Source organism: Erythrolamprus reginae, chromosome 3 (assembly GCF_031021105.1).
Source record: "Erythrolamprus reginae isolate rEryReg1 chromosome 3, rEryReg1.hap1, whole genome shotgun sequence".
NCBI classification, from domain to species: domain Eukaryota; kingdom Metazoa; phylum Chordata; class Lepidosauria; order Squamata; family Dipsadidae; genus Erythrolamprus; species Erythrolamprus reginae.
This window is the reverse complement of record NC_091952.1, coordinates 225,624,894-225,769,072: the sequence shown is the minus strand read 5'-3', so window position 1 is coordinate 225,769,072 and position 144,179 is coordinate 225,624,894. Positions and strand designations below refer to the sequence as shown.

The 144,179-nt window shown below is 40.1% G+C and overlaps 1 protein-coding gene across 1 annotated transcript; it reads left to right on the top strand.

Annotated features, from left to right (window-relative positions):
• Positions 1-40,566: 40,566 nt before the first annotated feature.
• Positions 40,567-112,538, top strand: TRIQK (triple QxxK/R motif containing). Its single transcript, XM_070749223.1, has 4 exons — positions 40,567-40,761; positions 64,615-64,691; positions 97,489-97,574; positions 111,648-112,538. Exons 2-4 carry the CDS (start codon positions 64,634-64,636, stop codon positions 111,759-111,761), a joined length of 258 nt encoding a protein of 85 aa, XP_070605324.1. The 5' UTR covers positions 40,567-40,761; positions 64,615-64,633; the 3' UTR covers positions 111,762-112,538.
• The last annotated feature ends 31,641 nt before the right edge of the window (positions 112,539-144,179 follow it).

Sequence of the window (144,179 nt, the reverse complement as noted above, 5' to 3'; positions counted from 1 at the left end):
ATCTTGTTTGAGAAATATGAATGGCCTATTTAATTTACCTGTACACTGATGATGTTATCTATTTTGGGTAATTAAATATCTGCAAGATAAAAACCAATTTCAGAGAACATCGAGAAGCCCTCATAGATGTATGTGCCGCTTGGCATGACTTGCCCCCCAGCTACCCTACATGAAAACACTATTTTTCATTGAGAAATAGAGAAGAGATTGATTATTGTCAGGGCGTTGGGATATATACTGCTCAAAAAATAAATAAAGGGGACACTCAAATAACACATCCTAGATCTGAATGAATGAAATATTCTCATTGAATACTTTGTTCTGTACAAAGTTGAATGTGCACAACGGCAAGTAAATTGATTGTCAATGAGTGTTGCTTCCTAAGTGGACAGTTTGATTTCAGAGCAGTTTGATTTACTTGGGGTTATATTGTGTTGTTAAGTGTTCCCTTTATTTTTCTGAGCAGTGTATTTCTTCATTTTTCTGTCAGCTGGTTGGTTCGCCCCTTAACATAGAAACATAGAAGTCTGACGGCAGAAAAAGACCTCATGGTCCATGTAGTCTGCCCTTATACTATTTTCTGTATTTTATCTTAGGATGGATATATGTTTATCCCAGGCATGTTTAAATTCAGTTACTGTGGATTTATCTACCACGTCTGCTGGAAGTTTGTTCCAAGGATCTACTACTCTTTCAGTAAAATAATATTTTCTCATGTTGCTTTTGATCTTTCCCCCAACTAACTTCAGATTGTGTCCCCTTGTTCTTGTGTTCACTTTCCTATTAAAACACTTCCCTCCTGAACCTTATTTAACCCTTTAATATATTTAAATGTTTCCATCATGTCCCCCCCTTTCCTTCTGTCCTCCAGACTCCTTCTGTCCTCCTTAAGATTATCATATGACATATCTGACTTGCTGTATGCAATTATGACAGCATGCTTTTTACTACTTCAACTCTTGATTGGATGGAAGCATGTCTAAAATAAACTTTTTCAAGAAAGATTGCAGGCTTGGCAAACAATGATTGTAAACGAATGCAAAAAGTATGACAAACCAGAGTGGTTTTTTTCATCTTCCACTTGACAATTCTAACTCCTAAAGCATCGCTGTTCCCATTGAAAATAAAACTTGACAAAAATTCGGCACAGCACTAATTTTATGTTTTACAATAAAACAGCTGCCAAATTAGTTCTATTGGAAATGACCTGTGTCAAAGCTATAAATGTTGGCAGTGCCCTGCTGTGGCAGCCACAAATAACAGGACTGCTGCCCTCTCTACTCCTCCCCACCCACCATCACATTACATTTTTAACCATTTAATATCAATACTATTTCCTGAAGTTCTCGAAACTCTTCTTTTATACACCACCGAGTTTTCAAATGAAAGGCACAAATGATGGAGCTGGAAGTTTTTCAATAACAATAATAATTTAAAAAAATTATTCCTTTCCCTACCCCTTCTATATAAACAGATCTGTAAGCTTTGCATTTTTCACCATCTGGCCCGCAGTGTGAAATGACATTAGTAACATGTCAGGTTTATTCTCTTGTTGAAAAGTGGGAGAGAAAAAGAAAGAAAAATACATAATCCTAATCTACAATATGAAGAGTATTAAAATGAAACATCTGCCCTACAGAAAAAGCTGAAGATGAACTTTGCAGTCAGCTGCTGGGCTTTGTCAAATACATGATTATCCTGCTGATGGCTGTAAATTTCTAAGAGGTTGACACATTCTCTACACTATCTTATGCAAATGTTTTTAAACACATGGCTTTCTTCTTCTTCTTTTTTTCTTTTTACTTACTCAGCTTAATTGTTGCCAGCATTATTATTTTCCTTAAGTTAACTTTTCTTCATCCCAAAGGCAAAGAATGCTAGGCTAGCAAAGTGGTAGAGGAAAAAATTAGGACAGACAGAAGCAAGAACATTTGCTGCAACGTCCTGCCTGTCGGCGACTACTTCAGCTTCAACCACAACAACACAAGAGCACACAACAGATTTAAACTTAATGTTAACCGCTCCAAACTTGACTGTAAAAAATATGACTTCAGTAACCGAGTTGTCGAAGTGTGGAACTCATTACCGGACTCCATAGCGTCATCCCCAAACCCCCAACATTTTACCCTTAGATTATCTATGGTTGACCTATTTAGATTCCTAAGAGGTCAGTAAGGGGTGAGTACAAGGGCACTAGAGTGCCTTCCATCCCCTGTCCTATTGCTTTCCTATATCTCCTATACCTTTCTTCTATTCCTATATCTCTTCTGTTTTTTCATTGATATGTTCTATTACTATGTCTTCTTTTCTATTCTTTCTTAGATATATTTTACTATGAGTATCTCCTCTATAACCTTTATCATGTATTTTACTATGTGTATAAATATATATATACCCACTAAAACCCTCATTGTGTATTGGACAAAATAAATAAATAAATAAAATAAATAAATAAATAAGTACTGCCCGGATGGGGGGGGGAACGCAGTGGGGTAGCGAAAATGGAGCTCCACCCCAGAGCACCCAATTTGCACTGAAAGATGTTAAAAGAAAATGCAGGGTGTTGTGGTTAGCTGTGGCCCTGCTCCTGCCCCAAGGACTGTGGATGTGGGGGAGACATCCACATGCTGCAGGCCTGTTTTGCCCCCGGTGGAATCTGCTGATGAAGGCTCCTCTGACCAAGAAGACATGAGTGACAGGGAGGAGGAGAGTGTGGCAGACAGCTCAGAAGGAGATCAATTATCTAGCTCCTCCTTGGATTCAGAACAAGAGTTAATGATACAGCCACGCATGTGGAGAGCGATGCATAGGCAACAACAACTGAGAGATTATTATCAAAGAAAATGAGGCCACCTGTGATTGGGTGGGGCTGTGGTAATTAGTGAGGCTGCTATAAATAGCAGCCTGTGGGTTTGGCCATTGTGGAGGATTATCTGATCATTGTGTTTCATGACTGCTTTGCTGACTTTGATCTTTGTGTGCTGATTTTTCCCCCCTTTGAAACTAACCCAAAGTAAAGTGTGTTTCACTTTGTGAAAGAAAAAGGAGTGTGAATTGCCTCACAGCTGCAAGCTAAGTATCACAGAACTGATAAGGGACTTGTACAAATTACCAATTTGTTTGGAGACAAGTGCTCTTTGCTATACAAAAAGAGTGCTCTGTTTATTTGCATTTTCGGTATAAAGAACATTGTTTTGAATTTTCAAACGTGTGTGTGTCTGAAATTGTATCTGTGCATTTTTGGGGAGGATTCTACCAGAGAGCTCGACAGAACACAGGGTGTCCTGCATAAGCCACGCCCACAGTGTGGAAGTAAAAATGTTGGTAGCCCATCACTGCACAGAAGAATTTGGGTTTCTCAATTAAAAAAAGAAACCTTAATATATTGCACCCCCAAATATATATAGATACCTCCCCCCCAATGCATAGGCTTAAAATATTAAAGACTTACTTGTCTAAAAACAGAAAACTCTTGGTGTAGGATAATTCATCTTTATCACATGTATTTTGCTACACTAAAATGATTTCCCCCCTACACTATCTCTGTCCCCAGTTGCATTTCAATTCCTAGCCTTAATCCAATACAACGATTTCTTTCCCTGTTTTTTAATTGAATGGTACCAATTTACACTGTTGTTGAGTTGGGAGATGGAGGGAACTTGACCCTGCTTTCATTCCGTTGCTCCAGGGGGAAACAACTTAGCACCTTCAGTGATGGTATCTTGAGTTTCTGGCACTAATTTCTTGAATAATGCCAAGAATATAAACATTGGAAGTTGCTTTATGCTAAGGAATAGGTTCCCACTAAGTTCAATTTCAACCCAAGGAATCTGGTTCCTACTATTTGAACTGTGAATATATATGCGTGTGCATGTTTACACACATGTTCATACACACTCTACTGGGAAAAATGTTCAAAGGAGTTCAGTACAAATTGTTTGGGCTTGATGGTTTATCTAATGGATAAATTATGAGGAGCAACTTCAAGATTATACACACACACATATATATGTGTGTGTATATATGTATGTATGTATGTATGTATGTATGTATGTATGTATGTATGTATATATATTCTCCTTTTCTGTATGTGTGAGTGTGTGCGCACATGTGCCTGTTATTTACATAGGTATAAAGGAGAAAAAGGCTTGATACAAATTGTTTCAGTTGAAATGAGCCTTGCCAAAGAAAACAGACAGGCAGCTGTTTTCATTGCACATAATTTTTTTTTTTGTTAAATATGGCTGCACCTGTGTAAACACAAACTTTATTTCTAAGAAATGCCCCTGCAGCTGCAAAAGCTTTTAGACCTTGCCAGACACGTTATTTTTATTAAAGCATGCTGCATATGAAAAAGCTCTTGCTTAGGTGCCTTAACAATGTATACCACTAGAAACATTGCACATTTTTAATGCTTATATGCTCAGACATACACAGAGAAAAATGTGCTTCATTGAACACTGGAATAGCCTTAGCTTACTTCATTGTTTAATTTTTTAATTCATTTTTTTACCGATGCCTAAATCAGCCCTTATAAAAGTTTTCTATTACAGTACCATAGTAATTTTAGTAGTTATAGTTCAGCATGGAGATGATAAAATCTCACCAGAATCCATGAGAATTATTCTGTCTGAAGATTTCACCACATTCTTCAGGTTTCACATAAAAATATGTAGAACAATTATTGTTATAATTGTACAGTAATTAACTGAATGATCCAGTTGCAGTTCAACACCTACCTATCTACCATAAGAACATAAGAAGAGCCATGCTGAATCGGGTCAAAGCCCATCAAGTCCAGCATTCTATCTATCTATCTATCTATCTATCTATCTATCTATCTATCTATCTATCTATCTATCTATCTATCTATCTATCAATCTATCTATCTATCTATCTATCTATCTATCTATCTATCATCTATCTATCTATCTATCTATCTATCTATCTATCTATCTATCTATCTATCTATCTATCTATTTTGTCCAATACACAATAATACACAATGAAGGTAATAGAGGATACCTTCGAGGAAATAGAATTAGAGAAAGAATAGAAGAGAGAGTACAGGATAAAATAATCAATGAGAGAATAGAAGAAAGATATAGGAATAGAAGAGAAGATATATGGGATATAGGAGAGACAATAGGACAAGGCTCGGAAGGCACTCTAGTGCACTTATGCACACCCCTTACTGATTTCTTAGGAATCTGGAGAGGTCAACTGTGGACAGTCTAAGGGTAAAATGTTGGGGGTTAGGGAATGATACTACGGAGTCCAGTAATGAGTTCCACGCTTCAACTCTATTACTAAGATTCTAATTGCCCCCACCCTCCCCATCTTCCGCAAGATGTCAAAGGCACACTTATGTCACCAGGCATGGGGGGACTGATTCCTCCCACCTTTGCTGATTATAGCACTTGAGAATGGTATGATTGTGTAGTATTGTTTGTTTTTTAATATTAAGGGATTTAAAATTCAGTTTTACTAATATAGTATTAGATTTGTACCACTATTTGATCATTGTTGTGAGCCACCCCGAGTCCTTGGAGAGGGGCGGCATACAAATCTAAATTATTATTATTATTATTATTATTATTATTATTATTATTATTATTATTATTAATTATTATTATTATGTGGTAAGCACGGATGGGCTACTGCCCGGATGGGTGAGAACGCAGTAGGGTAGCGAAAATGGAGCTCCATCCCAGAGCACCCAATTTGCACTGAAAGATGGTGAAAGAAAATGTAGAGTATCCTGCATAAGCCACGCCCACAGTGTGGTAGTAACAATTTTGGTAGCCCTTCACTGGTGGTAAGGCATGATACCCTGATTATCCATGTCATGAAACTATCCCAGAAAGCAAATTAAAAGTATTGTAAGAGACTCTTAGTGCGAGTCTTCGGAGAGGGGCGGCATACAAATTTAATAAAGTATTATTATTATTATTATTATTATTATTATTATTATTATTATTAATCATGGTGTTTCAAATAACTCTCAGGTTTGGGCAAGTTCCCATTGACAGAGTTTTTAGGCGTTTAAATGATTTCAAGGTTACTTTTTAATCATAATGTAGAAATATATTACAGAAGTATAGATCTCAGCAATACTGATTAAATTATTTTAATAGACATTTTGCAAATGGCTTCATTCAATGATCACCTTGTTATAATGGTTGGGGAGCATTATATGGCTGTAAAGCTATTTTATAAGGAAAGTATAATAGCACCATAAAAGTATAGGCTTATAACTTCTGTAATGTCAATAAAGAGCAAGGACATTTTTGCAGTGTAGCTTCTATTAACAATCCAGCTAAAATAGTGTTAAATGGAAATGGCTTTTTTCCTTACCATTTTATTGCATTTCATAGGCAGGAAAAAGCCCTTCAACGTAGAGGTCAGTGCCACCAGCATACTGTAGTCTGTTTTTAAAGCATCCTTTCTTTCCTTGAATAAGAATAGGAAAATACTGCCACACTTATATCAGTGGGCTCTCTGCTTCTTCATCTCAGCTCATTATGGAAGCAGAGAGTGAACCATAGTAATACAAACTTCCAAAAGTATTGCAATAATAATAATAATAATAATAATAATAATAATAATAATAATAAATATAATAATAATAATAATAATCAGCTCATTATGGAAGCAGAGAGTGAACCATAGTAATACAAACTTCCAAAAATATTGCAATATTGCAATAATAATAATAATAATAATAATAATAATAATAATAATAATAATAAATATAATAATAATAATAATAATCAGCTCATTATGGAAGCAGAGAGTGAACCATAGTAATACAAACTATGTAATAGTAATACAAACTTCCAAAAGTATTGCAATAATAATAATAATAATAATAATAATAATAATAATAATAATAATAATTATTATTATTATTTATTAGATTTGTATGCCGCCCCTCTCCAATGACTCGGGGCTGCTCACAACAATAATAAAAAACAATATTATAGTGAAACAAATCTAATATTTAAAAAGAAGCATATAAAACCGTATCATATTTAAAAACCAAACAACACATACATACCAAACATAAAATATAAAGAGCCTGGGGGAAAGGTGTCTCAACTCCCCCATGCCTGGCGGTATAGGTGGGTCTTGAGTAGTTTACGAAAGACAAGGAGGGTGGGGGCAGTTCTAATCTCCGGGGGGAGTTGATTCCAGAGGGCCGGGGCTGCCACAGAGAAGGCTCTTCCCCTGGGGCCCGCCAAGCAACATTGTTTAGTCGACGGGACCCGGAGAAGGCCAACTCTGTGGGACCTTATCGGTCGCTGGGATTCGTGCGGTAGCAGGCAGTTCCAGTGGTACTCTGGTCCAATGCCATGTAGGGCTTTAAAGGTCATAACCAACACTTTGAATTGTGACCGGAAACTGATCGGCAGCCAATGCAGGCCATGCAGTGTTGTAAAAACGTGGCCGAATCTGGGAAGCCCCACTTCCCAATATTATTAAAGATAAAATCTAATTTCCAATTAAATATTTATTATGGTCATAGCCATCATATACATTCTCATATATCCCAACCATTCTTGGGAACATCCCAGAAGAGAAAGCCCATTCTTCTTATTGCCAAGAAATGTGAAGTTATAGCTATACAGTGTTCCCTCTATTTTTGCAGGGGTTGCGTTCCAACACCGCCCACGAAAGTCGAATTTCCGCGAAATAGCGGTGCGGAAGTAAAAACACCATTTTTGGCTATGGACAGCCAAAAACTACCCCCACGCACCCTTTTTCAAGGCAGCGCAAGGAGCCGGGCTTGAAGTTGGGGGCGGGGAGCGACGAAAGTGCGGAGGCCAGCAAAGATTGTTTTGAATGTCGGCTGTCCCCGCCCCTCCAGCGCCTCCGGCCCCCTCACCGCTACCGCCCGCCCGCTCAATCCACCCCTCTCACCGGCTTTCTTGGGACACGGGTCCTCCTGCAGCAGCGCTGGCGGCTACGGCTTCTCATCCTCCTCATTCGGCCGGTAGCCACTCTGAGTGCTTTGAGAATGCCTGCCTCGCCCCTCTCACAGTCCCTTAGCTGAGAGCGCTTTCGTCCCAGCTATCAGTGAGGGGGCTACAGGAGAGGTGGGGCAGGCGTTCTCACAGAGAGGGAGAGAGAGAGGGAGAAAGAGAGAGAGAGCAAGAGGGGGGAGAGTGGAAGGTAGAGAGAGAGAGAAAAATGATAGAAAAAGGGAGAAAAAAAGAGAAATGAGAAAATGATTGAAGCAGAGAATGACAGGAAAGAAAGAGAAAGAGAGAGAGAAGTGACTCTTGATGATGACGTATGATGTCATCGGGTGGGAAAAACCGTGGTATAGAAAAAAAACCGCGGAGTATTTTTTAATTAATATTTTTTGAAAAAATGTGGTATAGCCGTTTCGCGAAGTTTGAACCCGCGAAAATCGAGGGATCACTGTACCTGGTAACCTTCTGATGAAGTATTAACCAGAACTGAACTCAGACCTCATCAATTAGGAGCTGCTGTTTGCTAAGGCAGCTGATTTTATATATCAATGTATAAAATGAAAGACATTCATTTCAAACATTTTTTTTGTTTCCAGACTATGCAGACTGTCTCTGCAGATGCTGTACTTTCCCCTAGTAATTCTGCAAGGAACTTTTCTATCTGTGGGCAGCTGTGGAAGCAGATGCTAGCTGGGGGAAATTAAGGGATTTGCACAAAAGGAAAAACACATTTTGTTCTGAGTTCAAAGCAAAAGCAGGCCCATCTGGAATTTTCCAGTGGAACAATCTGAATTGGAGGTATTCTGACTGTGCAAAAGTCAGAAGGACTTCAGTATTCTGTCGAAGTGAAAAAATAGTATGTTCTGAGAATTCCAGTTAAAAACTAACCATATTCCAGTATGACCTGCTTGCTTCCTTTTGACAATTTGTGGTTTCATGATGTATTCTCTTCTTGACTTTAGTGTGCTAGTAGGATGCCCAGGTATTTTTAGTGATCACCTTCATCCAGATTCCTAATGTTTTTCCATAAGGCATCTTGATTAGGCAGTGGTTCTATTGAGGTCATCTATGTAAAGGCAGTGAGTAAGCTTAGCAGACGTTTTTGATGTTTGATAGCCATGGCCTGACTTGTTCATTACTATTGTACTATTTGCACAATGACAAATAGTAAGGATAATAGTGAGTCTCCATGAATTAGCCTTCTTCGGGTCCCGTCGACTAAACAATGTTGTCTGGCGGGACCTAGGGGAAAAGCCTTCTCTGTGGTGGCCCCGGCCGTCTGGAATCAACTCCCCCTGGAGATTCGAATTGTCCCCACCCTCCTTGCCTTCCGCAAGATGTAGAAGACCCATTTATGTCACCAGGCATGGGGGAACTAATTCCCTCCCCCCTCTTTCTGACTGTAGCCTTTGAGAGTGGTATGACTGTGTAGTATTGATTGTTTTTTAAAAATATTAATGGGTTTTAATTCTAGTTTTTATTAATATTGTATTTATATTATCGATATTGTTGAAAGCCGCCCCGAGTCCTCGGAGGGGGGGTGGCATACAAATCTAATAATAATAATAATAATAATAATAATAATAATAATAATAATAATAATAATAGTCTTTTGATATTAATATCTCCCAATTTATCACCACCAACAACTATGTTTTCCATTGTGCCATTGATCTTTCCACAAAGCTTCTCTATGTTTCTACTGACTCCCATTATTTCTAGGCACTTGATTATCCAATCATGTGGCAATGAGTCAGTCTTCTTGTAATGAATCCATGCAACATTCAAGTTGTCTTCCTTTCTTGCAGTTTTCCAAAATCCTCTTGTCAATTAACAACTGATCTTTTGTTCTTTTGCAGATTGGGCAGGTTATTTTTTCAGCCCAGGTGGAAAGACCTTGTTTTTTGCAGATGCCTTTGGACCGCATCCTCTACAACAGTGTTTTTCAACCAGTGTGCCGTGGCACACTAGTGTGCCGCGAGACATGGTCAGGTGTGCCGCAAAGCTGAGAGAGAAAGAAAACAAGAGAAAGAAAGAGAGAGAAAGAGAGAGAGAAAGAGTGAGAGGGAAAGCAAGCAAGAGAAAAAGAAAACAAGAGAGAAAGAAAGAGAAAGAAAGCAAGAGAGAGAGAGAAAGCAAGAGAGAGAGAAAGAGAACAAGAGAGAAAGAAAGCAAGAGAGAGCAAGAGAGAGCAAGAAAACAAGCAAGAGAGAGAGAGGAAGGGAAGGTGGGAGAGAGAAAGACATAGAAGGAGGGAGAGAGAGAGAGAGCAAAAAAGAGGAAAGGAAGAGAGAAAGAAAGAGGGATGGAGAGAGAGAAAAAAGAAGGAGAGAAAGAGGGAGGGAGAAATAGAGTGAAAGGGAGGAAGAGAGAGAGAGAATTTTTTTGTCCAAACTTTTCTTAGCCGCCCCCCCCCCCCCCCCCCACGCAATGTGCCCCATGGTTTTGTAAATGTAAAAAATGTGCCGCGGCTCAAAAAAGGTTGAAAATCACTGCTCTACAACACTGATTATTATTTTGAATTAAAAAAATAAACAAAACTCACACTGAAGGTACAAAAACAAAGCACTTATTTACTATGAGGGAGCAGTTAGGAGGACTTTGACATGAAAGGGGTAATTGAAAATAATATGAAATTAGCTGTGTTGGTCTATTTTAATTCAGTTGGCACCAACCTAGATTATTCCACCTTCTGTCTTGCTCAGGTAATAGTCTATGAAGCATTTGGCTGTGGTAGGCAATTTAACAGATGACACTGGTCTTTTTCCCTGGCAATGCTACAAGCATGCTGTTGCAAACTGAATCTGGATCACATTATGGAACCACAATCCTGATTGCTGAAACTGCTGCTGGTAGAAAGCACACTAAATGGCCTGGGCCCTTTTCTTCTGGAAAAAGTCTGTTTCTTCTTCTTTGGTTGGATCACTTCCAGGAATGTTCTACTATAGGGGAATTGTCACCACAATGTTTCCTTGACCTTTAGCTATAAAGGCTGGCAAGCACAAATTCATACTGTTTCCCCAAGAGGTTCAGCCAATGAACGACTCCAGTATTTTATTTTGTCAAGCATGTGCATGATTACAAAGTATAAACAAAGTATAAACATGATTGTGAATACAACGTGGTTATGAGTATAATAAATTTTATGAATACATGGATACATTAGGATATCTCCGGGACCGCCTTCGGCCGCACGAATCCCAGCGACCAGTTAGGTCCCACAGAGTGGGCCTTCTCCGGGTCCCGTCAACTAAACAATGTTGTTTGGCGGGGCCCAAGAGAAGAGCCTTCTCTGTGGCGGCCCCGGCCCTCTGGAACCAACTCCCCCCAGAGATCAGAATTGCCCCCACCCTCCTCACCTTTCGTAAGCTCCTTAAAACCCACCTCTTTCATCAGGCATGGGGGAATTGAGATATACCTTCCCCTTAGGCCTCTACAATTTATGCATGGTATGTTTGTGTGTATGTTTGGTTTTTAATAAGGGTTTTTAGTAATTTAAATATTAGATTTGTTATATGCTGGTTTTTATTATTGTTGTTAGCCGCCCCGAGTCTACGGAGAGGGGCGGCATACAAATCAAATCAACTCAACTCAACTCAACTCAAATCAAATCAAATATAGATAGATAGATAGATAGATAGATAGATAGATAGATAGATAGATAGATAGATAGATAGATAGGAACAATAGGCACGATGGTGTGCTTATGCATGCCCCTTGCAGACCTCTTAGGAATGGGGTGAGGTCAATGTTAGACAGTCTAAGGTTAAAGTTTTGGGGGTTTGGAGAAGAAACTGCAGAGTTAGGTAATGTATTCCAGGCATTGACCATTTATTTTTTATTTATTTATTTATTTATTTTATTTGTCATACAAATATAGTATTGTGTTGTAGTATGTTTAACATAATATAAGTATAAAGTAGAGGTAGAAAAGATAAAAACACATTAGGTAGGCACAAAGGTGCATTTATGCACGCCCCTTACAGACCTTTTAGAAAAGGGGAGACGTCTATTGTAGGTAATGTAAGGTTGAAGATTTGGGGATTGGGGGAACAAACAGCATAATCCGGTAGTGAATTCCAGGCGTTGACCACTCTATTGCTGAAATCGTATTTTCTGCAGTCTAGTTTGGAGCGATTTACATTTAGTTTTGTATCTATTGCATGCTCTTGTGTTGTTGTTGTTAAAGGTGAAGTAGTCGCCAACAGGGAGTACATTGTGATGTATGATTTTATGAACAACAGTTAAATCAGTTTGGAGGCAGCATAGCTGTAAATTTTCTAAACATTCTGTTGCTGAAGTTGAATTTTTTGCAATCAGGTTTGGAGCAGTTTACATTAAGTTTCATTGGATGAGATCATCCGATGGCATGGGGTGAGGTATCAGCAGTATGCTGATCATACCCAGCTTTACATCTCCACCCCGTGTCAGTTCAATGAAGTGGTGGATGTGATGTGCCAGTGCCTCGAGGCAGTGAGGGTCTGGATGGGAATGAAGAGGCTCAAGCTCAACCCTGGCTATGGGTACTGCCTCTGAAAGACCATATTATCTGTCCATCCTTGGATCAGGGGGGGGGACATTAAACCCCTCACAATGGGTTTGCAATCTGGGTGTCCTCCTAGATCCTCAGCTGAGACCAGAACAATATCTCTCAGCTGTGGCTAGTGGGACCTTTGCACAGGTTCGCCTAGTGCACCAGATGCAAACCTATTTGGATCAGGAGTCTCTTCTCATAGTCATTCATGCCCTTATCACCTCATGACTTAGGGCCAAACTATCTTCAGGACCACCTAACATTGCTTTTGTGATCCTCCTCAAATTTAGGGCAGAATTGAGCTTAATATATTATCTCTGTGCTTAACAAGTTCAGTGCGAAGTAAAAGACTGAATTACATTGGAGAAGAATGTCTTGAAGGAACAGATGTAAAGCTAAGTCTATGTTGAACAAGCACTGGACTACAATCTACTTCTCTTTTACATTGAAATAACTAGCAGAAGACTACTGGTAGGAAACATTATGTCAGCTCCGATGGCCAAGGCCATTTTTCATAATTAGATGGAATTTACTGTTTGTGTCTATCCTCTACTCCCCAAACCATATGGATTATAGCCAGCTTATGTGCCATCTGAGCATCTGAGCAACACCAGCATCCTGGCATGAAGCCACATCCACCATGGGAGACCTGGAGACATCCCCTCAGTTTGCTCTATGGATGAACACCTGTAAATGAGGAAAGAAAGGTAAGATGCTCTCACTATAATTCAGAAGCTCAAATGTCTGAGGAAAAGAGAGAATATGTGTTAAGGTAAAAGCCACTTATGGCTTGATATTTCCTCCCTGCAGTAGTGACCTGTATGATGAAGCTTATGTACAAGGAACTCTGACAGTTGTAGGCAATCATCCATCAAACTGAAAAGTATGCTATCTAAAATAACCAGACAATACCTTTATTATTTATTTATTTATTTATTTATTTATTTACTTACTTACTTACTTACTTACTTACTTACTTACTTACTTACTTACTTACTTACTTACTTACTTATTAGATTTGTATGCTGCCCCTCTCCGTAGACTCGGGGCGGCTCACAGCATACAATAAAACAATTCATAACCAATCTAATAAATTTAAAAAACATTAAAAAAACCCATTATTAAGAGCAAACATACACACAAACATACCATACATAAATTATATAGGCCCGGGGAGGGATGCCTCAATTCCCCCATGCCTGATGGCAGAGGTGAGTTTTAAGTTTACAGAAGACAAGGAGGGTGGGGGCAGTTCTAATCTCCGGGGGGAGTTTGTTCCAGAGAGTCGGGACCACCACAGAGAAGGCTCTTCCCCTGGGACCCGCCAGATGACATTGTTTAGTTGACGGGACCCGGAGAAGGCCGACTCTGTGGGACCTTATCGGCCGCTGGGATTCGTGCGGCAGAAGGCGGTCTCGGAGATATTCTGATCTGATGCCATGAAGGGCTTTATTGGTCATAACCAACACTTTGAATTGTGACCGGAAACTGATCGGCAACCAATGCAGACTGCGGAGTGTTGGTGTAACATGGGCATACCCAGGGAAGCCCACGATTGCTCTTGCAGCTGCATTCTGCGCGATCTGAAGTTTCCGAACACTTTTGAAAGGTAGTAAAACTAACATATGTTGGAATACATTCTAGTTCAGCGATGGCGAACCTTTGGTGCCGAACGAGTGTGGACGTATGCTATTGCACAGTGCAAGTGCCCATACCCATAATTCAATGCCTGGAGAGAGCGAAAACTGCTTTCCCATCCCTCTGGAGGCCCTGTGGAGGCTGGAAATATCCTGTTTCCCAACTTCTGGTGGGCCCAGTAGGCTCATGTTTTGCCCTCCACAGGCTCCAAAGGTTTCCCTGGAGCCGGGGGGAAGGTAAAAACACCCTCCCCCACCCCCCTGGAGGCTCTCTGAAAGCCGAAAGCACCCTCCCAGAGCCTCTGTGTGAGTCAAAAATCAGCTGGCCAGCACACACATGCATGTTGGAGCTGAGCTAGATTCCCACCCTCCTTGTCTTCTACATGCCTCCTGTGGCACCCTTGCCATAGGTTTGCCATCACTGTTCTAGTTTATTGCAAATAGCTGAGGCTTAGAACATAATGTATTAGCAAAGAGAAAGTAGCCATTGTCTTCTGGTGCTGAAGTTCAATGCAAGAATAGCAAGCATTTTCTAGAAATGGCTGTTGCCTTATTCTCTACACACACACACACACACACACACACACACACACACCACCACCACCACCACCACAACAAAAGCCGTTTTTAGTTTAGAGCTGACATAAGAAATACAGTTTCCCATGTAGAGAAGCTTTGGAATACGTAGCTCTGATCACATGGGAAACTTCATGTTTTATTAAATCTAGTTCTAAAACATAAAACATGAGTTGATTATATGTAACCAAATGCTGCTAGATGTCCATGGGCAATTATACTAAAATATTAAAAACTATTTCATTGCTTGGGAGGAGAGATAAAAATATAAAGCCGTATAATTTTGATTTATCTGCTTCAATTTCCATTTTTGGACATTAAAAATGTATGCAGTATAAGAAATACCCTCTTCACTGCAAAAAGGATATGAAACTTCTTTCCCCTCACCCAAGCTGGAATATCAGACCAATTTAATGTGGTAAGTTGCCAAATGTCACCAGAGGTTGCTGCTGCTTAACCCATTTAAACACACAAAGTAAATCCCTCCATTAGCTTTTATAGGACAAACCTACCAAAAATGGCATACATCATTTTAGAGACATTTTATTTCAGGGAGAATGTATGTGGATGTGCCTCAAAAAAATCAATATGGCAGCCACAACCATGTGATTGAAGCTCCATCCTCTTTTTACCTTTTTTTATCCCCGTCTTGTAGACCCCTTCTTGTAGACTTGGTTATGACCTATAAAGGCCTTCATGGCACCGGACCAGACTATCTAAGGGACCGCCTTCTGCTGCACGAATCCCAGCGACCAGTTAGGTCCCACAGAGTGGGTCTTCTAGGCCTTTATAATTTTATGCATGGTATGTCTGTATGTATGTTGGTTTTACAATAGGGGTTTTTAACTGTTTATATTGGATTGTCATATGCTGTTTACTATTGTTGTTAGCCACCTCAAGTCTACGGAGAGGGGCGGCATACAAATCCAATCCAATCAAATCAAATCAAACTCTCCTGACTCCAAGTTATGTTGGATCATTTCTGGAAATAGTAAGGAAAGCCCTTATTAATCATGGGACTTTCATTTTAGCCTAGCAAACATGGCTAACAAAAGCAAGGATAATGAATGTTGTGGTTAGCTCTGGCCCAGCTCCTGCCCCAAGGAATGTGGAGGGGGATGTGGGGGAGACATCCACATGCCGCAGGCCTGTTTTGCTCCCAGTAGAATCTGCCGACAAAGTCTCCTCTGACCAAGGAAGCGTGAGTGACAGGGAAGAGGGGAGTTTGGCAGACAGCCCAGGAGGAGATCAGTCATCTGTATCATCCCTGGATTCTAAACAAGAATTAATGACACATCCACGCATGCATAGAGTGATGCATAGGAAACAACAACTGAAGGATTATTACAAGAGAAAATGAGGCCACCTGTGGTTGGGTGGGGCTGCTGTAATTAGGGCTACAGATAAAAGTGCAGCCTGGTGTTTTAGCCTTATGGCAGTTTATCTGATTCATTGTTTCGTCAAGATTGTGGTTTTTGCTCTTCAGGATTGTGTGTGTGGACTCTCTGGACTTTAGAATTGGACTCAATTTCCCAGTTATTGGGTGAGCAATTGGACTGCATTTAACCTGTGCCTTGTGTGTACCAGAAGATCCCTTTGACATTTAAAAAGGGAGCTGTTTTTGTTTTTCTGTTTATAAAAACGTTTGGGTTTTCCTTTTATCGTGTAGTGTGTATCTTCCTGGACTAATTACTCTGTAATTACGGGCAGTTGAGACACGCCGGCAGAACAATGAAATTCTGAAAATAAACCCTTCATATTTGTACAAAAGCCCATCAGCCATTGGGCACATGCATATAGTAATGAAATAAACCAGTAACATTGGATAAGCAAACACCTTTACCTTGAAGCTGGGTCTGGTCTATTCAGCAAGTATGAACAAAGGATTATTAAAGCCGTACATGACATCGACCAGTCTACTTATGGGACCACTTCCTGCTACATGAGCCCCAGCGACCGGTCAGGTCCCAAAGAGTCGGCCTTCTCCAGGTCCCGTCAACTAGACAATGTCATTTGGTGGGGACTAGGGGAAGAACTTTCTTTGTGGGGGCTTCGGCAGTCTGGAATCAGCTCCCCCCAGAGATTTGCACAGCCCCCACCCTCCTTACCTTCTACAAGAGTTTGAAGACTCCTTTGTGTCATCAGGCTTGGGGCCATTAGATTCTGCCCAGTGGCTGAAGAATGAAATGTATGTTTGCTGGTTTGAATGGGAATTATTGATTTTTACGGAATTTGGGTTTTTAGATTAGCTAATTTTAAATTTAATGGGATTTAGGTATTTTGCATTGTTTTTATATGTTGTAAGCCACCCCAAATCCTCAGAGTGGGGTGTTATGTAAATCCAATTAATAATACATAAATAAGTAAATAATGTGGTAATGGAGACATGGACAATGGTGAAAGGGTGCCATTTGTATTTTGAGTCTAAAACTCTTGTTTCTATCCAGGATATATTTTTTTCTTCTGGGATGGAACAAGTTGGTATCCATATGTATAGTCTGATAGTGTTAAAAGGTATTGTTGCAGGATGTGAAGTGTTCTAAGTAAAGTGGCCTTTTGCAATTGACTGATGGTAATCAAATCTAAATAATAAATAAATTTTGTCAATTATGATGATGTTGAAGTAGAAGATGTCAAATTGAAAATAAGTCAGTAAGTGTTGTATTGCCTCTGTGCAAATCGATGGTGAGATCACATTTGGAGTACTGTGTACAGTTCTGATCATCTCACCTCAAGAAGGATATAATGGAACTGGAAAAGGTGCAAAAAAGGGCAACAGGTATGATCAAGGAAATGGAGCACCTCCCTTATGATACCAGGTTGCAATGCCTTGCTCTCTTCAGCCTTGAAAGACGGTGTTTAAGGAGTGACTTGATCAAAGTGTATAAAATCATGCATGGGATAAAAAAGGTGGATAAAGAAAAATTATTTTCTCTATCACACAATACTAGTACAAGTACAAAGCTCATAGCTAAGAAACTGAGGGAAATATTTCTTCACCCAGAGGGTCAATGGTTTATGGAATTCATTTCCAGAAGAGGTCATGACAGTTGTCAGTCTTGATAGCTTTGAGGCAGGATCAGACAGATTCATGGATACCAATTGAATCGGTGATTATTGAAATGGATGTCCATGTGCCGCCTCTATGTTGGTTGAGGCAGGCAGGATTCCCTGGAGTACCACTTGTTGGGGGTCAAGGGAAAGGGAGGGTCTTTCCTTCCCTTTCTGCTCAAGATCCCCATGGACAATTGGTGGGCCACTGTGTGACACAGAATGCTGGACTCGATCGGCTTTGGCCTGATTCAGCATGGCTCTTCTTATGTTCTTATGTTTTAGTGCTGCAGCTCAGTAGTGGGTTTCACTTATTTTTGTTTCTGGTTTGGAAATGTGTGTGTGCGTGCACTCACTTTACTCGCCTATGCCGTTCCTGCGCATGTAGAGATCATCTGTGATTGCATCTGGGCATGTGGGTGGAACCACCACTACTGGTTTCCCCCAAACCACCACTGCTCCAGATACTTTAGGGATTGCACCCAAGATGCCTATAGTACTATCTTTGCTTTCTTTGTTGTGCTGTTTCAATTTGTATTTTGTGATTTTCTTCAGTATTAAGATGTCCACCATCCAGATTTTTTTGACTTTCTTATCAACAATTGGGTATTGCAGATGCTTGTCTTTTTGAATTCTAAAGTCCCAGAATATGTTAACTTCTTCATTTCCTATTCATTTGTATATTTTGTATGTATATACGTACGTACGTATGTACAGTGATCTCTCGATTAGCGCGGGGGTTACGTTCCAAGACCTCCCGCGCTAATCGATTTCCGCGTTATAGTGGTGCGGAAGTAAAAAACACCATCTACGCATGCGCGCCATTTTTTTCATGGCCGCACATGCGCAGATGGTGGAGTTTGCGTGTGGGCGGCGGGGAAGACCAAGGGAAGGTTCCTTCAGCCGCCCAACAGCTGATCTGCTCCGCAGCGCGGAAGCAGTGAGGAGCCGAAGATGGGTAGCCCAGGCAAAGGGGAAACCCCATCTTCGGCTCCTCGCTGCTGCCGCGCTGCAGAGCGGATCAGGTGTTGGGCGGCTGAAGGAACCTTCCCTTGGTCTTCCCGCCGCCCAGGCAAAGGGGAAACCCCAAGATCGCTTGCCGCTTGCCGCTTGCCGTATTGCAGCTTGGAGCCTTGCTTCGCCTCCTTCGCTGCAATACGGCAAGCGGCAAGCGATCTTGGGGTTTCCCCTTTGCCTGGGCGGCGCTGGGGCCATGCGGAGCCGCTCATCTAGGGGGGCGTGGACCGGCAAGGTGCCCTCCGCTCTCTCTCTTTCTCTCCCTGTTACCGGTGTGGTATAAGAGAGAGAAAGAAAGAGAAAGGAGGGCGACTTGCCAGTCCACACCCCCCTGGATGAGTGGCCCCGCATGGCCCCAGCGCCGGACTCCGCCGTTGCCTCCGCCCTTGTTCGGCTCTGCAGCTGAGAGGCCACGTCCACCCCCTCCTCGGTGTCCCCGGCACCCAGCGTCCCCACGCCGCCTCCACCTCCCGGTAATGCGCCCGACCTCTGCCTCTCTCTTTCTCTCTCATATACCACGCCGGCAACAGGGAGAGAAAGAGAGAGAGAACTAGCGCGGACTTATTTTTTAATTAATATTTTTTGAAAAACCGCGTTGCAGCGTTTCGCGCTAATCGAGACCGTGCTAATCGAGGGATCACTGTATATATTCATTTGTCATGGTTATATAGTGTATATTGGAGGTAATGGCCCTCTAAGAGCTGTATGCAATGAAATTTCATTTTAATGCATGTCGAATAGTGTACATTCAAAGAAACAAAATTATCACTCTACTCTACTCTATTCTACTCTACTCTACTCTTATTCTATTCTATTCTGTTCTATTCTATTCTATCCTATTCTTCATTTTCTATTCATTGGTTATTTCTTTATTATGTAACAATCAAAACAGCAAACTAAGATCCTTATGAGAATATTGTTTTATTTTTGGAAATAAATAACTCTGGTGCAGGAGTCCTTTGAAAAAAAAAGAGAAACATCTTGTTTAATAAAGTCCAAATCATTCTTTAGGTTTGCTAATATAAGCAGCCATGGTTACAAAATTAATCAGTCCCTCCTATTACAGCAAATTGGTGAAGATTCTATTGACATGTCTTCATCTACATGTCTCATCAGAGGTGTCCGTGCCATTTAGCTACAATACCCCAGAGGGTTTATTCTTCACAGAATCTTATAATACTTCAATTAAGGGACACCAAGCTGCCAGCCAGACAGCCAAGCATTTATTTCTTGATGACTCCTTAAGTTGTGCCACAGGCCTATCATTAAGAGAATATTTTTCACAGCGTGTTGCAAAGATCCTCGCGCCATTAAAAGGAATTGAAATAGCATCCAATTTGTTGTTTCCACCTAACAAAGATATTTTTCATTGCTGGAACAGCCATTAAAAACAATCTGTTTTATTGCCTTCTGAAAGATCACAGGAAGTACACACAGTGATTTATTTCAGGGATGACAATAGTATTAAAGGCACCATGAATCTGTAGGATTTCGAATGAATATTCAGAAAAACATTAGGGAAGTTTTGTTTTTATTGGTGTTCATGTATCATGTCTCCTGCTTAACCTACGTTTATTGACACCCATGACTGACCCCCAAATCCAATTGATACTTATACGATGCAGACAAATTAAGATGGAGCGCAATCTCTGGGAAATCCCAGAAACCGCCATTGCTATTCATCAATTCCATGTAAATCTCCATACCGCAGGCATCTGATAAACTAGATCGTGATCCGTGAATTGTTATGTGATAATAAAGTTGTTAGATATTAAGATGTCACAAGACGTATCTTTGTTGCAGAAGACTAACTATATAATAGCAATAGCATTTAGACTTATGTAACGTTCATAGTGCTTTTACAGCCCTGTCTAAGCTCTTTACAGAATCAGTATATTGCCGCCAACTATCTGTGCCTTCATTGTACCCACCTTGGAAGGATGGAAGGCTGAGTCACGGCAGGCTTGAGCTGGTGGTGAGATTTGAACTGCTGAACTACAGCTAGCAGTTAGCTGAAGTACAGTGGTACCTCGTGATACGAACCCCACGTGATACGAACATTTCGAGATACGAACCCGGGGTTCGTAAATTTTTTGCCTCTTCTTACAAACTTTTTTCGACTTATGAACCCACCGCAGATTGCAAAATGGCGCTCCGCTGGGCGCCGCCGCCCGGCTGTCACCTTTTGAAACAGCCGTGGGGCTTCTCGGTGTTCTCCCGAACCCAAACCCAAATCCAAACTTTTAGGGCTCGGGTTCGGGAGGCCGCCAAGAAGTGCTGCCGCCTGCCTGTCACCTTCTGAAACAGCCGGGGGGCTTCTTGGCATTCTACCGAACGCGAAACCTGGAAGTTCGGCAAAAGTTCAGGTTCGGGTTCGGGTTCCGGAGGCCGCCGAGCAGCGCCCGGCTGTTTCAGAAGGTTACAGCAAGGCGGCGCTGCCCGGCGGAGCGCTGTTTTTACAATTGGTGGCGGCATTTTCAGCCGATCTGGAGGCTGAAACGGAGGTGGGGAATCCCAATAGGGAATTCCATGGGCGGAGCTTAGATGTCACGAAGACGTCCTTCCTGGAGGCCACATTTCGGCACACCCACACCCATGAGGCTCAGCCACATGGTGCAGGAGGAAGTGAACCAGCAGCGAGGTAAGTTAGAACCCACCCCTGATGCTCTTCAACAAGAATTTAATGTTTACTATATTGCTGTGTGGTCAAAAGTCTATATCCTATCTTCCCACTTATGTACACACAAAGAGGAACCCATTCATATTTTTGAATGACACGGTACCCATACCTGAATAATTCTAGGTTCCTTTTCTATGGCATTCTTCCAACAGCAATACTTTCTGGACAGTGGAATGTTTCCCAATATGATATGATAACATAGGTTATCATCTGAGATGAAAAAAATATCTGTATTCTAACTTAGTTTATTCCCCTTAATTTAAACTGTTGAATTACGCTCATACTAAACATGTCAGAATGTCAACATTTATGATGCTTTTCCTGGATATGTGCCAACTTAACATTAATTAAATGTTATTGTGATATTTATGCCACCAGTGACATTTTAAAGGATGCTAAGAGGATGCTGTCAGATGATACTTAGTTCAGCTACCAATAAAAAAAATCCTTCATTTTTAGTCACCTTCAGATGAAAAGCCAATTTCCCTTCTATGATAGAAACCAATTTACACTCTCTGAAGAAATGGCCCAAATTATACCTAAGGTATTTCCTAACATTAAAACAAAGTTAAACATAGATTGCACATAAAACTGATATTTTACATTATTAGGCTGACATAGAACTAATCTGCAATTCTGTGCTTCCTGCAGTGATTTTGATATATGAATTATTACATGCTTCTCAATGAATTTCTTTTAGAAATATCTTGTCTAAAAGATACTTTAACTATACAACCTCATGGGAATTCTACAAGGCCAACAAAACTTTAGTGATATTCTAATGGGAAAAAATAATCAGGCTGAATTGTTTAACTATTTGGAGGAGCAACCTGAGTATATATTGGTTCAGTGCTTAAACTAGGACAATGAGTTTTTCTCTGTCCTCTCCTAGCCCATGCTTATTTGTAAATACATTTTGATAATTAATGCTTGTTAGAAAAAGGTCTACACCTGATGAAGAGACATGCCCTTTTATATGGAATATTGTTAGAATATAAAATATGTGATTGGGGTGATATTTTTACATGGTTAAATAAACGTTGTATCACTCTTTTCTCATCTCATATATTCCATATTTATTGTACTTGCCAAAATCCAGTACATTTGGAGGGTAAGTTGAGGAAGGCTGGATTACATGAATGCCAAGGCAAATATAATGGGCTAAATGTAGTACTATGTATCTCTTGAGCTTTAGATAAGTAGATTTTAATCAACATGGTGAAATTATAAATAGCATTTCATGGCAAAAGAAACTGAAACAAAAGGGAATCCTTTTTAGGGGAAGGTCCTAAAAAAGGGAGTTATTAAAAATACATTTGCAAATAGTTCCAAAGATGGAAACATTTAACAAGAGAAGCAGCCTATATATTGGCACACATGCCACATAAAAAAGCTTAGTGAAAATATAAGAAGGAAAAAAAGAGCATGTATAGAAAATGGAAAGAGAACCAGTTAATAATTATAATTAACGGCAACAACAGAATTGTAAGGGACCTTGAATGTCTTCTAGTCCACCCCCCTGCTTAGGCAGGAAACCCTACCCCACAAACCCTACCCCAACATCTTAAAAACTCCCATTGTTGAACTTGAACAACTTCTGGAGGCAAGCTGTTCCACTGATTAATTGTTCTAACTGTCCGGAAATTTCTCCTTACTTCTAAGTTGCTTCTCTCCTTGATCAGTTTCTACCCATTGCTTCTTGTCCTGCCCTCAGATGCTTTGGGGAATAGCTTGATTCCTTCTTTTTGATGGCAGCCCCTGAGACATTGGAACACTGATATTGTATTTCCCTTAGTCCTTCTTTTAATTAAACTAGATACACCCTGTTCCTGCAACCGTTCTTCATATGTTTTGGCCACCAGGCCCCTAATAATCTTCGTTGCTCTTCTCTGCACTCTTTCTAGAGTCTCAACATCCCTTTTACATCATGGAGACCAAAACTGAATTAAGAAAGGGAACATATTGACAAAATTGAACGGGTCCAAAGACGGGCTACAAGAATGGTGGAAGATCTTAAGCATAAAAAGTATCCGGAAAGACTTAATGAACTCAATCTGTATAGTCTGGAGGACAGAAGGAAAAGGGGGGATATGATCGAAACATTTAAATATGTTAAAGGGTTAAATAAGGTTCAGGAGGGAAGTGTTTATAATAGGAAAGTGAACACAAGAACAAGGGGACACAATCTGAAGTTAGTTGGGGGAAAGATCAAAAGCAACGTGAGAAAATATTATTTTACTGAAAGAGTAGTAGATCCTTGGAACAAACTTCCAGCAGACTTGGTAGATAAATCCACAGTAACTGAATTTAAACATGCCTGGGATAAACATATATCCATCCAGGAAAATGGAAAATGAGCAGAAGCATACTAAGAACAAAAGAGCTTGCTCAGCTAAGTTTCCAATCATTAAATAGATAAAACAGAAGAGGATAATACTCTGATCAAATTGAAAATAGTTAATCCTGAGAAATATAAACACGCTCTTGAAATATCTGAAAGCGTGTATATAAAAGATGGCCAAAACTTGTTCCCCCTTGTTCCAGAATTTAGGACATAGAGATATAGACAACTGAAAAGAAGATTCTGAATATATATTAGAATAGAACACATTAAGAGCAATTTGACAATGAAACAATTACTCAGACAGTGGGTGGGTTTCTCTTCATTGGAAGTGTTCAAGTGGAGACTAAACAGCCATCTAATAGAGATGGTTTAATTTGATTTTTGCATTAAGCAGGAATTGGACTTAATGATCTAAATGACTGGTTCCAACTATAAAATTCTGTAATTCAGAGTTTAGGAGCTTCTCAGAGGCATCTGAATGGTTTCCAGTAAAATGCAGTTTTGGAGAAAAAGGTGTAGGAATATTTCATCAAAGCAATTATGACGTTCTCTTTCTAAATTAACCTTTCAGATCATTAATGTCTTCAAACTGCCTTTATAATTGCACTATTTTCTTTTATCTTGTCTAATTTTGGGGGGTAATCTATCCAGAACAGATGCACCTATTTTGGCAGAATTTTTATATCACACTATAGAGGCAGAGAAATAAATCCACCAGGAAGCATGCCTAATTTAAAAATTCTGGGAGGACATTAAAATAAACAGGAGGAAGCTTGCTTGCTCTATTAAAGATAATTTAACATTTAGGAGGAGGCAAGGAAAATGTTGGGTAGTTGTTATTCCAGCCAGAGGCCTTCTCATCATAGTTCCCTCTAAGCTGAGCAGTGAGCAATCGCTCACTTAAAAATCATCATCAACTCAGAGTTTTCCAAACCTGCCCAGAAGCCGAGAGGGAAAGAGTGAGAGGGAAGGAGAGAGAGAGGAAGAGAGGAAGAGAGAGAAACAGATAGAAAAAAGAGAGGAAGGAAAAGAGAAAGAAAAAGAATGGGAGTAAGGAAGAGAGAAAGAAAATCAAAATCTAGTTTGAAACTAGCTCAACTATTTAAGTGGCATTTTGATATTGATAGAGTTGCCCTGTTATGAGCTCACTGTTATAGACACACAGTACAGTATTTTATTTTGAAATTCTCTGAGGCAAAACAGGGTGGGTTTTTTATTTGTTTGTTTGTTTGTTTGTTTATTATTTATTATTTCTGTGCCGCCCAGTCCCGAAGTGACTGCCGCTCAGACACTATACTTTTCTGCCCACCCCCCAAAAAAAAATTAGAGGGAACACTGCTTCTCATAATGTTAATTTGTAATCTCCAAAGGAGATTGCTTTACAGATAACTATATATACAAATAAGATTATATGAATTTAGTAAAGTGTTAAAAAAAACAATATTTTTTGAAAAATTAGAAAAAGTTTATTTTCAGTTACGATCATTGACCTGCTCAAGGTTTTATAAATTGGACCAGCAAAATTTCATTCCAACAGTTCTCCTCTGATCAAACTGGGGACAAGTTTAACTAAAGCTATAGCCAGACTAATTCAGAGCTTGCCCATTACTAACAATAATATACCTTTATTTATTTATTTATTTATTTATTTATTTATTTATTTATTTATTTATTTATTTATTTATTTATGTTTATTTATTTAATTTTATGCTGCCCTTCTCCTTAGACTCAGGGCGGCTTACAACATGTTAGCAATAGCACCTTTTAACAGAGCCAGCCTATTGCCCCCACAATCCGGGTCCTCATTTTACTCACCTTGGAAGGATGGAAGGCTGAGTCAACCTTCAGCCTTCAGCCTGATGAGATTTGAACCACTGACCTTCAGATCTACAGTCAGCTTCAGTGGCCTGCAGTACAGCACTCTACCTGCTGCGCCACCCCGGCTCTTTGTAATAACTGAGTTGCACTTTCTTCTCAATTAATTTGATTAGTCTAGATTATTTTTCTTTTCTTTTTTTAAATATAATCTGCTTCATTTTATGTTTATACAAAACTACATTACTGAAGAAAGAAAGGGTGATACATATCTGTAAAAAAAACCTGATTGCAACTTTAAATCCTACTACTGTGTATTGAATCTGTCTGATACTCAAATCAGTTAAAAGAAGAAAATGATGCATGTTCTGATTCATTGATGCTCGAGAGGATTTATTCAAAAATAGAGTTTATCATAATTTCAGCCTTATACCATACACCTGAATATATGCGTGAATATATGCGTGTTTTAAATATATGACTTTGATATGTTTTATTAACTGTGATGTCTCTTTCAGTCTGAAAGCTAAGAATATTTTGTGCAAGAAGCACCTATATATTTTGTAGTCTTCTGGCCAGGCTCCCTCTGCAAGGGACTAAAATGCTTTGGCCACCCCTCTAATGGTACAGTAAATTGCATTTTCTCATTTGGAACAATGTAATAGATTTCTCTACAGAGTGATATATCATGCAACAATTAGGAGCCCTGGGGAATTAGATGACCATTTAAAATTTTATCAGCTTGTTTCAATAAACTGTTAATGTGACCCTAATGTTTGGGAAGCACTTTAATATAATCAGATTTTAGTTGTTCAATCTACTGGCATTAATGGCTAACTCATTAATCATAGTGTTCTCATTGAGACCTTAGACTCTGTGCTAAGTTCAGTGGGCCAGTTCTTGCAATAATAAAAACTACAGGCAATTTTGTGTGAAGGGAACAAAAAAAAAACCCACATTATTTCACAGGAAAATATTGTTTTGGTTGGTCTCCAGCAGCTGACTGGGTCAGTTAGTAATTCATTAAGGATTCTGAGGGAGAAATTCCCTTTACACATTTTATATAAGCAAATAACAAAATAAAATATATTCTCTAACATGTATTCCAGAATTAGGCAATTAAATAGAAATTATTAATACATCAGTCTTCTGTGCCAATATAGCTGAGGAGAGATGGTGGAAGATAACTTGTGTATTGATTCATGTACACATACACAGCACAAGGCTACAACAAATGAACACCATGCTCTGGAACTGGAAGCATTATTATGCAGATGCCCACAGAATGCTCACAGGTTTTGGGTTGGTTTTTTTTTTTGCACCATTCACATATCTCAAATAGCTTGCAAAACTTTATTCCAACTATATTAGACTGCTTTATAGAAATCATGCCTCCTGTGTCTGAACTATGGAGTTTGTGCAAAGAAATTCTTTGAAAAATAGTTTTTGTTAAAATATTTTACCTATACAATAAAAAACACATTCCAAGAAAAAAAAATCAAAAAATTTGAAAGAGAAAAGAAAAAAAGAGATTAAAAAAAAAAGGAAAAAAAAAGAAAACATTGAACGGGTCCAAAGACGGGCTACAAGAATGGTGGAAGGTCTTAAGCATAAAATGTATCAGGAAAGACTTAATGAACTCAATCTGTATAGTCTGGAGGACAGAAGGAAAAGGGGGGGGGGGGGGGGGAATGATCGAAACATTTAAATATGTCAAAGGGTTAAATAAGGTTCAGGAGGGAAGTGTTTTTAATAGGAAAGTGAACACAACAACAAAGGAACACAATCTGAAGTTAGTTGGGGGAAAGATCAAAAGCAACATGAGAAAATATTATTTTACTGAAAGAGTAGTAGATCCTTGGAACAAACTTCCAGCAGACGTGGTTGGTAAATCCACAGTAACTGAATTTAAACATGCCTGGGATAAACATATATCCATCCTAAGATAAAAATACAGGAAATAGTATAAGGGCAGACTAGATGGATCTTGAGGTCTTTTTCTGCCGTCAGTCTTCTATCTTTCTATGAAAAAATATAAAGTAATTCTAACCTTCCTCTTGGAAGTTACACATACTGTTATAATCAAAGTGCATAAGGGATTTCCAGTCATTGCTGAATGTCAATAGTGACCTTTCTGTAATCAAAGAAATGCCTTTGGCCATCTCACCAAGTTTTGTCAATTTTCACCAACCATTCCTCTGGGGGTGGGAGGTTGTAAAATGTTTTCATCTTTGTCCCACAGGTGAAATGCATCCGGTTCTCCAGAACCGTTAGTAAATTGCTTAGGCCAGGGTTAGGCAAAGTTGGCTCTTCTATGATCTGTGGACTTCAATACCCAGAATTCCTAACCCAATCATGACTCTGAGAGTTAAAGTCCACATGACATAGAAGAGCCAACTTTGGCAACTCATGGCTTAAGCAGTTCAGAGAACTGGTTAAAAACAAAGTGCAGGATATCTCTCTTTCTCCCTCCCTCCCTCCCTCCCACCCTCTCCAGTTAATAGCTCCACTTAACAGTTGCAGCTGGAATGCAGCCATTACAGGCTGAATCAAGTCAATAAAAAATACAAACTGACAGGATTAGGGCAGGGAAACCCATAAAGCCCTTCATGGCATCGGACCAGAATATCTCCGAGACCGCCTCCTGCCGCACAAATCCCAGCGACCGATTAGGTCCCACAGAGTGGGCCTTCTCCGGGTCCCGTCAACTAAACAATGCTGGTTGGCGGGTCCCAGGGGAAGAGCCTTCTCTGTGGCGGCGCCGGCTCTCTGGAACCAACTCCCCCCGGAGATTAGAACTGCCCCTACTCTTCCTGCCTTCCGAAAACTCCTTAAGACTCACCTTTGCCGTCAGGCATGGGGAAACTAAACATCTCCCCTGGGCATGTTAATTTATACATGGTATGCTTGTGTGTGTGTTTGCTATTACATGGGGTTTTTCTTAAATCGTTAAATATTTTAATTAATTGGATTGTTGTGACTGTTTTTACTTGTTGTGAGCCGCCCCGAGTCTTCGGAGAGGGGCGGCATACAAGTCCAACTAATAAATAAATAAATAAATAAATAAATAAATAAATAAATAAATAAATAAATAAATAAATAAATAAATAAATAAATAAATAAATAAATAAATAAATAAATAAATAAATAAATAAAAACAAACAAACAAACAAACAAACAAACAAACACCCATCTAGGGATGGAATTAATCTTTTCCCTTCAGGAAGAAGGACAAGATTACAAACATTTCCATTATAAAGAGCATTAAGTAACATTTCTGTGATCAATTGACTCTACCTGAAGTTTTCCAATATCTTTTATAGATGCTTCAATGTTGGCTACTTCTTGTTTGTTCCTTGGGGAAAAGATACAGGAGGGGACAATGATGCAGCTTGATCATACAGATCATGCATGTGTGGTCCAGCCAACTGTATTTCTTCTGCTCTGTAGCATGAATTTAGAACATAGAGGACACAGAATAATAGATTTGGAAGAGTTAATGGTTTGGGGCAGCACACCTAGGTTTTCAATTAGGCTGAGAGTTTCTTTTAGTTTCCCTCTCAACTGCTGCTTTAGCTTTGAGGTTGACTTTTTTTTTAAAAAAAGGGGGGGGAATGGATGTTTTAAGTTTTCTGCACTGTTTTATTGGTTTCTGGCACTGTGCTTTTGGGTGTACTTCCCTCACTCTTTTTGAAAGCTTCTAGTGATGGCAAGCTATTCCACTGGTTGATTGGTCTAACCCTTGGGAAATTTTTCCTTAGTCCTTGGTTGTTTTTCTCTTTGGCTAGTTTCCATCCATTGTTTCTTATTGTGCCTTTTGATGCTTTGGAAAATAGATTGACTCCCTAATTTTTGTAAGAGTCCCTCAAATTTCCTAACAAAACAATTAATCAGTGGAACAACTTGCCTCCAGAGGTTGTAAATGCTCCATCACTGGAAGTTTTTAAGAAGAGATTAGTGACCCCATGAGGCCAGACTGTGGAAACTTTTGCATCTCATTTGGAAACCAAGGGCCCAGAGAATGGAGGAAGAATGGAGAGGGACACATTGCAAGATGCTTGAAGTCCAGTGTGAACTTTCTGTGCTGATTTGGGGAGCCATGTCATCTGGTGCTGTTGGTGCAGTGTGCTTCATTAAGTCCAGGTTCAACATAGCCATCTACCAGAAGATTTTGGAGCACTTCATGCTTCCTTCTACAGACAAGCTTTATGGGGATGACTTCATTTTCCAGCAGGACCTGGCACCTGCCCACACTGCCAAAAGCACCAAAACCTAGTTCAATGACCGTGGGATTACTGTGCTTGATTGGCCAACAAATTCACCTGATCTGAATCCCATAGAGTATCTATTGGGGTATTACCAAGAGAAAGATGTGAGACATGAGACCGAACAATGCAGAAGAGCTGAAGGCCACTCTTGAAACATCCTGGTCTTCCATAATACCTCAGCAGTGTCACAAGCTGATAGCTTCCATGCCATGCCACATTGAGGCAGTTAAGTGCTACAAAAGGGGCCCAAACCAAGTACTGAGTACATATGCAATACATATGAGATCTGATATTGTTTTATGTACAATCCTTGTTTTAATGATTGCATGTAATGTTCTAATTTTCTGAGATTGTGGATTTGGGGTTTTCATGAGCTGTACACCATTGTTGCATTCAGATATTGAACAGGCAGGACACTGGCAGTGAGACTTCAGCTCTTTATTAATTATAGTGAGCAAACATCAGCCTCTGCATGCTTTTGGAAGGGGTTTAAATAGGGAGCCCTTTTGGGAAGGAGCCAATCAGAATTTTCCTGCTCCACTTCCTTGTCGGACTGGAGTGAAAACTTCCCAGCTTCCTAGGACATAACAGCCATGATCATCACAATTATGACAAATCACGGCCTGAATTATCTTGCCTTGCATTTAATGAGTCTCTCTCATATATTATGTTTCACCTTTTAAGTTGCATTACTGAAATAAATGAACTTTTGCGTGATATTCTATTTTTTGAGTTTCACCTGTATGCTTTAATGAAAAGGTAATTTAAATAATAAGGTAGTTGTCTTTATTCAAAAGTAGGATCTAGCTATATGCAAATCCATTTTAACTGTTGTTGAAATATTAATAACTTTGCAAATAATAATGTAATCTTTATAACTTAGATGTCTTGTGTTGAGGAATATTATATCAATAAATAGGTCTAATTTGGATTTTAGGCATCTTTAACAGCAATGGAAGAATTAATTTTAAAAACTGGTTTTGAAGTGCTTTAGATTTCTCTAATGTTACTGCTATCTAAATTATGTAATGCGATATATAAATTATTTACAGTACTGTCAGCATTGAGTAATGCATATTTAGTCTACAAAGACAATTAAATAAACAACCAGTGTCAGGAAAAGTATTTTTATAGTGACCATTCGCAGGGTAAGCAAGCTTTAGAATTATAGGTTCGATAAAGACTAACTTAAATCCTATTGATGCAATAGCTCAACTTTGGATGTAATCCAATGTATTAAGTTAAATCACTAGTAGTACATTACAAAAAACCTAGGTATACTTTAATCTCATTTTGTTCAAGTTGAAACTGGAATTTCTAAATGAATAGTCACTTGATAGGGAGATGGGCAACATATAAGTTTAATAAATAAATATTTATTAAATTAAAGCTGGTCTCACTAATAAAGCAGATATAACAGAATGTTACTCTTACTCTTTAGATAGGAAATCAACTTGACAAAAATAAAATGGACTTCAAATTTCAGAGTAAATTAGGTAGCTAACAAATCAGATGAATGGCCCAGCTAAATTTAAGGACTGACATGCCTCACATTTATTAATACAGAGCTCAAAATAAATATGAGATTTGATGCATCAACTTAGGAGAAAACTGCTAGGGAGGAAAAACAACTCAAACGATTCAAGCAATTGCAAGAAGACAACAAAACTAGTATCTCTGAGTACAGTTAAATTAAAAACTGTTCTTTTCCCTGAAGCACTGTCCATCTGAATCACGGCATCTAAAGATGGAGTTGTAGATGAGAAATATTATTTATGAGATAAATATCTGAGTAAACCTGAGAAAGGATTGTTAGATCAAGAGTATGACAGCACTTGCTGGATGGCAATTTGAAGATGCAATGTTGGTAGACTAAAATACCATTCTTTGAAATTGCCTGAAATTTGGGGAATGGTACTCACAACACATCTTGAGAATACCAAGGTGGAGAAAGATATTTTATATGATTTCTTTTGGCATGTTTCAAATTCTGTGGGCACATGATGTAACTGAAGAGGCAGAAAGGTTAATGAAAAGAAGAATGTGAAAGTAGAGAGGGATAGTACTCCAGGGAAAAGAAGAGATTTTAATTTAACCTGCACTCTTCTTCTACTTTTCTCTCCTCTGTATCAATAACATGAGTGGGTTTCCAAGTGTGGACCAATATGATATACGACTTGAGTGCAATACATGACAGCTTTAGTGCACATTATCTGCAGTCCATCATGGAATAATGTGTCACATTAGTTGCTGGAGCCTTCCTGGCTTGATTTAGGTGACTTCATCTGTAGTTAGTGGGCTACTTTGAACTACTTTGGCCAACTGACTACCGGATTATATTGCTAGTGAATCTAGTTTGTTGTATGAGAATAAGAAAGCATTTAATTAAGTAAGAAAAAGCTAAATTATGGCATTTATTTATTTATTTATTTATTTATTTATTTATTTATTTATTTATTTATTTATTTATTTATTTATTTATTTATTTATTTATTTATTATTTATTTATTTATTTATTTATTTATTTATTTATTTATTTATTTATTTATTTATTTATTTATTTATTTATTTATTTATTTATTTATTTATTTATTTATTTATTTATTTATTTATTTATTTATTGGATTTGTATGCCGCCCCTCTCCAGAGACTCGGGGCGGCTAACAGCGACAATAAAACAGTGTACAATAGTAATTTGGCATTGATGATTAAAAATCAATTAATATAAAAACCAAACATACATACATACATACCATGCATAGAATTGTAAAGGCCTAGGGGGAAAGAGGATCTCAATTCCCCCATGCCTGGCGGCAGAGGTGGGTTTTAAGTTGTTTACGAAAGGCAAGGAGGGTGGGGGCAGCTCTAATCTCTAGGGGGAGTTGGTTCCAGAGGGCCGGGGCCGCCACAGAGAAGGCTCTTCCCCTGGGTCCCGCCAGGCGACATTGCTTAGTTGACGGGACCCGGAGAAGATCCACTCTGTGGGACCTAACTGGTCGCTGGGATTCGTGCAGCAGAAGGCGGTCCCTGAGGTAATCTGGTCCGGTGCCATGAAGGGCTTTATAGGTCATAACCAACACTTTGAATTGTGACCGGAAACTGATCGGCAACCAATGCAGATTGCGGAGTGTTGGTGTGACATGGGCATATTTGGGGAAGCCCATGATTGCTCTCGCAGCTGCATTCTGCACGATCTGAAGTTTCTGAACATTTTTCAAAGGTAGCCCCATGTAGGCATGAAAGATATTCAAAACTACAGAATTACATATCTTGAAAATTCTGTTTTTAAAATGAAAATATTTAATATTAATAAAATAGATTTTAGAAGCAGGAAATGCAGCCGCAATATGTCAAAATTGAACACACACACACACAATATATATATATTTGTATGTATGCAGATATGGACTATAGACTATGATGATAGCAAGAAGTCCCTTTCACTCTACTCTGAACTTCCTCTTATTTTCTGTCATGTATTAACTGGGTGCTTATAATTCTAAGTGTCAATCTAAAATAGCTCTTCCCTTTCCACTCCATTTTAGGGGGAGGGGTTAATAGTTATTTTCTCATTAATAGTTGATGGTTGGTGGAAGTGGAAAAGAATATGGGGAAATATCTTGATTTGCTGTCTTCATTAATGTAACAGAGTCAAGATAACAACGGGGTTTTAATTTATGCTGACTTTTCTGGTTGCTGAAAGACCGAAGGATATAACTTTAACTTGGTTAAGGGAAAGCACTAAAGCACTTGGTTAAGAGAAAGCGCTAGAAACATAGGAGACAGGCTTATTATTATAAAACAACATAATATTGTTGAATTATATTGATTGCCCAGTTCAGGAAACAAATTAAAACATCCCTGATAAATGCTTTTCGAGTCTCTGCTTGAACATATACACGGAAGGGAACCCACACCATTTTGATAATTGATTGCATTGTTGAATTGTTCAATGTGCTATGAAATCTGTTACTTTGATATTTTTTTCTTAATTAATCTGTACCTACACTCTGAAATGATAAATAACAGACCTTGACTTTTTTTCTGTTATGATATCCTCAGATTGAATTCTGCAAGACCCACTGAGTGCAATGGAACGTTCTCCCAAGTACAAACAAACCGTATCAGCATCTTTCAAGAGTAGAAAACCTGTTAAATCTATTTTTAAAGAAACAAAACAAAACAAAGGGAAAAGAACTCCATACATGATGCTCAAATATAACAAATAAAATCTGCCTTATTTCATGAGGAAATGTTACAATGCTCAACATCTATGTTCTTACTAAGTAAATAACACATTCTTTGGCTACATTATGACCAGATTATATCTATTAGTTACTGCTGTGCACCATGTAAATCTCCAGATTCCCCTGGGAGATGAGAAAATCATTTCAGACTTCAATAACTAACAATCAGTTATTGCTCTGGGCAATAATAAAGCTGAATGCAATTACCTAAAGTGAAGTTAGTAGTGTAACAAATGAAATACAGATTTCTCCCTTTCTCTCTCTCTCAAAGTAAATGTAGCATCTCCTCATCACATACAACCGCGTAGTGTCATAGTGGCCTTTAAAAAGCATTATTTGAACACTCTGCTTGACTCCTTGAAATATATGTGATTAAAACTTACAGAAACAAAGATAGTCTTTATAACCATTACTTGTGTGGTTAGTAAATGAGTTGAAAGACAAAGAGCTATAAAAAAGGAAAAAAAAGAAAAACATTCTTCTAATAAAGCAGTTATCTTTAAAATCTATGTATTTTTGCATGCTCTTATTTATAAAAGTTAAAGTATTTTTTTTACACATATGCACATGCACACACATATGTGCATACATAAATACATGCTTGCGATACAATTTTAAAGTAATTGCTATGGATCCAAAAGACATTGCATTGGATTTCTGTAATTGCAGTCCCACTCTCATATTTATAGCAAGCTTCTCTGGTACCAGAGCTTACTTCTCTCTTTCTCTCTTTGTTTCATGATTTTAGACTGTATATCTAAAGGCAGAAAGTATCTTACTACTAATCTAAGTAAACCACTCTGGAATCTTTTTAGTTAAAAGTCAAAGTAAAATGTCCAAATAAATACATGTTAGCAAATCTGATTTTCATTTCCTAAGGAACCTAAAAAATATAAATAATGTCACTGGAGGTAAAAAGTTATACGGAGGACTAATTGTAGCTTCAGGAATTTGTCCTATTCAATTTTTGCTAGATCGTATTTTTATTTATATGTCACTGTTCTGAATTTGGCTATAAACACAATGCCATATTGGCATGGGGAGAGAAAAATAAATAAATTAAATACATCTTCCAGTGAAGCAATGAAGAATTAAATAGGACAAATTCTTACTCTATATCTGGTTCATTGGCAGTATAAACAATGCAAACAATAGTAATAATTAAAACATAGTTTCATGCTGAGATGAAACTTTCTAGAGCTTCAGTTATGGGAAGTTTATGATCCCCCCCCCTATTTTTGTATTTCTGATCATAATTATGTCCCTGAGGCAGCATGAACTGGGACTTGTCATTTCCCATTTCCCTTCCCAAAACAAGATTAATTATTTTATATAGAAATTCAAAAGTTGGTGCCATAACAATATTAACTGTAAACAAAATATTTTATTATCATCTTTAAAATCAAGAATGCATAATTTAGTGGCATCGTTGAATAAATAATGAAAAAAACAATCATATACTCTAGACAATTCAGGGTGAAGACAAAAGGCAATGTTTAATGAAATATTGACTCACATTTTCAACAAAATGATAGCAGACAACTGTATGGATGACAGCATTTAGTAAAATGCTATAAAATCAATAGGGTGAAAGCAAGGGACGGGGAAAAATAGACTCAATGGCTGAGTGTTCAGATAATGGAATATGAACCTATTTGTCCTTATTCCCCATATGAGAGAGGTTTAAATGACAGTGTACAACTTTCTGATGGCCAACTTTATTTTCAGAGGACTCCCCCCTGAGGAAGTACAGTGATCCCTCGATTATCGCGAGGGTTCTGTTCCAAGACCCCTCGCGATAATCGATTTTTCACGATGTAGGGTTGCGGAAGTAAAAACACCATCTGCGCATGCGTGCCCTTTTTCCATGGCCGCGCATGCGCAGATGGTGGAGTTTGCGTGGGCGGCGGGGAAACCCCGATCTTCGTCTGCTCGCTGCTGCTGCGGCCGCCCAGCAGCTGATCTGCTCGGCGGCAGCAGCGAGGAGCCGAATTGGGATTTCCCCTTTGCGTGGGCGGCGGGAAACCCCGATCTTCGTCTGCTCACTGCTGCTGCGGCCGCCTAGCAGCTGATCTGCTCGGCAGCGCAGCAGCAGCGAGCAGACGAAGATCGGGGTTTCCCCGCCGCCCACGCAAAGGGGAAACCCCGGCTCCTCGCTGATGCCCCCGCCCGCCCGCCCGCCCGCCGCTTGCCAGCAAGAGGGGGAGAGATAGAGAAAGAGAGAGAAGGAAAGAAAGAGATGAGAGAGGGAGGAAGAGAGTGTGAGAGAGGAAGAAGCAAGATAGAGAAAGAGAGAGAGAAAGAAAGATGAGAAAGGAAGGAAGAGAGTGACGTCATCGGGTGGGAAAAATCGCGATATAGCGTTTCGCGAAGATCGAGATCGCGAAAATCGAGGGATCACTGTACTTTCAAAATAACATTATTATATACTACTTCAAATTATTCATAGTCATTCAGTATTTATTAAACAAATTTATATGGCTATGCAACTCATACAGCAACTCTGTGCATCTTACATTGTTACTGTATCTTTGCATTGAATCAAGTTAAAAGAACATGGGTAGAAAAGCAGAGATGCGGGTTCATAAATTGTGTCTCAATGTGCAAAGCTCTGTTGCATATATACCCTTTGGTTGGTTACTGACTGATTGGTTTTTTGGGTTTTGGTTTCCAATTAGATTTTTTTAAAAAAATCTTGATTATATTCATCAATAATTTGCTTAGCATAGTTGTGAAGTCAGAGAGCTTTGGAATTGAAATAATAAATATCCTTTAAAATAAGAATTATACCAATCAGTATAACCGGTCCTCCCCTGAAGCAGAACAAGGTATCAGAGGTATTCTGTTAAAAAAGTACATCTGTTTATATTTATTTATTGCGTTTTCTGTTTTCCCAACTCACAGGGGGAAATAGGCTTGAAGAATGTTTGGGGCAGCTCTGAATGCAAGGCAGATTGTTGTGTTTGGGATAACAATGTCTCCAAGGGCAAAGGTTTTTAAATATTTATATACATGACAAGACATAAAAGGGGGACTTGGGGACACAATCCCAAAGGATGTGAAAACCTGCTCACTGTCCCTGAAGACTACAGCCATGGAGACTTAAGCTGGTGCTTGTTTGCATTGTAATAGAAAATGGACTTAGTTTAATACTGCTGTAACTGGTACCATTGCTTGCTACTACAGCAGCTGCTGGAATCTTTGCAGACAACTGCCTGTAACAAAGGCTTTTCTATTACTACACGATAGTGGTGGGCTCCTACCAGTATGCCCCGGAGCTCCATTCCAGCAGTGCCTTGCGGATTGTGCAATTTGCGTACGACAGCTCTGGTGCTTTCTTTACCAGTCCATTTACACTTTTTGTGTGTGAAATTTTTGCCTTAATTTTGCTTTCTGCACATGCATGGAAGCAAAATCTCTTGTGGGGATGATCTCATGTGTGTGATTTTGCAATTTTTTGCTTCTGCGTATGTGCAGAAGTTTTAAAAAACCCACCAAAATTGTGCATGTGTGAGATTTCAACGCTTTTTTGCTTCCTGCGCATGCACAAAAGCAAGACTGCATGAGAGAGCGTGTGTGCATAAATTGTCAGGATGCGCGTGCAGTGCACCAGTAGTCAGGTAAGAGCAACCTGCCACTGCTACACAAATAATGCATTTCGCAATTGCTCCTATCAAGAGTTCTCAATTTGGGATTGCCAAGTATTCATTCATTTGCTGGACTTTAATATCAATGACTAGTAAATAAAACTTGTTTAGTCTCTTGATGTTTAACCCTATTTTTCACCAACTACAAACATCTTTCAAATACTTTCTTTTGTGAAGTTAGGCCAAGAGCTTGAAATGGGCACACTTATTGATCTAAATGTCCCCGTGAATGACGCCCTCACAGCTATATTTATTTATTTATTCGATTTTTATGCCGCCCTTCTCCTTAGACTCAGGGCGGCTTACAACATGTAAGCAATAGCACTTTTTAACAGAGCCAGCCTATTGCCCCCACAATCTGGGTCCTCATTACACCTATACCACTCTCTTACACTAGATCACCACCCTATTACACTTCTGCTGACTGCACACCCAATTTTCTTGGCAACAAACAGGTATTGCTGCTTTGTCTGCTGCTTAGGGCTGAGAGAAAGTGACTGGCCTAAGGTTACTCAGCTGGCTTTGAGCCTAAGCATAACCTGAACATAGCGTCTGCTGGTTTCTAACCAGGTGCCTTATCCACTACACCAAATTGGCTCTCATGACTCCCAAGCCATAACTCAGTCCAACATTCTAATTCTCCAGATACAGGTAGTCCTCAAGTTACGACCACAATGGAGCCCAATATTTATGTAGCTAAGTGAAACACTGAGTTTTGCCCCCATGTTACGACTTTTCTTGCCATATTTGTTAAGTGAATCATTGCATTTGTTAAATTAGTAATGTGGTTGTTAAATGAATCCCCCATTATTTTTGCTTGTAAGAATGTCTCAAAAGCCGATCACATGACGCTGCCAACCATAATATATATGAGCCAGTTGCCAAGCATCTGAATTCTGATCATGTGACTCTGGGGATTGTGCAATGGTGTCAGCGGTGGGGTTGCTGCCGGTTTGGACCGGTTCTTAGAACTGGTAGCAGCAGCGGCAGGATGCTCCAGCCACCCTCCCATCGCGCGCACAAACAGGTAGCAAACTATTTCAGAACCCACTGATTGGTGCCAAGTGTGAAAAACGGTCATGTCACTTTTTTTTTTACTGCTGTTGTTTCTTTAAACGGTCACTAAACGTACTATGGTAAGTCGAGAGCTACTTTGTACTACAATTCCCATCTCACCAGCTGGGTGTACAACAGGAGGATCAAACACCTTACTGCATCAGTTTTGGTCACCACATTACAAAAAAGATGTTGAAACTCTAGAGAAATTGCAGAAGAGAGCAACCAGGATGATAAAGAGTCTGGAAAATAAAGCATACAAAGAGCGGTTGCAGGAACTGAGCATGGCTAGTCTGGTGAAGAGAAGGAGCAAGGGTAACATGATTGCAGTGTTCCAATATACTTACTCTCTGTAAACCGCTTAGAGAGGGCTGTAAAGCACTGTAAGTGATATATAAATCTAAACACTATTGCTAATACTTGAGGGGATGCCACAGAGAGAGGGAGTCAGGCTGTTCTCTAAGGCAGTGTTTCCCAACCTTGGCAACTTGAAGATATTTGGACTTCAACTCCCAGAATTCCTCAGCCAGCAAATGCTGGGAGTTGAAGTCCAGATATCTCCAAGTTGCCAAGGTTGGGAAACACTGCTCTAAGGCACCAAAAAGCCAAACAAGGAATAATGGATGGAAGCTGACCAAGGAGAGATTCAACCTGCAAGTGAGGAGAAACTTTCTGATGGTGAAAGCGACCAATCAGTGGAATAGCTTGCCAGCGGAGGTTGTGAGAAGCCCCAACACTTGAGACCTTCTAGGGGAGACTGGACTGCCATCTTTCTCGAATGGTGTAGGAACTCCTGTTCGAGGATAATCAGAACTGCAAACAACAATTGCTGCTAACCTGCTTTCCATTGAGGACCTGTATACTGCATGAGGCAAAAAGAGGGCTGTGAAAATATTTTAAAATACTTGCATCCTGGACCTAAACTGTTTCAATTCCCACCCTCAAAACGTCACTATAGAGCACTGCACACCAAAACAACTAAACACAAGAACATTTTTTTTCCAAACGCCATCACTCTGCTAAACAAATAATTCCTCAATAATGCCAAGCTATTTACAAAGACTGCACTATTACTACTAGTTATTTTATCATCATTCCTATCACCCATCTCGTCTCACTTATGACTGTATGATTGTAACCTATTGCTTGTATCCTTACGATTTTTATTAAGTTTACTAATTGCTTATTTGACCCCTGTGACAATCATTAAGTGTTGCACCTCATGATTCTTGACAAATGTGTATTTTCTTTTATGTACACTGAGAGCATATGCGCCAAAGACAAATTCCTTGTGTGTCCAATTACACTTGGCCAATAAAGAATTCTATTCTGTTCTAGTCTAAAATGAAGGTTGGCATGTCGCAGAAATGTGTAGGGTACATTACTCATGTTCTACTAATATTGGAAGTTTTGTGCAGGAAAAAATCCTCATATGGCAGAAAGGAAAGTTTTCAATAGTTGAAATATTGGTCAATAAATAATTCTATTCGGGGTGGGGGTGGAACTAGATCAGTGTTTCCCAACCTTGGCAACTGGAAGATATCTGGACTTCAACTCCCAGAATTCCCCAGCCAGCATTCGCTGGCTGGGGAATTCTAGGAGTTGAAGTCCAAATATCTTCCAGTTGCCAAGGTTGGGAAACACTGGACTAGATGACCAACAAGGTCTCTTCAACTCTAATAAATCTAAATCTGCAGGTCGGACAACAGGCAATCGCGGAAAAAGTGCTCAGCAGCCGGGGCAGCAGCTGTGGAGTCGGGGTGAGGGAGGGCGGCTACCTCCCTTCCCCAGTCAGCGGCGCTACCCGCGGACAGCCAAGAGAGGCGGATCGCTTCCGCCTAATGGGGGACGCGTCTGTCCGCCACCGAGGAGCAAAGCGGAGGCGGCGCTTGATATGCTTGACTCAGAAGGTACCGAGGAAATAACCGCTACGGTTGGGAGAGTGTCGGCTGTTGGGGAGGGCCAGGAAGGCCTGGGCAGAGAATTAAACCGTTCTCGCTTCAGCCTGACAGCTTAGCGAACGCCCGCGCGCGCCGCGCAAGCCCGAAACAACCGCCATCATAACCGTACCTCACTTTCGAGGAAGGCTGGGGGGGGCGGACCATTCCGTTAGTCAAACTCCGTACTTCCCCTCCGATTGCTTAGAGGAAAGAAGCTCTTGGGTCGTTATTGGTTAGGACTTGCTGTCCATCTAAATAGGGTCTCGGCTCATAGGTGTTTTCTTTGGCGGGGGGTGTTATCTAAAGAAGTGATAGAACCGCCATATTGATTTCGGGCAATATCACTTGAGCAATGGGCTGGAAAGAGGAAGAACGGGCGAGGGAGAGCGTAAGCTCTTCCGCACAGATTTAAATCTTTGCAAGATTTAGAGAGCTTCAAGTCTCTCTTACAAAGGGAAAATAAATAAGTTTTTTTTAAAGTGGGAAGAAGGACAGTTATTCCTTTCTATCATCTCTGATTGTTTAGGACGTTGCTTTTCATTGCCGATCTCGCTTAATTGGAAGGATCGCTTTCTTAATATCAGATTTCTTTTGGGAAATTTTTGCTGGGTTCGTCCGCCGTGGTTCGAAATCTAGCCAGGCATAAATTGGTGCCAACTTTGCGTCCGCTGATGGAGGGGGGGGGGGGAGGAGTAATCCTGATTATATCTAATGGCCAAAGTACAGTAGATAGCGCTACCTCGTAAGAAGGGATTGAAATTAGGAGAATACAACGCGGCGTTTTTCAAATGTAGCAAGCAACCTTTAAGATGTGTAGACTTCAGCTTCCAGAATTTCCCCAAACCACCAGCTTCCTTGCCAGGGAATTCTGGGAGTTAAAGAGTTGCCACGTTTGAAAAATACTGATAGAATTCGTGAGACATATTTACTACCATTTACTACCGGATTTGAGCCTAAGGCTGGCTCAAGCCTTGGATACTCCAAATGTGCAAACATTTCTCTTGAATACATTGGATAGGCATCACGGAAGGTATAGTTCCCAAAACATCTGGAAAACAAAATTAGGCTATAGATAGGATTTTTTCAATTGATTTGCTATGTGACCCAATCCCAATGGTATTGGGCGGCATAGAAATCGAATGTATTTGTTTGTTTGTTGAGTTAGGTTGAAAGGGAACCTGCAGGTCATCAAGTCCACCCCCTGCTCAAGCAGGAAACCCTACACCACCCCAACCAGAATATATCGAGAGTTGGGGCATTCACAACCTCTGATGGCAGGCCATTATTAAGTTAAATAAATAAATAAATCTCCCCCCTAAGAACTCTAAAAGTTCCTAAGTAAGTTAAATTCTTAAATAAAATAAATAAATTTTCCCCTTAAGAACTCTTTAAAAAAATATTTAGGGGTTTTAGAGTATAACTTTGTTTAGATATTTATTTGTCTTAGCATTGAGATTTTACTATATTTTAATATTAGATTTCTTTATATTCTGTACTTAGTGTGAGCCCTAGGAGAAGGGGGGGGCATAGAAATTTGATTGATTGAATGAATGAATGAATGAATGAATGAATGAATGAATGAATGAATGAATTTTTTGTCCCACATCTATCTTCTTACGCTTGAGTTTGGTAAGAGGCACAACAGGGAGAAGTTAATTTCTTTTTGTGTTGACCCTGGGTTTATAACTAGCTACTTAATAACAAAATATTATCTTAGGAGTGATGTCTGTGTAAATATGGATGAATTTTGCCAGGTTGATTGAGTTTGTGAAACTATATCCCCTTTTTCCCCAGTCAGAGATAACAATGGCTCAAACAGCGAAGATCATAGATATTAAATTGTTTTCTCATTACCTCCCTTTCCCCTCAAATTGCACCCTTTATTATCCATTACTATATAAACCCACAAGGACTGATGGGGTGGAAGGGTCTCCAAACTTGTTTGTTTTGCTGCTGTTTATTTACCCAAGCTAGGTAACATCATCAGCGCTAGGACTGGTGTTGATAGAATGTTTGCGGAGTTCTAGAATGGTAATGTTCAATTTAATTGGACCCTTGAAAGTATAAGTCCAAGATTTTTTTGCTGTGTATGGCAACAACAGATAGTCTTGTAAATCATTAGACAGGCTTTGGCCCCAGGTGGATGGGATCTCACGTTTTTATTTTTGAGCCATGATTTCCTGACAAATCAGAGGTATAAGAGATTGTATATCACCCTAAACCAGGGGTCAGGAACCTTTTTGGCTAAGAGAGCCGTAAACGCCACATATTTTGAAATATAATTCCGCGAGAGCCGTACAATATGTTTAAAGGGCCATTGACAGATCAATCGCTCCAATGTTCACTTAGTACAGCAAGGAATGCTCCTCCCTGCTGTATAAAGCCACAACTGGACTGAAACAATGGTAATTAGCAGTAAAAAAATTAAATAAATAACTTACATTGTGAGCTTGCGATGCATGACATCAGTCCAGCAGTCTGGCTTCTTCTTTTTCCTGCGCATGACTGGAAGCTGGCATTCTTCCCACCTGATGTTGAGAGAATGCCAGCTTTGAGGCATTCGCAGAAGAAAGAAGCTGGAATGTTGGACATGTCACACAACGCATTGTAAGTTATGTCAATTATCTATTTTATTATTTTACAAATCTCTATGCACACTGCACATACCTTATTTAAAGTAAAAAACAAAATGGGAACAAATACAATATTTAATATTTATTCTTCCTCTTTCTCTCTCTCTCCCTTTCTCTCTGTCCTTCTGTCTTTCTAATTCTCTCTCTCTCTTTCTCTGTCCTCTCTTTCTCTTTCTTTCTCTCTTTCTTTCTCTCTCTTCTCTCTTTCACTCACTCTTTGTATCTCTCCCTCTTTCTCCCTCTCTCTGTCTCCTGCTTTCTCTCTCTCTCTCCCTTTCTATCTCTCTTCTTCCTTTCTCTCTCCCTCTCTATCTTTCCCTTTCTCCCCCCCTCTCTCTTTCTCTCTCTCTTCTCTTTCTTTCTCTCTGTCCCTCTTTCTTTCTCTCTGTCCCTCTTTCTTTCTCTCTGTCCCTCTTTCTTTCTCTCTGTCCCTCTCTTTCTTTCTCTCTGTCCCTCTCTTTCTTTCTCTGTCCCTCTTTCTCTCTGTCCCTCTCTTTCTTTCTCTGTCCCTCTTTCTTTCTCTCTGTCCCTCTCTTGCTCCTGAGTGGGCCGGGCCGGAAGACCCCGCGTGGAGCCCTCGCGACGCCTCACCTGGGTTTTTATACCGGAGGAAGGGAGGGAGGGAGGCATTCCCTCATGCACCCCCCCTCGCCTTCCCCTCCCTGGCCCGGAGCTCCTCCCCTTTTAAATTGCTCCAGCTATCAAAAGGGCGATTACCATCGGCTCCCCTGTCACCAGGGCGGCATTTCCTCCACGCCCCTAAACGAAGCGGGGGGTGGGGGGCTGTCAAAAGCACAGACTCCCGGCCGCTTCCGAAGCGAAACTTTTTTTTCTCTTTTGTCTTGCTGGAAATTCCGGCGGCGATTCTCACCTGCTGCAAGTCCCCGGGACGCCTCGGCTGCAGGTTGCAAAGCTCCCCCCCCCTACACTCTGGGAGCGGTGACTCACCAGGAGAAGACCCACGCGGCTCCTCTGGGGGGCCTTGCGGAAGGCGGCGGCGGAAGCCCCCATGGCCGGCGCTGGGTGTGAGGGAGGATGCTTTCTGCGCGGGCGGAGGCCCACCCTCGCCGGAAGAGCTGCCCATCTAGCAGTCCCGCTGTCCCATTGGCCAGCAGGGGATGATGGGCAAGGGATGCCTCGGGGAAGGAGGGCAGGGCGGGAAGGGAAGGAGGGGGCTGGCGGGGGTTTAGGGAAGGGGAGCCGAGGCCAGCCTTGCAGCTCCTCGGCGGGAGGAGTCGAAAGCCACCGGGAGAAGACTGGGCTCAGCAGAAGCGCCGGGCCTGCCCCCCCCCATTATTCAGGCTCTCTTCGGGGTTGGGGAGTTTTTGGCGGGCGCCGGGGCCCGGGCCATAGACAGGTAGGAGCCCTGTCTGCGAGCCAGATACGGCCATCAAAAGAGCCATATCTGGCTCGCGAGCCATAGGTTCCCGACCCCTGCCCTAAACTATAAAACTCAATAGTTGGGCTTCTACAGTGTGCTAAATCAAGAACAAATTAATTCGTTGTATGAATTTAGTCTGGTTCTTTTTCTATTGCTTATGCACTCACCTGTCAGGGGGAAAAAAAATCACTTTTGGAAGGGGCCAGAGCACTTGGAAACAGACCAAGGGTCATGTAAAATTAGTCTAAGAGCTGTATATTATCTCCTTTTCTAGACCATTTTCCTGAAGATACTCTTCAGTGGTGCTATTGCAGCTCCACTAAGCATTTTCCTTAAAAAGTTCTGTATTTTTGTGGATATTGGGTGATCTACCCCCCCCTCCCACTGTCCGTACTGCTCCCACCCTACTGAGGCCACGAAGACCTGGCTTTGCTGGCAGGCCTGCGGGGCATGAATTGTAATCTTTTATGGCCAAACTGTATGAATGGTGTGTATGCATGGGTTTTATTATGGGGTTTAGTTTTAGATATTATATTCGATTTATTGTTATTCTTATTGTTTTTATCTTGTTGTATTGTATTATTTTATTTTGTAAGCCGCCCTGAGTCCTTTGGGATTGTGTAGCATAGAAGTTGAATGAATGAATGAATGAATGAATCCGTCCGTCCGTCCATCCGTCCATCTATCCATCAAGGGGTTTTTATTTTTGCAGCGGGGGTAATGGGCTAGGCACTTTTGTAGTTGAGGAACGAGCAAGCTCACATTATTACCTTTATACTATATCTTGTAATATGTTCACAAGTATGAAAAGTAGTGTCACTAAACTCACTTTGATCCTAAGAAAATTGTGGCTGTAAATAGCTTTTATACTACTGAATCCAAGCTTTTGTTGGCAGCTGTTTTGCTATCTAAATCAGGGCTGTCTTAATGTATGGGCCTGATGGGCACTTCACTTGGATCCAGGAGGTTAGGGGCCAATACTAATCTATGTATTTTAACCCTTCAATGCACCTAGCTTGTATCATATAAATACAGCAACATATTTATTACATTTTACTGCGTTTTTAAAATTAACACTAATATGAAAGTACATGTTTTATTTACATTTTCATTCCTGGGAGTAATTGTCGTACACTGCTTTGTCCAGGGCTCATAATGCTGTTACGACAGCCCTGATCTAAATGTATGCAAGCATATAAAAAGTCAGCCTGGTGGCAAATTGTAGAGGGAACTGCTATTGCTTAGTGCAATCTGGAAATCTGTCTTTTAAAGCCAATGAGAAGTAAGACTTTAAAATCAAAGTAAAAGGAGGAGGCTCAATGTTGTTACTCTGTATTTAAATATGCCAAGTTAAAATATCATAAATCGTGATATGAAACCCTAAACAGGAAAACAATTAATTTAAACATGAGCAGTGCCTTAGGGGTGCAGAGCTAATGGGATTTGGGCTTTTAAAAGAGAACAAGATCTCTGAGCATGTGTTTATTCAATACAAATATTCAACTGGCCAAACAAGTTTTGTCTGTGTACAGTGATCCCTCGAGTTTCGTGATCTCGATTATTGCGAAACGCTATATCGCGATTTTTCAACCCGGAAGTAAACAACACCATCTGCGCATGTGCGCCATTTTTTTTCCTATGGCCACGCATGCGTAGATGGTGGAGTTTGCTTCCCCCTGGCCAGATCAGCTGCTGGGTGGCTTCCCTGGGTCTTCCCCCTCTTGCCGGGGTTTCCCCTTTGCGTGGGCGGCGGGGAAACCCCAGCGTTGCTTCCCAGCTGAGTGGCGCGAGCAACGGCGTGGGCGGGCGAAAGGCGGGCGCGCGGACATTGGCACACGAGCGGTGTGGCGGCCGGACAAACGGCGGCCGCTCCTGGCGGCAGCACGAGCAACACGAACGGCATGGCGGCCGAACAAACGCACGAGCAACGCAAGCGGCGTGGCGGCCGGACGAATGGCGGCCGCGCCTGGCGGCAGCACGATCAACACAAACGACATGGCGGCCGAACAAACGCATGAGCAACGCAAGCGGCGTGGCGGCCGGACAAATGGCGGCCGCGCCTGGCGGCAGCACGAGCAACACAAACGGCATGGCGGCCGAACAAACGCACGAGCAACGCAAGCGGCGTGGCGGCCGGATGAATGGCGGCCGCGCCTGCCGGCAGCACGAGCAACACGAACGGCGTGGCGGCCGAACAAACTCACGAGCAACGCAAGCGGCGTGGCGGCCGGACAAACGGATTCTCCTCCGACCTGCCCTCACCTTAGCTTCCAGCTGATGCTTCGATCCTTGGAAGAGGCCAGAGCGCCTTTCTGCACCACACTCTGCGCTCGGGTTCCTTTCCAGAAGATGGAAGTTTCTCTCTTTCCATCCTTTCTAGCAATACAATACTCGATGGTTAAAATGGTTTTAACCATCGAGTATTGTATTGCTAGAAAGGATGGAAGGATGGAAGTTTCTCTCTTTCCATCCTTTCTAGCAATAAAATACTCGATGGTTAAAATGGTTTTAACCATCGAGTATTGTATTGCTAGAAAGGATGGAAAGAGAGAAACTTCCATCTTCCGGAAAGGAACCCGAGCGCAGAGTGTGGTGCAGAAAGGCGCTCTGGCCTCTTCCAAGGATCGAAGCATCAGCTGGAAGCTAAGGTGAGGGCAGGTCGGAGGAGAATCCGTTTGTCCGGCCGCCACGCCGCTTGCGTTGCTCGTGAGTTTGTTCGGCCGCCACGCCGTTCGTGTTGCTCGTGCTGCCGGCAGGCGCGGCCGCCATTCGTCCGGCCGCCACGCCGCTTGCGTTGCTCGTGCGTTTGTTCGGCCGCCATGCTGTTCGTGTTGTTCGTGCTGCCGCCAGGCGCGGCCGCCATTTGTCCGGCCGCCACGCCGCTTGCGTTGCTCGTGCGTTTGTTCGGCCGCCATGCTGTTCGTGTTGTTCGTGCTGCCGCCAGGCGCGGCCGCCATTTGTCCGGCCGCCACGCCGCTCGTGCGCCCCTTGTCCGCGCGCCCGCCCTTCGCCCACCCATGCCGTTGCTCGCGCCACTCAGCTGGGAAGCGGCGTTGCTCGCGCCAGCAGCGGCGGCACGAGCGGCGCGGCGGCCGGACAAGCGGCGGGCAGGCGGGTCCTCAGCTGTTGGGCGGGGGTCTTCCCAAGTGCAGAAGTAAAAAACACCATCTGCACATGCGCGAGGGCACGCATGCGCAGATGGTGTTTTTACTTCCGCACCACTATATCGCGAAAAATCGAGTATCGCGAGGGGTCTTGGAACGTAACCCTCGCGATACTCGAGGGATCACTGTACTTTTTAGAAATACTGTACAGTATAGGTCAGGGGTTTCAAAATGCATAAGTTAGAATATTTCATATTTCATTACTTTCGTGGAACTTTGAGAATAGCAGAAAACCTGAGTCAGTACCTTCACAAATTAAAAATTAAAAATAAAGAACAGAGCAAGCTTGGAATGAATATGTAGAGAGGAATTAATATTTCTAATGTTAAGTGTCCCTTGAACTTTTTAATTTTAAATATGTTAATGAGTTTTTGTGAAGCTTACTTGGAGTTAACATTTATTGAGGGATATTGTCATAAATCCACAAATTCAATTAAATACAAAAATCTTTAAGAATGACAATTGTGAAAATTCTCAACACTTGTTTCTTTAAAAAATATTCATTTTTTTATTTTATTAGTCCATTTAGTAAAAAATGAAGGAAAGAATAATTAAAATACACAAAAAGAATATATTTATGTGTAAAATTAATAAAAATAAACTAAAAAAGAAAGAAAAACATCCATGAACTAATAACCATTAGCATATTATAAATGCTGTGTTATTGCTTATTCTTTTCTGTTTGTAATAAGAATGCCCCAAGATTCTAATAACAGGTTTAGTTTACAAATATTTCATGCTATCTTTGGCTGGGTCTTGTTTCTTTTTCCAGAGCAGATGATCTTGGCAAACTGTAAGCTGAAACCAGAGCCACAACAATTTTTCAACACATTAGCAGCAAATTTAGTGCTTATGATGAAGAGATAGCAATCATATTAGGTTCAACAGTGGTGAGAAGGATGGCGTGAACTGTAGAAGTTCTGCAGAAATCTTTTATCAGCTTGTTTTAGCTCCATGTGGTAGAATGTGCCATTTCACTTCTCAAGCAAAACAGGCCAGCTGTACGCTAGCTTTGTGATGTACTCTAAGAAGAGCCAATCATTAACTTTTACACTTCTAGCTTCAGCAGTTTATGAATATTGAACTGTGCAGTGATAGTCTGTAGTTTATTGTGACTGTTGTCCTAAGGCAGTGATGGCGAACCTTTTAGGCATCGAGTGCCTAGAGCAGGGACGAACCACTATTTCCTGGTGCTACTGGAACAGGCTGGGGTGCGCATGTGCATGTCGAATCTTGCACAAGAATGAGATTTTTGCCTTTTTGTTTTTTGCTTCTGCGCGTGTGAAAAGGCCAAAAATGGAGGAAAACCAGGTTTTCACCGGTATCTCGCCGGTTGTATGTGAAATATAGAAACATAGAAGATTGATGGCAGAAAAACACCTCATGGTCCATCTAGTCTGCCCTTATACTATTTTCTGTATTTTATCTTAGAATGGTTATATGTTTATCCCAGGCATGTTTAAATTCAGTTACTGTGGATTCATCAACCACGTCTGCTGGAAGTTTGTTCCAAGGATCTACTACTCTTTCAGTAAAATAATATTTTCTCATGTTGCTTTTGATCTTTCCCCCAACTAACTTCAGATTGTGTCCCCTTGTTCTTGTGTTCACTTTCCTATTAAAAACACTTCCCTCCTGGACCTTATTTAACCCTTTAATATATTTAAATGTTTCGATCATGTCCCCCCTTTTCCTTCTGTCCTCCAGACTATACAGATTGAGTTCATTAAGTCTTTCCTGATACGTTTTATGCTTAAGACCTTCCACCATTCTTGTAGCCCGTCTTTGGACCCGTTCAATTTTGTCAATATCTTTTTGTAAGTGAGGTCTCCAGAACTGAACACAGTATTCCAAATGTGTGCACTGCATGTGCAAGGACGGTGGTGATAGAGCTCGCATGAAGCTCCATTTCTGCTACCGGAGCAGCATTCCCCCTCATTCCAGTTGGGGCCCACCCACCACTGACCCGGAGTGTTGGAAACTCAAAGACTAGCTGGCTGGTGTGCATAGTCCAGTTGGTGTTTCTTGTGTGCCAGAGCAAAATCCAAAGACCAGGTGGTAAACCCAAATGGAGATGGGCTTGTACATGTGAACTGGCAAGCTGGTTTTGGGGTTTCTGGGGCTCCGGCGCACACGAAGACGAATTGGCCAGTGTGCATGTGTGTGTCGTAAATCAGAAGACCAAGTGGTGCATGTACCCAGAGAGGGCTTTGCACGCCACCTTTGGCACACATGCCAAATGTTCGCCATCATTATCTTAAGGCTAGGATTCTGGGATTTTTTCAGGATTAAGTTTGCCTTTAGTCTTGGAATGCCTGCACTTCCAAAAATAGGGGAAAAAAGGAAACTAGATTTGATTTTATGCCGTTTGAATAAAATAAAATATAGAAGCTACTTTTCTTCAGGCATTTCTTTCATAATTTACCGCTTCAGTTTACATGGTAGCTTTTGGAAGTCTCAGCGGGTGTATCCAAGGCTTTTAAAAGGGCTGGATGCAACCTTAGAGAGTTGGATCGTGCATCATTGCAAGTTTTGAGTGCTTTAATTCTGCCTTTTTTATAAAATATATGAATGAACTGATCCTATTTATTGGATCTTCTATGCTTTAAAATATTGAAAGTGAGCTGGATCCCGTGTAAACAGGCTCAGAACTGAAAATGTATGTTGTTGTCTAAACAGTCTAGATATTTACATTTTAGAATTAGCAGACAGCTTAAGTAGTATTGCCAGTTACTATTTGAAAGGTCAGAGTTATATGCGGTCCCAAAGCAGACATAGAAATAGTGTACTGAAACCTAATGCACTTGATGGTTAGACATAGCCATCATCAATATCAAATGGATTTTTTCTGGTACCTTGTACAATAAATAATAGATAAGACAAAAGAAAATTAGACATCACATTACCAAAGTGGGAGTTATATATTACATATGGAAATAAATGAGCCGTAGTCCACTTTGGTTCAGAGATGCTACCAGGAGTTAGAAAATATTGTCTCCATTTCAGAAAAAAAAATCTAAATCTTAACAGAAGTCTTAATCTTGCAATATTATGTGTAGTGATTTGATGTCACTCATATTTGATCTACTTATTTGTCCCGGGGTAGCAAAATGTGTGTGTTGTGTACTTTCAGAAGATTCTGAAATGTATTGTTCAGTTCACATTGATACAATTCTGTTGCTCTGATCAAATCAGATGCAAAATGAGCTGCAGATGTTCTTTTAACTATTAAAATAGAAACATAGAAACATAGAAGTCTGACGGCAGAAAAAGACCTCATGGTCCATCTAGTCTGCCCTTATACTATTTTCTGTATTTTATCTTAGGGTGGATATATGTTTATCCCAGGCATGTTTAAATTCAGTTACTGTGGATTTATCTATCACGTGTGCTGGAAGTTTGTTCCAAGGATCTACTACTCTTTCAGTAAAATAATATTTTCTCATGTTGCTTTTGATCTTCCCCCCAACTAACTTCAGATTGTGTCCCCTTGTTCTTGTGTTCACTTTCCTATTAAAAGCACTTCCCTCCTGGACCTTATTTAACCCTTTAACATATTTAAATGTTTCGATCATGTCCCCCCTTTTCCTTCTGTCCTCCAGACTATACAGATTGAGTTCATTAAGTCTTTCCTGATACGTTTTATACTTAAATGTGGATTAATATACCAGTTACAGGCACAGAGATGTTAATATCATTTCCCTGCCTTTGAACCTTCTATGGAACACTTCCCCTTTTCAGCATGGTTAATAACTGATTAAATACTGATAAAAATAATTTTCCCCTTCAGGTTAGGACTTTGATTGTGGAACTTTGTTGTTACAGATATTCAGCCTGATAATGAATGTCAGGAAAGATCCACTGCACTGTAGGAAAAGTGTGACAATTTTGACCTAGATGGCTTTGGGTTTTAGGGCTCCCCCACCCCAATTATAGGCTATTCACTCAAACCTGTATAAGCAAAACTGAATGTTGTTGATTTTTCTGCTCCTATCACTTAGTGTCTCTCTTCTCTGTTTGGTTTCTGAGGACTGCCAATCATTTGATTTCCCCCACCCACCTCGCCAAAATGGGATAAAACAAAATTAACTTATTTTACATGTGTCAAAGTTACCATGGGACCATGTTAGAATAAGAGGAAAACAAGCACTATTAGAACATAAAATCAGCTAAGGATGGCTTAGGTCACTTTCTAATGGGCTAGGGACAAATGTGGAATTAGATTAGATTAGATTAGATTAGATTAGATTAGATTTATTGGATTTATATGCCGCCCCTCTCCGCAAACTCGGGGCGGCTCACAACAAGGTAAAAAAAATACATAATAACAAATCCAATACCCACCAATCCAATTACAATGTTAAGCTAAAAAAATTCATAAAAAACAACCCCAGAATATTAAAAAACAAGCACACAATCAATTTAACACCAAAACAACATGGGCAAGGGGGAGATGTTTCAGTTCCCCCATGCCTGATGGCAGAGGTGGGTTTTAAGGAGTTTGCGAAAGGCAAGGAGGGTGGGGGCAATCCTAATCTCAGGAGGGAGCTGGTTCCAGAGGGTCAGAGCCGCCACAGAGAAGGCTCTTCCCCTGGGAAGCATAATGGAGATCAGGTATGAAAACAGAAGGTTGCTCGTGGATTTGTGTCTTGGTGAGAACTTGTACATGCATGGAGAATTGTTTGATAGAGTTCTAAGGAAACCCAAGTTTCCCTTGAAAGTCCTTATCCTGCTCATGTGCCCAGGCCTCACTGAAGCCTGGGATGGTGAAAAAATGGACCATCAGAAGTTCTGAAAAATGACTTCCGCTATGCCCGTTGTGCTGTTTTTTGCTTCCTGAAGCCTCCAGAGTGTGAAAAAAGCACAATGGGAGCAGAAGTCCATTTTTCCAAACTTCTGGTTTGCCTGTTGGGCTGTTTTTTTCACTCTGGGGCTTCAGAGAGGTTCCCTGAAGCCTCCAGAGGGTGAAACAGCCTTTCCCAAGGCAAAAAGACATCTAGACAGCATGTCCTCTGGAGCTGACATAGGAAAATGCTTCACGTGCCCTTTGATATAGTTTCCCATGCCACCTGTGGCATGTGTGCCACAGGTTAGCCATCATTGGTTTAATATGTATATAGCCAGTTTGGCAGATTACAGTTTAGCAATAAGACTGTTGCGCTGTTGTGCCTAGAATAAAGGGCAACTGTTGTTTTCTGTAGAATTGCGATGTTTTGGAATAAGAAATAATCCTCTAAAATAAAGCACATCTGGCAATCCAGTCTGTTGTCTGCAATGAATCTATCAGCTCTGAGTTGGACAGTTGCCATGGAACAGTTGTGAACTGAAAAAGTGTTCTGTGAACTGACATATGGCCACACCTGAGCTTTACTGCACATATATACAGCTTTCACATCAGAATGAATTCTCCCAAACTATGCACAGTCTTCCATAGTATGGCACGCACTCTTCCTCCTGTGCTTAAAGTTTTTGAACTGTAGAAAGCTCAACAAAAGGAAAGACAGTTTCGCCTTCTATATAAATAAAATTACTAACTCTGCTTCAATTCAAGCTCAGTTTATGCTGATTTCAAGCACTGCTCATCTGGGTTTTTTGGCAACAAAAATGTTTTGCTATTGCTTTTCATGGATTTTTTTTTTAAAAAAAGGCTTCTGAATCTAGTTTATAATACTAAAGCATCCCTTCTGAGTATGGAGTAGATCAAGTCTTTCTTAATTTCTGAATTGAGATAAGATCACATAGCAAAATAAATTAAATTATTAAATTAAATCAATTATCTTTGAATTCCAAGCACTTGTTATATCATCAGTGGGTCGCTACCGGTTCGGGCAAATCGGTCCGAACCAGGAGGACTCCACCTCTGACATCTTCCCCATATGCTGATATTCACTCATTTTTTGTGATGCTTCTTATTCACCATTACCCTGGCTGCCTTGTACACAAGAATTGGGAAATACAGTAGTGGCATTATGCTCTACATAGAATATCATTCCCATATTTAATTAAAGTTGAAAATTCATGGAAGGATTTCTGAATATAGCAGCAGGAGAGCCTCCTTCCCTTACAGGCACAATTATATCCTCAGATGTTAGTGTAATTATTGATGTAAGCCTTCCTAAGCATATTTGCAGGCATAGCAAGTCTTTGGAAGAATACTTACTTTTTTATGTGGCAGATGTTGAAAACTAGAATACTACTTTGCAAAAGAGAAGAGGACAGCTGAATAACATTTATGAAACATATTTTTAGTGAGTGGAAAGTATTCGTGTTGTTGATGTGCAAGTTCTATGTAATAATTACACACATATGTAAGCACACACGTTTATTCAGTTATTTTCATTTCCATTAATACATGTTCTTATTTATGGCTAATAGTGTGATCCAGATTGGTCATTCTGTAAACAGATGGTACCCCTTCCTTTTATGGAAAACACTAGGATTCAGCAGAGGCTTTCCACTGGAATCAGGCTCAGTAATACAATTTTCCTCGTCACTCCGGTTGCTCTGGAGAATTCCTGGTCTAGATGAAGTTTTCCACAGAACATATTGAGACAAAGGAGGATGAAGAAAAAATCTGAAAATTGTTTCCATCAGATATCCTGCTCATACTTTCCTTATTTCAAACTTACTAGTTTATAGTTCTGATTTCTGTAACTGTTTCCTCCTTTGTGAATGATTAATTTGTCTGAATGACAAGTCACAGGAATTCCCTAGAACTTTTGGATTCGTTTTTGTCTAGAACAGGGATGGGGAACCTTTTTTGGCTTGCATGCCAAAACAGTATGTGTGTGTGCCCTAGCATACATGCACGTCCACACACCCATACACACAACCCTCATGCTACCCCTGTGCATGCGTACAACCTCTGGCTCTGCGCTGTCCCCATGAATGCACACAGGCCTCAATGAAGCCCCTACAATCCTAAAGCCTGGAGACAGCAAAAAACAGCCAACCAGGCCAACCAGAAGTTTGGAAATAAACTTCCAGTTGGCCCGTTTGGCCGGGTTTTTTTGTCATCCCCAGCTTCAGGAGGCTTCCCTGAGGCTTCCAGATTGCGAAAAAGAGCCCAGTGGACAAACCGAAAGTCCATTTTTCAAACTTCCGGTTTGCCCGCTAGGCTATTTTTTGCACTGCAGAGACTTCAGAAGTCTTTCCTGAAAGGCTCCAGAGTACCAAAAAAGAAAAAGACTCAACAGCCAAATCGGAAGTCTCTTTTTCTGTACCTCTGGTTTGTGTGTTGGGCCATTTTTCACACTTTGGAAGCTTCATGGAATCCAGAAGCCTTCCCTAAGGCCGAAAATCAGCTGCCAGCACGTGCTTTGGTTGCCCTTCGATATGGTTATCACAGGTGACATGTATTCCCTAGGTTCGCCATCATGGTTCTAGAAGTTCATAGCTTCCTAGTTATGAACTTTCCAGCTATGGTTAATTCTGACCATGTATTATGAGATGGAGTTTCATTGGGTCATCTGACTATTACTTGTGTTCAAGTACAGTGATACCTCGTCTTACAAACGCCTCGTCATACAAACTTTTTGTGATACAAACTCAGGTTTAAGATTTTTTTGCCTCTTCTTACAAACTATTTTCACCTTACAAACCCACCGCCGCTGCTGGGATGCCCCACCTCCAGACTTCCGTTGCCAGCAAAGTACCCGTTTTTGCGCTGCTGGGATTCTCCTGAGGCTCCCTTCCATGGGAAACCCCACCTCCGGACTTCTGTGTTTTTGTGATGCTGCAGGGGAATGCCAGCAGTGCAAAAACGGGCGCTTCGCAGGCAACGGAAGTCCAGAGGTGGGGTTTCCCAGCGAGGGGAGCCTCAGTGTAATTGCAGCATCGCAAAAACACAGAGGTCTGGAGGTGGGGTTTCAAGGACTTCGGTGTTTTTGTGATTCTGCAATTTCACTGATGCTCCCTTCGCTGAGAAATCCCACCTCTGGACTTCCATTGCCTGCGAAGTGCTCATTTTTGCGATGCTGGGATTCCCCTGCTGGGATTCCCCTGCAGCATCGCAAAAACACAGAAGTCCGGAGGTGGGGTTTCTCATGGAGTGGAGCCTCAGGGAAATCCCAGCTGCGTAAAAATGGGTGCTTCGGCTGGCAAAAGGGGTGAATTTTGGGCTTGCACGCATTAATCGCTTTTCCATTGATTCCTATGGGAAACATTGTTTCGTCTTACAAACTTTTCACCTTAAGAACCTCGTCCCGGAACCAATTAAGTTTGTAAGACAAGGTATCACTGTATCTGTCTGCATCACCTGCATCACCATTGCACAGAAACCAATTAAAGCTCTTTAAAACAGCTTAAATGAACCAAAATACCCAGTAGTCCAAAAAATAAAAATAAAAATACAGGAGCCATCTACAGCATGTGTAAGCACTGTTACAGTCACTTTGTAGGAAGACAATGGGGTGACAGTATTTTGCACCCACAAGAATTTCTTAAAGGTATGATTTCAATTAATGAAAACAGAAACTTGAAAGCTGTCTATGAATCACTAAATTTTCCCTTGTTGTATCAGCCTATAACCCTGTTTTCAAAGGTGAGGGCTCAAGATGGCTCAGGGAGGGGGTGTCTTATCATTAAGGCAGCATAATGCTTGCTCTGAGCATCTAATAAACATCAGAACACTACCTCTAAATATGGAGGGCTGATTTACCTAGATTCCTAATAAGCATGAATAGACTTGCTGCTATTGAATTTGTCTCTTTTGTAAGCCATCAAAGTTATTGACTACTGTAATATCTCAGGGAAATGAATTCCATGAACAAATGAGTTCTGTAAATTAATTATATGTTTCGTGCATTTCTGTAAGTTAATAAACATAGCTGATTGCCCAACCTCATCTTGAAAATCTCTAAGGAAAGACATTCCACAGCTCAACAATTATTCTATTGCTGAATTGTATAAAATCAGGATTTTTTTTCTTCATTTTTGTGAACTAAAATGTGAACTTTTGTAGGAGTGGGAATAATAAGATATCCATTTTCACAGTCTAACCATGTGTTCCCTTCTTCCTTCTCCCCTTCGCCTCCGTTATTTACCTTCCCACAGGCTCTAGATGGCTAACAATATACTGCAAACAAAAAAATATACCAGAAATCCTACAATTCATATAAATATTTTTTGAAAAAATCCTCACTAAGAAATATAAATGCTTCAGACCCTATGTTCAAATCACAGAACACACTTCTCCAGAGACCTCAGAGTCTTCGGAGAGGGGCGGCATACAAATCTAATAAATAATAATAATAATAATAATAATAATAATAATAATAATAATAATAATAATGGGGATGGTCCAATTCCTATAGAGAGGAAGAGCAGCTAAAGGAATTGCCTGTTTGTGTTGTTCTGTCCTGTGGCAGCCCCTTAATGACAATATCCATAAGAAATTCATTGCATTTTAACTGGTTGAATGGGGACAAATGAATACAGGAAAAGCCAGATAATTCTCAGATAATTGGGTCTGGACCATGAAAGGTCTTCTGGATAGCCATCAAATTGAATTGCATCTGGAAATCAACTAATTTCCAATGCAGCTACCAAACCAGCGAAATCATCAGCTTCCATTATTCATTCTTCCTGTGATGTCTATAGAAACTTAGAAATTCCTCCTTCCTTCCATTCATAATTGTTGTGGTTAGCTCTGGCCCAGCTCCTGCCCCAAGGACTGTGGATGGTGGGGGAGACATCCACATGCCGCAGGCCGGTTTTGCTCCCGGTGGAATCTGCTGATGAAGGCTCCTCTGACCAAGAAGACATGAGTGACAGGGAGGAGGAGAGTGGGGCAGACAGCTCAGAAGGAGATCAATTATCTAGCTCCCCCTTGGATTCGGATTGGATGGGTGGGCATTGGATTTGGTATTGTGTACTGTACTGTTTTTTATTATTGTTGTGAGCCGCCCCGAGTTTGCGGAGAGGGGCGGCATATAAATCCAATAAACCTAAACCTAAACCTAAACCTAAGAGTTAATGATACAGCCACGCATGCGGAGAGCGATGCATAGGCAGCAACAACTGAGAGATTATTATCAAAGAAAATGAGACCACCTGTGGTTGGGTGGGGCTGTGGTAATTAGTGAGGCTGTTCTAAATAGCAGCCTGTGGGTTTGGCCATTGTGGAGGATTATCTAATCATTGTGTTTCGTGCCTGCCTTGCTGAGTTTGACCTTTGTGTGCTGATTTTTCCCTGCTTTGAAACTAAACCAGAGCAAAGTGTGTTTCACTTTGTGAAAGAAGAAGGACTGTGAATTGCCTCACAGCTGCAAGCTAAGTATCACAGAACTGATAAGTGACTTGTACCAATTACCAGTTTGTTTGGAGATGAGTGCTCTTTGTTATACAAAAAGAGTGCTTAGTTTATTTGAATTTTCGGTATAAAGAACATTGTTTTGCATTTTCAAATGTGTGTGTGTCTGAAATTTGTATCTGTGAATTTTCGGGAGGATTCTACCAGAGAGCTCGACAGAACACATAATAAGCTGTGACTATGGATGGTGTTATAGTGGAATGTAGTCTGGATTCCCAAGAGAGAGGAACTGTATTTTAGAGGGCCAAGAGATAGCAAAGTTTAGAAAGTTTGGTTGGGAGAAAATGGGCTAAGAGAAGTCCTCCTTAGCAATTGTCAGAGTGTATCTTTAATAATGCCTATTCTGTCTATAGAGGAGGGACAATTAAGGAAACTGCTTTGAAATAACTGTGCATGTCTTTTTTGGTGGCTGACAGGACTAGAACCTAATTCTCTCTGTTGTCATTCTAACATCTTAACCTCCACACTATAATGGCTCTCAAAATATAGAAAATTGAACACTTACAGTAATTAAACACAGTATATAACATTTGTTGCTGGATCGCTACTTAAAATCTTAATTCATTTTATTAGCCACAGATTCTTAATTTTGTTTCTTTCTAATGAAGAACTACTTTTTAAAATTTCATTATCTTCATGATCAAAAACACTTATTAATATTTTATCATCTTCTGCAATTGAAGCAAAAAGCATTAAACAAGAACCACTAATTTCCTGAATTTTTCTATGCCAGTAGATATTGCTGTGTATACAGAATGTCCCTTTGGATGTTATTATTCTTATTAATCATTTAGCGCATATAGAACCATAAATGAACGAAAACAGTATGTGTGATTTATAGCTTGTACATTTGCATCTGTGTATTATATGTATATATGTAGCTCTGTGTGTATGTAATGAATAACTTCTGAGATACATTAGGAAATAAACTTCCTTAAAATGTAAAAACAATTGGTCCTTTATGGTGAGTGAGTTCAAATATATTGCCTAAGAGAATGTGTGTGTGTGTGTGTTAGAGGTAACCAACCTTCATCTTTCCATTTGTAATGCTTAAACAGCAAATGTTTATGCATCTTTGAGGATCCTAATATTAGATCATTCTGAGATGAAACTGATGATTTATAAGATGGAGTGGCTGTGGGTTTTGCCTTCCCAGCACCCCCCTGAACCCGGGTTCGGGATACGGGGGGTGCTGGGAAGCCCCCCAGGCTGGCTGCGACCTTTTAAAACAGCCGCGCCGCTTCCCAGCTGTCTAGTGAAGCCGAACGCTAAAGCCGAACTTCCGCGTTTAGCTTCGGGAGACAGCTGGGAAGCGGTGCGGCTGTTTTAAAAGGTCGCAGCCGTCCTGGGGGGCTTCCCAGCACCCCCCACGAACCCCAAACCCGGGTTCGGGGGGGTGCTGGCAAGCCCCCCAGGCCGGCTGCGACCTTTTAAAACAGCCGCGCCGCTTCCCAGCTGTCTCCTGAAGCCAAACGCCAAAGCCAAACTTCCGCATTCGGCTTCAGGAGACAGCTAGGAAGCGGCGCGACTGTTTTAAAAGGTCGCAGCCGGCCTGGGGGGCTTGCCAGCACCCCCCCGGACCCCGAACCCGGGTTCGGGGGGGTGCTGGGAAGCCCCCCAGGCCGGCTGTCACCTTTTAAAACAGCCGCGCGGCTTCCCAGCAGTCGCCGAAAGCCGTTTTTTTGCAGGGAGTTTTTTGGTTGCACGGATTAATTGACTTTACATTGTTTACCTCCTCCTTGCACCAATTAAGTTCGTATCATGAGGTATTACTGTACATGTACAAGAACATATGGAGAGGCTTCCACTTAAATCGGGATGTTGTGAATACGAGTCCTCTTTAGTATTCTGTACATATGTAGGCTTTCCTTCTGTAGATGTTAAGACAGCAAGATTGGCAGAAGGATTATCTGAAACTCTGCATTGGTCATTGTATCGTCCCTTTTGGAATAGCATCCACCTCAAAGACCTGTGTGGGTTTCCATCTTACCTGCATTAAAGCATTCTTTAAAAAGACTTTTCCCTTAGGTTTTCGGTTAAGATAGATGGAGGGGCCCTTTTGATGAACAGGACAGAATAAATGAACTGAAGGAGGATGGGAAAATATGGTTTTGTTCCCTTGGATCGTAATTTTATAGAGTTTTGTTTTTTCTTCATGGAATTGTTTTTTTTTAATAACTTTGTAACTTTAATCAAGGTGGTCTAAAATTGGATGATTTAGAAATTTAATAAATAGTAACCAAACAAATGAAATAAAAAGCACGAATAAATAAAGTGTTCCTCTGGAATTGTGGAAAGAGGAAGCGTATATAGGATTAGAACTATGTATTTAAAGACATACTGGAGCAATGGAATCTCAACAGCTCAGGACTTACTGTCCCAAAAGTGTTTTTCAAAAGGTGCTTTTCAAAAGGCAACTGGACTCCCTTTGTTTTTTCCCTGAAGACACTTTGCTTCTCATGCAAGAAGCTTCTTTGGTTCATTCCGCTGGGGAATTCAGATTGTCTACTTCTGCATTAAGGGAATGTATGACTGGCCAGAGTTCCATATTAAATACTTGGGAGTCCTTCTCACTATGGGACTTATCTTTAAAAACCTCAATTCAGAAGGAATATGCTTTCGAAAAGAAAAGTACTTTTTAAAATTACATCATAATTCCCTTCTTCCTGTGTTCAATTATTTTTAATCAGCAAATCTACAAGTCACCATTTTATTCACCCCTGCCCAATTTTCAACCAAAAGTTCATAAGAGATTTCCAGTCTTTAATAAAAAAATACTTATTTTCTTATCTCTGATCAAAAATGTCAATCTTGCCACTTGGTATCTTATGTAAGATTTTCTATAAATTTAGACTTCTAGTGGTATTACTCAGGTAAGCCTTACAATAAATGGTTAAAAAATTCTTAGGAAATTAAGAACAGTGCAAATTTAATAGAATTCCTTATTCCATAATGCTATGATAAAGTTTCTTTCAAATGTAGATTTACAGAAAGAGACAAATGAACTTCTACTGCATTTCCACACACACACATTTCAGAAAGCCTAAGACTGGGTAGTGTTTGCCCAAATCAAAAAGCAAATATATTTCCAAATACATCATTGATGGATACTTGGAATCTAGGAATGTTTCTAATAGTGTTGGTTCAGCAGAAAATGGGGCTGTGAACAAATATTACATTCAGTTTTGCTACTGCTGAATGTTTTAAAGTTGATGGTAAAGTTCTTAGTGTTTTATAGCTTTAGCTTCACATAGTACTTTGGATACTTTATTGTTATTTAATAACTTTGGTTCTTAAGAGACAGAATGGATGCATTTATAGGTTATAAATTATAAATATGAATTCAATGTGAACGCTTCCTTTTGGAAGCTTTTATCAATTTTACCATTTCCCCCCCAAAAGTTACTTTTTTCAATGTTTGAATCAGGCTTTGAATATAACCTACAGTTGACCTCTCCCCGTTTCTAAGAGGTCTGTAAGGGGCCTACGTAAGCACATCACTGTGCCTACCGTCCCTCTCCTACTGTCCCTCTCCTACTGTTATCATTACTTTTTTACTTATGTTTATACAAACTACTACTATCCTATACATGTTTGACAAAGAAAGAAACAAACAAATAAATAATTTGGACTTTTTCCTGTTCATAAAGTGGAAAAAAGGGTTGAACACATTTCTCTTTTTTAAAAAAATAGGAAAGGGGAAAAAAAGGAATCTGTGTTAATTGTATAAAGAGGAGATGGTTTCCTTTGTAAAATATTTCGTGAGCTGGTACGATGATTACAACAAAATTGTTTCTCAACAGGATGAATAAATAATCAACATTCTTTTCCTTATGAATCTGTATTTTAGTTAACAGGCTTATGGCAACTTGCAGGATTTTTTTTTTTTAATCAGGGAAAGGTGATGAGCTTTGGTCCCCTGGGAATTCAAATGTGAAAACAATCTTGGTTTTGTACATGCTAATATAGATCTGTTATTCCCTTTCCACATCTATTGCAAGACATTTTAAATTGTGGCTGATCTTTTATGCAAATAGCTGTCTTATTAGACATTGTGGCTGCATGTGCTAATGTCTCAGTGGGTTTCTTGGGAGTTTGCTATCTAACTATCAAAGCAGTTGAAATGAATGATGATTACTGAGCAGCTCTGAAGAACAAAGAAAAGTCACAGCAGTTTTAGAGGTATTGGCTGCTACAAAATCAGTGACAGTTTGAAGCACATACACATCTAAGTGCTTCATCTTACTAACCCAAACTACTACTTCTTTAATAATAGCATTGGCATTATGTTCCATTAATTATTTTACTGGAAGTTAAAACATTTTTTTCATTGCTGATGTTTTGTGGCAAATATTAAATTGCAGTAAGCTTTTGTAAAAAAAGTTAGCTGTTTCTTATGAATTAAATAAACTATAACTATAATACCTATTCATCTAATTGTCCCTTTTTATTTCTTTTTGTTCTTTATATCTGAAATTGAAGGTAATATAAAGAGGGATGGAATAAAAATAATGAATTTATGTTATTTAACTGTAGTTCCATTGTGTGCCTGCAAATGGATAGATAGATAGATAGATAGATAGATAGTGACAGACAGACAGACAGACAGACAGACAGATCGATCTTGTATATACAGTAGAACCCCGACTTACGAGACTAATTGGTTCCGGAAGGAGGCTCGTAAGTCGGAACGCTCGTATGACGAAACATTGTTTCCCATAGGAAACAATGTAAAGTCAATTAATCCGTGCAACAACAAAAAAACCCGCTGCCGCCGAACGCGGAAGTTAGCGTTCGGCTTCAGGAGACAGCTGCGAAGCGGCGCGCGTGTTTTAAAACGTCGCAGCCGGCCTGGGGGGCTTGGGGGCTTGCCCCCGAGCCCCCCAGGCCGGCTGCGATGTTTTAAAACACGCGCACCGCTTCGCAGCTGTCTCCTGAAGCCGAACGCTGCCCCGAGCCCCCCAGGCCGGCTGCGACGTTTTAAAACACCCGCGCCGCTTCGCAGCTGTCTCCTGAAGCCGAACGCGGAAGTTAGCGTTCGTCTTCAGGAAACAGCTCCTTGGCGCTCGTATCCCGAATGTGAGCTCGGGAGGCGAACAAAAATGTCGCTCCCCTCCCAGCTCTTATCTCGAGTAGCTCGTAAGTAGAGCTGCTCGTATGTCGAGGTTCCACTGTATATTGTTATCTGTAGTTCATCTCTCTCTCTCTCTGCCTGTCTCTCTCTCTCTGTGTAGATAGACAGATAGATGGATAGAGAAATGGAATCAACAGGGGCAATTATAAATGTTACATACAGGATTTGTGAATAGTTTATGAATGATGATCACAATTCAAAGAAAAGGGGATAAATCTATTAATATCTGTAGTGTATCTTTGAAGAGTTAAAAGATAATTAGAGCTTTCACTGAACTATAGTGTAGTTCTTTTGAAGAACTGATTTTTTAGAATGATGTTGAAATGCCCTGTTGATGCAGGCATTCATCTGATATTCTATGGTTTAGAGGTTGTGAATGGCACTAAATATTACATATCAAGTTGATTCCCTCTTGATTTGCTAGTATTCCCCCATCCACCCACTGTGTTGTTTAAAACTTTGCAAGATTTTTGCCTTCCACCACTAACAAGAGAAGGAGGATTAAAATAAGTCATGGACTTTTATCAATGTGCTTTTCTTCTTTAAGGAGGGTGAAAATTGCTGGCAGGTGACTGGTAAAACCTTAAAGTAGTTTGCACTTGTTACTTTGGTCATTGAGAAAAAGAGGGCAGAGCTGGAACTTTCAGGAATGTTAGGAAGGAACGATTGGAAACACAAACACAATCAGGATAAATTTCATTTTGTCAAGCTATGTAACATATCTGACTTGAAAGAGATAGATTAAGTTTGTTTCACCACACGTTCAGCACCAGTCTATGCTGTTGTGTATCAGTGGTTATTGAAATGGATGTCCAAGTACTGGTTGAGGCAGGCAGCATTCCTTTGGGTACCATCTATTGGTGGACAAGGGAAAGGGAGGGCTTTGCCTTCTCTTCCTGCTCAAGATCACCATGTACCAATTGGTGGGACACTGTGTGACACAGAATGCTGGACTCAATATGCTTTGGTCTGATTCAGCATGGCTCTTCTTATGTTCTTATGTTGTGTTACTTGAGATTTTTCAACTCTATTTTAGATTATATGGATTATTCTCTCCGTAATCAAATTCTGTCCTGTTTATATTTTCCCTCTATGTATATAATTAATTGATTGATCGATTAGTTATGTTGAAGCATGAGAATGACCTTTAAAATGGCTGTGAAGTTTCTTGAGCATTTTTAATTTTTTTTTTATTATAGAGTTCATAAATACAGAAAAATGGGCAAGAAGGATGCTTCTGCAAAAACACCTGTGGATCAGTACAGAAAACAAATAGGTAAAACTTTCTTGAATTTTATCTTTATCCCCTCTCATCTTACATAAGGTTTTGCAGTAATACAGTTTGCTAATGAAAACACAGTGAATATTAATGTCAACTTGTTTCTTTTAAAACAATAATCATGGTAAAACAGAATTGCTACTGTTTCTAGAGCCTATATTTGAATTGGGGTGGGTTACAAAAATGGTAAATAAATATAAATGAATGAATGAATGAATGGATGAATGAATGAATGAATGAATATAGACTGTATATATAAAAATGCATATGCATATCATATATATGTGCATACACAGACCTATATGTTTTTCTGTCAAATCACCTGGTATACCCAAATAGGGTGGGAACATACTGCACTACAAAAGAAGCAGTATGCTTCTTCCCATATTTGGGTATACGAGGTGACTTGACAAAAAAAACATTCAATCAATCAACAAACAATCGTTCCCCTGGCTCAGCTGATAAGGGAGGAGAACTTGTGGCTTAGAGATTAAAAGCACTGCCTAAGAAGACAAGCAGCCCAAGTTCGAATCTCAGAAGGGTATGGCTAGCTGATGAGAATAGCTTGAAATAGATCTATACTAGTTTCCCTTTATTTCTTTATTAGCAAATGCATACTTATATTTATACCCACACATATACACTCACACAAAGCTGAACACAAAACCATTTTTGCTGAATTGAAAGTGAACATCAAAATATGTTACACATACAGAATATAGTTTGTCGGCTATGAAAAATTAACTGTCTTGGATATGGCCCTGGGTTGGGCTGAGATGCAAAAGGAAGCATTAGGCTCCTCCCATATTTGGGTATGCCGGGGTTATTCGACATAAAACACACACACACACACACACACATGAATATATATATTGCATTGACATCCTTGGGTCTCAAAAAACCATGATATTATGTTCTGTATGCTATATCATATGATAATGCCATATCAAAAAGTATTAACAGGCAATCTAGGTATTATGCTCAGGATAATTTTATGGTCAGTTGGGATAAAGTACAACTGATTCAGTGTAAGATATTAATTAAACTAAACCCTGATAAGGGCAGTTAGGAAGTTGTGGAGGACAGCAACACAATGGACAAGTGACTATTTCATTGTTCTAACAGTACTTGTTCAGGAATTTTAGCAACTACAGGATTGAATCTATAGAGTTACATCTGGCTGCTGTGTAGTTTTTCTTTGGTTTGCTGTAAATAATAGATAAAAGAGAAAGTGCTCCATATTTTGTTTCTAGATATACTTTTCAACTAAAAAGCACCATTAAGATCTAGGAAACATGTTTCAAGTCACTGTGGAGTTTCTTGCTATCCATTTTTAATGTCAGATTTCCTTGGAAACACTGTAGACATCAATGTGAATGTTCAAAAAGTCATAGTCACTTCTATACCAATGTATTTATACTTTCCCAAAAGATGATTTTTCCTATTTGTATCAGAGGTGGGTTCCTCCTGGTTTGGACCTCTTTGTTTGAACAGGTAGCAAGTTGCTGGTGATGTCATGATGGTGTTCTGGAACCGGTTCTGTTGGTGCTGGTTCATGGATGCCACCTCTTTGTTTTTGATTTTTTTTTTAAAAAAATCTGTTTTTTCCCCCAGCACATTTGCAGAAGCCAGTTTCTGGCACTGCACGTGCCTCGCCATCTCATTTTTGCCTTTTGGGGGAATTTTCTTTTTGATTCTTTGGTTCTTTGCATTCTCGCATGTGCAAAATATGCAGCCACGTGGCATGGGAGGAAGCAAACTGGCAGCAATGTAAGTCAGAGCCTTCCCCTGATATGTATTTTTGTGCAATGAATAGTCAATCCCACCTTGAATTTGCTACATGTTGCTTATTATATCTGCATTACAAAAGGTACAACAAATATCAGTGAAACTGATAATGTCTTTGCTTCCTTTAAATGAGTTGTTAGGCTTTTCAAATTGAAAATAGATTTGAACTTCTTAACCATTTCTCTTCTGATATGAAAATACAGTAGTACCTCCTGATACGAACCCATCGTCTTACGAACTTTTTGAGATAGAACCCGGGGTTCGGGATTTTTGTGCCTGTTCTTAGGAACTTTGTTTGCCTTACGAACCCGCCACCTGGCAAGTTTGGCAAAGTTTAGGTTCGTGGTTCGGGTTCGTAAGGCTGCCGAGAAGCGCCGCCGCCCGGCTGTCACCTTTTGAAACAGCCGGGGGGCTTCTCGTCGTTCTCCCAAATGCCGAACCCGGATGTTCATCAAAAGTTCGGGTTCGGCATTTGGGTTCAGGAGAACGCTGAGAAGCTCCGCCGCCTGGCTGTTGTCACCTTTGCAGAAGAGCTTTGATGTCACGGAGACGTCCTTCCTGGCCGGCCGAAACGTGGACTCCAGGAAGGACGTCTTCGTGACGTCAAATCTCCGCCCATGGAATTCCCTATTGGGATTCCCCACCTCCGTTTGAGCCTCCCGACCGGCCGACAGCTCCGTGGCTCTTCTGCAAAGGTGACAGCCGGGTGGCGGCGCTTCTTGGTGGCCTCCCGAACCTGAACTTTTGCCGAACTTTTCAGGTTCGGGTTCAGGAGAACGCTGAGAAACGCCCGGCTGTTTCAAAAGGTGACAGCTGAGCGGTGGTGCCCAGTGGAGCGCCGTTTTTGCAATATTTTTTCCTTTCACGCATTAATCCATCTTACATTATTTCCTGTGGGAAACATTGTTTCGTCTTACGAACTTTTTGCCTTACCAACCTCCTCCCAAAACCAATTAAGTTCGTAAGACGAGGTATCACTGTACTCACACAGTCATATCAAGTTCAGATGTTCCCTTTACCACACTTTATACATAAGACCATGTCTAATTTAGGGGAAGTGATTTCAGCAGTCCACTTAAGCATTTTTACCTCTAATTTGATGAAAGTAAAATGTCCTATTCCTAAAGACTGATATATTTGCTATCATTAAGCTTTCTTAAATCAGAACTGTGTGTGCATATGTCGAAGTAGACTCAGAGCAACAAAAATTAGGTAATAAAAGACTCCCTACACTTTCAGAAACAGATATATTCATATCTATTGTATGTTTCATGAATTTCCAGATGCTGGGATGTTTATCTATGTTAGTATAAAGTGAAATTTACGTTGATGATGAAAAATTAGTGATTCGTTCCTATCTTAGATTAGGGAGCAGCAGGGTCCAAGGACATGAAATATCTGATGACACCACTAGATGCTAAGTGTCTAGGATGCTACTCTTTCAAGGCAACTGGGACAATTGAAGAAATGCCCACTATCCAATTACAATATGAACTAAAGATGTTTCTGGGTAACTGGTAACTGAATTGTCATTTTGCAAAGCAGCATGGAGCTGTCAAAGTTCGCCTTCAAGGCACATCTTGGCATATTTTACTGATGAAATTACCAGCAAAAATCTTGGATAAATATTTCCCACTCACTATCGGCTATTAAACTCAGTGTCATGGCTTTGAAGAGACATGACTATATATTTGTTTATGTATCATCGCTCTTACATCTTAACTCAGCAGCAGACACAAACTGAATAGACAACTTTGAGAACTACTACAACTATGCAAATCCTTTGAAAGAAAGGATGTGCACTACCACAAGCAGATGTGCATTTAAAAAACACCTCCTTTCTTAAGCTCATTAAAGCACCCATATCTTTTCCCACATTTACACAGTTGCTTCATAATCTGTTGCTGTTTGTCTGTGCATTCAGTTAATGAGTCAGTTCTACCAATTTTCAAATGGCTGCTTCAGTGTTTCAAAAATATGTACTTATATGAGTTTCTGCGTGAATACTTAGGCTTGCTAAATGCTTGCTAAAACAGGGATTGACTATCAAGCCCATATAATAAATATGTCCAGTTTCCTTAAAAAAAGAGAAAATAATTGTCATATAATATTGATAAGAGAATTAAAATATAACAACCATGTGCATGATAACAGGCTAATGATGTGAGTATCTGATGCAGATGTCTAGAAAACTCCCCTTGTAATGGAATTTTACAATAGATGAGTTTGGAACACTACTTAATAACTTTTAATAATTGAACTATTTGATGAACTTTAATTAGGGTAGAAAGTTGTAATTAATCAATGAAAGAATTAATCATTATCCCAAAGTGTTCAATTGATGTCCAATTTTGCCATTAACCAATATTGTGATTTAATTACTTGGGGAAACTGATGCTTTTGTTATAGTACACCAAGCAAAACTTTCAGAACACATACAGTAAACATTAATGGAATAATTAACACAAATTCTTAAACATATAAGTCATCTTCATAATAAGAAGTCATCTTCATACAATGTAGATTAAAAATGCTGCATGTATAATACATACTGTATGCTGTAATGCAGCAAATATATATTTTAAACATGTCTTTTGTTACTATTAAAACTGAATAAAATCCCCAATGTTCCTTTGTTCTTTGCCTTGCAAAGATAAGTGAAATAAAAAATATTTCACATCTAGATAATGGCTAGTTGTACAAACTGACTTTTCTTTGTCAAAAGATAAATGCAGTAATTAACATAGAAACATAGAAGACTGACGGCAGAAAAAGACCTCATGATCCATCTAGTCTGCCCTTATACTATTTTCTGTATTTTATCTTAGGATGGATATATATTTATCCAAGGCATGTTTAAATTCAGTTACTGTGGATTTACCAACCACGTCTGCTGGAAGTTTGTTCCAAGGATCTACTACTCTTTCAGTAAAATAATATTTTCTCACGTTGCTTTTGATCTTCCCCCCAACTAACTTCAGATTGTGTCCCCTTGTTCTTGTGTTCACTTTCCTATTAAAAACACTTCCCTCCTGAACCTTATTTAACCCTTTAACATATTTAAATGTTTCGATCATGTCCCCCCTTTCCCTTCTGTCCTCCAGACTATACAGATTGAGTTCATTAAGTCTTTTCTGGTACGTTTTATGCTTAAGACCTTCCACCATTTTTTTAGCCCGTCTTTGGACCCATTCAATTTTGTCAATATCTTTTTATAGGTGAGGTCTCCAGAACTGAACACAGTATTCCAAATGTGGTCTCACCAGCGCTCTATATAAGGGGATCATAATCTCCTTATATAATTCACATTTTAAGATACCTCTTCTGTTTTTCACATCCTTGTATTAATTTCACATATACAGTTAGAAGTATATTACTTCTCATTCCACAAGACTGCATTGTAAGAATGTAAGAATGTTGGTGATGTAATACTATTCCTTACCAAACTCAGGAAAAACTAGTCAGGCTCCCTAGCGCATGGTTGTCAAACTCCCGGTGCCACATTATTGTCATGTGATTTTTTCATTACGGTTTTTCTCTTCACAGAGCTGAGATGGGTGTGGCCTGTGCCTGACACATCCAACTATTGTGTTGCCAGTTTTACACCCCTGCAGTGGATCTGTGATTGCATCATAGATTGATTTTTTTTCTTCCATTACCATAGAATTGCATTCTCTAAAGTCTTCCACTGTTATCCATTGTTTTTCCTTAGGTATAAGTAGTACTGGAGAAGGAGTGAAAAAATTCCAGTACAGTATATGCCCAAATGCCACGTTTAGCCCTTCATATTTGGACTGTGAGGCATGACTAATTCTAATTTTCTGAAGATAAAACAATTAAGGTGCCTTCAAATGCCAATTAGAAGGAAGCATGGATTCCAAATATATAATAGAATTTTTTTTTGCAAAGTTCTCAGCAAGTTGTAAATCACGTTAGAATTCCTAAAAGCCTGGATCTGTAGATTTGTAGGTATCTGTCAATCGGTCTATTAATTGTTGGTTTAGAAGTCACACTGGTGTTTGAAAGCCACACATAAGAAGCCAAAACTCACTCCTTATCTACTTAGAATTGATTTTCAGACCATTTCTTTAAATTCTTCATTTAAAGACAAAAGTCTCTAGGAACTGTTCTTCTTACAGCTGTTTCAGTTAAATAGATATGTTATTTACCGTATTGGGCAGCCAGTACTTAAAATGATATTCTGCTGCCATCCTTTGTATCTGCAGGGTTACAGCCAGTTAAGGGCTACCAAAACTTTTACTACCACACTGTGGGCGTGGCTTATGCAGGACGCCCTGCATTTTCTTTCAACATATTTCAGTACAAATTGGGTGCTCTGGGGTGGAGCTCCATTTTCACTACCCAACTGCGTTCCCCCCTGTCCGGGCAATAGCCCATCCCTTACAGCATTTTCAGTATATGGCAGTGATGACAAACCCTTTCGGCACTGAGTGCCCAAATGTTCCTGATCACCAAAAACCTGAAGATCAGCACATGCCCATCTGGCCTTTGGGTTTTTGGCATTCTGGTGCATGCAAAGACCAGCTGACTGGTGCACATGTGCATACCGGAAACCAAAAAAAACCAGCCGTCGATAGTGCATGTGCCCACAGAGAGGAATCTGTGTGCCATCTCTGGTACATGTGCCATAGATATGCCATCACAAGTATATGGAATAACTGGTGTGTAGTTATAAAAATCTTCTTTCTTCCTGTCTTTGAAAGCAGTGCTCTATACAAATACAGTAATACCTCGTCTTACGAACCTAATTGGTTCCGGAAGTAGGTTCGTAAGGCGAAATGTTTGTAAGACAAAACATTGTTTCCCATAGGAAACAATGTAAAAGCGATTAATGCGTGCAAAAAGAAAAAAAAGGTTCAGGTTTGAGTTTGGGAGAACGCTGAGAAGCCCCCCGGCTGTTTTAAAAGGTGACAGCTGGGCAGCGGCACCCAGCGGAGCGCCATTTTGCGATCTGCGGTGGGTTTGTAAGCCAAAAAAAGTTCGTAAGAAGAGGCAAAAAATTTCCGAACCCTGGGTTCGTATCACAAGGGGTTCGTATCACGAGGGGTTCGTATCACGAGGTACCACTTTATAGAGACAGGAGAAAAATATGAAACAAATTGGGACTTTAGGGCATTTTTCCATTCTCCATCTACTTTTTTCTGTTCCCAGTGGTCAAAAGTCAGGAAAAGAAAATAATGAACTCAATCTGTATAGTCTGGAGGACAGAAGGAAAAGGGGGGACAGGATCGAAACATTTAAATATGTTAAAGGTCCAGGAGGGAAGTGTTTTTAATAGGAAAGTGAACACAAGAACAAGGGGACACAATCTGAGGTTAGTTGGGGGAAAGATCAAAAGCAACATGAGAAAATATTATTTAACTGAAAGAGTAGTAGATCCTTGGAACAAACTTCCAGCACACGTGATAGATAAATCCACAGTAACTGAATTTAAACATGCCCTGGGATAAACATATATCCATCCTAAGATAAAATACAGAAAATAGTATAAGGGCAGACTAGATGGACCATGAGGTCTTTTTCTGCTGTCAGACTTCTATGTTTCTAATATATGCTTGTATGAAAGAGTCACTGCAGATGAATTGACACAAAAGCCACATATTGTAATACACGTATTATTCTAGTGTACTGTACTTTAAGGAGAATGGATGCTATTTTCATCATGACCAACGGTGTAGTTCAAAAGAACAGAATGATTAATACTTTTATTTTGTTGAATTAAATAAGAAATACATCCCGAGTGACTGCATCGTTATGATTAAATTTTGCCAAGCATCCCTTGAACTGCTACATCTATCAAAATGATACAGTAGAAATGGGCTTGTTTCCAAGCGACACTTTGTAACAACACTGTATTTTTAACCTGTCAACTACCTCAATGTCACTGCTATATCTTCAGTACAGTTATGAACAATTATGTATAGTTTGAATTATTAAACAAAAACATATCCTCTTGTTCATTTGTCAATATCATGATTGATGAAACTGCTCTAATGTCATAGAATAAAGATAAATATTCCCATCAATAAGACTGTTCATCATGAAAAAATAACCCAAAATCTATTACTAAAACAATTATTAGATGATTAGGAGACTGGAAACATATAAAGAACGATTGCAGGAACTGGGTATGTCTGGTTTAATGAAAAGAAGGACTAGGGAAGACATGATAGCAGTGTTCCAATATTTCAGTGGCTGTCACAAAGAAGAGGGAGTCAAACTATTTTCCAAAACACCTGAGGGTAGAACAAGAAGCAATGAGGGGAAACTAATCAAGGAGAGAAGCAACTTAGAACTAAGGAGAAATTTCCTGAAAGAACAATTAATCAGTGGAACAACTTTCCACTAGAAGTTGTGGGTGCTCCAACGCTGGGTGTTTTTAAGATGTCTGAAGAGGTATAGGGTTTCCTGCCTAAGCAGGGGATTGGACTAGAAGACCTCCAAGGTCCCTTCCAACTCTGATATTCTATTCTATTCTATTCTATTCTATTCTCTCAAAATGGATTCTATGATCCCTGTCTTGAAAGTTTTGCAATAGTGAAAAATAAATATTTTAATGAACAAATAAAAATTATGAGATTTATTTATTTAATATTGTGCTGTGAGGGAAATATTTTTACAATATATTATAATATTTATCTTATAGTTACATTTAATTGTTTTCCACCTGTGGAAATTCTATATACTAATGTTGAATGGGAAGTAGTGAAGGGCGAACTGAACCCGCACAATTCGGGTCCGTACTGAATTTTGTGGTGTTCGGTATGCCGAACATGAACCCGAATTTTTTTCAAACTTCAGGCAAAGTTCGGGGTAGTGTTCGGCGTTCAGAGCTTTGACGTCACCAGCAGGTTGCTAAGGACGCCAAGGTGATCACTTCCTGGATTCCATAGAATCCAGGAAGTGATCACCTTGGCGTCCTTAGCAACCTGCCGGTGACGTTAAAGCTCCGCCTCCGGAATCTCTTCATGGGAGGGATTCCCCATTCGGGTTTGAGTTCGGGTTCGGTTCGGGTTCGGCCGAATTTTGCGTAAAGTTCGTCCGAACTTGCCGAACCTGAATACAGATGGGTTCGCCCATCACTAATGGGAAGTAATACTTCCCATATGATAAATAATCAACAGATGGCAGTACTGATATGCTAGAAACTCTGACATGTTCCTTAGCATTTTTTCTTTTGCTTCCGTTGTTGGGCAGTTGTAATAAAAAGCTGTGTTGCTGTTGTTTGTGAACCGCAAAAAAGTACTCAATCGCAGAAAAGTACTTAAATCATTGGTATGGTTTAAGTCAGTCCCAACCTTAGCAACTTGAAGATATCTGGACTTCAACTCCCAGAATTCCCCAGCTGGACTTCAACTCCCAGAATTCCCCAGTCCAGATATCTTCAAGTTGCCAAGGTTGGGAAATGTTGGTTTAAGCAACCTGTCATGATTGATTTTTGATTGCCGAAAGAGCCTCACCAGTTGAAATTCACTGCCAAATACAAGTTGTTTATGGTATTGATTATGTTGTGTATCACTAGACCAGAAGAAGAACAATTGTAAACAGCTTATTTGGGTGATCAAGACCAAAGTGGATGATCTGTGACAGAAACTGACAAGTTTCATGTGAAAAAAGTTGAACTGATTAAGCTCAATTGGTGGATCTTTCAAAAGAAAATTGCTGTCAAGGATGGCATGTGGCAGAAATGTGTAGAATACATTACTAATGTTCTACTAATATTGGAAGTTTTGTGCCTCACAGAAAGGAAAGTTTTCAATAGTTGAAAGGTCTCATCAAGTGTCCTGCTGTGAGAATGAATATGAAGAATATCTACACAGCATCATGACAGCTAATTAAATATGCCTTTGGGTCATTGTAACCCAAAAACATTGTTAGTCCGTGGAGTATTATCACAATGTTTCACCTGTGGGAGGAATAAAATTATAAGTCCAGTAACAAATCCTCGTTTAGAATAGAATAGAAAAGAATATAATTTTATTAGCCAAGTGTGATTGGACACACAAGGAATTTGTCTTGGTGCATATGCTCTCAGTGGGCATAAAATAAAATATACATTTGTCAAGAATCATGTGGTACAACACTTAATGATTGTCATGGGGTCAAATAAGCAATGAAGAAGCAATATTAATAAAAATCTTAGGATACAAGCAACAAGTTACAGTCATACAGTCAACATGGGAGGAAATGGGTGAAAGGAATGATGAGAAAAACTAGTAGAATAGAAGTGCAGATTTAGTAGAAAGTCTGACAGTGTTGAGAGAATTATTTGTTTAGTAGAGTGATGGCGTTCAGAAAAAAACTGTTCTTGTGTCTAGTTGTCTTGGTGTGCAGTGCTCTGTAGCGACGTTTTGAGGGTAGGAGTTGAAACAATTTGTGTCCAGGATGTGAGGGGTCAGTAAATATTTTCCCCGTCCTCTTTTTGACTCGTGTAGTATACAGGTCCTCAATGGAAGGCAGGTTGGCAGCAATTGCTTTTTCTGCAGTTCTGATTCTCCTCTGAAGTCTGTGTCGATCCTGTTGGGTTGCAGCACCAAACCAGACAGTTATAGAGGTGCAGATGACAGACTCAATGATTCCTCTGTAGAACTGTATCAGCAGCTCCTTGGGCAGTTTGAGCTTCCTGAGCTGGTGCAGAAAGAACATTCTTTGTTGTGCTTTTTTGATGATGTTTTTGATGTTAGGTGACCATTATGACTCTATAAGTTAAGATTTTAGACTCATTATTATTACATATAAACACAGTTAGAGAATTGATTTTGTCTTCTTATTTGCATTGATTTACATTGGTTCCTATGGGAAAAATTGCTTCTTCTTACAAACTTTTCTACTTAAGAACCTGATCACAGAACAAATTAAGTTCGTACGTATAGAGGTACCACTGTACTTTCATATTGTGAAAAGAATAGAAATCAAATGGAAAAAAGACATAATAAAGTATTCATAAAGTCTGGTGGAGTAATAATAATAATAATAATAATAATGATGATGATGATGATGATGATGATAATAATAATAATAAAGTCTGGTGGAGTAAACAAATCTTCCCAGCAATTTGTTTGGATTAATTAGTATTTCATTGAAAAAGCCTCAAAGGTTATTCTTGTATGTTAATTTCTACTTCTATTTCCCACTGAACTAAATTGGAGCTGGCGATTTCTGAAACCGCAGCAAACAAATCCATTAATGTTGTTTTCTTTATTATGATTACTGTTTCAAAAGAATATGAGCTTTGTTTCGTTAAATTTTTCTTTTTTTTTAATATCCTGAACATTTTCAGTGCACTATTACCAACTTCCTGTCTATCTACTGGCAGAACTAAAATTTAAAAATGCACTTTCTCAATCATCTTAGAAGCAAAAATACAGATGATATTTAGATAAAGTGGGATTTGTATTTGCCACTATTTTCCCCTAAAAGTTTAAATTGGGTTTGCCCTAATAATAAAAACTAACTTCCTCAGTTTTTCAGCAACAAAACTTGTTAAACAACAGAAAAAGGAGCCAGTGAATAGATCTGCACCTCAAAATTCCTCTCTGGATATGGTGAAGTTCTGGAATCACCCACAAAGGTTTCTGGGATCACCCACATAGGTTTCCTACCAAAAAAGACAATAAAACTGGTCTCTGGTGAACGTTAGAATTCTAAGAGCCCAAGTCATGATTTGGAGCCTTCAGACAAATACTGTGTTTGCCCCTTTCCTTTCTTAATCATTTCTGGAATTTCTGTCATTTTGGGGATTGTATCGCAGTATTATTTTTCCTACTCTTTTATTTACTATGAAGGATATCCATTTCTTCTAAGGTTTCTTGCCCACAGTAGTACAGTGTTCCCTCGATTTTTGCGGGGGATGCGTTCCGAGACTGCCCGCGAAAGTCGAATTTCCGCGAAGTAGAGATGCGGAAGTAAATACACTATTTTTTGCTATGAACAGTATCCCAAGCATTCCCTTAACACTTTGAACCCCTAAATTACAATTTCCCATTCCCTTAGCAGCCATTTAGATTATTACTCACCATGTTTATTTATTAAAGCTTATTTTAAAAAATGTTTCTTAAAGGCAGACGAAAGTTTGGCAATGACATATGACATCATTGGGCGGGAAAAACCGTGGTATAGGGAAAAAAACCGCAAAGTATTTTTTAATTAAGTTTTTTGAAAAACCGTGGTATAGACGTTCCGCGAAGTTCGAACCCGCGAAAATCGAGGGAACACTGTATACCTGATGGTTATTTGAATTAGATTCACCCATTCCTGTCAGTTTTAGTCCATTGATTCCTAAGATTTATTTATTTATTTATTCATTCATTCATTCATTCATTCATTCATTCATTCATTCATTCATTCATTCATTCATTAGATTTGTATGCCGTCCCTCTCCGTAGACTTGGGGCGGCTCACAGCATACAATAAGACAATTCATAACAAATCTAATAAATTTAAAAAACATTTTAAAAAACCCCATTATTAAACCAGACATACACACAGACACACCATGTCGATGTTAAGTCTTGTTATCTCTTGTTTGACCACGTACTGCTTGCCTTGATTCATGGGTCTTACATTTCAGGGTCCTATGGAGAAAAGGTATTTACAGCATCAGACTTTCCTTTCACCACCAGATTTATCCACAGCTGAGCATCCTTTCGGTTTTGGCCCAGTCACTTCACTCTTTCTGGTGCTACTAGTACTAGTCCTCTGCTCTTCTCCGGTAGCATATCAGGCACCTTTCGACTTGAGGGGCTCATCTTCCAGTGTCATTTCTTTTTGCTTTTTGGTACCGTCCATAGTGTTTTCATGGCAAAGAGACTGGAGTGGGTTGCCATTTCCTGCTCCACCAGATCACGTTTTGAATTTTAAAAATCTTCAGAATGACAAGTTTTCTCATACTGGATTGCTTTCCTTCAATTCTCAGTGAAAAAAAGTTTCATGTAAACTTAAAAAGTATAATTATAACTCTGATTTGGAAACTTATAAGTAGTCTAACGGGCCAGATGAATGGAAATATGATTTTGAAATTAATTATAAGAATCTATCCTGACACTTGTTTAAAATCCCATTAAAATATATGACTATTTTGATTCTAAATGTAAGAAATATTTCTGTGGAAATATGGATTAGAGAAAACCTGATAAGAGGAGACTTTGAAGGCTGAATACTAGAGGCAATGTGGAAGAACTATAGAGACCCATTAATGCAGAATGGAGAAAACATTTTAACTTCGGAAGAATTCAAGGATATTTGGGAACAATGCACTTAAAATTTCTCTTAAGATTATCTGCTACCATAAAAATGGATTTAAAAGAGGAGATTAGAAGTGGATACTATTGAGATGCAAGCTGTTTTGGATGTGGATTTAAAAATGTCAAGTTACAAGAATGAAATGCTATACTGCATTTATATACCAACTTAATAACTAAAAATATATATTTGGGAAACTTTCTTATCTTGGACTTACAAAATACACATCTTAAACTTATGATGGAGTTTCTAAGCAGAGACAAAGAAAATGAAAAGAAGTAAACCTTTGAGACATTTATTTTATTTATTTATTTATTTATTATTTGGATTTGTATGCCGCCCCTCTCCGAAGACATTATTTAAAGGGACTATATGTTTCCTTCCAAACTTCTAAACCCAAAGGTGTTATGCCAGGCCCTTGACAATTAGCCTCAAGTGAGTTTGGAATGAATTTCAAACACACGCGCACACACAGTCACGAAGAAATTAAAGCAAGTTTATCAAGCAAACTTGAAAACACAAACTTAGAATGGAGTCAAATTACTCTCACCCCCAAAAAAGTCCTTGAATGCAGCAGAGTGCCAAAACAAAAGAGCAGATAAGACAGCTGTAAATCTCCACAGCCACCCATGCCAAAAAATCCTCAAGAGTTATTTAACTATGAAGTGTCCAAAGTTCAGTAGAAGTCCTTGAATAATATGAGCTGAAGCAATGTTCTTTCAGGAGTCTCTTTCTCAAATGTATAAATGCCCACAGCCCACCCTTCCCAATGCCCATAATTTATCACAAAACACATTAACATAATGTGAATGTTGAACAGGTGTGCTCACTTATCTTCTGAAACGCTTGCGCAACTGCTCCCTTATTGCCATAAGCCTGCGCACACGGGCATCCACAAGTGGGTCCTCCTCTGATTTTGATGACTCACTAATTGGAGCACTGACTGGTGGGCTGGCTGCACCCATCTCCCCATCTGATTCCTCTCCCCCACTGTCTGTCCCTGGCGGAGAGTCAGCTTCACTGTCTGATTCTGCTGGCAATAAAACAGGTCTCTGATAACCCGAGGATTCCCCTAAATCAACATCCAAATTCGCTGTTGCAGGAGCTGGCCTAGAACCAACCACAACAAAAGGGAAATAATTTAAAGTTGACTTACTTGATCAAGATTGAAAAATATATGGTATTCTTTCTAATGGCTTTTAATGGATTTTTTGTTGACCAGGATAAAAATAAGAAGATTTTAATAATGTGTTTATAGAAGAAATGGATAGAAGAGAGGTGTTTTTTTTTGTATTTTCAGATAAAGTAATAAGTTATGGTGTTAAAAATAAAGGCAAGTAAATTAAAGTTGTCTTATTTGATTAAGGTTAAAATGTGAAAGTTATTGTTGGTAACTGAGTTCTTTTGCTGATTAGGACTGAATGATAAGGGTTTAAAATTGGATCAGAGATGAGATATGGAAAGAAGAGAATTTTTCTTATATTATTGGAGAAGTTGATAAGTTCTGAAATTGTACTTACTGTGATGAATTGGGATGCAATGTCTAATATCTTTCTTGTTTTCCCTTTTTATTAGGATTTTTTTTACTGTTTACAATTTCTTTATTTTTCCCTCTTTACATTTTTTTCTATCTGCACCTTTTTACTTTATATTTTCCTTAGTTTGCAAACTTTAATAAAAAATATTATATATAAAGACAACAGTGTATCCACCTGAACTTTCAAATGTAAATTTTCAAATCCATATTCGAAAATTCACAATTTGTGTAGATGGACAGAAAAGCATTAGGATGATAAAGGACCAGGAAGGAAAAAACTTCCTTCCTAGCCCTTTATCGGGATGAATGGTTGGGAGTACTGGATAAATTTAATTTGAAGAAAAAGACATAATTGTCTTTAAGCATTGGAAAGCAGTCATGTGGAAAACAAGGGAGACTTGTTCAACGTTTACAGAGAACTGGCTGAGAAACATATTTACATTGCAAGGAAGTATATTTCACATGATTGTTGGAAGAATTTCTTAATGATCAGTGGTGCTTCAGCAAAGGAAGAGATGGCCTTCAAAGGTGGTAGACTCTTTGCTGAAATCATTGAAGTAAAATGTCAGGGATTATTTAGTAGTGGATTACTTACATTGGGCCTGATTAGTATAGCCATTATATTCTAATTCTGAGTAAAATTATCATTTTGTGCAGTTCAGAAGTTCTTCTGGATGTTAAAAACCAAGAATACCTTCATGACACATCTTGTAAAATCTCTCTGAAATGACCAAACTTATTCCAGCCAATCAAACCTACCCAGTATAAAATTGGAAGCCTGCTGAAAAGGATATTAAAAATAGTGGAATAATTTGAAATTACAAATTGGCGAGCCAAAATTTCACCCGTGGTAAGAAAACAACTTGTTGGAATTGCTGGAATCAATAGCTGAAGATTGTTCCTGGACATCATTCCATCACATGTTCTTGTCTATGCCATCTGCGCTCTACATCAAACGGAAATAATTTGCAGGTAGATATTTCAAGTGCCTTTCTGACAATTATTTTGTTGAAAATCCCTTCCCCTCCTGAAGTCTCAGCCACAGTAGCTAAACAGAAAGGCTTTGGAGTGGCATTTAACACCTAAGTAAACAGATGTGGAGTAATATTTAATTTTTATTCTGCATTCTGCACACACTGACACTTTCATGGCTGTCACTTTTCCATGATCTGAGAAGTGTTAAAATTTGCAAAGGTAGCATTCCATCCATCATTTTCAACACTTGCTTATTCTGTGCTCTTTTTTTTTAAACATGTCCAGTACAAATCATTCTCGCAGTCCAAAACTGCAGTCCCTTTCTTGAGTGATTTTTAGTTAATGTTTCTCCATACAGTTGGAGCACATTGTTTTGCATTTCTCTGCTCATGCTCCATCTGGTTATAACTATCTACAGCCTCTATTCTTTTATGCAAACTGATATTGGTGTCATTTATTTTATGGTTGAACTGTTAAGACCTGTCAAGTGACATTTATTTTGAAGGAAAGTAGTTTAGAATTACAAGTTCCCTGAAGATGATATAGTGCAGAAATTATGAGTGATTCAGAGAGATTGAGATGATATAGTAGTTTGCAGTGAGGAAAAAATACTATAAGCACAATTCCAAATAATGCCAAAGAAGAGGAAAAATATGGAGGTCAGCTGTGGAAGTCAGAGTAGCTGCAGAAAAAAACTTTCTGAATATGTGATGGCAAGAAACACACGTCATCAGGCAGAAGCTAGATGGCCATTAGTCTACAATGCTTCCATTTACAATTTTGTATTGAGCTGTATACGGCGATACCTCATCTTACGAACTTAATTCGTTCCCTGACCAGGTTTGTAAGTAGAAGAGTTCGTAAGACGAAGCAATTTTCCCCATAGGAATCAATGTAAAAGCAAATAATGCATGCAACCCCATCCCAAAAGTCCCCCCTTTTGTCTTGTGCCGCTGGGATGCCCTGCCTCTGGACTTCTGTTGCCAGCCGAAGCGCTGGGATTCCCCTGAGGCTCCCCTCACTGGGAAACCCCATCTCCGGACTTCGTTGCCAGCAGAAGCACCCGTTCTTGCATTGCTGGGATTTCCCTGAGGCTCCCCTCGCTGGGATTCCCTTCATTTTTGCTGGCGCTGCTTTGAATCCCAGCGAGGGGAGGTTCAGGGAAATCCCAGTGCTTTGGCTGGCAATGGAAGTCTGGAGGCAGGGCATCCCAGTGGCAGCGGCTCGGGTTCATTAGGTGAAAATAGTTCGGAAGAAGAGGCAAAAAAATCTTAAACATTGGGTTCGTATTACGAAAAGTTCATATGAAGAGGGGTTTGTAAGACAAGGTATCACTGTATTAGTATATTTGCTAAAATAGCCTCATGTAATTCTACATTTTTTCTTTTCTATTATTATTTCTCACAAGTCGATATAGCAAGAGATAAAATGGATGCAGGAGTAAATCCTTTTCAGCTTTGAAACATCTTTGGGAAAATATTACCAATATTTCTCTGGTTAAGTGCTACCTGCACTCAATACCTTGTCCTTGTTTCTAAATCAAACTGGAAATTGACTATAATGCACTGGCGGGCAGCAGCTGATGTTCCCAAGTACGCCACTCTGATAGTAAAATCACAAATGCGTGCGCAGATGCGTGCCACCAACGCTCTCCCCCGCATGAGATTTGGCTTCTGCACATGTGCAGCAAGACAAATCTAATGCGAGGACGTGGGGAGGAGTGAGATCAATGCTCACTCGGTTTTTGTGTTTCCAGCACTGGGAGGTCAGCTGTTACTTCTTGGTCTCTAAAATGTTAGGGATAATTTGATACCTACAACACCAATTCCTACTTACTAATTTATTCAGTGTGTGTTCCCTTTTAAGTGTGGTTTAATTTGCAGATCTCATGTTGCTTTTGATGTTTCCCCCAACTAACTTCAGATTGTGTCCCATTGTTCTTGTGTTCACTTTCCTATTAAAAACACTTCCCTCCTGGACCTTAATTAACCCTTTGACATATTTAAATGTTTCGATCATGTCCCCCCTTTTCCTTCTGTCCTCCAGACTATACAGATTGAGTTCATTAAGTCTTTCCTGATACGTTTTATGCTTAAGACCTTCCACCATTCTTGTAGCCCGTCTTTGGACCCGTTCAATTTTGTCATTATCTTTTTGTAGGTGAGGTCTCAAGAACTGAACATAGTATTCCAAATGTGGTCTCACCAGCACTCTATATAGCGGGATCATAATCTCCCTCTTCCTGCTTGTTATACCTCTAGCTATGCAGCCAAGCATCCTACTTGTTTTCCCTACCGCCTGTCAGCACTCTTCTATCCACTTTCTATCTAATTGCTTTCCCCCCATCTTTCCGTAGATATGCTAATTACAATTGTGACAATAAGTATTATATGTACTGTCTTTTGTTCTCATTTTTTAAATGTATATACTCAATTAACATTTTAAAAAATAGTAGAAACAATTAAAAAGTTAAGTGAAATTTTAAAAACCCAGTATAAAACGAATCAGTCATCCCTCATTCACACTACTGGCTGGAGCGAAGACTATGGCTCATGGCCCCAGGCCTGCTGGGGCAAAGATATGTTTTTAACACTTTTTGGAAGGCGAGGAGAGTGGTGGCGGTACGAATCTCTGGAGGAATTGGTTCCAGAGGACTGGGGGCACAATAGAGAAGGCTCTTCCCTGCAGTTGGCATTGTTTGGTCGGCGGAACCCGGAGAAGGCCGACTCTGTGTGACCTAACTAGTAGCTGGGACTTATGAGGCAGAAGACAGTCCTGTACATAATCTGGTGCAATGCCATGTAGGGCTTTATAGGTAATAACCAATGCCTTGAATTGTGTTAAGAGACTGATCGGCAACCAGTGCAGCTCATGGAACCTAGGGTGAACCTAGGTCTACAGAGAGGGGCGGCATTCAAATAAGTAAGTAAGTAAGTAAGTAAGTAAGTAAGTAAGTAAGTAAGTAAGTAAGTAAGTAAGTAAGTAAGTATACCCAACATGGCTCATGCAGTTACTCCTGATTCGGCCATTTCTGTGAACCGGTAGCAACAGGTAGAAGCTTCTACACGCCTGTGTGCAAACCAGTAGCAATGGGTTTTAGAACCCATTACTGGTATGATTGCTTTGCAGAACCCCCACGCTAGTAGCAGATGTACTCGGCCCTTAGGAAAAGATCTAGATGATTATGACCCATGACAGGTTTCTTTGATTTGCATATACAGTGATCCCCCGGATATCACGATCCCGATCATTGCGAACGGGCTAAATCGCGATTTTTCAACCCGGAAGTAAAAACACCATCTGCGCATGCGCTCCCTTTTTTTTATGGCCACGCATGCGTAGATGGCGCCGGGCAGATCAGCTGCTGGGCGGCTTCCCTGGGTCTTCCCCCTCTTGCTGGCGGGAGGGCGAGAAGCCCCCCCCAGCACCCGCTCGCCCGCCGCTCGCCCGCCCTTCGCCCGGCCACCCGCTGTTTGCTCGCTGCTCGCCCGGCCACCCGGGTTCGGGGGGGTGCTGGCAAGCCCCCCATGCCAGCGGCGACGTTTTAAAACAGCCGCGCGGCTTCCCAACTGAGTCCCGAAGCTAAACGCGGAAGTTCGCTTCAGGACTCACCTGGGAAGCGGCGCGAGCGAACGGCGTGGGCGGGCGAAGGGTGGGCGCGCGGGCAGGCAGGCGGCGGACAAGCGGCGGGCGGACAAGCAGCGGGCGCGGCAGCAGCGAGGAGTTTGCGTGGGCGGCGGGGAAACCCCAATCTTCGGCTCCTCGCTGCTGTGGCGGAAGTAAAAACACCATCTGCGCATGCGCAGATGGTGTTTTTACTTCCGCAGCGCTACTTCGAGAAAAACCGATCATTGCAAGGGGTCCTGGAACGGAACCCTCGCAATAATCGGGGGATCACTGTACAGTGATACCTTGTCTTACAAACGCCTTGTCATACAAACTTTTTGAGATATAAACCCGGGGTTTAAGATTTTTTTGCCTCTTCTTACAAACTATTTTCACCTTACAAACCACCGCCGCCGCTGGGATGCCCCACCTCCGGACTTCCGTTACCAGCGAAGCACCCGTTTTTGCACTGCTGGGATTCCCCTGAGGCTCCCCTCCATGGGAAACCCCAGCTCTGGACATCCGTGTTTTTGTGATGCTGCAGGGAATCCCAGCACTGGAATCTTAGCAGCGCGAAAACGGGTGCTTCGCTGGCAACGGAAGTCCAGAGGTGGGGTTTCCCAGCGAGGGGGAGCCTCAGTGAAATCGCAACATCGCAAAAACACAGAAGTCTGGAGGTGGGTTTTCCCATGGAGGTGGGATTTCAAGGGAATCCCCAGCAGTGCAAAAGCGGGTGCTTGGGTGCCAAAAGGGGTGAATTTTGGGCTTGCACGCATTAATCGCTTTTCCATTGATTCCTATGGGAAACATTGTTTCACCTTAAGAACCTCATCCCGAAGCCAATTAAGTTTGTAAGACAAGGTATCACTGTACTTTATATCGATTTGGCTTTCTGTATTTGTACAAATTTTCCAACAGGATGCCCTTCAAATATATTAGATCAAACAGCTCCCAGAAGTCCCAGTCCCAAAACTAGGAGATACCAGTTTGGGGAAGCCCAATTCAGGATATAGAAAAGGATTGCTTTATGGATTTAAAATTACAGTTTAACTTGGACAAGCAGATCTCTCAGCTGAAACTGCAGGGGGAAGGGAACTAATTGAAGGTATACATATTGCTATACTCAAGAAAGGCTTTTATTCAGGGAAAGAAACCCTTGGTGATAGCATAAAGGAAACTTATTCACTTTAATGCATCCTTCTTGTTGGCTTAAAGCTGAAATACAGTTACTTGGAAATTAATTTACCTCTCATGAATGCCTGGCTGGATTATCTTTGTGGCATAAAATGTAATGATATGTCAGCCCTGAGCTCAGAATGGCTTGTGTCTGCTGTAAAAAAAAAGTTGTTCCTGAGCACTTAATGTTGTGTTAAATGATGATGTGTCCTTTGCAAATGTATTATTAGTGTCAAGCTGTTCCATCTCTCAAGATTGAGAAATGGCCAATGATTTGAGCTACCATTAAACCTGAATTTTTTTAAAAAGAGAAAAGGACTGTGCGCTGGGAAGGAGGTTCATGCACACTTGAAGTACTTATGCTCTGACTATATTCAATACCTTTCAAAATGTTTCAGCTAGCAATAGACTCCAAAAACATCTTTAATCACAGCAATTGAAACTGTATTAAAGCAAATCTCTCTTCCTCTTTTATAAAGGAAAAAAATCCCCACATATCTATGGGTGTTAATAGTAAGATCCAATAAAAAGGGCACTGTGATATTGCTGATGAAGTTGTAGCTTGATAGGTTTGCTATTAGTTTAAATGCTAGTGTAGCTGGAGTCCTTTTATTTGAAGTGGGAAGTTTCATATTACTAATACAATTAGCTTTGTGAATATTAACATCCCATCTCTCTAGGCTTCCCAAGAATGCTTTGTAATCGTGACTAGCCATAGGGTATTAGCCAGAGGAAAACGGACCTGATGCCATAATGAATCAACTCTTCCTCTATCAAAGTTTTGAGAAAACTTCCAAAAAATAGGGTTTCTGTATTATCTCTTCTTGGACAACTCATTTCATTCATGCCAGCACAGATAAATGTGAAAATGGACTATGATTAACTACCATGTCAGTTAACAGTTAAGAGCCGGAGTGGCGCAGCAGGTAGAGCCGGAGTGGCATAGCAGGTAGAGTGCTGTACTGCAGGCCACTGAAGCTGACTTTAGCTCTGTAGGTCAGCGGTTCAAATCTCATCACCCGCTCAAGGTTGACTCAGCCTTCCATCCTTCTGAGGTGGGTGAAATGAGGACCCGGATTGTGGGGGCAATATGTTGGCTCTGTTAAAAAGTGCTATTGCTAACATGTTGTAAGCTGCCCTGAGTCTAAGGAGAAAGGCGGCATAAAAATCAAATAAATAAACTGCAACATAGCTTACTGTTTCTTGTATGAAAATCTATTGAAGTTGTCCATATCCAGGACAGTCTCATATATTTAGCACAAACATCAAATGTTGAATTCCCTTGCATGTAAATAAGTTTATAAACTTCATAGCATTTTTATTTTTATTTATTTTTATTTATTCAATTTTTATGCCTCCCTTCTCCTTAGACTCAGGGCGGCTTACAACATGTTAACAATAGCACTTTTTTTAACAGAGCCAGCCTATTGCCCCCACAATCCGGGTCCTCATTTTACCCACCTTGGAAGGATGGAAGGCTGAGTCAACCTTGAGCCGGTGATGAGATTTGAACCGCTGACCTTCAGATCTACAGTCAGCTCGGTGGGCAGAGAAACCTGTCTTGATGCCTACAGAGAAACCTGTTTTGTTGCCTACAAAACCTTCTGCCCTATTATGATTTAATTTCAATACCGAGGCCTCCTTCTTCCTTCTCCCTCCCCTTTCTTTCTTTTCTTGTCATGTAAAGGACTTATCTTGAACATGATCCTTGTTTCTAAAAATGACTCCAGCTTTTATTAAGCATTCTTACTAAATAACTATCGTGATCCACTTGCTCTTAGAACAAATAAAAAAACAAGTTGTTCAATTTGTGCCAACTTTAGTTTGTTTCATATAGTGGCTGAAAACAAATGGTTGTGGTTAAGAGTTGATACAAGATTCTGATTTCGGTTGTATATTATTATTATTATTATTATTATTATTATTATTATTATTATTATACAATATTGCACTGTTAAGTATTATGAGCCATCAAGAATCCATTCATGATTGTGGCAGGACATAAAATTAATAAATTCATAAACAGGAGTGGTATAGGGTGTATAATGGAGTATGATAGCAACTATGGATAGATTTTTTTCTAGTAAATGGCTATTAAGGCATCAACAATGTCCAGTATATCTCTTTGGTAAATAATAAGCCTTATTTCACTCACTAAACCAAATAGGTTTAGGTTTATTGGATTTATATGCCGCCCCTCTCCGCAAACTCGGGGCGGCTCACAACAATAATAAAAAACAGTACAGTACACAATACCAAATCCAATGCCCACCCATCCAGTTCCAATTTAAATTAATAATCTCATAAAAAACAGTATATATAAAAAACAGGCACACAGTCAATCAATCAACAAAACAACATGGGCAAGGGGGAGGTGTTTTAGTTCCCCCATGCCTGACGGCAAAGGTGGGTCTTAAGGAGTTTACGAAAGGCAGGGAGGGTGGGGGCAATCCTAATCTCAGGGGGGAGCTGGTTCCAGAGGGGCGGGGCCGCCACAGAGAAGGCTCTTCCCCTGGGTCCCGCCAGACGACATTGTTTAGTCGACGGGACCCGGAGAAGGCCAACTCTGTGGGACCTAACCGGTCGCTGGGATTCGTGCGGCAGGAGGCGGTCCCGGGGATATTCTGGTCCGGTGCCATGAAAAGAACTTATTTCAAGCTGATAGGCTGGCAGTGATGATATAAAGTACCCCAAGGACCTAAATATATTTTAAATATTTTTCTTTTTAAAAATATATGTCAAATAGTAAGGGCATGTACTAAATATTGGAAATGCAGGATATATTTCCAACAGTAGTAATGAATTCAGAAATGTGTCTTTTTAGATTATCTTCTTCTCTGCCTTGTGTACTGTGAATACTTTTAACGATGCCACATCCAATAAATGAAATAAATAGGTAGGATTAACTCAGAAAGGAGCTCATAATAAATTTAGACAACAAGGATATTTGGTGCACCAATGGACTAGAATATACAGCGATCCCTCGATTTTCGCGATCTCGATCTTCGCAAAACGCTATATCGCGATTTTTCAAAAAATATTAATTAAAAATATTTTCCCACCCGATGACGTCACTCTCTTCCTTTCTCATCTTTCTTTCTCTCTCTCTTTCTCTATCTTGCTTCTTCCTCTCTCACACTCTCTTCCTCCCTCTCTCATCTCTTTCATTCCTTCTCTCTCTTTCTCTATCTCTCCCCCTCTTGCTCTCGAGCGGCGCGTGGGCGGCGGGGAAGACCCAGGCAAGGTTCCTTTGGCCGCCCAGCAGCTGATCTGCTCTGCAGCGCCGCAGCAGTGAGGAGCCGAAGATCCGGGTTTCCCCTTTGCGTGGGCGGCGGGAAAACCCGGATCTTCGGCTCCTCGCTGCTGCGGCGCTGCCGAGCAGATCAGCTGCTGGGCGGCCGAAGGAACCTTCCCTGGGTCTTCCCCGCCGCCCACGCAAAGGGGAAACCCCGATCTTCGGCTCCTCGCTGCGGCGGCGCTGCCGAGCAGATCAGCTGCTGGGCGGCCGAAGGAACCTTCCCTGGGTCTTCCCAGGTGCGGAAGTAAAAACACCATCTGCGCATGCGCGGCCATGGGAAAAAAGGGCGCGCATGCGCAGATGATGTTTTTACTTCCGCACCACTATATCGCGAAAAATCGATTATCGCGAGGGGTCTTGGAACGGAACCCTCGCGATAATCGAGGGATCACTGTACTCCCTTTCAACTTTGATGTGTTTCATGAAAGAGAGATATTGAAAATAAAACGGGGGGGGGGGAGGGAGAGATCACAATTTTAGCAGAGATCTGCAAATTAAACCACACTTAAAAGGGAACACACACTGAATAAATTAGTAAGTAGGAATTGGTGTTGTAGGTATCAAATTATCCCTAACATTTTAGAGACAAAGAAGTAACAGCTGACCTCCCAGTGCTGGAAACACAAAAACCGAGTGAGCATTGATGCTACATTATCTTCTATTCCAACACCATATGTGTGCTTATTTTGTCTGCTGGAATGGCAGGATTATATCTACATATTTAATAAAATATTTTTTTAAAAAGATAAAATGAGTTACCTCACAGAACAGGATGCATAGAAAACTGAAAGGAATGCAGCAGGACTGCTTAATATAGAAATATCATGATTTTTTTAAAAAAAACAAGTCCTTAATAAAAATTAAATATTAGACAACCCAAACTGCACTGTGTAGAAAACTGTGTATTTTTATTATTGTGGTACAAGCACAAAAATATTCAGGACAGCAGTTTCTTGGCAGATATAAATTGGAGAGAAAGTGCTGAAAGGGATTTTAAATCTGTAATGTTGATTTCTTTTACTGTATGTCAATTTTTGGCATGCAGTAAATAACTCATTTTCAGATACTTTGCCTATGTAATTAAATTTAGATTGTACATTTCTCATTTCAAATATTTTGACTCTTCCTTGTCTGTCATTCAATTGTGGCATAATTGGTGTGGTCTGTATAAATGGGCAATAAATTTATGGACTTTTGTTTGGGAGATCCCAGCAGTGAATAGAACTTGGTAATCATCCCAGGAGGAATTATCTTGAACATGCATGTGAGTTAAAGAACTGAAATTAGCTTTGTTTTTGAATTAAAGACAATTAGATATTTCCAGGCACCCATAAAAGACAATGAATTGAGGAACAAGTTAGAAGCAAGTCCATTTGCAGGTGAAAAGAAATGTTTTTGAATTTGAACCAGCTGTATTTTCTATGAAAGAGAGTGTTTTGTTTAGCATAATGTGCTCCTACGCATCATACGCTGTGATGATCCTCAAGAAACGGTAATGCATTAATTTTTGAAATTACAAAATTACAAGCAAGGAACATCTTTGGTTGAGGATGATGATGGATGTGGAGTGGACAAAGGGCAGGAGCTCAAGTGTCAACTAAGGGAGTCCTGAAGCTTACAAGTTCATTCATTCATTCATTCATTCATTCATTCATTCATTCATTCATTCATTCATTCATTTATTGTGATTTGTCAAACAAAAATGAAAAGAAATAATATAAAGTACAATGACAGGGACGAAAGGCATGTTAGTGCATTTATGCATGCCCTCTATGAACCCCTTAAGTATGAAGTAAAGTCCACAAAGTCAATTTGTGATGCAAACTTTGAAAATTTGTAGATAAGACAAATCAGGCAAAGCATTCAAGACTTTGACAACTCTATTACAAAAATCATGTTTTTACAGTCACGTTTAGAAAGTTTGAAGAACTTTCAAAGGGACTTGCATTACTTTGTATAAGCTAAATATTTCGGTTTGCAATCTTTTGGATTCATCTGGTAGTTCTGCCATATAGAGTGGGATTTTTATTTTTTGTTTTAAAAAAGATGAGTCAAGTATTTAAAGGAAGTCGCTATTTTCCTTTTATCTTTCATTACGTTTTTGTAAAGTTTTATACACAATTGATTCAAACTTGTATTCTCTCTTCTCATTTTAATACTTAAAAAGGAGAGTGAAAAAAAAATAATCGCAGATGCTTTGTTTTTGAGATTTACCAGCTGTAGATTCATTGTAAAAATAGATTGTTTACAGTAAAGGTGGTTTCAGTTCTTCATAACTATGTTTGCAGCAAATGTAGATTGAAGTTGTTAACACTGACTTTAAATTCCGCCTGCATATATTTCCAATTATAAATTGATTCACAGTTAGATTTAGGAAATAATAATAGAGAACATAAAATTTATTTCAGCAGAAACCACTTACTGATATGTTGCCCTGATTAATGGGCTCTTTTTGGATACTATTTCTGGATAAATAGTCATGCAGCACATCAATAACCTTTTGTTGAAAGCAACTGATTCTTCTTAAGACATAATGGTACCGATTAAAATCTTGTATTACGTCTCCTCAGATGGGTCTGATGTGCATCCAATGCACGTAATTGTCCTTAGACCTTGTGCTTCAGCCCAAACTATTTTTATCTGCATTTAAATTTATTGCTGCAGAAATGCTTCCTATATATCATTGTTTTGTACTGTATAATTGCTTCGAAGATGAATGATTTATTGGAAGAAGAAGGTACTTCATTTTATATCTTTCTCTTAATGGAAAAAGAAGGTATATTGCTGTAGGGCTGACTCAAATGTCTTTCCTAATACTGTCTTATTTAAGGGTTTTTTGTGAAAGAGCAAAATAATTCTTGATTATTATAGATAAACCTGCAGATCAGGACAATGATAAACCAGGTGCTAGTTATTTATTTATTTTTAATTTGTTATGTTTATTTGTTCCCTTCAAACTAAACATTTATTTCAAGAAGGCTTAAAAATCCTATATCTAAAAATGTAAACTAAAACGGGCTGGATAAAATACATATTAAAACAATAACTGAAACTAAATATTTAAACCATTAGTTTCTTGACAATAAAATTAAGGTCCATTAAAAAGCACAGTCAAAATTGAGACAGTCTCAAAATGGGTGAACAGTGCAGTCAGGCGGTAGGGAAATCAAGTAGGATGCTTGGCTGCATAGCTAGAGGTATAACAAGCAGGAAGAGGGAGATTATGATCCCGCTATATAGAGTGCTGGTGAGACCACATTTGGAATACTGTGTTCAGTTCTAGAGACAAAATTGAACGGGTCCAAAGACAGGCTACAAGAATGGTGGAAGGTCTTAAGCATAAAGCGTATCAGGAAAGACTTAATAAACTCAATCTGTATAGTCTGGAGGACAGAAGGAAAAGTGGGGACATGATTGAAACATTTAAATATGTTAAAGGGTTAAATAAGGTTCAGGAGGGAAGCGATTTTAATAGGAAAGTGAACACAAGAACAAGGGGACACAATCTGAAGTTATTTGGGGGAAAGATCAAAAGCAACATGAGAAAATATTATTTTACTGAAAGAGTAGTAGATCCTTGGAACAAACTTCCAGCAGACGTGGTAGATAAATCCACAGTAACTGAATTTAAACATGCCTGGGATAAACATATATCCATCCTAAGATAAAATACAGAAAATAGTATAAGGGCAGACTAGATGGACCATGAGAGTCTTTTTCTGCCGTCAATCTTCTATGTTTCTAGCAGTTCCCCCTCAAATCTTGCTATGCTACCTCATTGTCTTGGGGACAGTCTTCCTGGGAGGGATGAGCAATGAATTTCTGGAAGTAGGGCCAAGAACTTTCCAAATGCATCCATTGTGTGAAAGTATTCCAGTTGGTCAAATAAAGCAAATACGCATCTATATTGAAAAGCAGGTAAAGAAATATGTTGAAAATGGATAATCGTAAGTGATAGTAGGGAAAATCACATGGATAGATAAGATTAGCGGGCTGACAATATGTTGCTGCATGATGGGCCATCATCATTGGATGCTACTGAGGAGCAACTGAGGAACCTGTGGTATTTGTAACAGAGTTAGAGAAAAGCTTTTGGAGCATCTCATTGCTGATATTGCTTTGCGGGAAACGAACATCAGAAGCTGCAGAGATAGAATTACTGTAGGTATATGAAATGTAAGACGCATGAACACAGAAAAGCTCAGATAACGAAAAATGAAATGAATCAGCTACACATTGGCATACAGTGGTACCTCTACCTAAGAATGCCTCTACTTAAGAACTTTTCTAGATAAGAACTGGGTATTCAAGATTTTTTTGCCTCTTCTTAAGAACCATTTTCTACTTAAGAACCCGAGCCTGGAAAAATTTCCCAGGAAATTTGAGAGTGACACGAAGGCCCAGCCAGTTTCCTGCCATTCCATCTTTAATCCCAGCCATCTTGGGCTTTTCTGGGCTGCCAGAAGAGCCTTTCAGTGGTGCTTAAGGAGCATCTGCCCTCGCCCAGAGAAAAAAAATGTTCCCTCCGCTCTGGGCAGCGACTGTCCTCCTCTTCTTTCTCCTCCTCCTCCCACCCAAATTCCAAGCTTTTATTTCTTTCCTAATGGGTTTACACGCATTATTTGCTTTTAAATTGATTCCTGTGGGAAAAATTGCTTCTACTTACAAACCTTTCTACTTAAGAAACTGGTCATGGAATGAATTAAGTTCTTAAGTAGAGGTACCACTGCATTAGTAATTAGTGTATAGAAACTGCAATTGAAAAATTTCATTCATTAATACTATTTATTACTTGGGGCAGAAAGAGGAAAAAATATGTTGCTTAGGATGGCACTTAGATGGGGTCAATGGTGAAATAATACCAATTACATTTGATGGACTACACTTTGATAAGATGGTTATTATATTCAAGTTTATTCTTCAATCACTGGAGCATAAGAGGTTGACAACTTTTATGGTTAAGTTCGATATGATTTTGAAAGAACATACAAGCTACCCTAGTTGTCAATGTTGCAATTGTGGTGCTGATATACTAACTATTAAACATATAGAAACATAGAAATATAGAAGATTGACGGCAGAAAAAGCCCTCATGGTCCATCTCGTCTGCCCTTATACTATTTCCTGTATTTTATCTTAGGATGGATATATGTTTATCCCAGGCATGTTTAAATTCAGTTACTGTGGATTTACCAACCACGTCTGCTGGAAGTTTGTTCCAAGCATCTACTACTACTATTGTGCAACATTGCCCACAATGTGTCTTCTCTGTTTCTCTGGAAGATCTGCATGAAACAATAACAGGATAACTGAATTGGACATCCAGTTATGAAGTCATGCTGCAGCCAAATAGACGTTTTGTGGATTATGTGTGTATAGTTTACTCCTCTTCTGTCATGCTGTCATCATACACTAAATAAATAATAAGGTAGCTGTCCTTGTTGTGGCCAGAGAATGGAATGCCAGTTGGAAATAATAAGGAGAATAGATAATTGGATGCTATGCCTTTGGAATGACTTGCCAGATTTTGTGGGTCCAAATATTTGTTCATTGAGGGAGATCCAAAGGAACTGTGGAATTAAATCGAGGAAATTATTAAGGATGAATACTCAAAGACTCTAATCAAAGTATGTCAACAAATCTGGAGAATAACCCAATGGCGAACATATTAGAACAGGTTGACCTATACATCTATATTAAAGAAAGGAGACATAACAGTCTTCAAACTGAATGGACAGCAACACTAGCGGATGGATTCAAAATTGGCTAATTAACCACACTCAACATGTAGCGCTCAATGGAACTACATCTACATGGAGGGATGTATGCAGTGTACAGTGGTACCTCGTGATGCGAACCCCTCGTGATACGAACTCCTCGTGATACGAACCCCTCATGATATGAACTCCTCGTGATACGAACTCCTCGTGATACGAACCCCTCATGATATGAACTCCTCGTGATACGAACCCGGGGTTCGGAAATTTTTTGCCTCTTCTTACGAACTTTGTTTGGCTTATGAACCCACCGCAGATTGCAAAATGGCGCTCCGCTGGGCGCCGCTGCCTGGCTGTCACCTTTTAAAACAGCCAGGGGGCTTCTCAGCGTTCTCCTGAACCCGAACCTGTTCGGACGTCTTCGTGACGTCAAAGCTCCGCCCATGGAATTCCCTATTGGGATTCCCCACCTCCTTTCTAGCCTCCAGACCGGCCGAAAACGCTGCCGCCGATCACAAAAATAGCACTCCTCCGAGCAGCGCCGCCCGGCTGTAACTTTCTGAAACAGCCGGGTGCTTCTCAGCGGCCTCCGGAACCCGAACCTGTTCGGACGTCTTTGTGACGTCAAAGCTCCGCCCATGGAATTCCCTATTGGGATTCCCCACCTCCTTTCTAGCCTCCAGACCGGCCGAAAACGCTGCCACCGATCACAAAAATAGCACTCCTCTGAGCAGCGCCGCCCGGCTGTAACTTTCTGAAACAGCCGGGTGCTTCTCAGCGGCCTCCGGAACCCGAACCCGAACTTCCGGGTTCGGCGTTCGGGAGAACGCTGATAAGCCCCCCGGCTGTTTTAAAAGGTGACAGCCGGGCGGCGGTGCCCAGCGGAGCGCCATTTTGCGATTTTTTTTCTTTTTACATGGATTAATCGCTTTTACATTGTTTCCTATGGGAAACAATATTTCGTCTTACGAACTTTTCGCCTTACGAACCTACTTCCGGAACCAATTAGGTTCGTAAGATGAGGTATTACTGTATTACCCCAAGGCTCTGTTTCAGGCCCAGTACTCTTCATCAATGACTTGGACGAGGGGACAGATGGGGAACTTATCAAATTTACAGATGATACCAAACTGGCAGGAATAGCCAACACTCCAGAAGGTAGATGCAAAATACAGAAGGATCTTAACAAACTTGAACAATGGGCGCTATCTAACAAAATGAAATTCAATGGTGAAAAAAGTAAGGTTCTACACTTAGGCAAGAAAAACAAAATGCACATGTACAGTATATGTGGTATATTCCTCAACAGCATTAACTGTGAGAGGGATCTTGGAGTCCTAATGGACAACCATTTAAATATGAGCCAGCAGTCTACAGCAGCTGCCAAAAAAGCCAACACAGTTCTAGGCTGCATTAACAGAGGGATAGAATCAAGATCACGTGAAGTGTTAATACCACTTTATAAGGCCTTGGAAAGGCCACACTTGGAACACTGCATTCAGTTTTGGTCGCCACGATGCAAAAAGGATGTTGAGACTCTATAAAAAGTGCAGAGAAGAGCAACAAAGATGATTAGGGGACTGGAGGCTAAAACATATGAAAAACGGTTGCAGGAACTGGGCATGGCTAAGTTTAATGAAAAGAAGGACCAGGGGAGATATGATAACAGTCTTCCAGTATCTCAGGGATTGCCACAAAGAAGAAGGAGACAACCTATTCCAGTGGAACCTTTTCTCCAAAGCACCTGATGATAGAACAAGAAGCAATGGGTGGAAACCAAAAAGGAGAGAACTAATTTAGAACAAAAGAGAAATTTCCTGACAGTCAGAACGGTTGATCAGTGGAACACCTTGCCTCCAGAAATTGTGAATGCCCCAACACTTAAAGTTTTTAAGCAGATGTTGGATAACCATCTGTCTGAAGTAGTGTAGGATTTCTGTAGGTAGTGCAGGGGGTTGGACTAGAAGACCTCCGAAGTCCCTTCCAACTGTTGTTGTTGTTTTGTTGCTGCTGCTGTTGTTGTTATCATCATCATCATCATCATCATCATCATCATCATCTATCGTACAATGTCCTTCATTTCATATACTACCAAAATAATGCTTCGGAATATCCAAAATAAATTACAGCCCTTGTTAAAAGGAAGATACCAGAAGTTCAAGCTGGTTTTTAAAAAAGCTGAGGGGAAAGAAACTAGCAATCAAGAAAAACCCCACAGACTAGCATTTGATAGGGTAGATTTGTAGAAATGACATTTTAAGTTTCCATTCATTGTGGTTTCCATTCATTTTTTAAAAATGACAAATGGCCTCAATACAGCATCAAAGCGTATTATGAAATAGAGATTTTTCTGATACCATTTACTGATCTCACACTTCTTGCCCCAAATAGTATATTACCATTGTTAAACTTAAATCTAACCAATACTCGGCATGGCACTTATTGTCAATATATTTGCTTAGGATTTTAGCCTAAACAACTACTTTATAAATAAAGTGTAGCTTTCAGCTAATCTGACTCTGCTAAGGCAGAAAAGCAAACTGCTATAATGCAGTTGAAATTATTTCAAAGTTGTCAAAACCTATCATTACTAAGAAGGAATGCATCTTATTTTAAGGACTGAATATGGGAGTAGGGATAATCATCTTTTATATACAGTACAGTTATTTCCAAAGAGTATAGTTTTTCATGACAGAGTAAGCTCGCTACCCTATGGATGGATGGTTCAAGGAGTGTGGGAATTGAGGTTCACAGACCATAAAGTTACCATAGCTTCCCACCCATATTGCCCACCCCCACCCCTGTCAAGATCCCCCGAGATTTGTATGACCCTCATCCTAATGACAATTAGATTTTTTTCCCCATGGGTCTTGGAAAAGAATTATTATAGTCTCTCCATGGTCTTGAGGTTTGTTTGTTTGTTTTTAATTGGTAGTGTAGCAAACTTCCAGTCTGCTGTAATTTTTTTTCTATATATATTGTGTTTCCTTTTTTTATTGCAAGTGAGTCAGAGTTATTAAGCAATTGGGTGGCTTCAAAATGCAATTTAATGAATTAACTTCGCTGCATGGAACCATTATATATGTTTCCATTATTATGTGCATTTTTTCATTAAATAATTGTTCTATGTGCCTCTCCCTCTCTTTCTCCCTCTCCATATACCGGAATTGGCACGGCAATGTGATATGTTATGGCAGCAGTGTTTTAGAATTGTGTGTGATCATCCCAAGCACAAAATAATAGATTGTTCGGAATAGAGTCTCATGTAACTCCCATTTAAACAAATGTCTCAGTGTGATTCCATACTGGGTCTTTGTGACTATTAAAGATAGCAATTGTGTCTTTTTTTTGGGATACTCCACAGTCATTAAACTATTGTCCTTCGTTTACTCTGGAGGGCATTCAGTGATACATTTCCCTTCTTCTTTTGAACAGGAAAACAAGATTATAAGAAAACCAAACCAATGTTAAAAGCAGCAAGACTGAAAGCAGAGGCCCAAAAAACTGCGCCAGGCATAAAGGTATGGCTGCTATATATTTACATCAATATCCAATAAATATTGAGTTTCTTATTTCCAGAAAACAAAATGGTTGGGTGAATATTGTCCTTTAGAGATTGTTTATGACATTGATGTTTTACTTGAGAATTAGTTTATGGCACCGCTTATTAATCTGAGTGCCAGAATCTAATATATTCATTGACATAACCCACCCAACAGACTACAATTACCAAAATAAAAAACAATAACAACTGTAGTTTTGTTTGAGAGTCAATCACTTTGAATTTTCTGAAACATATATTTGGGGTCAGCATGCACATAATTGTTGGCGCATGGTGGCGCAGCAGGTAGAATGCTGTACTGCAGGCCACTGAAGCTGAATGTAGACATGTAGGTCAGTGGTTCAAATCTCATCACCGGCTCAAGGTTGACTCAGCCTTCCATCCTTCCGAGGTGGGTAAAATGAGGATCCGGATTGCGGGGGCAATATGCTGGTTCTGTTAAAAAGTGCTATTGCTAACATGTTGCAAGCCTCCCTGAATCTAAGGAGATGGGCGGCATAAAAATAGAATAAATAAAATAAATAAAATAAAATAAAATGAAATAAAATATTAAATTAAATTAAATTAAATTAAATTAAATTAAATTAAATTAAATTAAATTAAATTAAATTAAATTAAATTAAATTAAATTAAATTAAATTAAATTAAATTAAATTAAATTAAATTAAATTAAATTAAATTAAATTAAATCAATAGACAAACATCCTTGTTTTAAAATAACTTATGAGCTATAGTAGATGAAAATAAATATTGTCCCAAGCATACCATAGAATGCTGTACATCTTATTGATTTATTTAATGAAGTCCCATTGACTTCAGTAGGATTTACAGATAAATTGTGTGAATGGGATTAAAGTCTTTCTGGTCATTATGTCATAGAATCACAGGGCTGGAAGGAACCTTGAAGGTCTTCTAGTCCAACCCTTGCCAGACACCTTAAGTCAACCCAGACAAACAGTTGTCTAATATTTTCTTGAAAACCTTCAGCAATGGTGCACCCACAACTCCCAGAGACAAATAATTCCAATTTGTTAAGTCTTTTCACTGTCAGGAAGTTTCTCCTTATTCCAAGATGGATTTCTCTTTAATAAACTTCTATTTAATGAACCATTGCTTTTTGTCTTTGGGTTAGGAGCTTTGGAGAATAATTTAATCTCTTCCTCTCTGTGGCATCATGTTATCATGTCACCACTAATTATTTTCTTCATTAGGCTAAACACACCTAGATCCCTTAGCAATTCCTTGTATGGTTTATCCTGCAGATCCCTTATTATCTTGCTCTTCCCTGCACACTTTCTAGGATCTCAGCATCTTTCTTGTATTTTGGTGACCAGAACTGGATGCAGTATTCCAAATATGACCTCAGTACTATTCCTCATTTGATGCAGCCCAGGACTGCATTGGGTTTTTTTTGGCAGCTGTAGCACACTTCTGGCCCAGAAGTGATGGTGACTAGATCCCTCTCACAATTATTACGGATGAGCTAGGTGCCACCTAGTCTATGCTTATGCATTTGATTTTTCCTGCCTAGTGCTGGATCTTAACCTTTTTCCACCACTGAGCTGCATCGTTAGCTAAGGCCTAGTGTTTAAGCCTGGCAGGATTTTTCAACTTGTCAACTTGGCCAATAAATAATTCTATTCTATTCTATTCTCACTGCTCACAGTCACTCATGCCCTCATCACCTCGAGGTTCGACTACTGTAATGCTCTCTACATGGGGCTACCTTTGAAAAGTGTTTGGAAACTTCAGATCGTGCAGAATGCAGCTGCGAGAGCAATCATGGGCTTCCCTAGGTATGCCCATGTGTCACCAACACTCTGCAGTCTGCACTGGTTGTCAATCAGTTTCCGGTCACAATTCAAAGTGTTGGTTATGACCTATAAAGCCCTTCATGGCATCAGACCAGAATATCTCCGGGACCGCCTTTTGCCGCACGAATCCCAGCGACCAGTTAGGTCCCACAGAGTGGGTCTTCTCCGGGTCCCATCGACTAAACAATGTCGTTTGGCGGGACCCAGGAGAAGAACCTTCTCTGTGGCGGCCCCGACCCTCTGGAACCAGCTCTTCCCAGATATCAGAGTTGCCCCCACCCTCCTTGCCTTTCGTAAGCTCCTTAAAACCCACCTCTGTCATCAGGCATGGGGGAATTGAAATTTCCCTTTCCCCTAGGCTTATAGAATTTATACATGGTATGCTTGTATGTATGATTGGTTCTTTAAATTGGTTTTTTTTAGATTATTTTAATATTAGATTTGTTTACATTGTCTTTCTTATTATTGTTAGCCGCCCCGAGTCTTCGGAGAGGGGCGGCATACAAATCTAACAAACAAACAAATAAATAAATTCCACTCCACTCCACTCCATTCCATTCCATTCTTAATGTGATGTGACATATAAACTTTAGCATGGTATTAATGCACATAGCCTACTACTCTGTGTATAAAATTCAAAAGGTGTTCACATGACCCAAGATACTGCAACCATCATAAATGTCAGTCAGTTGTCATGCATACTAATGTAAATCGCATGACCATAGAGATGCTGCAACAGTCATAAGTGTGAAAAATGATTGTGTCATTTTTTTTAGTGCATTGTAATTTTGAATGGTCAATAAACAAACTGTTGTAAATCAAGGACTACCTGAAAAGATGGTATTAAAATCCTAAAATCAGTTTGTTAGTTTAGGAGAGCTTTCCATTCAAACTCAACAATAGCAAGTATTGCATAGGGTGTTGTTTGCTATGTGGTGCTCAATATAAAAATGATATGCATTTCCTATAAAGCATTTACACTTTGATTTCATTACATTGGAAAGAACAACCTGGGGTAGTATAGAAACAGACAAATAAAGGATGATAACTACTTCATGAAGAAAGGAAATGATGGGTATTATTATATTGGATGATCTGTTATTGGTCAAAGTGGAACTCTAATTTCATTGCATTTCAAAGAATACTCAGTGAAATATCCTTTCAACGTTTACTTTGTTTAATGCGGTGATTGAATTTTCATTAGGAATGTAGGGTGTAGGACAGAGGTCTTCAAACTTGGCAACTTTAAAACTCGTGGACTTCAACTCCCAGAATTCCCTAGCCAGCATAGCTGGCTAGAAAATTCTGGGAGGTGAAATTCAAAAGTCTTAAAATTGCCAAGTTTGGGGACCCCTGGTATAAGAGATGACCAGGCTGACTCCAAAGGAGGGGTCAAACACATAATCAATCGTGAATCCCTTCGTGTTCACAAGAGATTTAAATCCGGCCCCACGGTGAATTCTTTATCTCCCACCAAATTGCTTGTCCTTTAGTAGTTCAGATCACATCCTTGTAGAGAGCTTAAGCTTAAAATAAATCTTTATACCGATTTGAACTGCCTGGATCACCTGATTTCGCTTTACACTTGAAGTAGGTTTGCAAAAGTTTGCAAAAGTTTGATTTTTCACCCCTGAGAGTATGGCCTTAAACTTTTCTAAATCAACCACAGTGTGATACTTCTGATTTCCTCTCTAGCATGTTAATTAGTTTACTCTGGTATATTTTGATTGCCTGCCATTTTCATGTAGGCTTGAAAATAAAAAAGTTTCATTTAGTCATTGCCATTTATTACTTTGTTAATTTCCCCAAAGAGTGATTTTTATCTGTGTTGATAATGTCAATGTAGCAACTTGTGAGCAATAAATACCCACTTTTTTTTACTCTTCCTGATGAAGGATTACTGTTTGATTGCTGTATTTATATGCTTTTTGATACATATTACAAGCTATTCATGTGTTGATATTTTCAGTATTAAAATGCTATTTTCATGGGTATTGTTTTTAACTATTCAACAAAATTCACACCTGCATCCATCCAAACCGTGGCCATCATTGATAATTTCTCCAAGTTTAGAAATTAATAGTTTCATGCCCTGTCCGCTTTAACATAATGACCTTGTGCACATATTGCACTAATCCAAAGTGTAGTTTGTTTATTTTTGGCATCTGTTGAGCAAACCCAGGTAGTTTTAACTTATATTGAAAGGCAGAGTTGAAACATAGAAACATAGAAACATAGAAGACTGTCGGCAGAAAAAGACCTCATGGTCCATCTAGTCTGCCCTTATACTATTTCCTGTATTTTATCTTACAATGGGTATATGTTTATCCCAGGCATGTTTACATTCAGTTACTGTGGATTTACCAACCACGTCTGCTGGAAGTTTGTTCCAAGGATCCACTACTCTTTCAGTAAAATAATATTTTCTCATGTTACTTTTAATCTTTCCCCCAACTAACTTCATATTGTGTCCCCTTGTTCTTGTGTTAACTTTCCTACTAAAAACACTTCCCTCCTGAACCTTATTTAACCCTTTAACATATTTAAATGTTTCGATCATGTCCTGGTTGAGCCATGTCGTAATGTGACATGGAAGACAAGCCAATGGATTTTCTTAAACATCTAAGAATGGTTAACGTATCCACTGATGCCAGGAATCTTTGTGTTTCCCTTCACAACTGAAGGGCATTAGCTTGATAAAGGTTGTAGCAAAGGATCAGGAACACACTTAGGATTAAGATTTACTGCTAACGTCTGAGAAGAGAAAACATGGGTGGGTTCCTCCTGGTTCGGACCAGATCTGAACCATTAGCAACCCACTGGTGATGTAATTTTGGCATCACAGATCCGGTTTTGGCATCACAGATCCGGTTCTGTTTGCGCCATCTTTTTTCCTGAATTTTTGGGCAATTTTCCTGTGTTTGGATGTCTTCTCCTCGTTCTGTGCTTTGAAAAAAGCCCCCCCCCCCCGAGTTATACTGGTTTTTATTTCTTCTCCTGAAGCACAGCTGATCAGCTCCTCAGCTGTGTTTTGGGCTGAATCCACCTTCTGAGCATGCGCAGAAGTGAAATTGTATGAGGGGAAGCATGCACGCGAGAGACGAGTGAGTGTGCACAAAATATCACGATATGAACCCGTGGCAAAGGTAAGTGGAACCCACCCTGACAGAAAACATGTAATTATGCCAACATAATTTCCTTCCTCTCGCCATCCAACCTCTTCCTCTCTCCGATTACTTTCTCATTCACCCTCTAAACCTTCCCTTGAGTGATTTCTATTTCTAATAACTCTTATATTGAACAGACTGATCATATATTACTAAATGATTGTATTCTTGTGGTGTCTCTCCCCTTTTTAAAAATATTATTTAACGTGTTTATTACCATTAACCTTTAATTCTAGGTACAGTGGTACCTCAAGATACGAACCCCTCGTCTTACGAACAACTCGAGATACGAACCCGGGGTTCAGAAAAAATTTGCCTCTTCTTACGAAGTTTTTTCATGTTACGAACGCCAAACCCGAACTTCCGGGTTTGGCGTTCAGCTTCAGGAGACGGCTGGGAAGCCACCCGGCTGTTTTAAAAGGTCACAGCCGGGCTGGAGGGCTTCCCAGCAACCTCCCGAACCCTGAACTTTAGCCAAACTTCCGGGTTCGGGGTTCGGGAGGTTTCTGGGAAGCCCCCCAGCCCGGCTGTGACCTTTTAAAACAGCCGCGCGGCTCCCCAGCAGTCTCCGAACGCAGAACGCAGTTTGCTCTCCGGAACCGGGAAGTTTGGCAAAATTTCGGGGTTCGGGAGGCTGCTGGGAAGCCCCACAGCCCGGCTGTCACAACAACCGGGAGGCTTCCGCCTTTGGGTTTTCGGCTCGGGGGGAGCAGGAGGACCTTCCTAACTCCCTCCTCCCCAGCCGAAAACACAAAGGCGGTCTGATGCCGCCCGCTTGAGCCAGGGGACATTCAGGGCGTGGAGGGTTTCTTAGCTTTCCTCTTCCCCATTCTCCGTGAAAGCTGGAGGACAAATAGAGAAGAAACGGTGAAGAGAAGAACCTCCTTGAAAGGATGAGGACACATGGAGATCAAACTGGGAAGAGGAGAGGTGAAAAACCCTCCGTGAAAGGTTGAGGACACATGGAGATCAAACTGGGAAGAGGAGAGGTGAAAAACCCTCCGTGAAAGGTTGAGGACACATGGAGATCAAACTGGGAGATCAACCTTTCACGGAGGGTTTTTCACCTCTCCTCTTCCCAGTTTGCTCTCCATGTGTCCTCAACCTTTCACTGAGGGTTTTTCACCTCTCCTCTTCCCAGTTTGCTCTCCATGTGTCCTCAACCTTTCACGGAGGGTTTTTCACCTCTCCTCTTCCCAGTTTGCTCTCCATGTGTCCTCAACCTTTCAAGGAGGGTTTTTCACCTCTCCTCTTCCCAGTTTGATCTCCATGTGTCCTCAACCTTTCACGGAGGGTTTTTCACCTCTCCTCTTCCCAGTTTGCTCTCCATGTGTCCTCAACCTTTCACGGAGGGTTTTTCACCTATCCTCTTCCCAGTTTGCTCTCCATGTGTCCTCAACCTTTCACGGAGGGTTTTTCACCTATCCTCTTCCCAGTTTGCTCTCCATGTGTCCTCAACCTTTCACGGAGGGTTTTTCACCTATCCTCTTCCCAGTTTGATCTCCATGTGTCCTCAACCTTTCAGGGAGGGTTTTTCACCTCTCCTCTTCCCAGTTTGATCTCCATGTGTCCTCAACCTTTCAGGGAGGGTTTTTCACCTCTCCTCTTCCCAGTTTGATCTCCATGTGTCCTCAACCTTTCACGGAGGGTTTTTCACCTCTCCTCTTCCCAGTTTGCTCTCCATGTGTCCTCAACCTTTCACGGAGGGTTTTTCACCTCTCCTCTTCCCAGTTTGCTCTCCATGTGTCCTCAACCTTTCACGGAGGGTTTTTCACCTCTCCTCTTCCCAGTTTGATCTCCATGTGTCCTCAACCTTTCACGGAGGGTTTTTCACCTCTCCTCTTCCCAGTTTGCTCTCCATGTGTCCTCAACCTTTCACGGAGGGTTTTTCACCTCTCCTCTTCCCAGTTTGATCTCCATGTGTCCTCAACCTTTCACGGAGGGTTTTTCACCTCTCCTCTTCCCAGTTTGATCTCCATGTGTCCTCAACCTTTCACGGAGGGTTTTTCACCTCTCCTCTTCCCAGTTTGCTCTCCATGTGTCCTCAACCTTTCACGGAGGGTTTTTCACCTCTCCTCTTCCCAGTTTGCTCTCCATGTGTCCTCAACCTTTCACGGAGGGTTTTTCACCTCTCCTCTTCCCAGTTTGCTCTCCATGTGTCCTCAACCTTTCACGGAGGGTTTTTCACCTCTCCTCTTCCCAGTTTGCTCTCCATGTGTCCTCAACCTTTCACGGAGGGTTTTTCACCTCTCCTCTTCCCAGTTTGATCTCCATGTGTCCTCAACCTTTCACGGAGGGTTTTTCACCTATCCTCTTCCCAGTTTGCTCTCCATGTGTCCTCAACCTTTCACGGAGGGTTTTTCACCTCTCCTCTTCCCAGTTTGATCTCCATGTGTCCTCAACTTTTCACGGAGGGTTTTTCACCTCTCCTCTTCCCAGTTTGCTCTCCATGTGTCCTCAACCTTTCACGGAGGGTTTTTCACCTCTCCTCTTCCCAGTTTGATCTCCATGTGTCCTCAACCTTTCACGGAGGGTTTTTCACCTCTCCTCTTCCCAGTTTGATCTCCATGTGTCCTCAACCTTTCACGGAGGGTTTTTCACCTCTCCTCTTCCCAGTTTGATCTCCATGTGTCCCCAACCTTTCAGGGAGGGTTTTTCACCTCTCCTCTTCCCAGTTTGATATCCATGTGTCCCCAACCTTTCAGGGAGGGTTTTTCACCTCTCCTCTTCCCAGTTTGATCTCCATGTGTCCTCAACCTTTCACGGAGGGTTTTTCACCTCTCCTCTTCCCAGTTTGATCTCCATGTGTCCTCAACCTTTCACGGAGGGTTTTTCACCTCTCCTCTTCCCAGTTTGCTCTCCATGTGTCCTCAACCTTTCACGGAGGGTTTTTCACCTCTCCTCTTCCCAGTTTGCTCTCCATGTGTCCTCAACCTTTCACGGAGGGTTTTTCACCTCTCCTCTTCCCAGTTTGCTCTCCATGTGTCCTCAACCTTTCACGGAGGGTTTTTCACCTCTCCTCTTCCCAGTTTGCTCTCCATGTGTCCTCAACCTTTCACGGAGGGTTTTTCACCTCTCCTCTTCCCAGTTTGCTCTCCATGTGTCCTCAACCTTTCACGGAGGGTTTTTCACCTCTCCTCTTCCCAGTTTGCTCTCCATGTGTCCTCAACCTTTCACGGAGGGTTTTTCACCTATCCTCTTCCCAGTTTGCTCTCCATGTGTCCTCAACCTTTCACGGAGGGTTTTTCACCTCTCCTCTTCCCAGTTTGATCTCCATGTGTCCTCAACTTTTCACGGAGGGTTTTTCACCTCTCCTCTTCCCAGTTTGCTCTCCATGTGTCCTCAACCTTTCACGGAGGGTTTTTCACCTCTCCTCTTCCCAGTTTGATCTCCATGTGTCCTCAACCTTTCACGGAGGGTTTTTCACCTCTCCTCTTCCCAGTTTGATCTCCATGTGTCCTCAACCTTTCACGGAGGGTTTTTCACCTCTCCTCTTCCCAGTTTGATCTCCATGTGTCCCCAACCTTTCAGGGAGGGTTTTTCACCTCTCCTCTTCCCAGTTTGATCTCCATGTGTCCTCAACCTTTCAGGGAGGGTTTTTCACCTCTCCTCTTCCCAGTTTGATCTCCATGTGTCCTCAACCTTTCACGGAGGGTTTTTCACCTCTCCTCTTCCCAGTTTGATCTCCATGTGTCCTCAACCTTTCACGGAGGGTTTTTCACCTCTCCTCTTCCCAGTTTGCTCTCCATGTGTCCTCAACCTTTCACGGAGGGTTTTTCACCTCTCCTCTTCCCAGTTTGCTCTCCATGTGTCCTCAACCTTTCACGGAGGGTTTTTCACCTCTCCTCTTCCCAGTTTGATCTCCATGTGTCCTCAACCTTTCACGGAGGGTTTTTCACCTCTCCTCTTCCCAGTTTGCTCTCCATGTGTCCTCAACCTTTCACGGAGGGTTTTTCACCTCTCCTCTTCCCAGTTTGATCTCCATGTGTCCTCAACCTTTCACGGAGGGTTTTTCACCTCTCCTCTTCCCAGTTTGCTCTCCATGTGTCCTCAACCTTTCAGGGAGGGTTTTTCACCTCTCCTCTTCCCAGTTTGATCTCCATGTGTCCCCAGCCTTTCACGGAGGGTTTTTCACCTCTCCTCTTCCCAGTTTGCTCTCCATGTGTCCCCAACCTTTCACGGAGGGTTTTTCACCTCTCCTCTTCCCAGTTTGCTCTCCATGTGTCCTCAACCTTTCACGGAGGGTTTTTCACCTCTCCTCTTCCCAGTTTGATCTCCATGTGTCCCCAACCTTTCACGGAGGGTTTTTCACCTCTCCTCTTCCCAGTTTGATCTCCATGTGTCCTCAACCTTTCAAGGAGGCTCTTCTCTTCACCGTTTCTTCTCTATTTGTCCTCCAGCTTTCACGGAGAATGAGGAAGAGGAAAGCTAAGAAACCCTCCACGCCCTGAATGCCTCCTGGCTCAAGCTGGCGGCATCAGACCGCCTTTGTGTTTTCGGCTCGGGGAGGAGGGAGTTAGGAAGGTCCTCCTGCTCCCCCCGAGCAGAAAACCCAAAGGCAGAAGCCTCCCGGTTGTTGTGACAGCCAGGCTGCGGGGCTTCCCAGCAGCCTCCCGAGCCCTGAAATTTTGCCAAACTTCCTGGTTCCGGAGGCTGCTGGGAAAGCCCCCCCCCCCCCCCCCCCGCTATTTTAAAAGGTGACAGCCAGGCGGCAGCGGTTTTTTGCGGGTTTTTTTTCTTGTTGCACGGATTAATTGACTTTACATTGTTTCCTATGGGAAACAATGTTTCGTCTTACGAACCTTTCGTCTTACGAACCTCCCCCTGGAACCAATTAGGTTCGTATCTTGAGGTACCACTGTATATACTTTAAAATTAATGCTACCTCCTTACTCTAGTTTTGTCATCTGGGTTATTCCATTTTTTTAATCACTCCTAAACTTTTACTTTTATAGTCCCTCTGTTTCAATATCTAACTATATTCATTTTCTATACAATGATAAAACTTCATCCAAACAGTATAATATTCACACTCTTGTTTATCTTTAAGCTTCACTGTCATTCTATTCATTTGAGCGCAGTCAAAGATTTTTTTAAGTATGTCTTCTTCATATGGGAGCTTAGATCCTTTCCATTTTGCACAAATGCAATTCTTGCTGCTGTAATTACATGTATGATTAAGTATGTATCTTCTTTACAGGTCCTGTAAAGAAGATACATACCTTCTTTACAAGGTTCTTCAGTAAAATGCCTAACAAGAATATCTCTGGTTTTAATTCTAGTTTTAACTTCACCATTTTTGCTATCAATGTCTGTATTCTAATCCAAAATATTTTTGCTTCTGCACATGTCCACCACATATGGTAGAAAGATCCTGGTATTTGCTGGCATTTCCAACATTTCATAGTCTTGTCCTTAAACATTTTAACAATTCTTTCGGGTGACATATGCCATCTATAAAGCATCTTATATAAATTTTCTTTATAGGTTGTTGCCATAGTCAATTTGTAGTTCCTATCCCAAAATTGATTCCATTTGTCTAGTTTTATTATATATCCAAACTTTTGTGGCCATTTAACCATCATATCCTTCATTTGTTCAAATTCTATCTCAACACCTATTAATATTTCATCCAACTTAGTCTTCTCCAACAAAACGTTCTCTGTTTTACTATCTTTTTCATATCTTGTCTGAATTTGTGTTCTTATCCAGCTGAAACCTATCCATCCAGCTGAAAATCAAGTTGATTTCCATGTATAAATGTGGAATAGAACTTGGGTCTACTCAGGAAAGACTTAATGAACTCAATCTGTATAGTCTGGAGGACAGAAGGAAAAGGGGGACATGATCAAAACATTTAAATATGTTAAAGGGTTAAATAAGTTTCAGGAGGGAAGTGTTTTTAATAGGAAAGTGAACACAAGAACAAGGGGACACAATCTGAAGTTAGCTGGGGGAAAGATCAAAAGCAACATGAGAAAATATTATTTTACTGAAAGAGTAGTAGATGCTTGGAACAAACTTCCAGCAGACGTGGTTGGTAAATCCACAGTAACTGAATTTAAACATGCCTGGGATAAACATATATCCATTGTAAGATAAAATATAGGAAATAGTATAAGGGCAGACTAGATGGACCATGAGGTCTTTTTCTGCCGCCAGTCTTCTATGTTCCTATGTTTCTACTCACTACAGACTAATATTGTAACCAGTACACCACATAGCCTCTTACACGTACACACATATGTAAAATCATGATGGTGCCTTCCAATAGAAAATGGTGCTGGGTGCTAAAATAACAGCATTATTACTCTGTAGAGAATCAGCAAGACTGAAACCACAACCAGGGTCATCCTGATTCCAGTCAAAAATGCCTCTTGTTACCATAAAGACTGGCAATAATAAGAGCTTTTATTCCAGTTTGAAACAGCATCCTCTGACAAATTGTGTGTCTAGTGGGAGGTGAGAAATGAGTTTCATTAAGATTGTGGCAGAAAGAACTAAATTCCCCATCTGACTTATGCTTCTCCAGATCTCCACGTAATATTTCAGATGTGTTTATGATATGTCATTTCATAGTCTAGAAAAGGTTGGAAGACATAATCTGAAATAGCTTTGGGCTATTTCCCTCAAATCCCTCACCACTGACTGTATTTTCAAGAGTTACTAACCAATCTCCCAGCTTGCTAACCAATTTCATAGCTTTGGTCTAGAAAATATTGACAAAAAGTAGCTGTTTCAAAATAATATTGTGTTAAGATATAGGCTCTGAAGTTCAAAAACTCCCTCAAATCTTCTAATTATGTAGCTATATGTTTATGTAATAGCAATACAGAAATGGTTTGCCATTGCCTTCTTTCAGGATTGTTGTTAAAAAAAACAGAAGTGCAAACTATATCCCTTTGCTCATAATCTTTTATCCAGATAGATATTGCCATGTGTTATGATTTTCTTGGGTACAAGATTAAAAACAAGACCTTCCAATACAATGCTTACATATATTTTAAATTGTAGGATTGTGGTCTGTGTTAAAACTACTGTATTTGGAGGATCTCAGTGGCTATTATTTATTTATTTGATTGATTGATTGATTGATTGATTGATTGATTGTTTAGTTTAGTTTAGTTTAGTTTAGTTTATTTAGATTTGTATGCCGCCCCTCTCCGAAGACTCGGGGCGGCTAACAACAATAAAAAACAATGTAACAAATCTAATATTAAAAAGTAATCTAAAAAAACCCCAATTTAAGAGACCAATCATACCAACAAACATGCCATGTATAAATTCTATAAGCCTAGAGGGAAGGGAGAAAAAAATTTCAATTCCCCCATGCCTGACAACAGAGGTGGGTTTTAAGGAGCTTGCGAAAGGCATGGTCCATCAGAGAGTTATTGTTAATGGCGAGTATTCTGAGCAGAGACAGGTTACAAGCGGTGTGCCACAAGGGTCTGTTCTGGGTCCTATTCTTTTTAATATGTTTGTGAGTGACATAGGAGAAGGTTTGGTAGGGAAGGTTTGCCTATTTGCCGATGACTCTAAAGTGTGCAATAGGGTTGATATTCCTGGAGGGGTCTGTAATATGGTAAATGATTTAGCGTTACTAGATAAATGGTCAAAGCAATGGAAACTGCAGTTTAATGTTTCCAAATGTAAAATAATGCACTTGGGGAAAAGGAACCCTAAATCTGAGTATTGCATTGGCAGTTCTGTGATAGCAAAAACTTCAGAAGAGAAGGATTTAGGGGTAGTGATTTCTGACAGTCTCAAAATGGGTGAGCAGTGTGGTCGGGCGGTAGGAAAGGCAAGTAGGATGCTTGGCTGCATAGCTAGAGGTATAACAAGCAGGAAGAGGGAGATTGTGATCCCCTTATATAGAGCGCTGGTGAGACCACATTTGGAGTACTGTGTTCAGTTCTGGAGACCTCACCTACAAAAAGATATTGACAAAATTGAACGAGTCCAAAGACGGGCTACAAGAATGGTGGAAGGTCTTAAGTATAAAACGTATCAGGAAAGACTTAATGAACTCAATCTGTATAGTCTGGAAGACAGAAGGAAAAGGGGGGACATGATCGAAACATTTAAATATGTTAAAGGGTTAAATAGGGTACAGGAGGGAAGTGTTTTTAACAGGAAAATGAACACAAGAACAAGGGGACACAATCTGAAGTTAGTTGGGGGAAAGATCAAAGGCAACATGAGAAAATATTATTTTACTGAAAGAGTAGTAGATCCTTGGAACAAACTTCCAGCAGATGTGGTAGGTAAATCCACAGTAACCGAATTTAAACATGCCTGGGATAAACATATATCCATTGTAAGATAAAATACAGGAAATAGTAAAAGGGCAGACTAGATGGACCATGGGGTCTTTTTCTGCCGTCAGTCTTCTATGTTTCTATGTTTCTAAGGCAAGGAGGGTGGGGGCAACTCTGATATCTGGGGGGAGCTGGTTCCAGAGGGTCGGGGCCTCCACAGAGAAGGCTCTTCCCCTGGGTCCCGCCAAATGACATTGTTTAGTCGACGGGACCCGGAGAAGATCCACTCTGTGGGACCTAACCGGTCGCTGGGATTCGTGCGGCAGGAGGCGGTCCCGGAGATATTCTGGTCCGGTGCCATGAAGGGCTTTATAGGTCATAACCATAACTTTGAATTGTGACCGGAAACTGATCGGCAACCAATGCAGACTGCGGAGTGTTGGAGTAACATGGGCATGCCTTGGGAAGCCCATGATTGCTCTCGCAGCTGCATTCTGCACGATCTGAAGTTTCCGAACACTTTTCAAAGGTAGCCCCATGTAGAGAGCGTTACAGTAGTCAAGCCTCAAGGTGATGAGGGCATGAGTGACTGTGAGCAGTGAGTCCCGGTCCAGATAGGGCCGCAACTGGTGCACCAGGTGAACCTGGGCAAACGATTGATTGATTGATTGATTTGTATGCCGCCCCTCTCCGTAGACTGATTATAACCTTTATATTTATAAATGTAAATATCACATCAGCTCTTACTTAACTTAAAGTGATGCTTAATTCTTTTTTTTTCTTTTTAATACAGGAAGTCAGCCTTATCCTTGTGGCTATATTGGTATTCCTATTGGCATGTTATGCTTTCTTTTATATTAATCTTTCTGAAGAAGATGACCTAGGTCTGGAAAAGGATGGAAATTAGCCAAATTGTTTTTGAAGATTTCTTCTAGAAAAGCATTACTCTGGTCGACTTGCTCGTCATGAAAGTGGACAAAATGGGAATCGGTTCCTACAATTCTGAAATTAATAATACACTTGAGACTATCTCAGCCAGTCTTTTGGATATTAATGAGATTCTTCTCCTTTTCAAACTGTAGTTTACTGGTTAAAGATGACCTTTTTCCTAATTTCTTTTTTTAAACTTGAAATATTTCATTCCAGAAAACAATTTTCTATATTCATTAGTGTTATCGTGTGAGTGAAAATAATTAGAATTCCTTAGAGCTTGGCAAACAAATACAAATTACAGATATGACTCAAACACAAACCAATATAATCTGGGATATCTGTAAACATATTTCTCTTACTTCCAGATTGTACTAATTGTTATGTGAATGATTTGGCACGTTTTTAGTAATAGCAATAGCACTTAGACTTATATACCGCATCATAATGCTTTACAGCCCTCTCTAAGCAGTTTACGACTCAGTATATTGCCACCAACAATCTGGGTCCTCATCTTTCCGACCTCAGAAGGATGGAAGGCTGAGTCAACCTTGAGTCTGGTGAGATTCGATCTGCCAAATTGCTGGCAGTTGGTGATCAGCAGAAGTAGTAGTTTGCAGTACTGCATTCTAATCATTGCGCCACCGCGACTCATGTTTTTTATTCTGTTCTCCAGCGCAAAAAGAATGTATGTGTGCTGAATGTATGTGAGTCATGCATGATATTTTTTGGATTAAAAACTCTATACAGCTGGTTCTTGATTGGTCCTTGATTGTAGTTGAGCACAGAATTAGAGTCGCAAATCATGCCGCTTTTTAAGTGGGGCACCATGGGACTGTACCCGACTGTTCTCAACTGCCCGTAATTACAGGGTAATTAGTCCAGGAAGACACACACCACATGATAAAAGGAAAACCCAAAAGTTTTTATAAACAGAAAAACAGAAACAGATCCCTTTTTAAATGTCAAAGGGATTTTCTGGTACACATAAGGCACAGGGTAAATGCAATCCAATTGCTCACCCAATAACTGGGAAATTGAGTCCAATTCTAAAGTCCAGAGAGTCCACACAAACAATCCTGAACAGCAAAAAACACGATCTTGATGAAAGAATGAATCAGATAAACTACCATGAGGCTAAAACACCAGGCTGCACTTTTATCTGTAGCACTAATTACAGCAGCCCCACCCAACCACAGGTGGCCTGATTTTCTCTTGTAATAATCCTTCAGTTGTTGTCTCCTATACATCACTCTACGCATGCGTGGATGTGTCATTAATTCTTGTTCATAATCCAGGGATGACACAGATGACTGATCTCCTCCTGGGCTGTCTGCCAAACTCTCCTCTTCCCTGTCCACTTGGTCAGTGGAGACTTCGTCGTCAGATTCTACTGGGAGCAAAACAGATGTCTCCCCCACATCCACATCCACCTCCACATTCCTTGGGACAGGAACTGGGCCAGAGCTAACCACAACACTGACTTTATGACTTTTTTTGAAGGTACCATTAAGTGAATGCACAGTTGTTAAGCTAACCCATTGTATCCAATGGGTGGGTTTTTTTACTAGAAACTAGAAAACATAAATCGCCATGTGATCAATGATGTAACTGTGGGATACTGCAAATGCAGGCCAGTTGCCCAACACCAAAATATGATTATATAACTATGGGGGGTGGAGGGACATTGGAACTGCAAAACTGGATCATAAATGCTGGGGAAGTCCATCATAGCAATGGCACTTAAACTTATATACCATTTCACAGTGCTTTACAGCCATCTCTTAAGTGATTTACAGAGTCAGCATATTGCCCCCAACAATCTGGGTCCTCATTTTACCAACCTTGGAAGGATGGAAGGTGGAGTCAACCTTGAGATGGTCAGGATCAAACCCATGGTAATCAGCAGAATTAGCTAGCAATACTTCATTCTAACCACTGTGCCTCCATGGCTGATCAGCATAACTTATAATGGTCATTTAATGACTAGTCATAAGTTGAGGAATATCTGTAGCATGCTTTACTTTATAAATCAAATTGATTTGCAGGGAAGTGAGTACCTTATGCACAGTGCTATCATTACAAGGGCTTCCTCATTTTACCATAGGACCAATGTATCAAAACCACATTTCATATACTTTCTGTTTTAATAGGACAGCAAACCACATGCATACATTTCACTTCATTAGGAATCTTTTAAAAGTTTATTTCTTGTAGAACACAATAATTGATGTTATTATGTGAAAAATATATATACGTGTGTAGCAAAGCCCTAGAAATCAAAATATTTCATAGTAGGACTATTAGGACTATTAGGAGTAGAATATAGAAACCTAATTCAAATAAAAGATCCTTGACTTAAGTGGAAACCACTGAAATACACTTGTTCAAAAATTCTACCAATTCTACTACCCTCTTCAAGTGCAGATGTCAACAAAATACCTTTTATTTACTGTATTTGTGGAGTATAAGACGCACAGGAGTATAAGAAAAGAGTCTGCTTATCCGATATTCATCTGGCTAGCGTCTTTAGTCTGGTCAGCTTCAGCATATTATTTTATCCCCTGATTAGGGCTTTTAAAAAAAAACTTATTTTGAGAGAGTAACAATAAAAGAGCTTGCAAGCCAGTAAGAGCTGGGAACATTGTTAGCACCTGGTTAGAGCTGGAAAGAAACTTATTCGGAGCAAATTAGAGCAGTGTTTCCCAACCTTTTTTGAGCCACGGCACATTTTTTACATTTACAAAATCCTGGGGCACACCACCAACCCAAATGACACAAAATGACACCCCAAGACATTCTCCTCTCTTTTTCCATCCCTGTCTCCTCCCCACCTTTGTGTGTGTGTGTGTGTGTGTGTGTGTGTGTACACACTCTTGAACCATTTCCAAAAACAGGTGAGGGCTGGGTTTTTTCTCTCTCTTATTCTTTGGCTTTTTATCATATGCTTTAAATCAAGAGTCACTTCTCTCTCTCTTTTGTTTCTCTCTCTTTCCTCTCATTCTCTGTCTCAATCATTTTCTCATTTCTCTTTTTTCCTCCCATTTTTGTTCATTTCTCTCTCTCTCCCTTCTTCTCCTTTTCTCCCTCTCTCACTCTTGCTTTCTTTCTCTCTCACTCTTGCTTTCTCTCTCTTTTCTTTCTCTCTCTTGCTTTCTCTCTCTCACACACTCTTTCTCTCTCTCTTGCTTTCTTTCTCTTTCTCTCTCTCTTGCTTTCTCTCTCTCACTCTCACTCTCTCTCTCAGCAAAACCTGACCTTCCTTCTTCGCGGCACACCTGACCATGTCTCGCGGCACACTAGTGTGCCACGGCACACTGGTTGAAAAACACCGAGTTAGAGCAATAAAAAAACCTGCAAAGACTTGGGGCTTAGAAAATATTCTTCGCAGAGACTAAAACTGAAAGAACTTGCAAGGTAAAGAGCTGGGAATATCGTTAGCAGCTAGTTAGGGCTGGGGGGGGAAAGCTACATTCAGAGTATAAGACACACCTAAATTATCAGCCCCTTTTAGGGAGGAAAATCGTGTGTCTTATACTCTGAAAAAATAGGTTATGTGTTTTAAAAATAATTTCCAATGGCTATCTTGAGTTCAAAGTTTCTTTGAGAAAAAACAACAACTGGGGATTCTGTTAGAATAATAGTTACATTTAACCAAAACCAAGAAGATCTCAGAGATGTGCAATATATTCGAATGTCTTTCCTAACACCAAATTAAACAATATTTGAATACTGCTGTTTGTGAGAAAAACCAGAATCAATAACAAGGGAAATTTATTCCAAACCCTCTAGTAAAAATGGGATGGGTACAATGCAATACTGTCTCACAGAAAGGGCAACCTCAAGTTACCATTGACTCATGTTCTACCATGGTTGGGTTCTGGATCCTTTTGCTGCCAGTTTGCTCAAGGTCGCACCGTTCATGGATGCCTGTAACAATTAAAAAAAAACTTCTGTGCATGCACAGAAGCAAAAACTAGGTTCTGCACATGCTCAGAAGCAAAATCCAAAATGGCGGCACTCACAGAGACACCGACAGAACTTGCTCCTTAATGACATCACTCAGTTACTAATAATTCTAAAGAACCGGTTAGAACCGGTAGGAACTCACCTCTATGTTCTACTACATCTTTTTTTATGGAAAGTGAAAAGTTTCACCTTAGTAAAAAATAAAATCTTCATGTTGTCAAGAGATGTTGAAAGAAGAGATCAAATAGTCATATATTACTTGTTGTGGTTAGCTCTGGCCCAGCTCCTGCCCCAAGGACTGTGGATGTGGGGGAGACATCCACATGCTGCAGGCCTGTTTTGCCCCCGTTGGAATCTGATGATGAAGGCTCCTCTGATCAAGAAGACATGAGTGACAGGGAGGAGGAGAGTGTGGCAGACAGCTCAGAAGGAGATCAATTATCTAGCTCCTCCTTGGATTCAGAACAAGAGTTAATGATACAGCCACGCATGCGGAGAGCGATGCATAGGCAACAACAACTGAGAGATTATTACCAAAGAAAATGAGGCCACCTGTGGTTGGGTGGGGCTGTGGTAATTAGTGAGGCTGCTATAAATAGCAGCCTGTGGGTTTGGCCATTGTGGAGGATTATCTGATCATTGTGTTTCGTGACTGCTTTACTGACTTTGACCTTTTGTGTGCTGATTTTTCCCTGCTTTGAAACTAAACCAGAGCAAAGTGTGTTTCACTTTGTGAAAGAAGAAGGACTGTGAATTGCCTCACAGCTGCAAGCTAAGTATCACAGAACTGATAAGGGACTTGTACCAATTACCAGTTTGTTTGGAGACCAGTGCTCTTTGCTATACCAAAAGAGGGCTTAGTTTAAGTGAATTTGCATTATAAAGAACATTGTTTTGAATTTTCAAATGTGTGTGTGTCTGAAATTTGTACCTGTGAATTTTTGGGAGGAGTGTACCAGAGAGCCCGACAGAACAATTACTCATTTTTAATTTCAGGATATCTATACGGGTTTACATCCAATCTCTACGCTCAGGGAAAAAAATTGCTCCCATCTCATCACTACTTTGGTGCACATTCATTTTCAGCATTCTCCTGACTCCTCTATAGCTGGATATCAGCAGTCATATTTTTTGTTCATTGCCATCTCTTCAGAGCACATGTGTTCTGTCAGGAATGGCACCTGGATGATAGAAACACTAGGATTCACATATGCTCTGAAGCAAAGTTCTTTCCTCTTGGGTCAACTGAACGCGTGTAAATAGAAAGTTCATTCAGTGTTGATTTTAATTAGTACACTGCTTCATTAGCATAAATGTGAAAATTCTATTTTAAATGTATCATGCAATGGCAGCAAGAAATACAAAATATATGGTAGGTTTAAAACAATTTCCATCTCAATATTGACTCTGAAATCTTTCACCTACAATAAACTACAGAGTTTCTTGTTACTTTATCGAAAGATATTCTAATTATATCACAATTGCCCACTCTTCATAACCTTAATTACAAGTAAATATTATTTTATAATATATATAATAAAATATTTGACTGGTGTTTTCCTCTTCCGAAATGTTGGCTATGAAGATTATAATGAGGTCCACAACACAAATGTTCACATTCACCAAATAGCATTCAGGTGCTACCATGACCCTAATTATTGATCAGAATTGGTTAGTTCAATAAATAAGATTTCTGTTGGACTTCGTTTATTAACATGAGATACAATACAGTGGTACCTCTACTTACGAACTTAATTCGCTCTGTGACCAGGTTCTTAAGAAGAAAGGTTTGTAAGAAGCAATTTTTCCCATAGGAATCAATATAAAAGCAAATAATGTGTGTGATTGGTGAAACCACAGGGAGAGTGGAGGCCCTGTTTCCTCCCAGGAGATTCTTAGAGAGGTCCCACAGAGGCTCCTCACTCCCTTTTCCGGCCCTGTTTCCTCCCAGGAGATTCCTGGAGAGGCCCCACAGAGGCTTCTCCCTCATTTTTTGGCCCTGTTTCCTCCCAGGAGATTCCTGGAGAGGCCCCATAGAGGCTTCTCCCTGCCTTTTCCTGCCCTGTTTTCTCCCAGGAGATTCCTGGAGAGGCCCCACAGAGGCTTCACCCCATTTTCTGGCCCTGTTTCCTCCCAGAAGATTCCTGGAGAGGCCCCACAGAAGCTTCTCCTTGCCTTTTCCGGCCCTGTTTCCTCCCAGGAGATTCCTAGAGAGGCCCCACGGAGGCTTCTCCCTGCCTTTTCCGGTTACAGTTTCAGAGGCTGGGGTTTATAAGTGGAAAATGCTTCTTGAGAATAGGCAAAAAAATCGTAAGTAGATGCGTTTGTAGGTAGAGGTACCACTGTACTTCTTAGTTCTATCTAATTGAGAGAATGCTGATTATTCCAAACTTAAAGTGTCTACTTTAAACAGTAAACATGAATGTAGATTTGAAAAATTGTTATGATTAAGCAAATGATGATACAGTTCCTTGAGACAGAAAAAAATTGTGGTGTTGGAAATGTTTCTCCAATACCTTGCTAATAATTTCTGCTGATATTATGGAGAATGAACAATTGAATTCATTCTAGTAAATCAGTTGACTGGCAAATGTCCCCTCTCATTGAAGAGGACACTTTTATCAGTTTTGTCATGTTGACCTCCACCTTACATAAGCTTTGCCTTTTTAAAGGCAATTTATTGTGATTAGGCTACATAATTGGTCATTTTCTATGATCAAGGAGGGATATGTATTAAATATGTATCCATTACCATTGGTCTGTGAGTTTATATGATTGGGCCACAGTTGGATATGATCATTTTTATGCAAATCTTATTTAATGTAATTTAGAATTCCATTTGTTGCATAGTAGATGCATTTTATAGATATGTCTTTTTGGAGAAGAGGAAAATAATTTCGCATAGCACATCAGTAAACTAACAGCTTCTCCTCATGTTTATTAATAATCCAAATTGGTGAGAAACAGCCAAAATGCTAGGTGCTAGTATTTCTCAAACAGATGTCTCAGCATAATTTTGTCACGTGTGAGGAAGAATAAACATGTGTAATTCTGAATTACTACACTGTAGGTGCCATTTATTTGTTTATTTTAATAGTTTCCAGTTCTGTAAATATCAATATCAGATTTTGCCAGTTTTTGGAAGCGATGGTAACCCTGCCCTATAATTATGGGTTGAAACAAGAAACTAGGAATTTGATAACTCACATAAGCTAAATGTTAGAATTACTATATAATTTTACTACATTTCATTTGCCAATTTAAAGACTAAATGCCATTGTTAAAAATACAAGATTATTCTCGCCAACATATTCTGTGCTTTCTACTTTTAAAAAAAAAATCTCTGGACTCAAGAATAAAGATGAAGCCATTCGAAGTCTACTACTTATCAGTTAGCACATGGAATTTATTAATAAACTAAACCTGTTTGCTGAATTTATTTGGCAGAATGTGACTTTAAACAATTCAACAGTCAGCTTTCGCTAAATCTATACCGGGCAAAAGTGATGAAGACCAAGTTTGTAAATAAGGCCATCAATCTTTTTCAAACTTGCTACAACTCATTTTTCAGATTTGTACTAAAACTATTAAAAAAGAATTGAGCTTGAGTCCTAATGACTTTTTTGCTATGTCAATATGTTGATCCTGTCAATAGTAAAAAAAAAGTGGAATGCCACTATTATTAACAGTTCGTTTGTAGCCTCCCTTCCCTCCCAACTCTTGTAATGTTTCCTCATCATTTCTTGGGCTGAGAATCCTGCGAGGGAAGAGCAAACAATGCTGTGACTATCAAGATTATATATTTTCAGCAGGGAAACTCAAAAGTGCCTAGATAAAGTAAGCATGTACTAATAAGCTGTTGATAAATAACATGCTGATCAGTTTTGTGACAATGACAAAGGCACCATTTCATACTGCATGGCAGAAGGCAACAGTAAGGAATTCCTAATTTTACTAGGAAAACATGGATAGACAAGTTAAAGTGTTTTTAATAGGAAAGTGAACACAAGAGCAAGGGGGCACAATCTGAGGTTAGTTGGGGGAAAGATCAGAAGCAACGTGAGAAAATTATTATTTTACTGAAAGAGTAGTAGATGCTTGCAACAAATTTCCAGTAGACGTGGTTGGTAAATCCACAGTCACTGAATTTAAACATGCCTGAGACAAATATATATCCATCCTAAGATAAAATATAGGAAATAGTATAAGGGCAGACTAGATGGACCATGAGGTTTTTTTCTGCAGTCAATCTTCTATGTTTCTAAAGTTAATAAGGCCATCACTTGGAGAGGGCTGGGAAGCAGTGTATATAAGTCTAAGTCTAAAAGGATGATGTAATGCTAGATGATGGGCCCCTCAAATCCAGTGATAGTAAAACATGCTACTGAGGAGCAGTTGACTATATTTGAGAGTACTAATGGTGCTTATGATGTGGTTAAATTAAAACTTTTGGGAAGTCTAGTGGTTGATTCCTTTCTTTGCATGAAAGAAAATCTAAAACTGCCAAAATAGGATTATAGCGGGAACATGGAATGTAAGAAGCATGAATATGGGAGAGTGTATAACACTAAAATGAAACAACTATACATTGACATCTTAGTCTTTAGTGAATTGAAACAGACTAGAGATTGAGGCTTTCAGAAGATGGACCAATGGAACAACCTACCAGCGGACGTTGTGAACTCCAACACTCTGGACATTTTTAAGAGAAGATTGAACTGCCACTTGACTGGTGTACTATAGGGTTCCTGCTTGGGCAGGGGGTTGAACTCGATGGCTTTCATGGTCCCTTTCAACTCTAACAATCAATCAATCAATCAATTAATCAATCAATCAATCAATCAATATACTGTTTACCATTTAAGACATGAAAAAAAAGCAATAGCATTGATTTCATAGGGAAGATGTAAAAAAGGACAATGCTTTTGTCCGATGTAATCAATGACTGAAAGGTCAATAGAGTTTGTTGAAAACTCCAACATAACAATTATCCAAGTTTATGCTCCAACCACTGAGGCAGAAGAAGAGGTTGACATTGATGTGGATGAAGACTGGAATTCAAAATTGGAAAGAAGGAGGAAAAACTAGTTCAACTAAAACCTGGAAATTGAAATTAAGCTGCAGTTTCTATCAGTTGTTCCATAACAGTCTTCAAACACCAAAATGATATCCATGTACATGAACCTTTCCTTACAGAGTACACCAATCTGATTTGGATAAATCATTTACTTACATCTACTCTTTAATATGGTATTTCCTGATCATCTCCCATCCAAATAGTACATGGGTACGACCCTGTTTAGGTTTTTAAGATCAGCCAAGTGTAACTTTCTTAAAACAGGTGCTCTCCAGATACAATGGACTCCAGTATTCTCCACCATCTATGCTCATAGATGTTAGACATTATAGCTCAGTGAATTTGGGCACCTGATTGGGAAATGCAATAAACTCTGGTCTTGGACCACCGTTGCATATCAAACAATGTTTACATAATGATATGAAGTTCATAACACTATTATACACTCAGATAAGGAGATTGAGGTTAATGAAAGTACAGTAATCAAAGTTCCCTTTTTAGCCATATATCAGCCATGTGCATTAGGTTTTGCCAAGGAAATTTAAAATGGAGTTCTACATAGGCTCTGGAGCAAATGTGTAGTTTAATCAAGCTTCATAACTCAAAATGGCATTGGACCAGAATATCTCCGGGACCGCCTTCTGCCGCACGAATCCCAGCGACCGATTAGGTCCCACAGAGTTGGCCTTCTCCGGGTCCCGTCAACTAAACAATGTCGTTTGGCGGGTCCCAGGGGAAGAGCCTTCTCTGTGGCAGCCCCGACCCTCTGAAACCAGCTCCCCCCTGAGATTAGAACTGCCCCCACCCTCCTTGCCTTCCGCAAACTCCTTAAAACCCACCTCTGCCGTCAGGCATGGGGGAACTGAAATATCTTCCCCAGGCCTATACTGTTTATGTATGGTATGTTGTGTGCATGGTTTTTTAAAAAAAACTATGGGTTTTTAGCTTTCTAATTACTGAATTTGTATTATATATTGTTTTCTGTTACTGTTGTGAGCCGCCCCGAGTCTGCGGAGAGGGGCGGCATACAAATGTAATAAGTAAGTAAGTAAGTAAGTAAGTAAGTAAGTAAGTAAGTAAGTAAGTAAGTAAGTAAGTAAGTAAGTAAGTAAATAATAAATAATTTTTTTTAAAAAAAGGCTAAATAGAAGCTGTGCCTAAATGAACGTTCCTCGGTTTTGTTAATGCAAGCTCTCTGTGACAAATACCTTGTCAAAATGAGTACATCTCTGCAGATCAGGTTTTGGAAAGTATCGAATTCTCAAGTGACATGGGGGGAAGACAAAAACTGCCCTATTATGTTGAAATCTCCTCTCAGGGTATGTGGTTTAGATTTTAGATTCATTATTAGTCTTTAATGAGGATGCAGCCGAGCCCTGGAACTCCTGTATTTTATTTATCACAACTTGTGTCAGTTGTGGGAGAGACCATGCGGCACAAGTGTAAAGAATTGCCAGAGAAGAGCAGCTTGAGAATAGTGAAGATTAATGAACAGATAAAGACACATATGATTGCCTGTCTTTCCAGCACAGGCAGCTACCAGCTCATTAAGCCAGCCAGAACTCTTGAGACAGTTGTTACAAACAGCCTGGCTTTGATGAGGGACCGGTGGCATCTCTGCCCACATTTATAACAAGGCTTCTTGCATGACAGCCAAGGAAGCAGCTTTAAAAGCTGCACATTTCCCCCCCCAAAATGTCTGTGTTTAAAAGTTGAGCCTAAGGAATAGCTTTTAAAAAAATAAAATTAAAAAAAACCTTACCTATCCTTTAAGCTGGAGATGGGGATGGGAATTCTGTGTTTAAACTTTATTGCAACCAATTACAAATAAAATGAAGCCGTAATTTTCCTCTGTTGGGTAAGCACATTTACTATACATCCCAAAATGTTATTAAGCTACAGAATTTGTACATTGGTGATTAAATGTTTCACTTTATTTTAAAATACAGCTACAGTTAAAGAGCCACTTTGGAATAGTGGTTAAGACTAGAAACTAGAAAAGCAGAGTAAAAACTGGGACACAGTCAGTTATAGTCCTGCTTTAGGAACAAAGCCAGCTGGGTCACCTTGGGCCAGTCACTTTATTTTAACCCTTTTAATTCTACTTTTATTATTTTTATAAATAACTCAAGGTGGCAAGTATACGAGGGTCGCCCAGAAAGTAATGCACCACATTTGTTTCTTCAACAATTATTTGTTGAACACAATGAAACTTGCACACAAGAAAGAATGATGTTTCTTCTACACTCCCTATTACAAAATTAACAATATAAAATCCTACGCTAAAAGCTACATTTAAGAATCCAAATAATTAAAGCCTACTCTTAAAACCCAGAAGATTTAAACCATTCAACCAACATTTGTCTCATCAAAATCATAGCATTCGTCTGGAGCAGGTAGCAATGCTCAACAGCCCCAGGCCTGCTGGCAAAGATATGTTTTTAAAGCCTTACAAAAGGCCAGGATGGTGAGGGCAGTGCGAATCTCCTGAGGGAGTTGGTTCCAAAGGATCAGAGCTGCCACAGAGAAGGCCCTTCCCCTAGGCCCCGCCTGAAAACATTGCTTCGTTGATGGGACCTGGAGAAGGCCGACTCTGCGATCTGACCATCTGTTCGGATACATGAGAGGGGAGATGGTCCCCTAAGTCAGTGATTTTCAACCTTTTTTGAGCTGCAGCACATTTTTTACACTTACAATATCCTGGGGCACACCACCAACCAAAATAACATTTACCTCCATCCCTGACCAGAATTAGAAACCGGGACCATGGGGAGGAGTAGCAGTTTCAACTACTTGCCGCGGCCACACAATGACAAGTGCGCGGCAGCCCGAGCGGGGACCTTCCTGGGTGTGGATGAGAGGCGGCCTGCTATTGGTTCATCGCTAGTGGTCAGGATGAATCCTAGAAGGTGATTGGTCAGTGAGCGTTCCCTGGGCCTCCACTCTTCCTGTTGCTGATAGCTGGAGGGATTCTGAGGGGAATGTTTATGTTTGGATGGAGGTGGGTGGCGTTGGGCCAGATAAATGGCCTCCATGGGCCATATCCGGCACGTGGGCTGTAGTTTGGGGACCCATATTTAATTTCCCATGGCACACCTGACCATGTCTCACGGCACACTAGTTGAAAAACACTTAGAAACATAGAAACATAGAAGACTGACGGCAGAAAAAGACCTCATGGTCCATCTAGTCTGCCCTTATACTATTTCCTGTGTTTTATCTTAGGATGGATATGTGTTTATCCCAGGCATGTTTAAATTCAGTTACTGTGGATTTACCAACCACGTCTGCTGGAAGTTTGTTCCAAGGATCTACTACTCTTTCAGTGAAATAATATTTCCTCACGTTGCTTTTGATCTTTCCCCCAACTAACTTCAGATTGTGTCCCCTTGTTCTTGTGTTCACTTTCCTATTAAAAACACTTCCCTCCTGAACCTTATTTAACTCTTTAATATATTTAAATGTTTCAATCATGTCCCCCCTTTTCCTTCTGTCCTCCAGGCTATACAGATTGAGTTCATTAAGTCTTTCCTGATACGTTTTATGCTTAAGACCTTCCACCATTCTTGTAGCCCGTCTTTGGACCCGTTCAATTTTGTCAATATCTTTTTGTACGTGAGGTCTCCAGAACTGAACACAGTATTCCAAATGTGATCTCACCAGCGCTCTATATAAGGGGATCACAATCTCCCTTTTCCTGCTTGTTATACCTCTAGCTATGCAGCCAAGCATCCTACTTGCTTTTCCTACCGCCTGACCACACTGCTCACCCATTTTGAGACTGTCAGAAATCACTACCCCTAAATCCTTCTCTTCTGAAGTTTTCCTAAGTTTTCCTACTTCCCTAAGTAGTCTGGTCCTAAGCCATGTAGGACTTTGTAGGTAATCACCAACACTTTAAATTGGGTTTGGAGACCAATTGGTAGCCAATGCAGCTCACGGAGTGATGGTGATACATGGGTATGCCTCAGTAGGCCCATGACTGTTCATGTGGCTGCATTTTGGACTAACTGCAGTCTCCGAACATTCTTTAAAGGTAGCCCCATGTAGAGAGCATTGCATGTATGTCCAATAAATATATAAATATGTTTTGCAGGACCAATATTAAAACGAGAGTCAACTTGATGCAGTGGTTAAGGCGCCAGGCTAGAGATTAGGTGACTGTGAGCCTTACTGTCCCCTGGAGCACAAAGGAAGCTGGATTGCTTTGGGCAGTTATTCTCTCAGCTCTAGGAAACAGGCAATGGCAAATCACTTTGGAAATCATGTCAGGAAAAATGCAGGCACCAGGCAAGAGTAAGCACTAAACTGAAGGTACAGAAATGAAAAGAGATGACCTGTTATAAGACCTGTTAAGATATCGCCAACATGAATACTCATCAAGAATAAAGGAAACACCCAACAATCATGGTTTTACAATTTTATAATCTGTCATGTTCTACCACTGCAAACATAAAAAATATACCTTGCAACTAGGTTATCATGAAGCTGATAGAATAAAAGAATTCCTTAGTGCAGCTGTTGGTAAGACAGCAAGAACAATGAAAGAAATTGAAGCTCTTGACAACATAAAAATAAGCTTCAAATAGCTGCTCTCCATGGGATCCGGCAATTTGGGAAAGTGAGGTATAAATCAAATAAATGGATAAATAAGGATACTCCAGTATTACTGAATCAAGGTAACATTTTGTTTTCTGGATATATCTGCACAGGTGGTGAATTGAATGATCTCTCTAATATCTATCACCTTGGGAAGTTTCCTCTTTGTTTTAAAAACAGAAAGCATTTTTTTGGTTCTTACAATTGAAGAAGTAGAACTGAAATTTCCAATGCCAAAAAACAACTTACAAGTCACAGGAGAAGCCAAGGAAAATTGCCAATAAATTCTGGGGTACTATACGAAAGGCTACTATTTTCCATCTCTGTAACTAGCAAGTGATTTAATTGTACACATGGAAAAATAAATTCAAACGTGTGTTATTTATATCACTTACAAAAATTCAGTTTTCCTTCTAAAAGGTCAATGAAAATTTTAATTTAATTTTTAACACGCAACACTAAAGTTCAAACATTATTTTCTGGAGCATCTGTGTTTGTTGCTTGGTATAAATAGCAAACATCTCACACATGTTCAAGCTGTAAAGCAATGAATTGCTAAATGTTACTGATTCAACCACAGATTCTCTTGTACATCTGCTGGCATACACTTAAAAGAAACTCCAAAGGTGATGCTTATATAAGCTTTTTCATTCCTTATTTCTTTTATTTATTTATTTAAAATTTTTAAAAAGTTACACTGAACTGGTACAATTTAAATTGCCCCATAAATTTTGATGTAATTTTTTATTTGATTTCTTTTTCAGAAATCTTCTCAAGTCAACCTACAGAACATATCCTACTGTGCCACATTATTTATATAATTTTTATTATTTAGGAATAACTAAATAAAATGGAAAGTTACTATTTTTATACTTTGCATTCTTTTGTTCTAAGCGTCAAATATATGTAGCATCTGGTGCTGGAAAGAATTTAATCTCATGTTTATATGTGACATGTCATTAAACACTTTCTTCCAAAATAATCTAAATATTTATCACATTCCCACCAGAGGTGAAATAACATTCCCCTCAATTTACAGCCTCCCCTTACTGAATATTTTTTTAAATGTGAGACTTTTATTGAACTTTAATGAAAAAGTTTATTTTCTATATTTTCTGTATAGATGCTGATAACAGTCTCTCACTCTGCCAATGACAATTATCTAAATCTTTGAATAAATCTAGGCCCAAGATTTCTTTTAGCCCTGAATTCACTATAATTTATTTCAAATAAAATATATATTTGAAATTATGCCTTTAGATTCCGTGAAATAAAAGTCTCCCTGCCAAAAAGTGTTGATGTCTATTTTCAATCTCCAATATTTTTTATTTTGTAAACAAACTTTTTTAGAAAACAGTAACAACATGGCAATTCTTGTTCCAATTGTTCAATTTTCGGTTAACTGAAAGGTGAGTTTTAATAAAAAAAATATTCTATAGAAAAACTTTATTTTTCAATGGCTTCCACTGTATGACTTTAATTGTTAAGGAGTTTGCAGAGTGATCTTTGAGTTGTCAAAGATACACATAGACAAAGGAAACATGGAGTTCTAGCAGATATCTAGCTGATAGCCTAGAGATACGAGCAATGGTTCAGTAATACCATCCAGATACATCACGTGTATAAAATATTATTTGCTTTGGCAAATGTCTTAGTCAAGAACAGTCCTAGTCATACACAGTTAAACCAGTCAATACATATACAAAACTATAAGTCTTACTTGTTCAGCTTACAAATACAAACTAGCATTTAACACACAGTTTCTTCTACAGCAGTCACAAAGAACATAATTGAAATAGCAGACAGAAATAATCATTCTTCTGGACCCCTCTTATGACAGTCTGTAACAGTCTGTCCAATCAACGAAGCAGTGGAAGTGATGTGCGGGTGTCTGGATGCTGTTGGGGCCTGGATGGGTGTCAACAGACTCAAACTCAACCCTGATAAGATGGAGTGGGTTTTGCCTCCCAAGGACAATCCGATCTGTCCGTCCATTACCCTGGGGGGCGGAATTATTGACCCCCTCGGAGAGGGTGCGCAACTTGGGCGTCCTCCTCGATCCACAGCTCAAATTAGAGAAAAATCTTTCAGCTGTGGCGAGGGGGGCGTTTGCCCAGTTTCGCCTGGTGCACCAGTTGCAGCCCTATTTAGATCAGGACTCACTGCTCACAGTCACTCATGTCCTCATCACCTCGAGGTTCGACTACTGTAACGCTATCTACATGGGGCTACCTTTGAAAACTGTTTGGAAACTTCAGATCGTGCAGAATGCAGCTGCGAGAGCAGTCATGGGCTTCCCCAAATATGTCCATGTCTCACCAACACTCCGCAGTCTGCATTGGTTGCCGATCAGTTTCTGGTCACAATTCAAAGTGTTGGTTATGACCTATAAAGCCCTTCATGGCATCGGACCAGAATATCTCCAAGACCGCCTTCTGCTGCACGAATCCCAGTGACCGATTAGGTCCCACAGAGTGGGCCTTCTCCGGGTCCCGTCAACTAAACAATGTCGGTTGGCGGGCCCCAGGGGAAGAGCCTTCTCTGTGGCGGCCTCGACTCTCTGGAACCAGCTCCCCACAGAGATTAGAACTGCCTCTACCCTCCTTGCCTTTCGTAAACTTCTCAAAACCCACCTTTGTCGTCAGGCATGGGGGAACTGAGATATTTTCCCCGGGCCTATATAATTTATGTATGGTATGTTTGTATGTATGTCTTTTTAATAATGGGTTTTTAAAAAATATTTTAAATTGTAAATTATTAGATTTGTCATGAACTGTTTTATTGTATTGTGAGCCGCCCCGAGTCTACGGAGAGGGGCGGCATACAAATCTAATAAATAAATAAATAGATAGATAGATAGATAGATAGATAGATAGATAGATAGATAGATAGATAGATAAATAATTCTTAAAGCAATAGTGTTTCAATACATTTAAGCATTCATCCTTAGTTTGTTTTATATATTGCCAAACCCAACCAGTTATGTACATAGTACTAACATTAATGATATTTGGATATGGAGGGAAAATACCTAGAATATGTCTCCAAAGCTTCTTTTCCCATATTTGGTTTATTCTTTAGTTGCTCTTTGAGACAAAAGTAAAATCAACACTGCACATTCTTTCCTTTATTTTATTTCTTCTATTCTATCAACATTCAACCAAGATACCAAAAAAAAAAAATGGTTCAAGAAACACAGATAGATTAATATAATACTAGGTAGCAATTTATTCCCTTGGACCTTTTTTATATCAGCGATCTGATTTAATAACAGCAAAATAATTTTTAAAGTTCTGAGAAGTGTCTTTCATGGAGAAAGTTGGAGGGTGATCGCAGTGCAGTACTATTTAATATAATTATAACATCATGAGCCTGTTTCTGTCCCTTGACATTTGCAGCTTATAGCTGGAGCACTGGAGCACCTTTTCAACCTCTGTCTAATTTGCCTTCCTATTCATTTTATTGGTGAATTAACATTTCTGTGTACAATTTCCTTCTTGAGTGCATTGCTCTTCCTTTTAAAAAGCAGCTAAAATTCCTAGTCATAGGTTTAACTAATTCAGCATCCTGGTTTCATTAAAGCTCACATTAGAGAAGCATCTTTCAGCTGTGGCGAGGAGGGCGTTTGCCCAGGTTCGCCTGGTGCGCCAGTTGCGGCCCTATTTGGACGGGGAGTCACTGCTCACAGTCACTCATGCCCTCATCACCTCGAGGCTCGACTACTGCAATGCTCTCTACATGGGGCTACCTTTGAAAAGTATTCGGAAACTTCAGATCGTGCAGAATACAACTGTGAGAGCAGTCATGGGCTTTCCCAAATATGCCCATGTTACACCAAAACTCCACAGTCTGCATTGGTTGCCGATCAGTTTCCAGTCACAATTCAAAGTGTTGGTTATGATCTATAAAGCCCTTCATGGCACTGGGCCAGATTATCTCAGGGACCGCCTTCTGCTGCACGAATCCCAGCGACCAGTCCCACAGAGTGGGCCTTCTCCAGGTCCCGTCAACTAAACAATGTTGGTTGGCAGGACCCAGGGAAAGAGCCTTCTCTGTGGCGGCCCCAGCCCTTTGGAACCAACTCCCCCCAGAGATTAGAATTGCCCCCACCCTCCTCGCCTTTCATAAGCTTCTTAAAACCCACCTCTGCCATCAGGCATGGGGGAACTGAGATATTCTTTCCCCCTAGGCCTTTACAATTTATGCATGGTATGTCTGTATGTATGTTTGGTTTTTATAATAAGGTTTTTTTTAGTTATTTTAGTATTGGATTGGATTGTTACATGCTGTTTTTATCATTGTTGTTAGCCGCCCCGAGTCTTCGGAGAGGGGCGGCATACAAATCCAATAAATAAGTAAGTAAGTAAGTAAGTAAGTAAGTAAGTAAGTAAGTAAGTAAGTAAGTAAGTAAGTAAATAAATAAATAAATAAATAAATAAATAAATAAATAAATATTCAGTAAATTCAATAAGTCTGCAGGGACAGGAATATAAAATCCCAAAACTAATGCACTGCTTCTGGATCTGAATGATTCTAACTCTATCTTATAATAGGCTTTGTCAGATTTATCTTCCATGAATTTATCTATTCCTTTTCATAAGAGATATATATATAAGACTAGCATCCATTACCATATCTTGTGCTGTGAAGTTCTATAAGTGAATGTGGCTGGCCGCTTATATATCATCAAAAGAAATAACAGCCGACACCCACCCACTTGCAATACATTCAGGAACTAGTTTATTTGTATATAATGATAAATTTGTAAAATTTACCATATTTTTCAAAGTATAATATGCTCTGGAGTCTGGACTATAAGACGCACCTACCTTTTGGGAGGGAGGAAAAGAAAAAAACAAATCTGTCTCTGCCTCACAGCAATTCGCCTCCTTGCAACAAATAGCAAAAGGCTGCTTCAGCTTCATCACAGCCTGATTAGCACAACAGTTAATTGTCATTTGGATTGGCCTCCCAACAATCAGCTATTTCAGGCTGCAAGGAATGTCATAGCCAATTGCTGCCTCCACGGGCTCCATTTTCAGCAGATGGGCTACATTCAGTGTATAAGAAACATGCACATTTTCACCCTCTTTTTGGGTGGGGGAGTGTGTCTTTTGCTCTGAAAAATAGGGTATGTAATTTAATTTAAAATGTATATCGGATCACTGGTGGTGAGATGTGTGTTCTGACCCAGCACTCCAACCACAAGAAAAGCTCTGAAGTGAACGCAAAAGATTCCTTTATTAGGAGTGCCGACAGCTCCAGCAAAAAGTTTCTCTCGTAGGCTGACAAATCCATCCATCCAGAAGATGAATAGTTGTCTGCCACATCTATTCATCTCCCCCCCCCCTGCCTTTTATTCCCAGAGCTATTCCCAGAGCTGGCAGCAATGGCTCTTCCTTCCCCAGGATCAACCCATAGCTTTCTACTGCTTTCCTCTGTCTTCTGTGTAGCCTCATGTCAGGCACTGGACCCAGTTGTTCCTACTCTTCTTCATCAACCACCTCCAGACCTAAGGGCTGTACACTGTCCATCTGAGGGCTGACGGATGGCAAAGACTCTGCCCCCCCATGCTATTTATTTATTTTATTTTATTTATTCATTTGTCCAATACACAAATACATAGGAAGAAAAATAGACATGTAGCAATATATATATATAAGGGTGAAGTGAACTTAGAGGAGAGGATATATGAAAGAAAGAAAATATATATGATAAGTGAGAGAAAGGAAAGACAATTGGACAGGGGACGAAAGGCACACCTGGAGAGGTCAATCGTGGAGAGTCTAAGGGAGAAATGTTGGGGGTTAGGGGTTGACACAATTGAGTCCGGTAATGAGTTCCACGCTTCGACTGGAAAGGTTACTCAACTATTTTCCTTCCCTTTCTCTTCCCTTTCTCTTCCCTTTCCTGCTTGACTTTTCGCTTCTTTCCTTCTTTCCTCCCTGCGTCTCTCCCTTCCTTTCCCTTGACCTGCCTCTATTTCTCCCCATTAGATCGGAATAAATGGACTAGACACTTTGTAGCCTGATTCGTTTTATTAGGTATAGGCTGTAAGGGTAACAAGGTGAGTATAGAGCAAATACAATGTTGCTAGATTAGAAGACAAAGGCGCACGGCTTTGCCTTCCCTTTTAAACTTTTTTTTCCTGCAGAGGTGCAGCTTGACAGTCTCTTGAATTTCCTAGCCGCGGCTTAGCCAATCTTTTTTTTTTTTAATTCATTTGTCCAATACACAAATACATAGGAAGAAAAATAGACATATATAAGGGTAAAAGTGAACTTAGAGGAGAGGATATATGAAAGGAAGAGAATATATATGATAGGTGAAAGAAAGGAAGCTCTATTCCTTCTTCCTGCTTGTAACTCTCAGGTTGCCTTGATGCTGACCCTGACTCCCACGCCTCTTCCTCAACTAATTCAGCTTTGGAGGGGCCATCAGCCAATAGGCCACAGCACTAGGCTTGTGCCCACCTGGATTACATTGTTGAAGTACAATTTCAAGACTCCTTTTATGGTTTCTTGAAGCAAACAGAGGGCGATGGTCCTTGGCCTCCCTTGCAACGTGGGTCTGTTGTTCATCTGCTGGCCATCAGCTCCTGGAAGCAGTAACATTACGGAAGATGGGGCTTTGTCAGAAATCAGCTAATGTCTTACTTTGAGCTCTGAGTGCGAAGCCTTTAAAGCAGGCTGTTTCTTAATGGGGGAAGCTGTAGTGGGGAGAGGCTGTAGGGAGTGGCAACAGGACATTATGTCCTCATTGAAAGGGACGGGTTCCTGTGTTGTGAAGGGATAAGTCTCAAGGGACGGTAGCTCATTTCTGCCGTTACAGCACACTGACAGGGAAAGCCTGACAGCACCCATCAATCTCTCCTTTAACAGCCTGAACTTTTGCCATTTCAATTCCTCAGAGAAGCACGCAAACTGCCATGGGCTGTCAGTAAGGTAAAAGTCCTTGGTGTCAGACGTTTTCCTGCGGGAATTCGCTACCATTGTACGTTTTTCAGCCAAGAGCAACTGTCCTCTTTTTAAATGCCTATATTATTATTATTATGGTTGGTTGCATAGTCAAGTCAATGTTTAGACTGTGTTTTTTTAATTCACCTATTGAGTCCTTGCCAAGGACCTGGGATAGGCAAAATTATTGTTTGATAATGATTGTTGCAGGATGTACACTGTTCCAAGTAAACTATCTCTCACAATTGACCGATAGTTATTTTGTCAATGCCAGTTCAAGTAGTGTTCCAGATGTTTTGCAATTGCACCCAATGTGCCTATTAGTATTGATACTTTCTTTGCTTTTTTGCCAGTTGTTATTCTACTTCTAGTTATTCTCTATTTACAGGTCTTTGCACGTTCTGATGTTTCTCTAGTTCTTTCTCTCCTAGTCTGCAGTCACCAGGTACTGCCACAATTACTTTCCAAACTTTTTTTGTCTTACTTATTGACAATTGTTAAAGTCCCAAAGCACTTTACCTTCTTTATTTTCTAGGACTTTTTCTATTTTGTAGTTCCACCAGTTCTTGCTTGCAGCAAATGGTAGGCATGTATTCCAATGCAGGAATTTATTTATTTATTCAATTTTTATGCTGCCCTTCTCCTTAGACTCAGGGCAGCTTACAACATGTTAGCAATAGCACTTTTTAACAGAGCCAGCCTATTGCCCCCACAATCTGGGTCCTCATTTTACCCACCTTGGAAGGATGGAAGGCTGAATCAACCTTGAGCCGGTGATGAGATTTGAACTGCTGACCTTTAGATCTACAGTCAGCTTCAGTGCACTACAGCACTTTACCTGCTGCGGCACCCCGGCTCAAATATCTGTGAGTTCATGCTTACACAAGATTGCTTCAAAGATGGGTATATTTAGTGAGAAAATGGGTAGAGGAAAAATCCAATTAAAGTATTGCTTTAAAAAATTGAATATATGGTTCAAACCACATCTGAAATCACATACACTCACATAGAATTTATGTGGGTTGACCAGAACTCAGCATGGCAGTGATTGTCTGAGTTCCTATTATATATCCACTGCTTTGTAAGAAAACGATCTTCATATTTACTTAATCAAATCTGCTGACTTTATTTGAATACCATCTTATTTATTAGAACCAAAAAAGCAGAAACAAACTCCAAAGTCCAATGAAAATTGACATTCTCTTTTTTTTGTACTTTCTTCTCCTTTAACTATACTTGCAAGTTAAATACTATAATTGTATTCTTTTCTTTAAATACTTGTTCTAAATTTCAGCCTCAAAACAATCCTGTGGGTTTGCTTACTAGAAGAATTGGTAACTGGTTGTATGAGATTCATACTGAGATATTTCCTAGGCAAGATCTAATATTTGTTTGGTTAAACCTCTGACTTTCAGTGCATTGCTTCTTCTGCAGTTGTCTTGATCATAATTCTCCATCTTTAATAGCATTGCTAGGATTGAGGGGAACCTGATTAAGATGTTTTTTGAGAGGGCTACACATGAGGTGATGTGATGATTAAATTCAAAGTTGGTTTGATTGAATGCTTGAATTGTATTGACTTTCTAAATCAGATTTAAATTGAATGGCTAAATTGAATCAGTTTTCTGAACCAATTCTATGATTTAATTATTATTTTTTTTGCATTTACAGAAGGCTTCGTTTCAGTCTCAAATCATCTTTCTGAATTGGATTGACCCAATGTGACTACTTGATTCAGAAATCCAAATTGGATCATTCAAAGCTCCTTTAATGTTTTAATGAGATTTGCATGCTGCCAAGGAAATCTGCAGCAACACCAAGTGTCTCCATTTCTTCAGAAGACTTGTAAGGAAGAGAGACAGCGAAGAAGAAAGGAATAATCTGCTAATTGAAGAAAGAATTCTGCAGCTCAGAGTCAGACCCTAATGGGTGTCAAATTGGTAGCCTGTGGATCGGATGCTTCATACACAGGTGATACCCACCCCAGCTCCATGAAAGGGAAAAACATCACAATAAGTTACATGATGGCAATGTGTTGCTATGTATTTGAGTCCTATGAACATGGAGTTTTTGGTCTAGGCCGAGTGGACTAATTCTGACATTTATTTTATTTATTTATTTATTCGTTTGTCCAATACACAAATACATAGGAAGAAAAATAGACATGTGGTAATATATATGAGGGTAAAAGTGAACTTAGAGGAGAGGATATATGAAAGGAAGAGAATATATATATGATAGGTGAAAGAAAGGAAAGGCAATTGGACAGGGGACGAAAGGCACACTAGTGCACTTATGTACGCCCCTTACTGGCCTCTTAGGAACCCGGAGAAGTCAATTGTGGAGAGTCTAAGGGAGAAATGTTGGGGGTTAGGGGTTGACACAATTAAGTCCGGTAATGAGTTCCACGCTTCGATAACTCGATTGTTGAAATCATATTTTTTACAGTCAAGTTTGGAACGGTTCATACCCTGTTTCCCCGATAGTAAGACACCCCTGATTGTAAGACGTATCGGGGGTTTCAGGGGGGTCGGCTAATATAAGCCGTACCCCGAAAGTAAGACATATGTCTTACTTTCGGGGAAAGACGGGGGTATTGCCGGGGGGAGCCCGATGACATCGCTTCCAAGCTCCCCACGCGCCCCTCACCTTCGCCTCGCCGCGGCGCCACCGCCTCTTCCCCGTCTTGGCAAAGCGAAGGACGGCGCTGGTCCGAAGCGAGCCGAGCGAAGGCGGCTTGCAGCGAAGGCATTCGTCCCAGCAACCGAGTCCTGCCGAGGCTCGGCTGCAAGCGGCCAGCGAGGCCGACCAGCTCTGAGGCGAGCGGCCGGAGCTGCGCCCTCCTTCGCCCGCCTCCTTTCCGGCAGGCAGGTGGGGCTGCCCAACTGCGCAGAGCGGCTCCTCCCCTCCAGACACACGCTTCCCCGACACGCATCTGTGGCTCCACGCGTGCACGCCGCTTGGAGCCCTGAGGTTGAACTTGGAAAAGGGCTCACGAGGCTCCTGTCCCGCGGCTGCCCTTCTGGACTCTGGGGAGATGCCTTCGGGAACGCGACCCTTTCAATATTTTTCCAATGTAAGACATACCCCGAAAGTAAGACGTAGTGGGGCTTTTGGGGGTAAAAAGAAAGTAAGACACTGTCTTACTTTCGGGGAAACACGGTATTAAGTTTGAATCTGTTGCGTGCTCTTGTGTTATTGCGGTTGAAGCTGAAGTAGTCATTGACATTGCAGCATATGATCTTGTGGCAATACTCAAATCGTGTTTCAGGCGCCGTAGTTCTAGGCTTTCTAGGCCTAGGATTGTTAGTCTATTTTCATAGGATATTCTGTTTCGAGTGGAGGAGTGAAGGGCTCTTCTGGTGAAATATCTTTGGACATTTTCAAGGGTGTTGATGTCTGAGATATGGTATGGGTTCCAGACAGATGAGCAGTAGTCTAGGATGGGGTTTGGCAAAAGTTTTGTAGGCTCTTGTGAGTAGTGTGAGATTGCCTGAGCAGAAGCTGCGTAGGATCAGGTGTCCATGTAAATAGGGTGAAAATATTGGCTAAAGAGGCAAGTCTTTTAAATGGAATTTATTACATTGATCCCATTTCCCTTTCTTTTTAGATAAATGTAATACCCACTTTTTCAGGGCCTCTCCTGAAATATTGTTAGATCAAGTGAGAAGACTTAGAATATCCCTAGAGCCTATGAGCAAAAGATTCATGCAGCGGCAAGTATAATTCAAGGCCCTTTAATAAGCCTTTGTGTGATTGTAGGTAAGTCCTGCAAAAGTAACATCTATTAACATATATTAAAAAAGCAAAGGAAACCGAAATTGAGAATGCTTTGTGGGAAGAAAATATTGTATTGTTAATTGAACACAGAGATCAATTGTTTATAATTGTTTTACTTGAAAACTGTCCGCGGTAAATGTGGATTTATTTACAATTTACATTTATTGCTATACTGTTAATTTTGGTGAATCACAGACAGGACTAACCTATTTATATACCTTCTTCATACCTAAAAATCGAGTCACATAAAGAAACGAAGAGAGTTTGGCTGTTGATTCTAGAAACGAAACGAAACATAAGCATCCCTCTTATTTTAAATGTAGCTCATTCTTCCATTCAGAATTTCCTGGGTGATATTTTGAAGGTGGCTTTGTCTTATTTTATGTAATTTTTTTTTTTAAATGGAGACATGCTTTGAAAGAATTAATTGGAATATTTCACGAGTTTTCTTTACAAAGGGAAAAAGCAGATGTACTGGTTTGAACAAGAGCTGGGTACAGGTTGCCCAACTGGGGTGTTCTCAGAAAGGTACGTTTTAAAAGTATGATGCGATTTATAATTTTGAATTAGAAAAGAAAAGGGGAAGCCCAGGGCTCCTGGTAAAACGGCTGGAAGTTAATAAGGTGTTAATTGAAGCACCAGCTCACAGTAGCACTTCTGGGCTTAGTTGACAACTGAATTTGATAAGGAGGAAAGTGGAAATAAAGAACGTTTACAATATATATTGGAAAAAGAAAATAACAGAAGCATCATAATCAAGAAATAATTGATGGACCCAATCTTGAGCACCATTAAGAGAAAATGGGTAAAACTGTGAATTATGCTTCCTCATTTCTCCTAATGTGTGTTCATTTGATGTAATCTCCATTAAATTTTATATTTGTTTTGTTTTTGTATTCTTACAAACATATACATTTTTTCTATGTAATTTGGCTTAGCAAATGCAGTTTTGCCATTTTTCTCATTATACATGTTTGCCCTTTTTACTAATAATCATATAAATTTTGACTTGAAAATTACATTGCATGATTCAAAGAAGTACAAATAATAGCTTTGTTTGCATATTGGTACAGGAAATGTGAATTATATAATTTTCATTTAATGAACCTATTTCCCCTAAACATTAGGCAGATGGGAATTCCTTCCAGTTTGGAGTGTCATATTTTACAAATACTTTCTGATATTTACCATATGAGCATTATGAGCTTCATTATGAGGTGATAATTATGAGCCTTCATTGGTGTATCCTTCATCCTTACTTATTATATTAATATCCGGATTTTCTTCTAATAATCTTAATATGGCATACCTGGAAACAGACTTAATTGGATTCTTATAACAATCCTGTTGAGTTGAGAAAAAGTGTTATGCTCAAAGTCACATAACAATCTCCACGGTTGAATGGATATCTTGTATCTTTAAATTGTTGTCCAACATCAACTATAACCATACTATGTTGGTGCAGTAGTTAGAAGGCTAATTCTACTGACTGCCAGCAGTCCAATGCTAACCAGCTCAAGGTTGACTCAACCTTCCATCCTTTTAAGGTTGGTAAAATAAATCAGATTGTTGAGGGAAATGTGATGATTTTGTAAACCACTTAGAGAGGCTGTAAAGCACTGTGAAGCAGTATATTATAAATACAGTGGTACCTTTACTTAAGAACATAATTTGCTCCATTACCAGGTTCTTAAATAGAAACGTTTGTAAGTAGAAGCAATTTTTCCCATAGGAATCAATGTAAAAGCAAATAATGCATGCAAACCCATTTGGAAAGAAATAAAAGCTTGAAATTTGGGTGGGAAGAGGAGGAAAAAGAAGAGGAGGAGGACAGTCGCTGCCCAGAGCAAAGGGAGCATTCCTTTTCTCTGGGCGCTGGCAGAGGTTTATTCCCTCTCCAAGCGCCCAGAGAAAGGAAAATGCTTTGTTCGCTCTGGACTGCCAAAGCCGCCTTAAACGCCACCAAAAGGCTCCTCTGGCAGCCCAGAAAAGCACGAGATGGCCGGGATTAAATGGGGAATGGCAGGAAACTGACCAGGCCTTCGTGCCGCTCTCAAATTTCCTAGGAAATTTTTCCAGGCTTGGGTTCTTAAGTAGAAAATGGTTCTTAAGAAGAGGCAAAAAAAATCTTGAACAGCCGGTTCTTATCTAGAAAAGTTCTTAAGTAGAGGCGTTCTTAAGTAGAGGTACCACTGTAACATTATTTTACCCAAGAAAGGTTCTGATTTACAAACGCTTGTAAATTTACCAATAAAATAGAGGTTTACACTATGCTATATAATTTGGGGCAATCTCTACTAGTTTTAAAAGGCACTGTTCTAAAAAAAATCAATTGATAATTGTCTAGAAGAGTTTGTGAGGTATGAAATTATATATTCATAACTTGATTTGATTTTTCTATTTTGTTTCTCTCATGTCACATTCACAGTAGACCTTCTTCACTTTGAAATTATAGATCTCCTTCAGCATGCAACTGCCATGTAATAATCTTTTCACACTGTATTACAATTGCAAATTAAAGCTATCTTTAATTTAAAGGTACCCCTACCCCCACTTTCATTATATAATGGCTGTCACATCATAAATTATGTGGGTGTATAATTCTCCTGGGTACTAGACCTGAAACACTGGATGAAATGCAAGATACAAAGCCTGAATTTTGACATGAAAATAAATCAATAACATGCTGCATAAATATTGAGACATTGAGCATAAAACAGCTCGTCTGAAAATGCAGCTTATTTAATTCCCTTAATTTTTATTAAATCCCCACACATACTCCTGCTTTTTTTACCCAAGGGCACAGTAAGATATGTGTATAAATGTGCTCGGTAGGAAAGAAACTTTGGGTTTTTTAAAAATAAATTCCTCAAATTGGATTTCTGTTTTATATTAAATACAAGATAATATATTTGTTCACAAAATGTTTTCCCCTTTTGGGGGCCAGACTTTATGTTATGACAAAAATTGGCTTCTGTTTTAAAAAGGCATTGTATCTTGTAGCTTTTCTTATACTATCAAAAGAGTCTTACGGCCACAGGGTAACCTTTATATCACTGGCCACATATTTTGTTGCCACTCAACCTATATATCCATCATCAATCCACCTGCTAACAATCCACTGTCATATGGAAAAATCCAGTGCATATCCATCTGTGTATAGCAGTGTTTCCCAACCTTGGCAACTTGAAGCTATTTGGACTTCAACTCCCAGAATTCCCCAGCCAGGTAACTTGGCAACTTGGTAGCTTCAAGTTACCAAGGTTGGGAAACACTGGTGTATAGTATCTGTTGTGGTTAGCTCTGGCCCTGCTCCTGCCCCAAGGACTGTGGATGTGGGGGAGACATCCACATGCTGCAGGCCTGTTTTGCCCCCCCGGTGGAATCTGCTGCTGAAGGCTCTTCTGACCAAGTAGACATGAGTGACAGGGAGGAGGAGAGTGTGGCAGACAGCTCAGAAGGAGATAAATTATCTAGCTCCTCCTTGGATTCAGAACAAGAGTTAATGATAGTCAGGCATGCGGAGAGCGATGCATAGGCAACAACAACTGAGAGATTATTATCAAAGAAAATGAGGCCACCTGTGGTTGGGTGGGTTTGGCCATTGTGGAGGATTATCTGATTGTTGTGTTTCATCTCTGCTTTGCTGCGTTTGACCTTTTGTGTGCTGATTTTTCCCGGCTTTGAAACTAAACCAGAGCAAAGTGTGTGTCACTTTGTGAAAGAAGGACTGTGAATTGCCTCACAGCTGCAAACTAAGTATCACAGAACTGATAAGGGACTTGTACAAATTACCAATTTGTTTGGAGACAAGTGCTCTTTGCTATACAAAAAGAGTGCTCTGTTTATTTGCATTTTCGGTATAAAGAACATTGATTTTGAATTTTCAAACGTGTGTGTGTCTGAAATTGTATCTGTGCATTTTTGGGAGGATTCTACCAGAGAGTTCGACAGAACAGTATCTGATGGCTCCACTTCCTCTGGTGCCTGCATTCTTAACTGTATGATATTTGATAGGGTGTGATCCCCAGTTGCATCCAATACATGACAGATCACTTCCCTGCAGAGGATACGAGAGTGTAGGAAGACTGATTTTAGGGATGTCCCTGCTAATTTAATCTAACAAAGAGAAGGATTGAGGGGTGGTGGTGGTGGTGGTAATGTAGCAGTCTTCCGGTACTTGACAAGCTATCACAGACAAGAGGGGATTGACATATTCTCTAAGCAACTGAGGGCTGGAAGAGAAGTTGGAAGATCATTAAGGAAAGATCCAACCTAAAACTAAGGAGAAATTTCACTGATAATTAATCAATGGAACAACTTGCTTCCAGAAGGTCCTCCATGACTGTAGATTTCCAGGAACAGACTGGACAGCCATTTGTCCAGAATGGTATCGGTCAGTGATGGCCAGAGGTGGGCTGCTAAGGTGGAACAGTGACATGTGCTCACCCCTGTGGCTCTGAGTGCTGGCAGAATCCAGCGCAATTGCGCTACTGCACCTGGGCAGGTAGAGAAATCGCTCATGGACATGCAGATAGCGTAATTGTGCTGGACTCCACCAGCACTCAGAGCCATGGGGACAAGCACACATCAACGTTCCACCTTATCAGCCCCACCAGAGATGATGGCTAACCTTTTTTGGTTCACATAGAACATAGAAACATAGAAGATTGACAGCAGAAAAAAACCTCATGATCCATCTAGTCTGCCCTTATACTGTTTCCTCCAAGTCTACGGAGAGGGGCGGCATACAAATCTAATAAATAATAATAATAATAATAATCTTAGGATGGATATATGTTTATCCCAGGCATGTTTCAATTCAGTTACTGTGGATTTGCCAACCACGTCTGCTTGAAGTTTGTTCCACGCATCTACTACTCTTTCAGTAAAATAATATTTTCTATATAAAGAGCAGCATGTGGGTTTGGCCAATGTGGAGGATTATCTGATCGTTGTGTTTCGTGTCTGCCTTGCTGACTTCGACCTTGGTGTGCTGCTTTTTCCCTGCTTTGAAACTAAAGCAGAGCAAAGGGTGTTTCACTTTGTGAAAGAAGAAGGACTATGAATTGCCTCACAGCTGCAAGCTAAGTATCTCAGAACTGATAAGGGACTTGTACCAATTACCAGTTTGTTTGGAGACGAGTGCTCTTTGCTATACAAAAAGAGGGCTTAGTTTAAGGGAATTTTCATTATAAAGAACATTGTTTTGAATTTTCAAATGTGTGTGTGTCTGAAATTTGTACCTGTGAATTTTCGGGAGGATTCTACCAGAGAGCCCGATAGAACAACGGGTAGGCAAAGTTGGCTCTTCTATAACATGTGGACTTCAACTCCCAGAATTCTTGAACTATCATAACTGGTTCAAGAATTCTGGGAGTTGAAGTCCACATGTCATAGAAGAGCCAACTTTGTCTACTCCTGAACTAGGGAGTTGGGCTAGAAGATCCCCAAGGTTGCTTTCAACTTATCATTTTATGTTCCATATCATACAAATAGAGCTATGAGCATCATCTTAGATCAGGGGTGTCAAACTGGCGGCCCTCAAGCCAGATGCGTCACAATACAGGCCATGCCAACCTCAACTCTGTATAGAGAAAAAAACATCATGAAACATTGTGTGATGGCAATGTGACACCATGAGTTTTACACCTGTGTCTTAGATAATCTTTTGCTGATGTGTATTGGCTTGAGTAGTTAAACAAGAAAAAAGTCTCTTGCTGCAGCTGATAAAATAGATAGCACTGGTGCCTTGCTATTTTGTGAATACAAATTAATTTTAAAACCCATCACTAAATTTTGGGGAGTAATCATTTCCACGAATGGCTTCATTTCAGTCATTTTTTGGTGACCCTGTGCATCTTCTGCTTAACTATTTTTTCTGTTCCTACAGATATATATATATATTTTTGCAAGGGAGTCACTTTAAAATCTCTTTCCTCCCTTTTTCGTTGGTTAAGCAACATCAGTTTTACATATCTGGAAAGTGGCAGGTTTGGGGAAACTGGTGTATACTTTGTTTTGTTTTGTTTTGTTTGGTTTGGTTTGGTTTGGTTTGGTTTGGTTTGGTTTGGTTTGGTTTGGTTTGGTTTGGTTTGTTTGTTTGTTTGTTTGTTTGTTTGTTTGTTTGTTTGTTTGTTTGTTTATTTATTTATCTATCTATCTATCTATCTATCTATCTATCTATCTATCTATCTATCTATCTATCTATCTATTTATTTATTTATTAATTTATTTATTTATTGGATTTGTATGCCGCCCCTCTCCATAGACTTGGGGCGGCTAACAACAATTATAAAAACAGCATGTAAATCCAATACTACAACAACTAAAAAACCCTTATTTTAAAACCAATCATACCTACAAGCAAACATACCATGCATAAATTGTAGAGGCCTAGGGGGAAAGAGTATCTCAGTTCCCCCATGCCTGATGGCAGAGGTGGGTTTTAAGGAGCTTAGGAAAGGCGAGGAGGGTGGGGGCAATTCTAATCTCCGGGGGGAGTTGGTTCCAAAGGCCCGGGGCTGCCACAGAGAAGGCTCTTACCCTGGGCCCCGCCAAACAACATTGTTTAGTTGATGGGACCCGGAGAAGGCCCACTCTGTGGGACCTAACTGGTCGCTGGGATTCGTGCAGCAGAAGGCAATCCCTGAGATAATCTGGTCCGGTGCCATGAAGGGCTTTATAGGTCATAACCAACACTTTGAATTGTGACCAGAAACTGATCGGCAACCAATGCAGACTGCGGAGTGTTGGTGTTATATGGGCATTTTTGGGAAAGCCCATGATTACTCTCGCAGCTGCATTCTGCATGATCTGAAGTTTCCGAACACTTTTCAAAGGTAGCCCCATGTAGAGAGCATTGCAGTAGTCGAACCTCGAGGTATACTTTATATTTACAAGACTGCAAGAAAGCATCACTTCAACTGATATGAGAATTGCTACTAGAGAGAAAAAATCCACTGCTCTGGACAGATTGTTTGTTCTCACCCAGCTTGGAAGTAAATTCTATTACATTTTCCAATTTTTCCTACTCAAAAACTGAGTTCTATTCTTTCAATCAACACCATGCTAATACAAGCAGGGGGCAATCATTTGTAGTATCATTTGAACAACTATATTTTAGCCTTATTTGCTTTGTGAGATCAGCCTGTTCAATTTGCAGAATGTTTGCATAAACTCACAAAAAAGGGGTTAAGCTGGTATACAGCAGGTCAGTTAAACATGGGTAGTCATGTCATGCAAATACAACCTGAGCACTACCCATTTCACTTGGCTATGACTTAATTGCTTTTAATTAGGTTTTCCCAAGAAGATTGTTTTGCCTTTCTGACACAAAGGAAGGTCATTTGTGTGTCATTATTGTTTTCCTCCAGGCTGTGAGGCATTGGTTTTTGGTTAATTTGCCAGGTATGTAGGGAGACCAACAATAGGAGGCATTTTGTAGCCGATATTTCTTGACCGAAGGAAAGCAGGTGGCACATCATTATATCTGTCCCTGACATCCAGGTGTTCAGTAGGTGAACTTTGACATCAATCCCTTTATATTCTGCTCCTCTGTCCTGCTCTTTCCTTTTGTCATTTGAACCTTAAAAGGCTGAGATATCAGCTTATGTTGCTTAGACAGAATGGTTGTTATCATCCCTGGAAACTCATTAAAAAATAAAATCAGTTTCAATGAGTAATTTGTTTGCCTACCAGTGCTATTTTAAGAACTATGCCATTCAAACTCTTTTGAATGAATGAAGTCCAATTATTTAAATCTCTTGAGGACCAAGTGCTTTTGACAGTACTATTTTGAGTGACAGGATCCCTGGAAGGAAGTATTTGATATTCACATCCACGTAAATCTGACCAATCCTAGTTGTTGATCACTATTTGCCAAATGGATAAGGAGGCTAAATGTGTTTCTCTTAGGGTAGTGGTTAAATGTTGGATTTCAATTAGAGAGATCAACTATTTATTTATTGCATTTTATTTATTTATTTTGTCCAATGCACAATGAAGGTGTTAG

Coding starts and splice junctions, on each gene's coding strand:
- TRIQK (XM_070749223.1), top strand. CDS start 64,634: ATGGGCAAGAAGGATGCTTCTGCAAAAACACCTGTGGATCAGTACAGA. Junction 64,692..97,488: donor TCAGTACAGAAAACAAATAG/GTAAAACTTTCT, acceptor TCTTTTGAACAG/GAAAACAAGATTATAAGAAA. Junction 97,575..111,647: donor AAACTGCGCCAGGCATAAAG/GTATGGCTGCTA, acceptor TTTTTAATACAG/GAAGTCAGCCTTATCCTTGT.